The sequence below is a fragment of the Salminus brasiliensis genome, chromosome 3 (assembly GCF_030463535.1).
Source record: "Salminus brasiliensis chromosome 3, fSalBra1.hap2, whole genome shotgun sequence".
Classification (NCBI taxonomy): Eukaryota; Metazoa; Chordata; class Actinopteri; order Characiformes; family Bryconidae; genus Salminus; species Salminus brasiliensis.
In genome coordinates, this window is record NC_132880.1 from 48,790,131 (window position 1) to 48,933,127 (window position 142,997).

Here is a 142,997-nt window from a genome sequence, read left to right on the forward strand (position 1 = left end):
AACCATGTAGCTGCCTCTAAACATCTTGAAATAAACTCTCCTAAAGTCTAACTCCAACTCTAAACTCTAAACTAGTCCCCATATTGGAGATAGATTTTTTTTATTGGACAATGATGGTATATTGCTGTACCACCAAATTTACTTTTCTAAACATTTCTAAAGAATGAAATGAGTGTGAATTGAGTGTGACTAATTCTGAGTGTAGACTGATTCAATGTAAATATGACTAATTCAGGGTGAAGATGACACTGATCCAGAGTGAACAAGACTGATTTAGTGTGAATATGACTCTGATTCAGTGTGAAGAGGATTATTCAATTCAGAGTAAAGGTGACTCTTTGATTCAGAGTAAAGCTCTATACATAAAGTATATGTATAGAGCTCCCTGTAATTACTTGAAAAAGTAAACTGACATATGCAGCAGGTTAGTGCAAACTGAAGCTTATAGATTCTTAAAGTGGCGTGTTCATAACCAGTTCCTGATAATGCAGAGTTCAGTACTGAGTTTCTGTGTGTTGCTGGTGTGCAGGATCCGAGCTGTTCCTCAGTGTGCTGGTTCTAGCCTGGAGACTCCGCAGTCTACTCCCTGATGGCAGCAGGCAGAAGAAGCTGTGTAGCGGGTAGGGTCACCTGCCATGCAGAGGGCTTTCTGTGTGGCACTGGTGCTGTGTTATCAAGTAGGGAGGGGAAAGAGGTGCAGACAATCTTCTCAGCTGTTCTCACAATGCACTGGAAGGTCTTATGGCAGGATGCGGTGCAGACGCCATACCACACAGTGATGCAGCTGATTAGGATGCTCTTTAAGGCACCTCTGTAGAAAGTGCACACAATGGGAGCTGACTAATTCAGTCTTTGATTCAGAATAAAGAATTTAAAGTACTCAATGTGAAGGTTACCTTCTGATTCAGCATTAAGAAGATTCTCTAGTTCAGAGTGAAGATTATTTTCTGTTTCAGATTCAGCATAAAGAAGATTCTCTGACTGATGCATGGTGAAGATAACTCTCTGATTCAATGTGAAGATTGTCTTGTTCAGAGTGAAGATGACTCTCTAACTCAGAGTAAAAATGATTCTCTGATTCAGTGTTACGTTTACCTTCTGATTCAATGTGAAGATTATCTTGTTCAGAGTGAAGATGACTCTCTAACTCAGAGTGAAAATGATTCTCTGATTCAGTGTTACGTTTACCTTCTGATTCAATGTGAAGATTATCTGGTTCAGAGTGAAGGCGACTCTCTAATTCAGAGTGAAAATGATTCTCTGATTCAGAGTGAAGTTTACCTTCTAAATCAATGTGAAGATTGTCTGGTTTAGAGTAAAGACGACTCTCTAATTCAGAGTGAAAATGATTCTCTGATTCAGAGTGAAGTTTACCCTCTGATTCAATGTGAAGATTGTCTGGTTCAGAGTGAAGGCGACTCTCTAATTCAGAGTGAAAATGATTCTCTGATTCAGTGTTACGTTTACCTTCTGATTCAATGTGAAGATTGTCTGGTTTAGAGTGAAAATGATTCTCTGATTCAGAGTGAAGTTTACCCTCTGATTCAATGTGAAGATTGTCTGGTTCAGAGTGAAGAAGACTCTCTAATCCAGAGTGAAAATGATTCTCTGATTCAGAGTGAAGTTTACCCACTGATTCAATGTGAAGATTATCTGGTTCAGAGTGAAGAAGACTCTCTAATCCAGAGTGAAAATGATTCTCTGATTCAGTGTGAAGATTGTCTGGTTCAGAGTGAAGAAGACTCTCTAATCCAGAGTGAAAATGATTTTCTGATTCAGTGTTACGTTTACCCTCTGATTCAATGTGAAGATTATCTGGTTCAGAGTGAAGAAGACTCTCTAATTCAGAGTGAAGATGATTCTCTGATTCAGTGTTACGTTTACCTTCTGATTCAATGTGAAAATTGCCTGGTTCAGAGTGAAGGCGACTCTCTAATTCAGAGTGAAAATGATTCTCTGATTCAGAGTGAAGTTTACCTTCTAAATCAATGTGAAGATTGTCTGGTTTAGAGTGAAGACGACTCTCTAATTCAGAGTGAAAATGATTCTCTGATTCAGAGTGAAGTTTACCCTCTGATTCAATGTGAAGATTGTCTGGTTCAGAGAGAAGGCGACTCTCTAATTCAGAGTGAAAATGATTCTCTGATTCAGTGTTACGTTTACCCTCTGATTCAATGTGAAGATTATCTGGTTCAGAGTGAAGAAGACTCTCTAATTCAGAGTGAAGATGATTCTCTGATTCAGTGTTACGTTTACCTTCTGATTCAATGTGAAGATTGTCTGGTTTAGAGTGAAAATGATTCTCTGATTCAGAGTGAAAATGATTCTCTGATTCAGAGTGAAGTTTACCCTCTGATTCAATGTGAAGATTGTCTGGTTCAGAGTGAAGAAGACTCTCTAATCCAGAGTGAAAATGATTCTCTGATTCAGAGTGAAGTTTACCCTCTGATTCAATGTGAAGATTATCTGGTTCAGAGTGAAGAAGACTCTCTAATTCAGAGTGAAGATGATTCTCTGATTCAGTGTTACGTTTACCTTCTGATTCAATGTGAAGATTGTTTGGTTTAGAGTGAAGACGACTCTCTAATTCAGAGTGAAAATGATTCTCTGATTCAGAATGAAGTTTACCCTCTGATTCAATGTGAAGATTGTTTGGTTCAGAGTGAAGAAGACTCTCTAATTCAGAGTGAAAATGATTCTCTGATTCAGTGTTACGTTTATCTTCTGATTCAATGTGAAGATTATCTGGTTCAGAGTGAAGAAGACTCTCTAATCCAGAGTGAAAATGATTCTCTGATTCAGTGTGAAGATTGTCTGGTTCAGAGTGAAGAAGACTCTCTAATCCAGAGTGAAAATGATTCTCTGATTCAGTGTTACGTTTACCCTCTGATTCAATGTGAAGATTATCTGGTTCAGAGTGAAGAAGACTCTCTAATTCAGAGTGAAGATGATTCTCTGATTCAGTGTTACGTTTACCTTCTGATTCAATGTGAAGATTGTTTGGTTTAGAGTGAAGACGACTCTCTAATTCAGAGTGAAAATGATTCTCTGATTCAGAGTGAAGTTTACCCTCTGATTCAATGTGAAGATTGTTTGGTTCAGAGTGAAGAAGACTCTCTAATTCAGAGTGAAAATGATTCTCTGATTCAGTGTTACGTTTATCTTCTGATTCAATGTGAAGATTATCTGGTTCAGAGTGAAGGCGACTCTCTAATTCAGAGTGAAAATGATTCTCTGATTCAGTGTTACGTTTACCTTCTGATTCAATGTGAAGATTATCTGGTTCATAGTGAAGGTGACTCTCTAATTCAGAGTGAAAATGATTCTCTGATTCAGAGTGAAGTTTACCCTCTGATTCAATGTGAAGATTGTTTGGTTCAGAGTGAAGAAGACTCTCTAATTCAGAGTGAAAATGATTCTCTGATTCAGTGTTACGTTTACCTTCTGATTCAATGTAAAGATTATCTGGTTCAGAGTGAAGGCGACTCTCTAATTCAGAGTGAAAATGATTCTCTGATTCAGTGTTACGTTTACCTTCTGATTCAATGTGAAGATTATCTGGTTCAGAGTGAAGGCGACTCTCTAATTCAGAGTGAAAATGATTCTCTGATTCAGTGTTACGTTTACCTTCTGATTCAATGTAAAGATTATCTGGTTCAGAGTGAAGGCGACTCTCTAATTCAGAGTGAAAATGATTCTCTGATTCAGTGTTACGTTTACCTTCTGATTCAATGTGAAGATTATCTGGTTCAGAGTGAAGGCGACTCTCTAATTCAGAGTGAAAATGATTCTCTGATTCAGTGTTACGTTTACCTTCTGATTCAATGTGAAGATTATCTGGTTCATAGTGAAGGTGACTCTCTAATTCAGAGTGAAAATGATTCTCTGATTCAGTGTTACGTTTACCTTCTGATTCAATGTGAAGATTGTCTGGTTCAGGTTGAAGGCGACTCTCTAATTCAGAGTGAAGATGATTCTCTGATTCAGTGTTACGTTTACCTTCTGATTCAATGTGAAGATTGTCTGGTTCAGAGTGAAGGTGACTCTCTAATTCAGAGTGAAAATGATTCTTTGATTCAGTGTTACGTTTACCCTCTGATTCAATGTGAAGATTGTCTGGTTCAGAGTGAAGGCGACTCTCTAATCAGAGTGAAGATGATTCTCTGATTCAGTGTTACGTTTACCTTCTGATTCAATGTGAAGATTGTCTGGTTTAGAGTGAAGGCGACTCTCTAATTCAGAGTGAAAATGATTCTCTGATTCAGTGTTACGTTTACCTTCTGATTCAATGTGAAGATTATCTGGTTCATAGTGAAGGTGACTCTCTAATTCAGAGTGAAAATGATTATCTGATTCAGTGTTACGTTTACCTTCTGATTCAATGTGAAGATTGTCTGGTTCAGGTTGAAGGCGACTCTCTAATTCAGAGTGAAGATGATTCTCTGATTCAGTGTTACGTTTACCTTCTGATTCAATGTGAAGATTGTCTGGTTCAGAGTGAAGGTGACTCTCTAATTCAGAGTGAAAATGATTCTTTGATTCAGTGTTACGTTTACCCTCTGATTCAATGTGAAGATTGTCTGGTTCAGAGTGAAGGCGACTCTCTAATCAGAGTGAAGATGATTCTCTGATTCAGTGTTACGTTTACCCTCTGATTCAATGTGAAGGAGACCTCCGAAACGTACCCAACTGTTTACTTGCAGGTATGTCTTTCTGCAATAAGCTTTCTCTCATAGCAAACATGTATGACATGCTTAGACCGAATCAGCTGGAAAAGAAAAGTACACAAGTTATATACGTGCAAGATTTCTCTTATTATTGATAGATTTTCTTTAATTATGTTTTCATGTCCTAACAATGATGTCCTTGCAGGTGACATGGAGGTGTTGTTCTTTCTGTTGATTCTGGCTGCTAGAATTAAAGGTAAGAACGGGGTTGGGAGGGTTACTTTAACAATGGATTACATTATAGATTACAGACAGATTACCTGTTTAAATATGTAATTGCAATGTAATGATTACTGGATTAAAATAATATAATCTGATTCTTATAAAACATCTTTTTGTCTCCTCATGGAGCAGCTCCCTTTTCTAATAAACTTTATGCATCATCACTGCTAGAACAAAACCCAAAATCTCCAAAATGGGAGAAAGGAAAGGAAAAAAAGCAGGTAAAAATGCTGTAAAAAGTGAAATGCCGGTATTCCAGTATTTTGGTTGATTTATATTAACCCATTAATCATGACAGATGAGACCTGCATTAATTCCATCTTCATCTAAAACATCGGTCTAAACAGGTTTAAACTGGTCTGATGCTGGTCTGGTTTGCTGGTGTATGCTGTTCTTCTAGCATGGCAGTGTAAGGGGTTGCCGCCTTTTTATATATTATGTAAGAAATAAAAAAAAATTAAATTGCTTGTCAGTGAGGATGTATACAGGTGATTGTGATGAATTATTAACTATTATTATTGAAATATCACACAGGGCTGTTATACCCAACTAGCTCTGTGTGAGTCATTACAAGAGTAGAAAAAGATAATAATCATCATCAACAGCAGCAACAGCTGTCTTCAAAGCCATGCTGTTACTTCACCACAACACACTTCCTACATAGTCTGTTGATTTTAGTTCCTGTGGCAGATTACAGTTTCTGCTTTTATGTGTACTTATTATGTAAACTTCAGAGTATTCGGTAATGTTAAGTGGACAAGACACTACAACAGCCTAATTCAAATGAGATTCCAGGAGGTATCACAGACAGTGGAGCACTTTGAAACACTGACATCCATCCATCCACTCCACTGTGAAACATGCTGCTCTGTAGGTACTGATTTGATTTACACAGTAAACATACAGGCTGTCTAGGTTTCCTGCAAGAGTCCTGATGATGAGTTTATGTGCTGAAGCTGGTTTTCTGATTTTGACCCAGGTCTTCAGGTTGAAGGCCCCTCCAGTGCTCTTGTGGTCCAGCTGGGGGGTGCTGTGGTTCTGCCGTGTTCTTCTCAGAACCCCCTGCCTCTGGAAGGTCTCAGAGTGGAATGGAGTTCAGACTCAGGATCCGTAGTGAACGTTTTCCAGCAGAACGAAATCAGACCAGAGCTGCAGAGTCCGGCCTTCAGCGGCAGAGCGAACTTCTTCCCAGATCAGATATCGAGAGGGAACTTCTCCATCATGCTCAGTAACATCACTAGAGAAGATGCTGGAGTTTACAGGTGTCAGGTTTACACAGATCAGGACTCCAGTGAGACTACAGTGGAGATTAAAGACGTTGGTGGGTAAATTTTCTCTTTATCTGGAAACATAGACTTCTTTGTCATTCTGGTCATATGAGGACATACAGTAAAATGTAGATTTACAGTGATAAGATTTGGTGTCCAAGATGGTCCTGATTAAAAGTAAAGGCTTACCTTTTATTCCTTTGCCTCTGAGCTCCACATTTTTATTTATATTGAAAATACAGTGTGGTTATGGTGCACATTCTCAGATTTTAATATAGGTTATATGTATACATTTTAGGTTTAGCATTTAGAACATCACATATCACAGACAGCACCTTTTTTTTTACATAGCCCCTTCCCCTTTTAAGGCACCGTAATGTTTAGGACAGAGTTTCACAAGTGTTTGTGATCACTCAGGTTTGCTTAATTTCTCCATTAGTGCAGGTATAATGAAGCTTTCAGCATCTAATCTGTGGTCCATGCTTTTGGTCTTCTGTGGAGTTGGCTTGTATTCTTTTTTAAAATGAGACCCAGAGTTGTGCCAAAGAAAGTAAAGGAAACTGTTACAAATTTGTTAAAACTATTCGGAACATTATTTACAGGTACAGCAATGCAGATGGTGTAAAGTGCAAGAATTAACATGCAGAGATATACAGTAGCCGTAGGAGGTGCCGCATCAGGAGTGCTGTATGCCGCTGATTCTCCTGCCCCCTTTTTACATGAAATGATAAAATGATTAAATGAGATAAATATCACCCATCAGACTCTCTGTAACAACTCAACAACATCTCCGTGATGGGGCAGCATCTGAACATTTAATAGATGATCAAGAGACATTTACTAAAAACTTCTACTAAATTAATCTGTTCACCACTATAGTTCTAGAGTCCAAGTTCAGATCTGTAGATGTTCACCTGAGAAATCCCTGATCATCAAACAACTCAAATACAGACCATCTCAACACCCAGCTGCTATAGACCTGCTGATGTCACTAGAGCATAAACTAGATCTCAGCTGGACTCAACTGGGATTAATGGACCAGGATGAGAATTAGGATTAGGTATTAAGGTTAGGATTAGGGCCAGGGTTGGGTTTTAGTCTTAGGCTGGGTTAGGTTAAGTCTACTTGATGTTGTACCAGATGAACAGTAAATTTACTGAATATCAGTAAAGCATCAACAGAATCTTTACCTGTACATGTACAATTCTTTGACCTGATCATACCTGGCAGATTATTTATGTAAATATGATACGATCATCCTTCTCAAATCTGAGTGTTGGTCAGTCTAATCAATGCTGTTAAATCTTTTTCCATGTGGACACAGAAAAGCTACCAGCTATAGTCAATCATGCTCAAGAACATGAAGTTAGGAGACCTTGGCCTTTGAAAGTTAAAAGATATTTCTAATGTCAGTAATATTTTTAATCCATTTAAAATCTTCAAATTTTATACAAACCAGCAGATCCTTCATGTACATGTAGCTTCTTTGCACTCCCATTACCCAAGAGGCAGTATTAGCTAAGAGTTTATATCCTATATTCCTGATGTTATATTTATATAAGATTTAAGCTACAGTAAGAGCTCATTCCATCCCAAATCAGTTCAGATCCTCTTTTTGGATTCTTTCAGAGCGTTTGGTGGTGACAGGTGCGCACCACGCTATCATCACCTCTGTAGGTGAGGAGGTGATACTGAACTGCTCTGTAGACTCTCACATACCTGTTCACCAGCTGGAGGAAGTGACCTGGACGAAACACCCCGACATCCTCGTTCTGCTCTTCCAAAATAACCAGACCTTCTTAGAATCTTCTCACAAGCAGTATGATGGTAGAGTTGAGTTCTTCACCTCAGAAATCCCTGGAGGAAACTTCTCACTGAGGCTGAAGGACGTTAGGCTGGAAGATAAAGGAGAATTCATTTGTAAGGTTCATGCTGCAGACCTTTCAGCTCAAACCACTGTGATCATCCAGCAAATAGGTACCATTAAGAACTCACTGTGAAATCTTATTCATGAATTGTTCGAAATGAAACCAGATAAAAATGAGTGTGAACATGTTTTCATTATTACTGTCTGTTGATCTGCTGCTGTTTTGTCCTGCAGGTCTCTCCTCTCTCCAGAAATTCATCCTGGAGCTGTGTTTCATTTCATTTGCACTGGCACTCGGACTTGGAGTTCCTGTTTTTATCTTTTTGCAGAAAGAAGGTACAGCTGAGTAAGCAGTAGTAAGCAGATAAATGTAGATATAAACACTGAAAATATTAAATAATAATATTCATTATTGTCTCCTCCTCAGCTACAAACAGAGTCCTGGTCATATATATTCTGATGGCCCTTTGTCCGAACATCTGCATGTTCATTGCTTTTGTACTGTGGACAACAGAAGGTACGTAGAGCAAGCAATCTTTTTTCCCCCAAAACACATACATGGAGAATTGTTAAATTCTGTGGATTCTACAGCCCTGTTGGAGCTGGATTCATTTTGAGTGTTGCTGTAATTTAAATGATTATTAGTGAATAATTGTGATTAGTGGTGATTAATGTTCTCTATAATTAAATTAAATGGAGTGGATTTGCACTATGTGTGTTTTTTACAGTCTGATGAGAAATTTTAATTTATGAATAATTATTAATGCCTTAGTTATTTCCCTCTGATACTACCAAACTACATAATGACAACAGAATTTCTAAAGCTGTTTATGTACACAAGAACCTGAGTAGTTTAGACTTGTTCTGACCCTGAACAGAGATAGAGATTCAAGCCAGTGACTCAAACTCCAATGACAGTTATGCTGGCCTTACACCAAGTGACTTTGCAAGTGCTTTCACTGTCGCAGACAGATTTTCAGTGTCTGAATAAAATCATGTGAGCTTTGCTAGAGTTGCAGTTTACTCCAGTAATCTCGACTGTCTTGGCTTAAAGTCTTAAAGTCTGTCTTACTTGAAGCCAGGTCAATTCTTAATGATTTTTAGTAGGGATTTACTTTTGCATAATTTGAATACTAAGGACTTTTAGATTATTAGGATTATTAGACAACTGCAAATATAATGCTCCATAGAAATAATAAGCTGCACAGAACATGAATGATCAGACCACATTTTATTAATAAACAATGCAGAAATCCAACTAATCCCAAAGGGTTAACTTCCTTTTTCTTGCAGTTGTACAGTCCAAACAGCTCAATACAATACAATAGCTTTCAGAATGAGTAGGCCAATCAGAATGAAACAGCTCTACTAATCACTGTGGGAATAATGTAGATTTTCTTCTACACACACGTGTCAGGATCTTACCTTGTGCAAGACCACAGTTCTTGTTTTTCATGTTTTTATAGGACTTCTCTATGAGGTCATCATTTGTGCGACTATCAGTTTTTCACGGTGTCTGATACTGATGAAGACTGCCCCTTATCTACACAAACTTCCAGGTATGATATATTCCAGTTATGGTCCAGAAAACAACACTTCATGATTAAATTAAGATAAATGCAGTTGGTCACACTAGTACACAAAGTCGTGCACAATATTTTACACAGCAGTACAGCTCATAAAGGGGTTATAATGTGTATTGTGGCATTTAGAGACTATAGTTGGTTTGTATGTTTATAAAATTCTAGCAAATAACAATGCATGTACAGCTAACATGCTAAGTAATTTCAGAATGTCTACATGTGATTTACAGAACGGCTGGTGAAAGAAGTGAAAAGTCTGAGTTTTCCACTTCATTGCTCCATTATAATGACAGCTGTGTTCTCAGGTAAGCAACACCTTGTCTACAGTTCAAAGATATTTATTAATGAGGATAAAAAACACCAACAGTGGCCTCACTACTGAGTGGTATGAATGGGTGGAACACATGAAGATCTAAGAGTCATAACAGGACAGTTGCACTTAGAATTAAAATTTTCTAGAATACAAACTCAATATATTTACCTACATAAGAGCATAAGACCTCAGAAGAGCAAGAGGAGACCGGGGGAAAGATCTACAAACTGAACAGCTCTGTAATATTTGTTCTGTCTATACTGTTTCACAACGATTTTCTTCTTGTTTCTTCTCATCTAGCTGAATTTGATCATAGAGGATCTTCTTTTCCTTTAACTCATAGAATCGCAATGTTCACAGGGCTAGTAGTGTGTTTTATTGGTGCTCTCATTTCAGGTAAATAAAATATGAATATATTTTCTCATACACAGTATGCCAGTAATATGTCAATAAGCACACATGATAATTATTAAAATATTATATTACATTACATAGTCTATAGTACCAGTAAGAATGAAACATTACATTTCCACATTCCAACTTTTTTTGCAGCTAAATTTGGTCTCAGGATATTTTCGTTTCTGTGCCTGGGACCATGCAATGGCGTCCTGTTGGCTGTTTTTCTCCATTCTCATACAAGTAATATACCAGGTATGTTTAAAAATTAAGTTCAGCCCTTAATGCAAAAAAAAATATAAAAATTACTTTTTTAGTGATGTCTGATCAACAACTTCATACGAGAATGACATTCCATCTATATTACAAAAATATATGTACATTAAGCAGTTCAGCCTGTATTACTGAAGAAACAGAAAACTTATAAATAATACAAAAAGAAAAATAATACACCCTGTGGCTTTCTATTCGCACAAGCTATCCCCTGCCGAACGGCACTGTGGAATCTGGGACACGGAGTGATTGGCAGTTTAGCTGGCCTTAGTGGTGACACTGGTTAGAGGGAGCAAATCATGCTTTTTCGGTACTTACTGATCAAAAAAAAATTGAATATTTGCCAAACGCCTGGTGTTTTGTTTTGCTATGTTTTAATATTACCTACTGACCAGGGTCTAGAAATACAAAAGCAGATGCACTTTCTCATGTTTATCAAGATAATCAGATAACTGATGAAACAGTCACATGCATTCTATCTCCGGAAATCTCAGTCTTATCTTTTATGTGGTGGGCAAATGATGCTATTAGTAGACAATTGAACAGTCATCATTCCTAACCACTGTCTTTCTGATGAGATCCATGTACCGTCTACATTTCGCACTCAACTCATCTCATTTCACCCATTCATCTCTCACTTCAGGCCACCCAGGCCACCCAAATATTGGTGGGAATCAATGCTTTGAGACGTACACAACTTCATTAGTTTTGTGTACATCCTGTTCTCAGTGTAAGACACCTAAATCCCTACCAGCCGGTAAAATAGTACCACTATCAGTTCCAAACTGTCCCTGTTCACATCTCGCGGTAGATTTTGTTACTTATTTACTAGATTCCTAAGGTTACACCACCATATTTGCCATTACAGATCTACTGCCTTCCAAACAGTGGAGGCTATGTTTAATGTTGTACCTCAGGACATTGTGTTAGACAGGGGTCCACAATTCACTTTGGAAGTCTAAGGGTAAGACTAACACACAGACAGTGTGAACATATGAATTAGGAACGTTGCAAATTCCTAGGGGTCTTCTGTCATGACAACCCATCTGACTGGTTTAGGCATTAGGTATTGGCCAAAATCGCACAAAACTCTCTCACAGGTTCTGCTACTGGGTTGACTTCTTTCTTGTATGAGTTATCAACCTTCATTAGCCCCTTGGATGAGGGCCTCTTCTGATGTGCCTGCTGTAGATTCCTGGAGTGACAAAGTGACATTATGACTTAGGACAATGCTAGTTCAGTATTTAAGCATGGGCTTTAGGTTTTAGGTTGGGTTGTCACAAGGTATTGTATCTCTAGATTGCTGAAACTACTGAGCGTTTTGTCAATGTTTGTATTTCCATGTTCGACCTTTGTATCATTTTTTGGCACATTACACATATCTCAGATGTTTCTGTTGTAGAAGAAACACTTTCTCTTCTCACACGGTGGTTCATGGTGATTTGCTTTGTTTCTCTCCATTTGTCTTCTCCTATTGGCCAGTTTAATTAGGACTCATTCACTGTATTTTTATGTAAGCCTGATGTAAAAAAAAAAATATAATAACATGATGATTAATTTAAGCTGGAAATGGTATTGTGGGTAGTAAATGGCATAGTGGATTTATGAGAATTGCTTTGGTAGCTGTCATCTTGCTGTCACTCCCATGCCCCTCCTCCTCATCTTTGTCTCTTTCTCTCTGCCACATGTAGAAGTTTTCCAGCTAGAGTTTAGTTTACAGCTGTTTAGTCTAGGAACCAAGACTCAAAAGGGGAACCCACCCTCCTCTGGTCCACACTGGGTATCAGAACAAATACCAGAACAGCAAGAATAACTAGACTGAATGAGTGAGATAATGAAGAGCTATGGGTAAAATGACAGTAAGACATGAGTTATGAGAATGTGAGTGAGTGTAGAACAAAAGTTATTGCTTTTTTCAGTGGTACCGAATTTGTACCGAACTGTGACGGCAACTCCCATAATTGCTTGTGACGTCAACGCCCCTAAATGGCCCACACTCACCATGCAAAATGCTGAAATTGTCCTATCTTAATTATTCCAACTTTTTTTTATTTTATTGGCATTCCAAACAAAACCATCTGCTCACATCTCTCCAGTTCTGTTTCACTTACACTGGCATCTCACTACACGTTCAGTTTATGCTCCTCATGCTCACAGACAGATGTCTGCACAGTCTTGCACCCCTCATCAGCTGAACTCCTGTGCCTGTACTGCCTCGCTCGTTCAGTGATGTCTGCTGACGCTGGACTTCTCTTTAAATTCACACTTTTAAGGACATTGCTTTTAAATGATTAGTTCATGTTTTCCCTTTAATATTAAGACGCTGTTGTAAAGTGACCATGGACATTAGTAATATTAGTAGTATTATTATTCAAGTCAAGTCAAGAGACTTTTTACTGTCATTCTGTCTGATTGTAAGTACACAGTGGAGCAATATTACATTCCTCCAGGACCTCCATGGTGCAACATGGAACCTGACCAATACAGTACAGACAAATAAAGGTCAAACACAGAACCACACAAATACAATAATCACAATAAAAACAACAGACATCAGAGGCAGTTAACAGACAGGACAGTGCAGTCACAGCACTTAGTACTGAATGTGTGGGTGTAGGTGCCGAGGTGTGTAACGTTCAAAGGCATATAGCACAGTTAGCACATATATACACACATATAGCACATATATACACAGTTTGCTTATCATAAGTGAACACAGCAGTTACTGAGGTAGAGAAGAAGAGCAGTTATTATGTAATATAGTATAAGCAGCAGCATATATCCTGGATTATCATAAGATTATAAGAGAATAAAACATATAAAGTCTGTATTCCTAACATTCTTCTTATAACTTTGTAGGTATTGCTGTCGCAGCATCCTCTGTTTACGTAGGGATGATTTTGCTTCTCTCACTACAAAGATACTTCTTTCAGCAGAAACCATTAAACTGTAAGTAACAATTTTAGATTAACATTGAAATAAAATGAATGTAATCTACAAGCAAAAATAATGCCAACTTGAAACAATCTACAGCAGTCTCTTACCAGGACATTTACCATCAGGTTAATCAAGGTGGTGGTGTTTATGGGATGATATTCAGTTATGAATTGTTAATGCCTACATGCAAATTAGGGGAGATGTGTAGATGCTAAAACAATAGTAAACAATAATAAACCTTGTTTATGAATGAGAGAACATTACTGTGATGAAATATGCACTGTACATTTGTTATTTATGACCTCAATAGTCAATGACAGCACCTAACCATGAATAATGTTAATGCTTTTGCCTTTTCAGGTCTCCATATTGGACTCACATCTATTGTTATAGGTATAGGCTGCATGTTTGTCATGAGCATTTTTGTATTTTTTGGCATTTTCTCAAAAAATTTTACACATAGTAAGTACTTTTAAATTCACTTAAATATGCTTCAAAAACATTTCAAATATATATATATATATATATATATATATATATATATATATATATATATATATACACACACACACACACAGACAACATTGTTGGTACCCTTCGGTTAATGAAAGAAAAAAACACAATGGTCAAAGAAATAACTTGAATCTGCCAAAAGTAATAGTAAATAAAAATGCTATGAAAATTCTGTCAGACATTGCTTTTCAACCATGCTTCAACAGATAAAAAAAAAAACAGGCCCTTAACAATATTTTGTTGCACAACCTTTTGAGGCAATCACTGCAACCACATGATTCCTGTAACTGTCAATGAGACTTCTGCACCTCTCAGCAGGTATTTTGGTCCACTCCTCATGAGCAAACTGCTACAGTTGTCTCAGATTTGAAGGGTGCCTTTTCCAGATGGCATGTTTCAGCTCCTTCCAAAGATGCTCAATAGGATTTAGGTCAGGGCTCATAGAAGGCCACTTCAGAATGGTCCAATTTCCTCTTAGCCATTCTTGGGTGTTTTTAGCTGTGTGTTTTGGGTCATTATCCTGTTGCAAGACCCATGACCTGCGACTGATTCATTGTACCCTGCACAGATTCAAGACACCCTGTGTCAGATGCAGCAAAGCAGCCCCAGAACATTACAGAGCCTCCCCCATGTTTCACAGTAGGGACAGTGTTCTTTTCTTGATATACTTGAATTTCACCTTTACTCTCTTTAGATGTTTTTCTGGGTTTTTTTGTTAGCATCCATTTTATCCGTCTCTTTGATTTGTCATCAATTTTCCTCCTGCAGCCACGTCCAGGGAGGTTGGCTACAGTGGATCTTAAATTTCTGAATAATATGTGCAACTGTAGTCACAGGAACATCAAGCTGCTTGGAGATGATCTTTTAACCTGTACCTTTAACAAGCTTGTCTGTAATTTTCTTTCTAATCTCCTGAGACAACTCTTTCCTTCACTTCCTCTGGTCCATGTTGAGTGTGGTACACACCATGTCACCAAACAGCACAGTAACTATAGCCCTATATATAGGCCCACTGACTGATTACTAGATTATAGACACCTGTGATTACTTTTGGCAGATTCAAGTTATTTGTGTGACCATTGTGGGTTTTTCTTTCATTAACCGAGGGGTACCAACAATTTTGTCCATATATATATATATATATATATATATATATATATATATATGCTAACTAGAATTATTCTACCTAGGCTATGTATACACAAACAGGAATCATGGAAGTCAATTTAAATTATATCATTTAGATCTGTTAATTCCGTGTTTGTTTCAGCATGGATGCTTCCATTTGTGGCAGCAATATTCATCATTTTGTGGATCACGCTGATCTGTTCGGTGCGACGACAACATAATAATAAAAATAATAGATGCTGCCCTAAATGGAGAGGATTTGGATGTAAGTACTGTTGAACTGTGATGGTGAAACTATCATTATTTTATTCACTCTAATTACTTTAATGTTAAATATTTATATTTTCAGATATGTGCTGTGCAGTGCTCATCTTAATATCTGTTCTTTTAAATGGCATTGTGTATCTTCATTTTATAAGGGAGTACATGGAATTGGAAGGTAGGAAATAAGAAAACTTCCTCCATCACCTAGCATAGTGTGCTAATATATTCTTTGGTGTGTAATTTAATATTCTGACCTGATTTTGTGTGTATAAAACCTGCTGTTTTGTGAAAACTGCCAAAACAGCATTCAAGTCTTAGGTTTTTATTTAGCAACTTCTCAGGGAAATATTTGGAATTAGCTAATATTAAGACCCCACCTGATATCTAGGGTACTGTGCAAACAACAGCATGTGTATTTTATGTTTGGACCAATGAAGACAAGGGATGCCATGTTTGAGGCTGACTGAAACTCTAATATCTGGTTACAGATTCTGCATACTTTGCTTTAATAACACTGCTGCATATTTTGCCTCCTGGATCCCTGTTTGCTCACCCAGAAAATATGAACAGTGAGTTATTGATTCTCAATCATTTTAATTGACAGAATATTAGTACTCTACATAGAATTATGTAGTAATAAAAATACCATATATAATTATATATTTCCTTTTGTGTTGCAGAGATCATTCATGCTATTATTTACATGTTTGGGGCTTCAGGATTTGGCATTGTAACTTCCCTCACTCTGGCCTCAGAACTGATCTTAAAAGCAGGTAAAAAGTGCATTATCCCATGAGTAATGTAATCAGGGGTAGCATTACAGTGTACAGATAAACTTCCACATTCCAATGTTGAGCTTTCTCCAAAAGAGAAACCATAACATAGCCAGGATACATCTCTACATTCCAAAAATAAACATAAGCATTCCAATGATATGCCTTTAAATTCCATAGATGAACCTCTACATTCTAATATACCCTCACATTCCAAAGATGAATCTCCACATTCCAATGATATAACCTCACATTCCAAAGATGAACCTCCACATTCCAAGGATATAACCTCACATTCCAAAGATGAACCTCCACATTCCAATGATAAGTCTTCACATTCCAAAGATGAACGTCCACATTCTAATGATATAGCCTCACATTCCAAAGATGAACCTCCACATTCCAATGATATACCCTCACATTCCAAAGATGAACCTCCACATTCCAATGATACGTCTTCACATTCCAAAGATGAATCTCCACATTCCAATGATATAACCTCACATTCCAAAGATGAACCTCCACATTCCAAGGATATACCTCCACATTCCACAGATATACCATCACATTCTAATATACCCTCACATTCCAAAGATGAACCTCCACATTCCAATGATATAACCTCACATTCCAAAGATGAACCTCCACATTCCAATGATAAGTCTTCACATTCCAAAGATGAACGTCCACATTCTAATGATATAGCCTCACATTCCAAAGATGAACCTCCACATTCCAATGATATACCCTCACATTCCAAAGATGAACCTCCACATTCCAATGATACGTCTTCACATTCCAAAGATGAACGTCCACATTCTAATGATATACCCTCACATTCCAAAGATTAACCTCCACATTCCAATGATATGTCTTCACATTCCAAAGATGAACATCCACATTCTAATGATATAGCCTCACATTCCAAAGATTAACCTCCACATTCCAATGATATACCCTCACATTCCAAAGATGAACCTCCACATTCCAATGATATACCCTCACATTCCAAAGATGAACCTCCACATTCCAATGATATGTCTTCACATTCCAAAGATGAACGTCCACATTCTAATGATATAGCCTTTCATTCCAAAGATTAACCTCCACATTCCAATGATATGTCTTCACATTCCAAAGATGAATGTCCACATTCTAATGATATAGCCTCACATTCCAAAGATTAACCTCCACATTCCAATGATATACCCTCACATTCCAAAGATGAACCTCCACATTCCAATGATATACCCTCACATTCCAAAGATTAACCTCCACATTCCAATTATATGTCTTCACATTCGAAAGATGAACCTCCACATTCCAAGGATATACCTCCACATTTTAATGATATACCTTCACATTCCAAAGATGATACGTCTTTACATTCCAAAGATGAACCTCCACATTCCAATGATACGTCTTTACATTCCAAAGATATACCTCCACATTTTAATGATATACCTTCACATTCCAAAGATGAACCTCCACATTCCAAATATACCTACTAATTCCAGATATACCCTCACATTCCAAAGATATACTTACACATTCCAATGACACGCCTCTACATTTCAAAGATAAAACTATATTTTTTAAAGAAATATGTCCACTTTGTAAAGATATACTTACACAATTTGAACTTTACACTCCTATAAATCTAAGATAAGAAGATTCCAAAGAAATTGATGACACAATGGTAAAGGCAAATGTATGAAGGAGTCTGGAACAATAAGCACCATTAAGAAACACACAAAGATCATCTCTTACTGTCACCACCTCCTCCTTGAACTCTTTCATCAACACTTCTCCTGCACCATCTTCAACATCCCCACTTATGACCGCATCAACAACACGAAGTCCTCAAACATTGAGGCCATGCTGGTGAAGGTGCAGCTGCCCAGAGAAGGACACATGTCTAGGGTGAAGAACTATTCCCTTCCCCAGATTGCCCTCTATGGCAAGATCTCCACTGGCCACCACAACAGGGGAGGACCAAAGAGCCTTTTGAGAACGTATGTAGAGCTGGTTCTGAGGACAAAAAAAGAATAATGACACTGTAGCATCAAACCCAGAACAGATGTTGGCTTGTAATTACTGCTGCTGGGTCCACCTATCCCGCTTTAGTCTTCTTATCCAACAGTGAGCCCTCAATGTGGGCAACACCCTTCTCAAATCTCACAATGTGTTCGTGACAGTTACCCATTCCTAAGAAGATTCTCTGGTTCTGTCTGTTTTAAAGATTGAGTGGGTCTCATGACATAGTGATATCACACTTTTCTAATCAAACAAGTTACATTGATCATCATAAAAGGGTAAATGTTAATAGTTCTATGCCCAGTCTTTATACATCTGCTGCTGATACCCTGGACTCATGACCAGCCTTATTTATTCCTGTGTCACTGGACACAAACTCTTTGTGTTCTAAGCTGTGTCATCCCTTGGTTTTTGACTTGGATGTTAGAAATTGTGAATTGGCCTACATTACTGTTGCCTGCTTGTTTATTTACCCTTTTCCTTGCTTAACCTCATCATTAGACATGTACCAGTTTGGTTACAATGGTTATTTTTTAATTAAACTATAATTTGTTATTATAAAATAGTGGAATCAGTTGTAGCAGGAAATTCAGTAATATTAACAGCATTAAAAATAGATGTCATGCTGGCTAGGCGAGACAAGTGAACACTCGCAGGGACAGAGCAATGCAGGGAAACAGTCTTTAATGACAACACAAAATGACCAAACACAAACAAAACGAGGCAGCAAAGTACAGGGTCCAATAAACAGAAACAGAAAACAAACAGGTGACAACTGAAATGGGGCTTAACCTGGAAAACCACCTGAGGCTGGAAAGTAGTCCGGGAGCAAAGCAAGAGGGGACAAACCAAACGGGGGGGAGGAAGGCTAGAACGCAAAGGAACCAATGAAACTAGCAAACAAAAGCCTCACCCCAAAACCGTGCTCATCAGGCGCTGATGAACTTACTCGACTAGGGTGCAAGGGAACCGGACGCCAAATTTCCCTGGCAACCAACCGGTGAACCAGACAGTGAACTCCTGAATGTGAAACCGCTCTGATAGAGCATATACTACTTGAACTTGTAGACCTCCCTAGAAGTCTCCTGAACATGAAGCCAACCTTACAGCTTGGCATCGCAAGAGTACTTCTCGGCGCCGAGGCATCTGCGTTTGCTCCCTTTGTACTCCAGCTCTCAGGTGAAACGAATCAGAACTAAACAGAAAACATGGCGTCTTACTTCGACCGCTGTCAACATAAAAGTCCTTAGTGAGAAAACCAACGGGAGGAACAGAAAGTACGTGAACATTGAAATCAACCCAACATCGACTGAAAAGTCCCAAGGAGCCTGTGGACTGCGGCCCGAAGCCGCCCCTGGGGGGGGCTGACAGCACCTGCCAACTGGAGAGCCCTCCACGGGCGGGGGTCCGCGACTTCTTGGGGCGACCGCGAGGCCTGGGAGCCAGCTTGTCCGGACAGCGTTCATGGAACTCCTGGACCGATGCCGGGTCCAGGATGTTACTAGCCGGTTCCCAGGAGCGTTCCTCTGGACCATACCCTTCCCAGTCCAGCAGATACTGCAGTCGCCCCCCGCGCCGTCGGGAGTCCAGTACTCGCCGGACCGTGTAAACGGGAGTCCCATCCACCTCTACAGGCTCCGGCGGCGTGTCCGCCGGGGTGGCCTCGTCCAGGGGCCCAGACACCACAGGCTTGAGCTGCGACACATGAAACACAGGATGTATATGTGAGTGCGGGGGTAAACGAACCTTAACAGAAACCTCGTTGATGTGCTTGACAACCTCGAATGGACCCATGTACTTAGCTGCCAATTTGAATGACTGGAAGACGGAGGGGGCGCTGACTAGGCCATACGGCATGACCCGATACTGGTAATGCCCCCTGGTGGTCATAAACGCCGTCTTCCACTCGTCCCCCTCCCTGATCCGCACGAGATTATACGCAAGTCCAGCTTGCTAAACACTCGGGCCCCCCGCAACTGTTCGAGGGCAGACGGGACCAACGGCATGGGATAGGGGAAGCACCTGGTAATAGCGTTAAGTGCCCTGTAGTCTATACACGGCCTCAACCCCCCCCCCTTTCTTCTGAATGAAGAAAAACCCTGACGCTACGGGAGACTTAGACGGCGTACCCCTGTGCTAAGGCTTCGTCTATATAATCCTCCATCGCCCGTTCCTCCTCCCTAGTGAGGGGGTAAACTCGTGCTTTAGGTAAGACCGCTCCCTCTACTAGATCGATGGCGCAGTTGTACGGGTGGTGTGGGGGGAAGCTTAGCAGCACCGGACTTAGAGAAGACATCTACAAGGTCCTCATACTCGGACGGCAAGACAACTAGGGATTCTGGTTCAGGGCTCTCCACAGAGGTGGACCCGATGCTAAGGGGGGGCGAGATTGAGGCAGTGTGTGCGGCAATATGAGGTCCAAGATACTATCTCCCTGTCTGGCCAGGAGATGTGAGGGTTGTGTTTACTAAGCCATGGCAGACCTAGTATCAGAGCATGCTGGGACTGGTAGGTCACTAATACTGGCAACGTGATCGACCTAGACACTAGCCCCAGAATGGGCAGACTCACCGCATTAGCGCGAGGAGTCCCCTCCCCGCGCCCATCGGTGTTTGGGCGAGAAGCCATCAGGATCCTCCTCCGGCAGTCTTTGCGACGATGCCCCGCATCCCCGCAGTAGAAACACAGCCCCTCTCTGGTCCTACGACTGCGTTCCTCCGGTGCCAAGCGGCCGATACCCACCTCCATGGGCTAACTCTCCGGTGTACTTGGTGAGGCGGAGGCCGCCGTACCCGCTGAACTGGAGAGTCCTATACTCCCTGGCGCACCTTGGCTGGCCTGCTTCTTGGGCAAGGCGACCGATCCCCCAGCTCTGTGGGGTCTGCAGTGAGTAGGGCGACCTAGGAGCTGGTCCAGCCGGATCGCGAGCGCAATGAAGTCGTCCAGCTCCAACGCCTCATCCCGAAAGGCCAGCTCCCGCTGCAGACGGGGGTTCAACCCGTTACGAAACAGGGCCAAGAGGGCCGGCTGATTCCATCCGCTCCCTGCTGCCAGAGTACGGAACTCCAGGGAGTATTGAGCCGCCGACTGGGAGCCCTGCTCAATGCGCAGCAGCAGGTCGCCCTTGGTGAGTCCCTCTCGGGGGTGTAGAAACACCGCTTTAAAATGTTTAAGGTATTCCGAGAGGGATCCTTCGCTAAGCTCCGTCCAGGAGGCAGTGGCCCAATCCAGAGCCTTCCCTGCGAGCCGGGATACTATAAAGGCGATCTTCGCCTGGTCAGTGCCGGTCGGAGAGTTCTTAAAGAAGACCTCGCACTGAAGCAAGAACCCCTCGCAAAGTTCCGGATTGCCACTGCCGCTATGGGGTGTGTAGACGGGACTGGGAGAGCTAGCAGGCTCCAACGAAGTCTTTACTAGATTCATGAGCCCCTGAGCATCACCCACTAGTTGGGTGACTTGGTGCTGCTGGCCCACCTGTTGCTGCGCCAGGTGGCCAACAGTCTCTGACACGCTCAACATAGTGTGTTGCTGCTGCCCCAAGAATTGACCTTGGGCGCGAACAGCGTGATCCAAGGCGTCCATCCCCACTGTTCAGAGGGTGTCGGCCGAGAATTCTGTCGTGCTGGCTAGGCGAGACAAGTGAACACTCGCAGGGACAGAGCAATGCAGGGAAACAGTCTTTAATGTCAACACAAAATGACCAAACACAAACAAGACGAGGCAACAAAGTACAGGGTCCAATAAACAGAAACAGAAAACAAACAGGTGACAACTGAAATGGGGCTTAACCTGGAAAACCACCTGAGGCTGGAAAGTAGTCCGGGAGCAAAGCGAGAGGGGACAAACCAAATGGGGGGGAGGAAGGCTAGAACGCAAAGGAACCAATGAAACTAGCAAACAAAAGCCTCACCCCAAAACCGTGCTCATCAGGCGCTGATGAACTTACTCGACTAGGGTGCAAGGGAACCGGACGCCAAATATATACATATATATACTACTTGAACTCGTAGACCTCCCTAGAAGTCTCCTGAACATGAAGCCAACCTTACAGCTTGGCATCGCAAGAGTACTTCTCGGCGCAGAGGCATCTGCGTTTGCTCCCTTTGTACTCCAGCTCTCAGGTGAAACGAATCAGAACTAAACAGAAAACATGGCGTCTTACTTCGACCGCTGTCAACATAAAAGTCCTTAGTGAGAAAACCAACGGGAGGAACAGAAAGTACGTGAACATTGAAATCAACCCAACATCGACTGAAAAGTCCCAAGGAGCCTGTGGACCGCGGGGTCCCCCTGGGGGGGGGCGCGGCGCCGCAGGGCTGACAATAGAGAGCAACAATTAATATAGTGTGTGTGTGTGTGTGTGTGTGTGTGTGTGTGTGTGTGTGTGTAGGAACAGGAAAGCGGACTCTCCCTAAAATGCACACCATCATCCTGCCGTTTGAATGTCTCTTCGTTTTTGGTTGGCTTGCTTTACAGATCTACAGCTCCTGTAAGTACCACCTGGGCCGGGTTTTCCAAAAGACAGAGATAGGTAGAGCTTTACTGATCCTGAAGGAAACTGCAGCCTCCTATTATTAAGATTGAGATGTGTTTATTTCATGATATTTGTGTTTATTTGATGATATTTTTGCAAAGATCAGGGACATTAAAATTGCGTTAGGTTAGGGTAAAGTTTAGTAGAGTAAGGTTTTGGAAGTTAGGGAAGGCTATCAAAGTTTTGAAAAGTTTAGGAACGTTAGAGAAGTTTAGGCTATAGGCTACAGAGATTTATGGATGTTTGTAGGATAGTTATTGATATTATAGACGCTTTAATGAACACAGAAAGGTAGCTAAGTTTAGGGAAGGTCATAGACGGGTAAGGAAGGTTCTGGAAGTTTACAGATGTTCTGTGAAGGTTAGGTGATTTTAGAAAATGGTTGGAGAAGGTTTTGGAGATTTCGGGAAGGTTTAAGAAGTTTAAGGCGGCAGAATTTTAGGCCCATTTAGGGGCTACAACACTGAGGAGGGTTGAGTGAACAGTAGTGTTCATATTAATATTAATATTCATCTCTGTAACATAGTTAATGAAGGCAGAACAGATCAGAGTAACTTCATTGATGTTTGGAGCAGATTAAATGATGTTGTAATTGTAAACATGTATGATGTAAATAAATTTAAGATGAATTATGATTATGAAGTATGTTGTATCTCTTTTTTTCTACATGATTGAAGGGATGAGAATGAGAGGCAGGTAAGATCAGCTTAATCTCTGCATCTTTAACTACCTCACTAACTATATTCAGAAGCTCAGTAACGACTATGATAATAAACATGATTCCTCCTTTCAGAATAAAGAGGAATTTTGAAGATGAGGAGGAAGCAGAGGCTCAGGTACGCTGTGAGAGAAGTGGACTGATTCTATGATCAACTAAGTAGTGATAATGGGGTGTTTAGTATGGTGGTGGAGAAATGGAGGTTCTATCACATCCATTGTCGACGGTAAAGTACATTTAAATGCTGCGACACAATTTAGTACTACCCATCTGACCACATTGGTGCTGCAGTGGAAAGAGTCCAGTACTCTTATAATGCCTTGCAAACTGCCTTTTGCAATAAGAAACCAGTTTTAAAACATTAAAAAAGCACCATGTTAAGAAACTTACAGGCAAAAACTCAATGAAAAAAAAGTATTTCCCAAAATATTCATCTTTATCTATTTGGATTATGGAGATGTAATACACAGACATGCACCAGCAGCTATACCCAAACCTGTAGACTCTGTATATCACTGTGCTTTAAGATTCATTACTGGTGACCCTACAGCACACATCACTGTATGAGAAGGTTGGTTGATTATCAAGAGACACAATGGCTTATTTTTACCATTAAAGCACTTACTGGCCGTACGCCACCGTACATCACAACAACTACTACAGAAAACTCTAAAGCTCAGCTGGCTGGTGTCACTCAATCATTTTTGTGGTGCTTTGGGGTGTGTTGTGTGCAGGCTGGTGAAGGTGGTGATGAAATGGAGGTCCGGTCTCCTCTCTCCTGAGTCCTGAGGAGATCACGGGACGGAGGTGTGTATGATCTGTGTTTAATGTTTATTTAATGATGATGAATTATTATACAGCTGATGTTATTTTCTACAGGATCCACTGATGTAGAAGATCACCTTAACTCTGGACCTGCTGAACATCTCGAACTGATCAGACCTTCTCCTTTTGTTTGAATGTCAAACTGCAAATCTAACCTTCAATAACTAGAATGATATGAATAATATAAGAATAATATAAATGTTTTCATGGGCTGAGCATCAGCATTTTGGACATGGCTGTACTTTGAATGGCAGGTTCATCTTTAAAATAGTGTTCCAGTTTTATTATTATTATTTAGTGCTTTGACATTTTGACATTTAAAGTTTTGACATTTAAAATTTACATTTTTGTATTTCTTCTTAAGTTTTTAATGATTACTATCCTTTTATTTTCTGCGTTATACTTAATCTGTGTTTTGGTTTATTATTGCGTTGTTTATGCAGGGCCTTCTGGAGATGACACCTGTCTCTCATTAATTAATTATTAAATACACCACTCTATTAAAATTAAACGTGCTTGTTCTAACGCTGTTTATATAATAAACATGATCACAGATCTATAATCTTTATATACGTTGTACTGTATGGTGTGTGTGTATACAATGTGAACAAAAAAAGTGTACTTATTTGTATCATTTAAAAAAAAATAAACTGAACTAAAATCAGATCTTCTAATCTAATCTAATCTCTTAATCTAGATAAAGATTTACACAAACATTGCAGAGACATACAAGTTGCCCTCCCGCACCTGGGGCAGTCTGGCCTCCTCTTATTGTTCCTGCTCCCCAGATATGTGCCACTAATCAAACGTCCAAAAACATCAAGACTAGCAGTACCTCTCACTTTCATGAGGTGGGGGTGGGGGGGGTAAAATAGCATGATAGGATCCAATAAATGGACTCGCATCAGCAGCAAGCAGACAGCAGGGGGCAGCGCAGCACATGGGGGAGAGAAAAGAAAGGAGAAAATGAAGAAGTGTTTAGGAGTCTGAATAGACTGATGTACGGCCTGTAAAGGAAGTAGATTCTTAGAGAGACTGCAGTACTAACACCTGTGGTTGATCATGTGATAGTATTAGCCTAGCATTTAAGCCAGGGCTTTAGACTATACACCTCGGGAGGTATTGTATCCCATTCTGAAGATCTACTGAGCGTTTATTGATATTCATGTCTATTCCGTGTTCTGAACATTTTTTGACATTGGTTTTTGTCTTTGCCCTTTTAATCTTTGCTTGAGTTGTGGTTTTCTGTTTACAACCCTTGACCTGTATTGTGGATCAGGTGTTTGCCTTGACCCTTTTAGATTTATTGCTTCGTGTGATGTTTGTGCGTTGTTTGTCTGATTACGAACTTGGACTGTTAATATCCCAGTAAAGCCTCCTTTACATTTTACCCCTGCGAGCGTCTAACCCTGATTGGGTAATCCAGTAATCCAATCTTGATGTTATGAATGCATTGAAGAAGGAAGAAGTTTTTATCACAATGTTTTATCTGGATTTAGCAACAAAAAAAAAAGTCATTAAAATTGAACAAATGTTTAACAAATGTTTTTCTTTTGTTTGGCTGATAAGTAAAGCTGGGTGTCATCAGCATAGCAATGAAAGTCAATACCATGCTTAGGGGATTATGTTGTCCAGCGGCAGCAAATAAAGAGTAAATAGTAGTGGACCCAGGATTGACCCTTGAGTAACACCATTATAAAATTTTGTGTAATGAGAGAATTCATTACTTAAGTGAACACATTGGTGGCGACCTGTCAGATAAGATCGAACCCAAATGAGGACAGAGCCGGTCATATTATTTAACATTAGCCTATAATATCATATTTTCTACAATTTATTTGGTAAGCTTTGTGCTTGTTTGGTTTCTGTTTGCTGTGTTTTATTTTTCTGTATTATTATATACCTATCCAGTGAGTATGTCCGCCTCATGAAAACCACACACACACACGCACACACACACACACACGCACACACACGCACACACACACGCACACTAAAGGCCTGGACAGAAATGATGGTACCCTTAACTTCATATTTTGTTGCACAACCTTTTGAGGCAATCACTGCAATCAAACGATTCCTGTAACTGTCAATGACACTTCTGCACCTCTCAGCAAGTATTTTAGTCTACTCCTCATGAGCAAACTGCTCCAGTTGTCCCAGGTTTGAAGGGTGCCTTTTCCAGACAGCATGTTTCAGCTCCTTCCAAAGATGTTCATAGAGCTGATGTGTCTTGGCAAAAAGTTTAATTTTTGTCTCATCTGTCCATAGGACATTCTCCAAGAAGCTTTGGGGCTTGCCAACATGTAGTTTGGCAAATTCCAGTCTGGCTTTATAATGATTTGTTTTCAACAATGGTGTCCTCCTTGTTCGTCTCCCATGAAGTCCACTTTGGCTCAAACAACAACAGATGGTGCGATCTGACACTGATGTTCCTTGAGCTTGAAGTTCACCTTTAATCTCTTTAGAAGTTTTTCTGGGCTCTTTTGTTTTCATTCGTATTATCCATCTCTTTGATTTGTCATCAATTTTCCTCCTGTGGACACGGCCAGGGAGGTTGGCTACAGTCCCATGGATCTTAAGTATCTGAATAATTATAACCTTTACCTTTATCATGCTTGTCTATAATGTTCTTTCTAATATCCTGAGACAACTTTCCTTCGCTTCCTCTGGTCCATGTTGAGTGTGGTACACACCATGTCACAAAACAGCACAGTGACTCCCTGTAGCCCTTTATATAGGCACTGACTGATTACAAGACTGTAGACACCTTTTATGTTAATTAGTGGACACACCGTGATTTAACATGTCCCCTTGGTCACATGGGGCAGTGGTGGCTCAGCGGTTAGAGCACCAGGTTATCAATAACTCTGCTCCCCGGGCGCTGGAGTTGGCTGCCCATCGCTCTGTGTGTGTGTGTGTACTCACTGCCCCTAGCTCACTAGTGTGTGTGTGTGAGTGTGTGTTCGCTACCAAAGATGGGTTAAATGCGGAGGAGACATTTCGCTGTACAGTGACAAATACATGCATCGTTTTTGTCCAGGCCTGTTTAATGAGTTTACTTTTTTAAATAATTCTGTTGAAGCAATGGTTCAAAATCAAGTTTGGATTTTCATTTGTTCATTTTCATGTAATTTTTATTTATTATTACTTTTGTCAGATTCCAGTTAATTCTGTTACCATTGTGGGTTTTTCTTTCATTAACCAAGGGGTACCGACAATTTTGTCCACATGTGTGTCAGGCCCTCGTTATCGGGCCCTCCCCCAGGGTGATCACCTCAGGACTTCTGTTTCATTTACGTTCATGTATGTTTGATTTAGTGTATTGGTTCATGTTTATTTACATTCATGTGTGTTTGGTTCAGTTGTTATCGTCCATTGTTTTGTTCATAAGTTTCACCTGGGACTGGGGGGTACATAAGAAGCCTCGACACAGCCTGGATGGATCTGCTGCAGCTGGGTTGTAAGTTGGTGGGTTTTTACTTTCTAGGCCTGGATTTGCCGTCTTTGTCAGATTCAGAAGTGAAGATGACTCTGATTCAGATTGAAGGTGACTCTATAATTCAGAGTAAAGATGGGTCTTCAATTCAGAGTGGAGATGACTCTCCAATGACTGATTCAGATTGAAAATGACTCTGATTCACATTGAATGTGACTCTCTAATTCAGAGTGAAGATGAGTCTCTAATTCAGAGTGAAGATGACTCTCTAATTCAGAGTAAAGATGACTCTCTAATTCAGAGTGAAGTTGACTCTCTGATTCAGACTGAAGTTGACTCTCTGATTCAGACTGAAGTTGACTCTGGATTGTAGTAAAACAGGCTAATCTGGAGCTGTGGGGGTGAGGGCCTGGGTCAGCACTGCCACTCTCTGTTCCTGGATCTGGTGCCAAGTGTGCAGATGGTGGAGATGAGGATGAGGAAATACTTCATTTACCCAAGATGTGAACCCACTTGTTCTGTAATGCACTGTGTTCCTGTCTGCACTGTGTTGTGTTGTGTGTTGCATCATGGTCCTGGAGGAGTGCTGTTTAGGTTTACTGTGTACCTAAATATAGTTGAAATGGCAATAAAGCCTCTTGACTTCACTTCACTTGAATGCTCGAGTGAATAAAGAAATCCCCCAACTTCCTCCTGCAGGTCTTTCTGCAATAGTTTTTCCTCATACCAAACATTCAGGACACACTCAGACGGCATCAGCCGGAGAGAGGAACACACGAGCTCATATCTGTGCAGACTTTCAGCTCTTATTATTGATAGAGTTTCTTCAGTTGAGTTTATGTGTCTTAACAGTGATGTCCTGCAGGTGAAATGGAGGTGTTGCTCTTCCTGCTGATCCTGCCTGCTGGAATTAAAGGTAAGAACTTCATTAAAATAACTTTTGCCCATCAAAGTCAAGTCAAGTCAAGTCAAATTTATTTGTATAGCGCTTTTTACAACTGTTGTCGTCACAAAGCAGCTTTACATAATTATTACTTAATAAAGAACAGAGACAGAGAAGAAAGAAGAAATAACATGAAGCGTCAAAGACCCCCGTGAGCAAGCCAACGGCGACAGTGGCAAGGAAAAACTCCCTCAGAGCTGGAGGAAGAAACCTTGGGAGGAACCAAGACTCACAAGGGGGACCCATCCTCCTCTGGCCAGACTGTTTTAAACATTAATGATAAAAATTACCAAACCAGGTACAACAGAAAGTTAATAGTTGTGATATTAATAGTGTCAGACAGGCACGAGTCCATCTAGGAAAGCTTTTCATTTTGACAGTGAATAAACAAACTGTGGATGTTACGTCACTCTGTTTATTCTGGCTAACCCTTTACCGATTGTCCTACACATTATAAAGTATACACCTGTTTAATGACCATGTTAAAACCTAAATGGACTCATAACTATCTGCCACTATTAATATCACCACTACCAACTATCTGCTGTGTCTGGTTTGGTCATTTTTATCAATAATTTATTATATTAATAGTTCTGATCAGAAGAGGACGGGTCGGGTCCCTCTTGTGAGTCTTGGTTCCTCCCAAGGTTTCTTCCTCCAGCTCTGAGGGAGTTTTTCCTTGCCACTGTCGCCGTTGCATAAAAGCTACAGATGCTGTAAGGGATTTCTGCTTTGAGGACTAATGTGTTCTGATTGTCACAATTACAGTTGCAATTGAAATATTCAGCGCTCATTGCAAATCAAACTGCTGATAAGATAAGATAGCAATTGTTTGATCCAGGAAATTACTGTACCAATTGCACATGGGTACAGATATACATTATTAGAATAAATACAGCAAAGGTTACAGAAGAGCTATTAACAAAGCTTAGATTGCATTACACCAATCAAACAAGACCAATTTAAATATCTTAACATAACTAATACAACAAGTGCTTCCTCCAATTCAACACACAGTACCTGTTCTATTCAGCATGTGCTTTGTTCATCCTCCTCCAGACATACTGCTGATCTATAGACCTGAAAAGTTCCAGATTTGGGATTCTGTTCTATGAAGTGATGAATTCAAACTGGACCTTTTGGGTCTATGGATCAGCGGTATGTCTGGATGGGGGAAGAATGGCTTCCTGTAGCTGCTGCCCAGGTCATCAGATTCAGACCCCTGATTCTGACCTACAAAGCCAAGACTGGACCGGCCAGCCCCTCCGTACTTGATGGCGATGGTCAAAAGCCGATCTGCACCAAGAGCCCTTCCAGCTTCAAGTACGGTCACAGTCACCTGACTTCAACACCATAGAAATGATTGGCGAAAGGTGTTTCAGTTAAGGATGTGAAATTTAAAGTGAGCAGAGGGCCTTGCTTAAGGGCAAGGTATCCGGGTATCGAACCCACAACCCTGTCATCAATATCCCAGAGCTCTAACTGCTGAGTTAATGACAAATGTGTTCTTCTCAAGAAAGAAATGGTTAGTGTGAACCATGCCTCAAGCAATAAAAAAGACACATCATAGAGTTGCATGAAGCTGGAAAAAGCTACAGGGACCCTAATGACCTGGGTGTATACATCAATACACAGTTTAATGGTTGACCCTAAGGGTGACAGCAGGAGGCACATAGAAGACTCTACAAACTGCAGCTCGAACCTTAGTTCATGTGTCTACCATAGAAAATACTGAACAAGTATGGTGGACATGGAAGAACACCATGCTATGTTTGGAGGAAATCATCTCAACTGTGAAGAATAGTGGAGGGAGCATCATGACTTGGGTCTGTGTTGCTGCCTCAAGGCCTGGACACCTTTTGATCATTGAATTCAAAGGTGAATCAAAGCATTTTCTAGGAGAAGATATGGGTCACAAGCTCAATCTGAAGAGACGTTGGCTGATGCAACAAGATAAAGACCCAAAGCACAGAAATAAATCAACTAAATAATGGTTGAAAAACAGAAGATTTGTGTTTAGAAATGGCCAATTCATTACCCTAATGAGATGCACGAACCTAAAGATGGTCAGAAAATGTTTGAAGGAGGTGATTTGCTGTCTATAATTGTGATTAGATAATGATCAGACCACATTTAATTAGTAATCAATGTAGAAATCCAGATTCCGTTATCTTGATGATGAGTTTATGTGCTGAAGCTGGTTTTCTGATTTTGATCCAGGTCTTCAGGTTGAAGGCCACTCCAGTCCTTTTGTGGTCCAGCTGGGGGGCGCTGTGGTTCTGCCGTGTTCTTCTCAGAACCCCCTGCCTCTGGAAGGTCTCAGAGTGGAATGGAGATCAGACTCAGGATCCGTAGTGAACGTTTTCCAGCAGAACGTAATCAGACCAGAGCTGCAGAGTCCGGCCTTCAGGGGCAGATCGAACTTCTTCCCAGATCAGATATCGAGAGGGAACTTCTCCATCTTGCTCAGCAACATCACTAGAGAAGATGCTGGAGTTTACAGGTGTCAGGTTTACACAGATCAGGACTCCAGTGAGACTACAGTGGAGATTAAAGACGTTGGTGGGTAAATTTTCTCTTTATCTGGAAACCTAGACTTCTTTGTCATTCTGACCATATTAAAGGAAATATGTACAACATAACTCCCTTCGCTAACAGGGCTGCATGGCAGTTTTCCAACATGATAACAACCCCAAACACACCTCCAAGTTGATAACTGCCTTGCTGAGGAAACTGAAGGTAAAGGTGATGGACTGGCCAAGTATTCTCCAGTTGAGAATCTGTGGGGCGTCCTCAAGCGGAAGGTGGGGGAGCGCAAGGTGTCTAACATCAACCAGCTTCTGATTAACTCCATGCCCAAAAGGGTTAAGGCAGTGCTAGATAATAATAGTGGTCCCATATTGACAATATTGGCAGATTGTACATGTTCACTGTAAGGTGTACTCACTTGTGTTGCCAGCTAATTAGGGTAGCAGTAAATGACTCTACTAAGTTGTGTGAATGGTAATCATGTGGTTATAATGCACAGTCTTAGAATTTGATTGATTTACATTGATTAACCCCTCAAAATCTAAACTCATGAAACTCTTTGGAACATTTTAAGGAGAGAACTGTTAAACTTAGTGACTATAAAAGGACTGTTTGGTCAAGGAAGATCCCCCATAGCTGATAACAGAAGAATTTTCAACGTAATGAAGAACAATCCTGACACACCTGTCCAACGAGCCAGAAACTCTCTCCAGGAGTCAGGTCTAGATTTGTCAGTGACATGTGCAGAAATACAGAGACCACATTGCGAAATCCAAAGCACTAGTGCACCACAAAAGCAGGACAGACAGTTCACTAAAAAGTACTTTAATAACTAGAATTCTAAAAAAGATTTGGTGGACAGATACAGATACACCAATATTTTGGCAAGAGCTAGTTGTGGAGGTGAAAAGGACCTGCCTAAGATCCATTTTACATTTACATTTCTGGCGCTTTAGCAGACTCTCAACCAGAGCCTAGTTAAATGAGAAAATATGCCCCTTTCTAACCTTTCTAACCTCATATGGTTTCAACTTAGCAACTGGTCATCTTACTCCTTTGTCTCACCTTTTGTTACCCTTCGTCTGTCGGCCTGAAGTGGTCACTCTCTTTCTTTCTATATGGTAATTCAAATAACCCTCAAAATGTGACAAGAATCAAGTGGTCCTAATGATGACCATTGTTGTGTGATGACCATCAACCCCCCTCAACTTCACCCCCTCCTACTCCTCCTTAAACTCCCCTTTTTCACCCTCGCCTTTATCCCTCACATACCCCTCCTTAAATTCTTCTTTTTCATCATCCTTTCCCCTCCCACAGTTCCCAATGTATATAAGGTCCTTAAAATATCTCTGACTAGACTGGATTGGTTTAGACTGGGTTTGTTAAGACTGGAATCGATCAGACTGGATTGGTTTAGACTAGACGTGGTCGGACTAGACTAAACTGACCGTGATCAACTAAGCTGTGATTTTCTGTCTGCACATGAATAAACTCCAACGCTAAAGATCCAGTCTCCTGACTCCTGAATCTGCCTCCTATATGCCGGATTTCTAACAGTTATTAACTGAAGATATCCAAACCTTGACAGAAGCTTAAAATCGATACACCCCAAATTCAAGATGCTTTTGAGCTCTGACACTGCTAGAAAAGTCACACAAAGACCATAATGCACAAATTACTACTTAGAGATTATAGACTAAACTATGCAAACTATGTAAAGAAGATCAAAAACACAGTAATAATAATAATCAGTGCTTATTAACTGCTCTCAGAAGAGGTGATCTTAAGTTGACGTTCTCATAGGAGAAGGTTTCATGTGATGAAATGAACCAATCACGTAACCCCACACACAGCACTGGGAGCAGATAGCTTCTATACGTGCAAACCTATTTCAGGAGGTACTCTGGATGGGTTTGAAAACACTTTTCACTTTTCACTGGACCTAATGTATCAAACTTTCTGAGCAAGCGATCCCGCGTCTGGAAAAATGCCAATGTGAAAACACCCTAAGATTTTTGCTGATATGGACCCCACATGTGATCAGTGGAGGCAGACCCCAGCACATGTTTCCTGAATGTCCAAAACTTTTTGGCAACCTATGATTGAGATATTTTCGTACACTTAACAAAGCAATGTGCTGCCCCTCTCTAAGTGGGTGGGAATTCAATATTGTTTTTGCTTTTTTACTTCTATTACTTCTATTATTTATATTTATATTATTTATATTGTGTATATAGTAGTAATTTAGCTACATTTATGCATCTGAGTGTCTTGCTATCACTTTCTGTTGTAACACTGAGAAATTCCTCACTGTGGGACTAATAAAGGACTATCGTATCTTATCTTAAATCAATATGCTGGTCTTTTGATATTGCTAAAATGGAAAGGCACAATTCCACTGATATACACTCATTGTATCTAGGGTCAACTACAACATTTAATACTAACTGATATTGTCTTTCTTATGATTTTTTAAGGATATGGAAGCTGACAGCATGGCTTGTATCTGAGGAGTAGGGCTTTTCAGAGCTGTCTAGTTTCTGTTATAATATGAAAAACGCAATAAAGTCATGTCTGTTTCTGGATTTGTTTCAGAGCGTTTCATGGTAACGGGTACACACCATGCTATCATCACCTCTGTAGGTGAGGAGGTGATACTGAACTGCTCTGTAGACTCTCATATACCCGTCCATCAACTGGAGGAAGTGACCTGGACGAAACACCCCGACATCCTTGTTCTGCTCTTCCAAGATAACGAGACCCTCTCAGAATCTTCTCATGAACGTTATCAAGGAAGAGCCGAGTTCTTCATCTCAGAAATCCCTGGAGGAAACTTCTCACTGAGGCTGAAGGACGTTAGGCTGGAAGATAAAGGAGAATTCATCTGTAAGGTTCATGCTGCAGACCTTTCAGCTCAAACCACTGTGATCATCCAGCAAATAGGTACCATTAAGAACTCACTGTGAAATCTTATTCATGAATTGTTCAAAATGAAACCAGATAAACATGAGTGTGAACATGTTTTCATTATTACTGTCTGTTGATCTGCTGCTGTTTTGTCCTGCAGGTCTCTCCTCTCTCCAGAAATTCATCCTGGTGCTGTGTTTCATTTCATTTGCACTGGCACTTGGACTTGGAGTTCCTGTTTTTATCTTTTTGCAGAAGGAAGGTACAGTTGAGTGAGCAGTAGTAAGCAGGTACATTTAAAAATGGCACTAAAATATGAAATAATAATATTCATTATTGTCTCCTCCTCAGCTACAACCAGACGAGTCCTGGTCATGTATATTCTGGCGGCCTTTTGTCCGAACATCTGCATGTTCATTGCTTTTGTACTGTGGTCAACAGAAGGTACGTTTAAGAGTTGCTCATTTTCCCAGAAAAAATACATATGTTGAAATTCGGTGGATTCTACAACCCTGTTTAAGATGGATTAGTTTTAGCTGGAGATTAGTTTAAGTGATTAGTTAACGCAACAGATAACACCACTACCTACCAGTGCGCCACCACACCACGTGGGAGACTGGGGTTCCATTCCCGGTCTGGGTGACTATGCTGCGCTACACCAATAAGAGTCTTTGGGCAAGACTCCTAACACTACATTGGCCCAACTCTGTAATAAGTAACCTTGTATGTCGCTCTGGATAAGAGCATCAGCTAAATGCCATAAATGTAAATGTAGTGGTATCTCTATTTTTTAAATCTGGTATGGATTTTTACAGTGTGTAGTTTACACAGCTCTAGCTAAAGGAGTTCAGTGAGGCTTCCTCATACCAATATTCACGAATATGTTCAAAGGAGATCCATCATTCCAACTCATCCCAAAGTTGTTTAAGGGAGCATCATCACTCCAGCACACATTTGTTCCTATCCAGTTAGATAGGCTGGATAGTTTGGGAGATTTCATAATGAGGCCTATCAGAATTAAAATGCTCTAGTAATCACTGTTGTATTATGTAGAATTTCTCCTACACACACATGTTTCAGGATCTTACCTTGTGCTTCAAGACCACAGTTCAGATATTTTCTTGTTGTTTTCTTGTTTTCATAGGACTTGTCAATGAGGTTGTCATTTGTGCCACTGTCAGTTTTTCACGGAGTCTGATACTGATGAAGACTGCCCCTTATCTAAACACACTTCCAGGTATGATATATATATATATATATATATATATATATATATATATATATATATATATATATATTATACAACAGGATTAAACATAAACATGCATATTTATATTTAGCTCCGCTCTCTCTCAGACTATACTTGTCTCATTTTGTATTTATTTATATAACTTTATTTTAATTTGTTTAGTATGTATATAGTTTTGTCCTCCTGTAGAGCATTAACCTGAGCCTCACCACAAGCATTTCAATGCATAAATGTCCTGACATGTTGTGCAAATGACAAATAAACCTGAAACCTGAAACTTGAATGTCCTCTAGTGTGGATCGGGTAAAGAAGCGCATAGTATATTACAGCTATATAACAGCTCATGAAGTGGTTAGTAAAATGCTGTAATGGTGCATTTAGAGACTGTAGTTGGCCGCACACTGATCTATAAACTTTTCTGTTGATTTGTACGTTTATAAAATTCTAAATAACAATGCACGTATATCTAACATAGCATTCATAATGTCTACATGCATGTGATTAACAGAACGGTTGGTGAAAGAAGTGAAAAGTCTGAGTTTTCCACTTCATTGCTCCATTATAACGACAGCGGTGTTCTCAAGTAAGCAACACCTTTTCTGCAGTTGAAGGATTTTTATTAGTGAAGATAACCACATAATCTAACAATGAACCCAGGAGACTTAAACTAAAAACAGCACCACTGGAGATTAGATGAGTGTCCTCATTAGGGCAAGATCAGCTCCAGATTAGTTGCTGAGAGCTGAGAGATTTTACATAGAATTGCCTGCATTAAAAAGTCTCATTACGTTTACCTATGTGGAAAAATATCAGTGTGGAAAAATTGTGTTGATAAATTGACCATACAGTGGCACACAACTATTTGTGCATCCATGGTCAATTTCATAAGCCCAATTATTAACATGGTCTCCTGACCATGTGCTGACCATGCATGGTGCCCAAACTAACATCTTGTTATTTTGAGATTGTAAAAGATAAAAATAAAAAGGTTAATAATCATGCTTAGAATAATTAAACAAAGAATGTGTTATTTTTAGCCTTTTGCATATCAGTGAGGACATAATCAAGTACCCACTGGTGTTTGGTTTCTCTGTAAATAAAAATGTAACAGTTATTTTAACTGTAACTTTAACTTTTTTGTCTCATCTAGCTGAGTTTGCTCATTATAAAGGAAAGTATTTTGGTCTGCCTGAAAGAAGCATAATGTTGGGAGGAATAATTCTGTTTTCTATTGGTGCTGTCCTTTTCGGTAAATACATATTTTTTCTTACACAGTATGCCACAAATTCATATTTCCACATAAATCAATATTCGAATAAGCATACATGATTTCATCCAAAAATGAAATATAACATTTGATACATCATATAGTTCCAATACAAATTACTGTTATTATTTCAACTTTTTTTTCTATAGCTAAACATGCATTCCGGATGTCTTCATTTCTGTGTCTGGTACTTTGCAATGGTGTCCTGTTGACTATTTTTCTTCATGCCGATAGAGTTTATCTACCAGGTAAGAACAGACAAACTACTTATACTACATGCCTGCAGGAATAACAGGACCATACCCCAAAAATGCAGCTGAAGCTGCTGGAGGTTGATGCATTACAGCGAAGGTCATTATCTACAGTTTGGCAATTTCAAGACTGCTGCATCCCTCTGCAAGACATCTCACAATTTTTGTCAAATCTCTCTTCTGACCCATTTTGCCAAAGGAAAGGAAGTTGCCTAATAATTAAGCACACCTTATATAGGGTGTTGATGTCATTAGACCACACCCCTTCTCATTACAGAGTATAAAAAGGATGATGTGATCAAAATACTCATTTGCCTAATAATTCTGCACACAGTGTACATTGAACATCAGCCAAACGGATGCTCAGTTTATATATTATGGATCAAACTACTCCTTAGTAATCTCTGCTTAGATAGAAGGAAGCTAGACACCTCAAAGACTGATCCAAATCCTGATTAACCCTCTCAGTCTGGTCATTAGACTGGGAGTAAAACCCAGATGAGAGACTGACTGAGGCCCCTAAAGAGGCACAACAAGCCTTCCAAAACTGGCTGTCAAGGCTACTTCTTCCTTGTCAGGGTTTGTGGTGGACTCACAACCCACCTGGAATCATTCGGTGCAAGACAGGAACGCCCCCTGCAGGTGCAGCAGGTAGTGTTTGTGTCACATAGCTCCGGTGACCTGGAGTTTTGGGTTCAATTCCACTCACTGGTGCCCTGCTTTTGTGTGTATAAGCTTTTATGTGTTTAATTTGTAAACAATAATAACAATACATTAATTAATTAAGTTGTTTGTGTCATGAAATGGCTGTTTGTATTATCATAACAGGTTAATATAACATATAAAGTCTGTTATTGCTAACATTCTTCTCATAACATGGTAGGTATTGCCACTGCAACATCCTCCTTTTTCATTGGGAAGATTTTTCTTGTGTCACTACAAAGACACTTCTTTCAGCAGAAACCATTAAAATGTAAGTAAAACTTTTAAACAAATATATAATTACACACATACATGTCTAACTCTAAATGTGTAGCACATTATTTAAGTCCTAATTCTATGTCACTGTACGGGTGATCAACACTGCTGCAGTATTTTTACACATGACCTCAGTAAGAGCCAATCAAAATCCAAATGTCCCAAATGAGATCATTTATATTAATATTCGGTAAATAAACAATATCAAAAATATAATTAAATGTAACAATATCAACAATAATTTCACAGTACAATAATGCTGCTTAGTGTCAAAAGCAAAAATAAAAAGGGAAAGTAAGGTTATCCAGATGTACAGGGAGTTTCAGCGCTTCACATAAACTGCTAGTTTGCAGTTGAGTTCAGATTGTAATTCTCCTTTTAAATCCTCACATAATAGCAGATCCATCACTTCATTGATATATATGTGTAATAACCCCAATGCTATAGTATCCCAGTATAACTAAACTCTGGTAAATTATTTTTCAAGAGTCTAGGATCACTACCAGTTTATTAGGCAATGTCCTGGGTTCAGATGTATAGAAAGAAATTAAGTTAATGAAATGACCTGCTCAAGTTCTACTAATCTCTTTTACAGCCAAGGGAGGAAATCTTATTTTGCATAGAAGCACAAACACTACATTTTACACTACAAACACTACAATACTTTATTATTATTAAGAAATTATTGTTCTATGTATTAAAATCACATATAACCATTAACAAAGGTAAATCCAATTGCGTTTTGGTTAGAGGCAACACCTCTTCCTCTTTCTCTGTGCAGCAGCTGATTTCATGATGTGAGGTAAACAGTGAATGTAATGTTTATGCTGAATGTGAGTCAACAAGCAGGCATCAGATTGCCAAAACTGCTTATTCATCATAAGTAAATTATACAAATGACCACTATACTAAATTCTGAGCACCAGATACATGCATGACAGCACAAATTAAGCTTACAGCACAAATAAACAGCAAGAAAACCAGAAGCAAACCCATTTTCAATTATTGTTACCAAAGATTTACTATGGTACAGACAGCCAATTAGCTGAATAATTTCCCAATAGTTAGCACAGAGCACAACATGGCTGGTACAATTCTCAGAGTTCCAGTGTAATGTTTACAATATGACTTCTGACCTAATATGAAGACTGAAGTTCAGGCATACTGAGTAAGCTTTTCTAGAGTATACAGTGAATATAATGTAGAAAAAATAAAACATTAAGATTAAATTAAAACTACTGATTATTCAAATAAATACATTGAAAATCAATAATAATTTAAGAAGAAATAATAAGAATAAAATAAAGCCAATTTGAGGGTGGATTACACTATTTGCTCTTGATGGCATGGTCAATCTTTTGTTGGACATTATGAATCTGTCTGTAAATCGTTGTACATTTCTTGAACAGACAAAATAGTTTTATAACCTTAGTTAAAGATATTCAAACCTGAATGATGTCAATGTTTTTTTTCTTTCAGGTGTCCATATTGGTCCCATATCTGCTGCTGTAGTTGTAGGCTACATAATTCTCATGATATTTTTTGTATTTATTGGTATTCACTCAAAAAACTATGCCAGTGGTAAGTACTTTTTGAATGTAACAAATAGCAAAGACTTAAATGACATACTATGGCTTCATTTCCAGTAACATGGCAAAACTGTCATTCTTTTTGGACTTCATGGCAGATCCAGGGTTAAATTACAGCGTTCATAGTTTGGAGGTAGTGATTACCAATGTTAAAGTTTGACATAAAAGCATCTGGCTCAGATCATTCATTCATCATTCAGATGATTTTTGTTTTTACTTTCCACATTAGCTCTAGGGCTCAGTTTTGCTCAGCTAGTTATCCATGACACGTGATTTCCAGTGGCAAATCTGGGTATCGAACCCATAATTCTGTCATCATTCCAGAGAACGCAGTTTCACGGCTTCACAGCTCAATGCTTAATACCCCTCTGGCCCATGCCTGGCATTAGACAGTAGGTGCCAATAGGTTCGTATTGATCTGCTCCAGAGATCTATTCTATTGGCAGTACTTCTCTACATGGACTCAACAAGCTGTGTATGTGTGCATTTGCACATCTGTGTCAGCAGTGGGTGCAGCATAAAGTAGCTAAATGCATTCATTAGAAGCGGTGTCCACAAACTTTTTGACATTCAATGAATCTCAAAACATTGGCGGAGAACAACCTACTGAATTGTGTAAATGGCCTAAATCAGTAAAAACGATATCAAATAAACCTTAATTCTGTGTTTGTTTCAGTGTGGATGATTCCTTTAGCGGCAGTAGTATTGATCATTTTGTGGATCATGCTGGTCTGTTTGGTGCGACGACAACATAATAATAATAAAAGATGCTGCCCCAAATGGAGAGGATTAGGATGTAAGTACCATGGAATTCTGATGATAAGACTTACATTGTTTAATTCACTCTAACTACTTTAATGTGAAATATTTATATTTTCAGATATGTGCTGTGCAGTGCTCATCTTAATGTCTGTTCTTGCCAATGGCATTTTGTGTCTTCATTATATAACAGAGAGCATGACATCAAAAGGTAGGAAATTACATATACCTATGATATGTCATGATTTTAAATGCCTCATAATAATAAAAAAATAATAATCTAATATTTAATATTATAACAACTGTCTGTGCCTTTAACAGCAAAATAGTGTTTGTGATGCTGCAAAGCATTGAGGCTTTAGTTTTATCTCAAAGTAATGGTATCCCTGTGTTCAGTTTGTATTTTTGAATAAATACCAGCTGAAGTATGGTTAAATATTGACCATGTTTGGTTACAGATTATTCTGGATACTTGGCTTTAACAGCACTGCTGCATATTTTGCCTTCTGGATCCCTGTTTGATCACCCGAGAAGTATACAGAGTAAGTTTATGATTCTCAGTTACATTAATGATATAATAATATCAGTATTTTATATAAAATTATGTGGAAAAAATGGCAATCTGTATATTTTATTATGTGTTGCAGAGATTCCTCATGTTATTCTTTACATGTTTGGAGCTTCAGGACTGAACATTGTAACTCCCCTCACTCTGGCCTCGGAACTGATCTTAAAAGCAGGTAAGAAGTGCATTATCCCATGAGTAATGCTATCAGTAGTATGAGGACATTGTGATTACAGTGTACAGACACACCTCCACATTCCAAAGATATACCTCTAAATTCTCAAGATCAAATTCTGCATCCTAAAGATAAACCATTACCATACAAAGATTAACTTCTGCACTGTAAACATAAACCTCCAGAATGTAAGAATGAACCTCTACACTGTAAACATCCACATTGTAAAGGTGTATCTGTGCACTGTATAGATAAAACATTACACTGTAAAGATAGAATAGGACTCTCTGGTGCAGATATACATGGGCTAGATGATGCTACACCTAGTATTTTTGGGATGAGATGTAAAGTGGAGGATACGATGGGGTGGTGTTTATCCAACATCCTGACCTCATTAACGGTTTTGCTGCTGACTGCAATGAAATGAAAATCCTCACAGTAATGCTCCAAAATCTAGTGGAAAGCCTTCTTCCCTTGAAAGTAGAGATAGCTACTCCAAAAAAGGAGGGCAATACCCTTGATTTCAGAAGAAACAATTAATAGGCAGGTGTCCCAATACTTTCTCACAACAATAGTAGGAAATTCCCTTGGGAGATTTTTCCTTCTGTCTTCCATACTCTGCTCAATGCTGGTGTGAGTTTGTTTGAGGTTGGGTGCTGCTGCCTGCCTGTCCTCTGGATCAGAGCCATAGCTCTTCATTATCTCACTGTCATTCTCATCATCTGTTTGGTTTTGTGCTATCCGGTGTCGACCAGAGAAGGATAGATGCTCCTTCAGAGTCTTGGGTCCTCTAAAGGTTTCTTTATTTCTATCTGAATGAGATTTTCGTGTCACTGTCACCCCTGGCATGCTCAAAATAGACACTGACACGGATCTCTGTAAAGCTGAAGGTAGAGGATCAGTGTTTCCAGATTTGGACAGCAGATCTTGCTGGGAATATTTCCATTGGTGTACCATCCATTGTTTCTATGCATGCAGGTCACTTTTCCCCTGCTCAAAGCCAGATCCTCTGGTTCTATCTGTTCTGAAAGTGAAGTTTTTCTGACTGACCCTGGCTTGGGAGACCCCCCAATTCAGCCTGGTATCAGTCAGGAGACGACGATACAGGCTTCGAAGTCCAGTCGGCATTAGACATAAAGGGCGCCAATCTTGTACTTTAGAGAACATACATTGGACATAAATATAGATGGAAGAGGGGAATTTAGTAAATACCTCAGTAGCATTATGGATTTGCCTGGCTGCTGTTGTGACTATTAGTGTTAGTGTGTCCTAAATAAACCCACATATTATAATAACATAATTTGTTATAAACATAAAACATAAATTGTTAAATTGCATTATCTCTAGCTCTGCTTTTGATGAACACTGAAAGCAAAATAGTAGAATCAATTGTAGCTGTAGTGACGTCAACAAAAAAGAGACATTTACATTTATGGTATTTAGCTCACACTCTTATCCAAAAGACTTACAATATTATTACTCATTATTACTATTACTCATATTATAGGAGTGGACCAATGTAATGCTAGGAGTCTTGCTCAAGGACTCTTATTGGTGTAGTGCTGCATAGTCACCCAGACCAGGAATCGAACCCTGGTCTCCCACATAGCGTGTTAGCTCACTGGCAGGTAGTGGTGTTATTTGTTGCACCAACCAACCAGAAGCAAACTTTTCATATTTATGAAATCCATTAAAATTCTTCGCACCTACTGCTGCACAACTGAACATGTCATCAATCACACACACACTATATACACCTTAAACCTGAACGTGTGTGTGTGTGTGTGTGTGTGTAGGAACAGGAGAGCGGACTCTCCCTGAAATGCACATCGTCATCCTGCCGTTTGAATGTCTCTTCGTTTTGGGTTGGCTTGCTTTACAGATCTACAGCTCCTGTAAGTACCACCTGGGCCGGGTTTCCAAAAGACAGAGACAGGCAGAGCTTTACTGATCCTGAAGGAAACGGCAGCACCTTAATATTGAGATCATCTTCACTGATGGGGAGAGTGTACAGCGTAGATTACCGTTTCTTTTTTTGTGGGTGTTTAAGTTCATTTTAGGAATGTTTAGTGAAGGTTAAGGACAGTGAAATAACTTAAGGTAAATACTCTTTGGGTAAGGTTCTGAAAGTTTTAGAAGGTTTAGAGAGGATTAGGGTTGACAAAAGAGGTAAAGGTTTTGGAATTGTAATTACCAATAAGGTGGTTTTGGGAAGATTGTTGCAGTTCAAAGACTTTTAGGGATTTAGGGAAGGTAACAGAAGGTTAGGAAAGGTTCTGGAGCTCTGTGAAGGTCATAGAAATGTTAGTTTGGAAGTTTAAAGGTGCACATATTTGTCACTGTACAGCAAAATGTGTCCTCTGCATTTAACCCATTTGCTGTAGTGAACACACACGATCTAGGGGGCAGTGGCAGCTTGCCAAGCCCAGGAATCATACCCACAACCCTGTTATTGATAGCCCGGCACTCTAACCGCTGAGCCACCACTGCCCCTCGAGATGATGAGTGAATAGTGACGTTGAGGGAGGGTTGTGAGTGTTTAGAAAAGCTTAGGAAAGTTTATGGAAGGTTAATTAAATTAAAAAGAAAATTAATAAAGGTTAATGACATTTAGGAAAGGTTTTGAAATGTTATGGAAGCTTAAAGACGATTAATGAAGGTTCGAGAATGTTATGGAAGCTTAGGGGTTACAACACAGAGGAGAGTAGCGCGAACAGCCGTGACACAGATATTAAAATCTGTAACATAGTTAATGAAGGCATTGGAGATCAAAGTAACTGAACAGAGTATAGAAATGCTGTTTCGTTATTGATTTAGTAGGAGTCTGATGATTGGAGCAGATTAAAATGATACTGTTATTATAATATGATGTAAATATAATTATTATTATGTTTGTAATTGTTTGTAACTGTGCTGTACCTTTCTATCTCTTTTTTCTACATGATTAAAGGGATGAGAATGAGAGGCAGGTAAGATCAGCTTAATCGCTGCATCTTTAACTACCTCACTAACTACATTCAGAAGCTCAGTAACGACTATGATAATAAACGTGATTCCCCCTTCCAGAATAAAGAGGAATTTTGAAGATGAGGAGGAAGCAGAGGCTCAGGTACGCTGTGAGAAGAGTGGACTGATTCTATGATGAACTGAGTTAGTGGACGGGGGGTGGGAGGGTGAACAGTGTGATAACTGAGTGTGTTAGTGAAGGTGGGAGTAGTGATAATGGGGTGTTCTGTGTGCAGGCTGGTGAAGGTGGTGAAGAAATGGAGGTCCGAGCCTCTCTCACTAAAACTAAGTTCTGAGGAAATTACGGGATGGAGGTGTGTATGATTTGTGTTTAATGTTTATTTAATGATGATGAATTATTATACAGCTGATGTTATTTTCTACAAGATCCACTGATGCAGAAGATCACCTTAACTCTGGACCTGCTGAACATCTGAGACTGACCAGACCTTCTCCTTTACACTCAGACGAGCTCTTCAGTGTCATATTAACTCATCAGGACTGCTGAACCTACTACTGAACCTACCTCCTTTAACTGGTTTATTTATGGAAGCCAGCTTAACTTCTTCATAATTACACCACATGGGCCCCTGGGCCTCTTCACAATGGTGACTCCCTCTACCTCTCGACACTGGATGTGTGTTCAGTACTGAGCAGAGCAAACAAAAGGCCAGCTGCCGGCCTCAACGCTGTCCCTGGCTGTTTCTTCAAAGCGTGTGCTGGACAGTTAGCCCAGGTCTTCTCTTCAACCTGTCACTGGCCCAGGCACCTCCATGCTCGATTTGCACTCTATACTGTTATACACATTTTGTACATAACTGTCTGTGTATATGTACACATTTGTACATGTCTATTTATCTATATCTTGTTATATTTACCATATTTATCATAGCTATACAGCGGGTGAAATAAGTATGGAAAAGGTCATCAATTTTCTAAGTAAATATATTTCTAAAGGTGCTATTGAGATGATGTTCACACTTACTAACATTTATTTAATACTTCCTACAAAAGCCTTTGTTGGTGATGACAGCTTCAAGACGCCTCCTGTAGGGAGAAACTAGTTGTATACTTTGCTCAGGTGTGAATTTGGCCCATTCTTCCACACAGACACTCTACAAATCCTGGAGGTTCCATGGGCTCCTTCTATGAACTCTTGGAATCATTGTCTTGCTGAAATGTCCACCCTCGTTTCATCTTCATCGTCTTGGTAGACACAGCAGACTTCATCAAGAATGTCTCGGTACATTTGTCCATTCATCATTCCTTCAGTTATATGAAGCATGCCAGGGCCGTATGCACAGGCTTGTCTAAATGTTCACAGGCTTGTCTAAACTTCAAACGAGCTTCAACAGGCTTTTCCTTCGGCAGTGGAAAAAGTCAAGTCAATTCAAGTCAGATTTATTTGTATAGCTTTTTATAACTGTTGTCGTCACAAAGCAGCTTTACATAATTAGTAATTAGTAAAAGACAGAAAAGAAATAACATAAGAAGACATGAAGGATCAAAGACCCCCAGTGAGCAGCCAATGGTGACAGTAGCAAGGAAAAACTCCCTCAAAGCTGGGGGAAGAAACCTTGGGAGGAACCAAGAATCACAAGGGGGACCCGATCCATCCTCCTCTGATCAGAACTATGTATAAATTATTGATAAAAGTTACCAAACCTGATCAATTGTTCTGATCATAATCATAATATAATCATCTTGGTGTAGATAGTTAATAGTGGTGATATTAATAGTGGTAGATAGTTAAGAGTCCATTTAGGTTTTAACATGGTCATTAAACAGGTAGCAGTGGTAGGAGGGTGTGCAGCTGGTCTGGCACGGGTAGTGGTGAGTAGGGGGCCTGCTGGTTGGTGGCAGCTGGTCTGACGCAGGTAGAGGGAACCTCAGCAGGCAGTCTTCCAGCAGGTCAGGCTGGGTGGCCATTTACTTGGAGAAGGTAAAGAGAGAGATTTGCTGATTCCTGTTTTGACCTTCTTTGCTCACTCCTCTGTCTGAAATCTTGTGGGGAGCACCAGGTCATGGCTGGTTTATGGTGAAATTATGTTCTCTCCACTTCTGGATTATGACCCCAACAACACTCACTGGAACCTTCATTAGTTGAGAAATTCTTCTGGAACCAGTGCCATCAGTGTGTTTTGCAACAATAAGGTTGTGAAGGTCTTATTATTATTTATTTTTTATTTAACTTTATTATTTATCTTTATTATTTCTTAGTATCATATTATATTACTGTGCTGTACTGTTGAACTATCTGTTTATCAGTGGAAGCAGCTGATATTAATTTGCTCAGGAAGTGTCAGGATTACTTTCTAATTACTGATAGAGTTCAGCTGGTGTTGTGACTTTCTGTTGGCTCCTCTCTTTCTTCATGTGTTTAATACTTTCCCCCCTGTGTCATTTCTCATTATTACACATAACTGTATTTATAGATATCTATTGTTTGATTTTGCATGTGTGGATTGGATGGGTTGTTACTGACATCTGGTGATAATTTCATGTCAGTAGCCCCATTGGAAATATTTTTGCTTAGATTGAAGACATGTTCAATACTTATTTCACACACTCTATCTAATCCTGCACTTTCTAAAACTTCACACTGTGTAGTGTAAAGTGTAAAGGTTTACACTGTGATGTAGAAATTAATGTCTGTTGTGTTTGTTAATGTAACCCAGGCTGGATTAAACTGAAATGGCCGGTGTTCATAATCAATAGGATAAAAACTCTTCCAAAGTGAGAATGTTTAGTAGTAGCATTAGTTACCTGTTTACAGCACTAAGGTTTTTTAAGGATTGTAGTGAAACAGGCTGATCCGGAGCTGTAGGTGTGTGTGCCAGGTAGACACTGCCACTCTCTGTTCCTGGATCTGGTGCCAAGTATTCTAAAGTCAAGTGTGCCGATGGCGGAGATCAGGACGAGGAAGTACTTTACCCTTTTGTTTGTCTCTGTGATTCAGATTTTCTTATCAAATTTTAAACAACAATGAGTTTCTGATTTCTACTCTGTACAGTTTGGCTTATATTTCCAGAACAGGTCTTTGGACCATGTTCCCCAGACCCAGTCTTTACAATCCCAGTCTGAACAATCCTATTATTATTATTGTGGTAAACCCACTGATGTTACTGCACAGTTTTAATGATAATTGTGTCATAAGTATTAAAGAAATTAACTTATTAAAGATATTTAATAAACTTTGTATCTCCTGCAGTGGCTGATTGAATGCTTGAGTGAATAAAGAAACACCTCCAACTTCCTCTTGCAGGTGTTTCTGCAGTAGTTTTTATCTCATACCAAACATTCAGGACATAGTCAGATTGTACCAGCCGGAGAGAGGAACACACAAGCTCATATCTGTGCAGACTTCCAGCTCTTATTGTTGATAGAGTTTCAGCTCTTATTATTTCGTCAGTTACGGTTTTCATGTCCTAACAGTGATGTCCTGCAGGTGAAATGGAGGTGTTGTTCTTTCTGCTGATCCTGGCTGCTGAAATTAAAGGTAAGAACTACATTAAAATAACTTTTACACAACAAAGCTGTTCATTGTGACAGTGAATAAACAAACTGGATTTTACATCAAGTCAGATTTATTTGTATAGCTTTTTACAACTGTTGTCATCACAAAGCACCTTTACATAATTAGTGTCACTTTGATTAATTTATGTCACTTTGTTGCCACTGTTTTGCAGTGAAGATTTTCTAATATCAGTTAAACAAAATCAGAGTACAGATAAAATAAATCAGAGTACAGATGTAGTACAGAGGTGTAAAACATGCTGTACTGTGGGTACGGATTACTCTAAGCCCAATAGGGTATATTCATTTTTATACACAGTAAATATAAAAGCTACCTAGGTGAATCATAAGGCTCTTGATGGTAAGTCAAGAATTATTGTTTTTTAATGTTGCACTTGTTTGTTAAATTTTGATTTGTTAATAGCAGTTAGTCCAGTTTTAAAGTAATTGAATATTCAAAAGAACATTTCAGAACTCTCTTTACAAAAAACAAAACAGCGGACAATAAGAGATCCAGTAATAACAGTCAGTAAAGACAAAGAAATGAAAGCTGATTCTCTGATTTTGATCCAGGTCTTCAGGTTGAAGGCCCCTCCAGTCCTCTTGTGGTCCAGCTGGGAGGTGCTGTGGTTCTGCCGTGTTCTGCTCAGAACCCCCTGCCTCAGGAAGGTCTCAGAGTGGAATGGAGTTCAGACTCAGGATCCGTAGTGAACGTTTTCCAGCAGAATGAAATCAGACCAGAGCTGCAGAGTCTGGCCTTCAGGGGCAGAGCGAACTTCTTCCCAGATCAGATATCGAGAGGGAACTTCTCCATCTTGCTCAGTAACATCACTGGAGAAGATGCTGGAGTTTACAGGTGTCAGGTTTACACAGATCAGGACTCCAGTGAGACTACAGTGGAGATTAAAGATGTTGGTGGGTAAATTTTCTCTTTATCTGGAAACCTAGACTTCTTTGTCATTCTGCACATATGAGGATATACAGTAAAATGTAGATTTACAGTGTAAAGATCTGGTGTCCAAGATGGTCCTGAACAATGTATATATATATATATATACATATATATGTGTGTGTGTGTATGTTAAATAAAAAACTATTGACAGTAATTGAGAGTAGTAGAGAGAGACCTACATAATGTTTGGGACAAGGCATATATTTAATTTCTTCACATTTTATTTATGTTTACAATATACAGTGTGGTTATAGTGCACATTCTCAGATTTTAGGTTATATAGGTTATTTGTATACATTTAAGGTTTAGCATTTACAAAATGACATCGACTAAAGCTTTAGTTTAGTTCTAGTCAAAGTGTAGAAAAGTGGTATAAATTATCTGGCCAAGATCCAAACATGCCACTTCATCTGTGGTAGGAGTATAATGCCCTGGACCTGTATGGCCTGTATGGTGCTTCATCCTACAATGAGACAAACAGGTTTTTTCCCCAACCACACTGCCAGTCTTCTAATCAATGCAGTTTTAAACTATTAAACTTTCATCATAAAACCATTTAAAATGACTTGTTTGGCAAAAAGACCAAAGCCTCAGCATTGCCTCACTTTTAAACAATTAAATTGTTGAGTCAAGCTACAGTAAGAGATCCTTCCATCCCAAATCAGTTCTGATCCTGTTTTTGGATTTTTTCAGAGCGTTTGGTGGTGACAGGTGCGCACCACGCTATCATCACCTTTGTAGGTGAGGAGGTGATACTGAACTGCTCTATAGACTCTCATATACCTGTTCACCAGCTGGAGGAAGTGACCTGGACGAAACACCCCGACATCCTCGTTCTGCTCTTCCAAGAAAATGAGACCCTCTCAGAATCTTCTCATGAACGTTATCAAGGAAGAGCTGAGTTCTTCACCTCAGAAATCCCTGGAGGAAACTTCTCACTGAGGCTGAAGGACGTTAGGCTGGAAGATAAAGGAGAATTCATCTGTAAGGTTCATGCTGCAGACCTTTCAGCTCAAACCACTGTGATCATCCAGCAAATAGGTACCATTAAGAACTCACTGTGAAATCTTATTCGTGAATTGTTCAAAATGAAACCAGATAAAAATTAGTGTGAACATGTTTTCATTATTACTGTCTGTTGATCTGCTGCTGTTTTGTCCTGCAGGTCCCTCCTCTCTCCAGAAATTCATCCTGGTGCTGTGTTTCATTTCATTTGCACTGGCACTGGGACTTGGAGTTCCTGTTTTTATATTTTTGCAGAAAGAAGGTAGAGTTGAGTGAGCAGTAGTAAGCAGATAAATGGTTAAAAATGGCACTAAAATATGAAATAATAATATTCATTATTGTCTCCTCCTCAGCTACAACCAGACGAGTCCTGGTCATGTATATTCTGGCGGCCTTTTGTCCGAACATCTGCATGTTCATTGCTTTTGTACTGTGGTCAACAGAAGGTACGTAGAGTAAGTGTATCTGTTCTTCCCCCAAAACACATACATGGAGAGTGTTGTTGTAAAAAAAGCATTAAATGATTCATGCTGATTAGTGATGATTAGTGTTCTCTTTAATGAAATTGAATAGAATGCACTTGCACTATGTGTAGTTTTTAATGTCTAAAGAGATCATTTAGGTATGATTGGTAGTATCTGAGGAAAATACTGCAGGGGACTCAGTTAAATGACACATGAATCAACTCTTGTGATTAATCGCACACTTACAACCTGATTCAAGAATTAAGATTCATTCAGTTCGATTCATAACATAAAAGACATATTCATAATTGATCATGCACAGCATAAAAGCATCACATGTTTGTAACAGGTGTCTTTGTCTTGCCACTGTGTTTTCTCTTTCTAGTCTGTGTCTGTCTTTTGCCCTGCCATGCGCTCATTAGCTAATGCTTATGTTTTTTTCTGGTCTCCACCCTAGCCCCGCCTTGTCATTAGTGTTCCCACCTGTACATCCTTGTTACCTGAACCTACACCTGACCCTAAACCTAACCATAGCCCTAAGTTAAGAACCTAATCTAAACTTAACCTACTGCACCTGAATCTAAGTCTAACCCTAATCTAACCTAGACTTCACCCTAAACCTAAACTTAACCTACTACATCTTACTCTTAACCTAATTCTAACCTTCACCTCACACTTGCCCTAACCTATGTAATAGTATTACCTGAACTTACACCTCAACCTAAACCTAACCTACTACATGCACACCTAATTCGAACCCAAACCTAAACTTAATTCTTACCTACCTAAACCTATTATAGCTAAACTAACATTACATTTACATATTTAGCTGATGCTCTTATCCAGAGCGACTTACAAGGTTACTTGTATTACAGAGGTGGGCCAATGTAGTGTTAGGAGTCTGGCCCAAGGACTCTTATTAGTGTAGCACAGCACCCAGTCACCCAGACCGGGAATCAAATCCTAGTCTCCCACATGATGTGGTAGCTCACTGGAAGGTAGTGGTGTTATCTGTTGCGCCAACTAAACCTACTTTACCAAAACCTCATTCTAACCTTCACCCGACCCTTGCCCTAACCTGTGTAATTGTATTACCTGAGTTTGAGTACATGGCGGACAGAGCTGTAGTGTAGAGTTATTACATGTGCACAAGATTTCAAAGATTACATATTTGTTGGAGTACACTTTTAGTCGCTTTAGATTTGTGGCCAGGACACACATCAGAATCTGACCTTGTGCTTCAAGACCACAGATATTTTCCTGCTGTTTCTTGTAGGACTGCTCAGTGAGGTCCTAATTTGTGCTGCTGTCAGTTTTGCACGGTGTCTGATACTGATGAAGACTGCCCCTTACCTAAACACACTTCCAGGTATGAGATTGACACCCTAGTGAAGAAAATGCATTTAATTATATTTAAAACATACTGAGATTTGTCAAAGTAAGCTGTACATATACTAGCAAATTCATGTACTAATTAAACTACTACTAATTATATGAATAAAACATTAATATGATGCTTTCATCAAATGTTTGCAAATAATATAGAAAATATAAATAATAATTTATACATAATTTCATATATATTTGTAATAAATAATGGACATTTTAGTTTAATTAGTCTTTAATATACTTCTTAAATACTTGTGTTGAAATACGTTTTTAATGTATATATTATATTAAAAACCTCTACAGCAATTCATTTAAAGCAGAGCTGAAATGTGAAAAAATGTAAAATTGAGTCTCAAAAGCTGATTTTACCAAAATAAATGAAGTCTGTTGTTCATAAAATTGGAAATATCCCACATATTACTCAACTGTTCTGAATTAAAAAAAAAAAACATTTGTGGGCATTTTACAGATCTTTGAGTTCAATCAAATTATAATAATTGAGTTTAAAATTGAGGCTGAAATTGGCAAATAGACTTATTGGCCCCTCTGAGCTTAAAATGGCAAACAAACAATAAACTCCACTAATGTTAGATTTAGTCATTGATCCTATATTGATGTTTCTTAACAAGTTAAGTAACTTAGTTCGGTAATATACAGTGGGGTTCAGTGTGTGGAATCCAACCTATTTGAGTGCAGCCTACAACTTTCCCATTGGCTCCTGGCATCATCGATTTGCATAATGGGCATGTATTTCCCATTCCCTTCACTCACCATCAGTGTGTAGTCATTCACCCCAGGCTACACTCCCCTGTGTGCTCCTTTATAATATGTATCCTGCTACAGCTGTCTGGGTTTTAATGTTGAAGGCTGTAAAAGTGAATGCTACAGTTCCCACTCTGCAACGAGTCTGATAGGTGTTCAAACCTGGACCTTGTAATCCTTGGTGAGAACAAAATCAAGGACTGGAAACTTGGTTGACTGTTTTAATGTAAACATATTTACATATATTTAAATATACATATAGTATATTTGAGTACATTTCTAACACACTCGGCATATACTGGTAATGCAGTTGGAATACTTGTGGAATAAATGTGGTTTAATTACAATTCTGCCCAAATATACTTAAATAGTTCCATTGTATCAAAATAAAGTTTAGCATACCTGAGTCTACCTTCTTCCCACTGGAGCAGGTATGATATTTCAGGTATGATATTTTCCAGATATGATCCAGGAAATTAATGAAATAAATGCAGTTCTTTGGAAATAGTATGCCCTCTAGTGTTGAGTGCACAGTAGTGCACAGTATGTTACACAGCAGTATAGCTCATGAAGGGGTTTATAAAATGCAGTATTGTGGCATTTAGAGTCCATAGTTGGGTGTACTCTGATCTACAAACTCTTCTGTTGGTTTGTATGTTTATGAAATTATATGAAATTACAACACATGTACAGCTAACATACCAAAGGTTTTCATAATGTCTACATGCATGTGATTTACAGAACGGTTGGTGAAAGAAGTGAAAAGTCTGGGTTTTCCACTTTATTGCTCCATTATAATAACAGCTGTATTCTCAGGTAAGCAACACCTTTTCTGCAGTTGAAGGATTTTTTGTTAGGAATGATAAAAAAACAGAAATGCTGCTATTTCATGTTATTTCTGCTTTCTTCTTTGTCTCTGTCCTTTATTAAGTACTAATTATGTAAAGCTGCTTTGTGATGACAACAGTTGTAAAAAGCGCTATACAAATAAATCTGACTTGACTGACTGACTTGACAATGATCATGGTTCAGAACTCAGGGTAGCAAGAGACTTGGTAACTAGACACAGCAACACTGGAGGGTATATGAGTGGCCTCACTGCTGAGTGGTATGAATGGGTGGAGCTTAGGAGGAGCCGGAACTGAGAGTCATAACTGAGTCAGCAGGACAGTTGTACTTAGAATTTAAATGACTTAAGATACAATCTCATTACATTTACCTACATGAGAACACTTTACTTGGATGAATATCAATGAGATTAACAATATCAATGAGAAGATTGACCAAGGGTGCTCAAACTTTCTCATTGATATTGTTAAGCTCATTGATATTGACCATCCAAGTAAAGTGTTCTCATGTTAGTTTCAATGGTTAAATAACATTTATAAATATTTAAATAACATTTATAAATAACATCATTTTTTAAAATAGAGATTAGTTTTTATATTAGTTTAATTAGAATTATTATTTGTACAATTTTAGAGTGAAAAAGTAACTGTACCATGCAAAAGTTTGGGCATCCTAAGAGATTTGAGCTCTCAGTTAACTTTTACCAATGTCTCAAACATTAATGAGCTTATTGGGGCTATGGCTTGTTCACAGTCATTGTTAGGAAAGATCAGGTGATGCACATTTCAAACCTTTAGAAAAACGTGGACTCCCCAAACCTCATCCTTCTGCCAGTTTAAGAAATTACAGTTACAGCTGAGGTCTATAAGACCATTAAAAACCAAGAAAACTTTCAGACAGAACTTCTCTTACTATAAATCAAAACATTTATTTGAATGCAAAAGACTTGGACTCAGAAACCCTTGAGTGGTCCACTGTTCTACTGTGCAGCAATGGTCATACTGTGCACATGACACATCATGACATAAAAAGGTCATCAGAAGAAAACCTCACCACAGAATTCAGCTTGTGTTGCAGCCGGTGACACAGGGAACATTTCACTGGTAGAATGAAGGATAGATTCATTTGAATACCCGCAAATGTTGGAAGAAAACATCAAACAATATGTTTTTTTACATATGTAAAAAAGCTGAAGATGAAAATCAATAAAAAAGACAACATGAAGGCCCACAGTGAGCAGCCAAAGGTGACAGTGGCAAGAAAAACTCCCTCAGAGCTGGAGGAAGAAACCTTGGGAGGAACCAAGACTCACAAGGGACCCGACCCGTCCTCCTCTGATCAAAACTATTTATTAATTATCACTGAACCACCAAGACTGTTTTACTGCTCAGGTGTGCAGTATAATCTTAATATGTCTATATAAAAATCATGGTGTAGTGTTTTTTAGTACTATTAAATAAACTATTTTAGTACTATTAAAATAATATAATATAATTAATAATTAGTACTATTAATATCACCAATACTAACCATCATTACCCTCATTACTCTGACCATATATATATATGGTAATGATGGGTAATAGTGGTGATATTAATAGTGGCAGATAGTTAAGAGTCCGTTTAGGTTTTAACATGGTCATTAAACAAGTAGCAGTGGCAGGAGGGTGTGCCGCTGGTCTGGCACAGGTGGTGGGGGAGCCTGGTGGTCGGACTGATGGCTGGCAGCTGGTCTGATGCAGGTAAAGGAGACCCTAGCAGTCAGTCTTCCAGCAGGTCAGGCTGTATGAGCAGGTGGCCATTTACTCTGAGAAGATAAAGAAACTGTAAAGCATAAAAAATATTGGTGAAAATATTAAAGACAACTTTATACCTTAAACATTAGAATCTACAAACTGAACTGCTCAGTAATATTTGTTCTGTCTGCACTGTTTCACAGATGTTCTTTTTTCCTTCTTGTTTCTTCTCATCTAGCTGAGTTAACACATTATAAAGGATCTTCTTTTATTCTGACTGAGAGAATCTTAATGTTGACAGGACTAATACTGTTTTCTATTGGTGCTGTCATTTCAGGTAAATAAAATAAATATATACATATATCTTCTCGTACACAGTATGCCATTGATCCATGTTTCTTTAAGAATTATGTCAATAAGAACACAATATTTGATTAAAATAAGAAAAAATAAATGTACAATAGTGTAATTGTAGGATATGTTATATGTGTAAAGTGTATATAATGTAAGTATAGTACAGGTGTGTGTGTATATGTAATGTGTGTGTATAGTATATGTATAATATGTGTGTATGTGTATAGTGTAAGTTAATATGTATAGGTTCAGAATTTCTATTTTGTAAATGTGTTTTCTACTGTGAGGAACGATGCACCCATGTTTTTCACTCACCTTTACACCTGTGTAATGTGACATGACAATAAATATGATTTTATATATTATATCGAAACAAAATCAAAATATATTAAACATTAAATATTCATATGCCTCAACTTTTTTTTTGCAGCTAAATTTGCTCTTAGGATATCCTCGTTTCTGTTCCTGGTACAATGCAATGGTGTCCTGTTGGCTTTTTTTCTTCATGCTGATTCAACTAATATACAAGGTATGTTTTCCAATTTCCAGTTTAGCCCTTAAGAAAAATACAATATAAACTCAATGACTTAAACCAAAGAGATGCTCAGTTTATTATGTATCAAACTACTTTTTCAGTGATCTGAATCTGAATGATATTTTAGACCACAATAAACTAAAAATGTTACTGGATGGTTTCGGTTTTTGAAATGTCTCACAATAGGGGACTTTGAATTCACCCTATGAAGCAAACTCCAGCAAAAAGGCAGACCTTGAAAGGTTGAGTTCATCTAAAATACCCGAGAGGAGGGGCTTTATCACTACCCTTGATTGGTTTGCTTTGTTTCCCTCCATTAGTTCTTCCCCCATTGGCCAGTTTAATTAGCACTCCACTGTAATTTCTTTAGATATTATTTTTTAAATTGTCTCTAGTAGTTTCACTGTAAGCTGTAAACTGAATTTGCATGGTATTGTGGGAAGTGGATGACATAGTGGATTTATGAGAATTGCTTTGGTAGCTGTTATCTTGTTGTCACTCCTCGTCCCTCCTCTTCCTCTTTGTCTCTCTCTTTCTTCCTGCCACGTGTAGAGGTTTATCAGCTAGACATTTTTGTTTAGTGGAACAACACATTTAGGTTAATGCTCCTCATGCCCTCATCAGCTTAACTACTGTACCTGTACTACCCCACTTGTTCAGTGGTTGGTGTGGCGCAACAGGTAACGCCACTACCTGCCAGTGAGCTACCACACCATGTGGGAGACTGGGGTTCGATTCCCGGTCTGGGTGACTACACCAATAATAGTCCTTGGACAAGACTCCTAACACTGTATTGGCCCACCTCTGTAATACGAGTAACCTTGTAAGTCGCTCTGGATAAGAGTGTCAGATAAATGTAAATGTTCAGTGAAGTCTCCTGATGTTGCACTTCTCTCTGTATCTTTTAAATGTTGGCACACATTAGTTGTGTCTCACTTCTTAATACTACGAATTCTATTAATAATACAAACATGGATTTATTTGTGTTGTTAATTGACTGTTTGTATTATCATAAGATCATAAGACACTATAACATATAAAGTCTGGAATTACTAACATTCTTCTTATAACTTTGTAGATATTGTTACTACAACACCCTCAGTTTTCGTAGGGATGATTTTGCTTCTCACACTTCAAAGGCACTTCTTTCAGCAGAAACCCTTTAAACGTAAGTAACAATTTGACATTAAAATAAAAATATAATGAATGTGTCATGACTGACTAGGTCTGACAATGAGGGTGAACACTCGCAAAAGATGGCTTGATGCGAGAAAGCAGCAAAGTACAGGGAAAAGGAAAAAGTACAAGGAAAAACCAAACACAACTGTGACAAAGTAACGTGGGCAAAGTAAAGACACACACTTGAGGCTGAAGGGGGAATCCTGGAGCTAGCCTAGCGTACTGAGCGGGATGATAAACGATAACCACAACCTACAGCAGTGCCTGGGAAAACTGGGGACCTGGGAAAATGCTCACCAGGCGCTAGGGAACTTACGTGACGAGAGCTGAGAGATCTGAGAGATCAGCTGCAGAACCCAAATGGCTTGAGTAAGACAGACCTGGTAAAGAGGCTCGTCCATGAACGATACCGATAATGCACTCCTGAAGAGAGAGAGCGTCTCTCCGGCGACCTCGAGGCTTCTTGGACCATCCGCTTGAACACCAAACGCATGTGGTCGTTGGGCACCGGCACCCTGACTATGTAAGATAGGTTCAATTCTCAGCAAAGAGTAGCTAGCGCTAGCCCCTTAAATAGCCTCAGGTGAAACGTATTAACAAAACCAGAATGAACAATGAACATGAATCAAACACATATGACGTAAACATGACGTAAACATGGCGTATAAACGTGAATGTCAAAATAAGAGTCCTCATGAGAGCCTGCGGGCCACGAGCCGGGACCGTCCCTGGGGCGGGCACGGCGATATGGACCTGACAGAATGTCATTTATAGGTAAAGATAATGCCAATTAATTTAAAAATGAACAGCCTTTGAATGAAAATTCAAAGAATTAAGAGTAATATATAAAAACACCTTGTAAGGCAGACAGAAATAAGAGTGGGAAAGGTGAAACATAAAGCAAAATGGGTAGCGCATATTCACTGTACTGCTGCTCAGAACTGCTCCCTGTTTATTGCTGTCGTGTTTTATCTGTGAATAAAAAAGCATATTAAAGGCCAAAGCCTAGTGCCTGTTTAGGGCCAAAATGAAAAGTCTCAGCATATTTAATAAACAGATCAGAATGAGCTTTTAAATATGAGTGACCGCCATCAACACTCGCATGGGAGACCGAACACATCAAGAACATTCTAACCATCCCTTACCAGGACATTTACCACCAGGTTTATGAGGTTTATGGGACGAAGTTCAGTTATAAGGAGAAAACATTACATCGATGCAATCTGCTGTTCATGGCACATTTAGACTTGAAATTATTTTCCCATCATTACAAAAAAACTGGAACATTTTATTTAATTCTCACTAAACCTGAACTAACTTTCCCAATGTGTCACATTGAAGCAGCTTCCAAAGTAAAGTGTTGGGACATCTGCTCATTCAATGTTTCTTCTAAAGTCAAGGCTATTAAAAATAATTTCTCCTGCTTTTGTTGGAGTAACTGTCTCAACTGTCCAGGGATGAAGGCTTTCTACTAGATTTTGGAAAAGAATTGCTGTGAGGATTTGATTGTGTTCTGTTACAAGAGCATTAGTGAGGTCAGGATGTTGGAGGATGATGATCACCACCCCACCTCATCATCCCCAACTCCCCAACTTAAAACTGCTCCCCAGTTATTGCTGTGGTGTTTTATTTGTGACCTCAGTAACAACCAATCAAAAAGCATATTAAAGGCCAAAGCCTAGTGCCTCACCATCCCTTACCAGGACATTTACCACCAGGTTTATGAGGTTAATGGGACGAAGTTCAGTTATAATGAGAAAACATTACATCGATGCAATCTGCTGTTCATGGCACTGCAAATGTGATATTTAAACCTTCAGTCAATGACAGCACTTCCACATAAATTATATTAATGCCTTTGCTTTTTCAGGTCTCCATATTGGACTCACATCTGCTGTTGTAGCGGTAGCCTGCATGATGGTCATAGGTGTTTTTATATTTATTGGTATTTACTCAGGAAATGTTACCCAAAGTAAGTACTGTTGTAACTTTGTGAAATACAATTAAATACACTTAAAAACACTGTGTGTTGTGTAAGCATTTCCACCATTGTTTGGTTTCTAACCAGGTGGAATTCAGGAGTAAAGACTGGCTGGGATTAATGCTAGATCTTCCCAAATGGATCTAATAGGATAAAATATGTGTCGTTGCAGAACTACAACAAACTGGGTGGTTTTTAGCAGTGCAGACAAAAATGTCAGAAAACAAACCACCTAAGCTCTAAGCTCCAAACTTTGAATAATGCAGCAGTGATGCTCTTCTGCTGACATGGACTCAATGGAACTGTGGCACTATTTAAGGTAGAATGCAGAGTTAGCCTAAAAAGCTAACTTTAGCTTTAGTTTTGGCTGCTAACTGTTAACATTGCCACACTTATCAGTCCTAATAGAGCTCTGTTTAGTTTTCCTCACCGAAATAAGGTCCCAGATGAACTCTGTCTAGGGTAGCTTTCCCTAAAAAGAAGCAGCAGCTTAGGATCATGTCTATTAACGGAGCCTAGAGGACGCCAGAGGGCACCCTGCTACAGCAAACCTAAAGATTGGAAGTGTTATGGAACCAGATCCATTAAAAATGCCTGGATTGGATAATTGAAAATATTCAGTTCAAATTGTATCATATAAATCTGGACATTTTGTGTTTGTTTCAGTGTGGAGGCTTCCATTTATGGCAGTAATATTCATCATTTTGTGGATCACGCTGGTCTGTTTGGTGCGACGACAACATAATAATAATAATAATAGATTCTGCGCTAAATGGAGAGGATTGGGATGTAAGTACTGTTGAACTGTGATAGTGAAACTATCATTATTTTATTCACTCTAATTATACTATAATAATACTTTAATGTGAAATATTTATATTTTCAGATATGTGCTGTGCAGTGCTCCTCTCAATATCTGTTCTTGCCAATGGAATTTTGTATCTTCATTTTATAAGGGAGTACATGAGATCAAAAGGTAGGAAATTAATAATATTACTCTTTCTCCATCACCTTGCATTTCACATGTGCCTTTAGTACATCATGAATTATAAAAGTACAAAGTTTTGTACTAATATATTCTTTGGTTTGTAATTTAAAATTCTGAGCTGGTTTTGTGTGAATAAAACCTGCTGCTTTTGTGAAAACTGATGTAACAGCTTTCAAGTCTATTTTTATTTTATCAGTTTATTTTTTTATTTAGCAACTTCTCTTCACGGAAATGACTTAAAATTGTAACTGCTGAGCTTTTAGTAGACAGTGCGTATTTGGGACCACGTCAATAGCGTCAAAAATAGCTTGTATTATGTATCAAATGAAGGAAAATATAATATTAAATATTGGCCACTTTTGAGGCTGATTGAAACTCTAATCTCTGGTTACAGATTATTCTGGATACTTGGCTTTAACAGTGCTGCTGCATATTTTGCCTCCTGCATCCCTGTTTGATCACCCGAGAAATATACAGAGTAAGTTTATGATTCTCAGTAATATTAATGTACAGAATATCTGTACTCTATATGGAATTATGTGGTAATAAAAAGTCAAACTGTATATATTATTATGTATTGCAGAGATTCCTCACATTACTCTTTACATGTTTGGAGCTTCAGGATTGAGCATTGTAACTTCCCTCACTCTGGGCTCGGAGCTGATCTTAAAAGCAGGTAAAAAGTGCATGGTCTGTTAAGGGATGTAATTGGTGGTAGCATTATGGTTACTGTGTTCAGATAAGCTTCTACATTTCAAAAATAAACCTCCACACTCTTAAGGTAAAGAGATTCCAAAGACATCAACATTCTTCCTGTGTCTCTGTTTGCTTTTTGCAAACCCGTTTTTCACAGTGTTTTAAGCTGTGACATCCTTGTTTGATGACTTCTTGGTTTTTTGGCTGTACTTGGATGTTAGGAATTGTGGATGTGCCTACATTACTGTTGTCTGCCTGATTCTTTGCCTGTCTCAACCTCATTATTAGACATGAACCAATTTTGTAGTTTTGGTATGCATTATCTCTTGCTCTGCATTTAGACTTGAAATGATTTTCCCATCATTACAAAAACACTTGAACATTTTATTTAATTCTCACTAAACCTGAACTAACCTTCCCAATATGCCACACTGAAGCAGCTTCCAAATTAAAAAAAGGCTATTAAAATAATTTCTCCTGCTTTTGTTGGAGTAACCTTCTCTACTGTCCAGGGATGAAGGCTTTCTACTAGATTTTGGAGAAAAATTGCTGTGAGGATTTGGTTGCATTTAACGACAAGAGTGTTAGTGAGCTTAGGATGTTGGGTGATCGCCACCTCACCCCACCTCATCATCCCAAACTCCCCAACTCATCTCAAAAGTACTGGATGGAGCTCCACCATCATCCATCATTCCAGAGAACACAGTTCTTCCACTGCTCCACAGCTCAATGCTGGAGGGCTTTATACCCCTCTAGCCCAACGCCTGGCATTAGACAGCATGGAGCCAATAGGTTCATGATTATTGATCTACTCCAGAGAGTCCTATTCTATTGGCACTTAGTACTTCTCTACAGGGACTAGACAAGCTGTGTGTGTCAGCAATGGGTGCAACTTAAAGTATGTAATGCATACGTACGTGTTTGTAGCTTCAGGATTGAGTATTGTAACTTCCCTCACTCTGTTAAGGGATGTAATTGGTGGTACATCTGTACCACCTGTAGAAGGGATGTCAACAAACATTTGATACAAACATGTGTATCAAAAGAGGGACCTTTTTTAAGTTTCCAATATATTTCAATAATTTCTTATTCACTCTATAATTTTCACTCTATAAATTAATGAATACTGAAAATAAAATAGGGGAATCGGTTGTAGCTGGAAATTCAGTAATATTAACAACATTAAATGCTAACTGTGTGTGTGTGTGTGTTTGTGTGTGTAGGAACAGCAGAGCGGACTCTCCCAGAAATGTACATCATCATCCTGCCGTTTGAATGTCTCTTCGTTTTGGGTTGGCTTGCTTTACAGATCTACAGCTCCTGTAAGTACCACCTGGGCCGGGTTTCCAAAAGACAGAGACAGGCAGAGCTTTACTGATCCTGAAGGAAACGACAGCACCTTAGTATTAAGATCATCTTCACTGATGGAGAGAGTGTACAGCTGAGTTTCTTTTTTGTGGGTGTGTTTACTTTTACTCTAGGACATTTTAGTGAAGATCAGGGACATTAAAATACTGTAAAGTTAGGGTAAAGCTTAGTAGGGTAAGTTTCAGGAAGTTAAGGAAGGCTATCAAAGTTTTGGAAAAAGTTTGGAAGTTTTAGAACATTTAGGAATGTTCAGAGAGGTTTTGGCTATAGGCTACAGAGATTTAACGGCATTCGTAGGATATTTATGGATATTATAGAAGGATGTACTGTGAAGGTTAGGTGATTTTAGAAAATGGTTGGAGAAGGTTTTGGAGGTTTAGGGCAGGTTTGAGAAGTGGCAGAACATTTACAACACTGAGGAGGGTTGAGTGAACAGTAGTGTTCATATTAATATTAATATTCATATCTATAACATAGTTAATGAAGGCAGAACAGATCAGAGTAACTTCATTGATGTTTGGAGCAGATTAAATGATACTGTAATTGTAAACATGTATGATGTAAATGAATTTAAGACGAATTATGCTCTATCTCTTTCTCTGCTCTACATGATTGAAGGGATGAGAATGAGAGGCAGGTAAGATCAGCTTAATCTCTGCATCTTTAACTACCTCACTAACTACATTCAGAAGCTCAGTAACGACTATGATAATAAACGTGATTCCTCCTTCCAGAATAAAGAGGAATTTTGAAGATGAGGAGGAAGCAGAGGCTCAGGTGAGAAAAGTGGACTGATTCTATGATGAACTGAGTTAGTGGACGGGGGGTGGGAGGGTGAACAGTGTGATAACTGAATGTGTTAGTGAAGGTGGGAGTAGTGATAATGGGGTGTTCTGTGTGCAGGCTGGTGAAGGTAGTGAAGAAATGGAGGTCCGGGCCTCTCTCACTAAAACTCCTGAGTCCTGAGGAGATCACGGGACATAGGTGTGTATGATCTGTGTTTAATGTTTATTTAATGATGATGAATTATTATACAGCTGATGTTATTTTCTACAGGATCCACTGATGCAGAAGATCACCTTAACTCTGGACCTGCTGAACATCTGAGACTGACCAGACCTTCTCCTTTACACTCAGATGAGTTTTTCAGTGTCATATTAACTCATCCGGACTACTGAACCTACTACTGAACCTACCTCCTTTACCTGATTTATTTATGAAAGTGTTTTTTATGGATGTGTTTTTATGTAATTAGATTTCAGAAGATTTTCTAGTTGCTTTATATCTTATTTTCTTATATTGCTTTAATAAATATTATTTTGAATTGGACTTTTTTATTTCATCTTAAGTTCCTAACAAACCACATGGACCTCTAGGCCTGCCTTACAACAGTGACCCTCTCACACAAGATCAACAAGCTGCCAGCCCCAGTGATGTCCCTGGACATTTAGCCCAGGTCTTCTTTGACATCTTTAACATGTCACTGGTCGAGGCATCTCTGTGGTCTCATTGATGAATTGGTCTACAGGGAGGAGAGCTTGGTGTTTTTAAAAACCTTTTAACAACCGGAAAACCAAAGGCTTCACACACAAATCAATGAGACTGAGGTAGAGCGTGTCTCCAGCTAACGTTTCTGAGCATTTCTGTGGATCTTCATTGACTCCCAACCTCTCATCAGGTTTAGAAGGCTCAGCGGTGACTTTACTTCTAAAGGAGACTGATGAAGGACCATCTATCTATCTTCTTAGATCCTCACAAACTAACAACAGCTCCATTTTTGCTGACAGCAATGTCCTGCATCACTACCATGTTTTAAGAGCATAAACTTGGGCCTTCACTATCAGAGTCTGGTCTTCACCACATAGGTTAAGGAAGTGTGCTGAGTCTCAAACCAAGGAGTTCCTTGATGAGCTCCAAAAGATTTAACAAAGCTCTCTAGACTGGCTAAAATTACATCTGAGTACATCATACATTGAGAATTTCCCCACTGCGGGACTAATAAAGGACTATCTTATCTTATCTTATCTTATCTTATCTTATCTTATCTCTTTCTTAAAAGTTAAACTTCCACTAATCCACTATGAGGCAGATAATCTACTAATAGAGAACTTTCAGTACCACTGTTTCTCTCCCAAGGAGCTGTCCAGCAAAACGTACTCCCAGTGCAGTGAATGATATTACAGCATGTCACAAAGAACCCTGGGGGAACAGACATGATTCTTATCCAGCCTCAGTCTACAGCAGTAATCTCTATCCCTACTCTTGGAGAGAAACTGTCTAGCAGACTTTGGATCTAACCCTAAGTCCCAGTGGTTATTGTGCTCTATGTTCAGCAATAAAATGAACCTCTCCTCTGCCCACAATATCTGGCTGCCCACAATATCTGGCCTCACCACAGAGGACTGATCTGACCCTACATTAGCTAATACTTCATCACCAGCAGTATTGGGTTCATTTTCAATTGGGTTAATTTTTACTAGCCACTTCCAGTCAAGATTATTGCCAGACCTGTTGAACTTCACTTAAATAGAACCTGTCTGATAGTGTGAAGCAGGCTAGAATGTCTCAAAAAGTACAAGTTATACAAGTACACCTGAACTACAAGCTATTCCATGTTTCCTAAAAATTCAATGTGCAAGTTTTTCTAATGCTGGGACAATGAGGTCAGACATCCCTGTGTGTCATCCTGCTTGTGTTCCTCTGCATAAGTAACACAGTAGTGTTGTGTACAGCCTCTGCTGTGCCCCCTGCAGGCCCAGCAGTGCTGCTGTTCAAACATAAGCTGCTGGAGTTGCAGAAGGGTGTTCCTGAGGGGCTCTTGGAGAGCCACCATAATACACCCCTCCTGATCCAACTAACCACTGCCTTCAGGTTCTTTAAACACCACCTGCTGTGACTTAAACACATCATCAGTAATGAACCCTGGGTCATGAGGAGTTTGGGGTCTTATCATTCTTACTCATACCTGGGCAATGAAGCTGGGGTTGGTCAGTCAGGTAGGGTCAAAAGCTGTGACTAGCAGCCTAGTGGGTGCCCTGAGCTCCAGCCAGGGTTTTATCCCCACCCTAAGAAAGATGACTCTCTGATTCTGTTTGATTCAGAGTAAAGATTATGCACAGCAGAAACAAGCAATAAAAGCAATAAAATTGAGCTGGTGGATATTCGAGACTTTGCACTCCTCCACCTTCCGCTTGAGGATGCCCCAAAGATTAGATAATAGAATAGATGCCCTATTGGATTTAGGTCTGGAGACATGCTTGGCCAGTCCATCACCTTTACCCTCAGCCTCTTTAATAAAGCAGTGGTCGTCTTAGAGTTGTGTTTGGGGTCTTTATCATGCTGGAACACTGCCCTGCGACCCAGTTTCTGGAGGGAGGGGATCATGCTCTGCTTCAGTATTTCACAGTAAATATTGGAGTTCATGTGTCCCTTAATGAAATGTAACTCCCCAACACCTGCTGCACTCATGCAGCCCCAGACCATGGCATTCCCACCACCATGCTTGACTGTAGGCAAGACACACTTATCTTTGTACTCCTCATCTAATTGCCACCACACATGCTTGAGACCATCTGAACCAAACAAATTTATCTTGGTCTCATCAGACCTTAGGACATGGTTCCAGTAATCCATGTACTTTGTTGACATGTTTTCAGCAAACTGTTTGCGGGCTTTCTTGTGTACAGACTTCAGAAGAGGCTTCTTTCTGGGGTGACAGCCATGCAGACCAATTTGATGTAGTGTGTGGCGTATGGTCTGAGCACTAACAGGCTGACCCCCCACCTCTTCAATCTCTGCAGCAATGCTGACAACACTTCTGCACTTATCTTTCAAAGACAGCAATTGGATGTGATGCTGAGCACGTGCACTCAGCTTCTTTGGATGACCAATGCGAGGTCTGTTCTGAGTGGACCCTGCTCTTTTAAAACGCTGGATGATCTTGGCCACTGTGCTGCAGCTCAGTTTCAGGGTGTTGGCAATCTTTTTGTTGCCTTGGCCATCTTCATGTAGCGAAGCAATTTGTCTTTTAATGTCCTCAGAGAGTTCTTTGCCATGATGTGTAATGTTGGAACTTTCAGTGACCAGTATGAGAGAGTGTGAGAGCTGTACTACAAAATTGAAAACACCTGCTCCCTATGTACACCCGAGACCTAGTAACACTAACGAGTCACATGACATTTTGGAGGGAAAATGACAAGCAGTGCTCAATTTGGACATTCAGGGGTGTAGTCTCTTAGGGTGTATTCACTTTTGTTGCTGGTAGTTCAGACATTAATGGCTGTATATTGAGTTATTTTGAGGGAAGAATACATTTACAGTTATATAAGCTGCACACAGACTACTTTTCATTGTGTCAAAGTGTAATTCTGTCAGTGTTGTCACATGAAAAGATATACCTAAATATCTGCAGAAACATGAGGGTGTACTCGCTTTTGTGATACACTGTATATAGTACAGTACACTAAAGTAAAGCTACATAAAAGAAAAAAGTTAGTAAAGAAAGTTAAAGAATGCAGTACAGAGAAGAGTTGCATGTGCATGTGTAAAGTACATTGTTAAAATACAAAAGTAAACATTTACATTTACATTTACATTTAAGGCATTTAGCAGACGCTCTTATCCAGAGCGACTTACAAAAGCGCTTTGCTATTTACCCAAGAAAAACCTCAGCTAGTTAGAATAGACTAATAGTTCAAACATACCTTTAAGCTTTAGACATTACTAAGCACAAGTCAATAAGGTGACCATAGTACTCTGCTATTCGTCCAAGTATTCTCAGAAGAGGTGGGTCTTCAGTCTGCATTTGAAGACAGCAAGCGACTCGGCTGTTCGGACACCCAGGGGAAGTTTGTTCCACCACTTTGGTGCAGGACAGAAAAAAGTCTGGATGCTCGTCTTCCGTGAATCTTAAAGGATGGCGGGTCGAGCCGAGCCGTACTTGAAGCTCGAAGGGCTCTAGGTGCAGATCGGCTTTTGACCATTGCCATCAAGAATGGAGGGGTTGGTCCAGTCTTGGCTTTGTAGGCCAGAGTCAGGGTTTGGAATCTGATGCGAGCAGCAGCTACAGGAAGCCAGTGAAGAGAGAATGCAGCAGTGGAGTGACATGGCTGAATTTAGGAACGCTGAAGACGACCCGTGCCACTGTGTTCTGGATAAGTTGCAGGGGCCTGATGGTGCGCAGAGGAAGACCAGCCAGAAGAGAGTTGCAGTAGTCAAGTCTTGAAGTGACGAGAGACTGAACAAGCACCTGGGCGACTCTCTAGAGAGGAAAGGTCAAATTCTCCGGATGTTGTACAGGAGAAATCTGCAGGACCGAGTTACGTTTGCAACATGACTTGAGAACAATAACTGATCATCCATGACTACACCAAGACTTCGAGCTTCTGTAGAAGGAGTGACCAGTGAGTTCTCAAAGAAGATGGCTAGATCGTTTTTAAGTCCAGCAGTTCCTGGGATGTACAGCAGCTCCGTCTTGCTGGGGTTGAGTTTGAGGTGGTGAGCCGCCATTCAAGAAGACACATCAGCGAGGCCTGCTGAGATACAGGCAGAAACCTGTGTGTCAGATGATAGGAAAGAAAAAGTTGAGTGTCATAGGCATAACAGTGGTAAGAGAATCCATGAGAGGATGTCACTTTACCAAGAGAGCGAGTGTAGAGTGAGAAAAGAAGAGGACCAAGAACCCAGCCTTGTGGAACACCAGGGGAGAGACTACAAGGAGCGGACGTGTCGCCCTGCCATGTTACCTGGTATGAGCGTCCCTGCAGGTATGATGCAAACCATCGCCATGCAAAGCCGGTAATTCCAAGGCCGGCAAGGACAGACAGAAGGATCTTGTGGTCCACTGTGTCAAAAGCTGCGGAGAGGTGAAGAAGGATCAGAACCGAGGACAGTCTGGCAGCTTTAGCTGCATGGAGCTTCTCTGTAACTGCGATGAGAGCAGTTTCAGTAGAGTGTGCAGCTTTGAAGCCAGACTGGTTAGAGTCCTGAAGATTGTTCAGAGTGAGAAAGAGAGACAGTTGGTTGTAGACAGAACGTTCGAGAATCTTTGAGAGGAAGGAGAGAAGAGAAATAGGTCTGTAGTTGCCAATGTCCAAGCTGTCCAGAGTTGACTTCTTTAGGATAGGCACAGCTCTGGCAGACTTGAAGGCAGATGGTACATGACCTGACAACAAAGAGCTGTTTATGATGGAGATGAAAGGAAGGAGGTTTGGAGCGATGGTTTGAAACAATGTGGATGGAACAGGGTCTAGTGGACAGGTGGTAGGATTATTAGAGGTGAGAAGATGTAGGAGGTCATCTGTGGAAAGAGGAGAGAAGCAGGACAGAGAAGAGGGAGGAGGAGGGCAGTGTCTAGAGAGGGGGGTAGAGGCAGGGGGAAGGATCAGCGGATCTTGTCAACCTTTTCTTCAAAGAAGGAGACAAAATCTTCTGCAGACAGGGCAGTGGGTGGTGGGGGAGTTGAGGGTTAAGGAGAGAGGAGAAGATGGTGAAGAGTTTGCGTGGGTCAGATGCAGATGCTTCCAGTTTCCCCCTGTAGAAACATGCTTTAGCAGCCACAGCTTCCGTTCTGAACCTGGAGAGAAGCGACTGATAGGAGTGGAGGTTGGAGTCGTGTTGTGACTTCCGCCACTTCCTTTCAGCCATTCTTAGCTACGGTTGTTGTGGAGAACATCTGACAGCCACAGGGAAGGTTGAAAGGAATTTGCTGACCTAGGTAAGAAAGGGCAGAAAAGGTGGACAGAGGTGGAGATATATGAGAGGAGAGTGTCTGTAGCAGTTTCTAGTGGGAGAGAGGAGAAAGATTCAGGATGAGGATGAGTGGTCAGAACAGTTGAGGAGAGAGCTGAGGGGGAGACAGAGCGAAGACTGTGGTGAAGAATGGAGGAACTTGCAGAGGTGGTGGTGGAGCAGAGAGGAGGAGTGAGAAGGAGAGAAAGTGGTGATCAGACAAGTCCAAAGGAGTCACAGCCACGTCCAGAGCAGGGACAGGTATGCTGAAGATTAGGTCCAGAGTGTTCCCTGCTCTGTGTGCTGGTGCAGACTGGTTGAACGTGAGATCAAAAGAGGATTGCAATGGAAGAAGGCATGATGACTGGAGTTTCTCTGATGGAAGGTTGAAGTCGCCAAGTAGAATAAGTGAGGCAACAATGATGTGATGTAGAGAACAATGATGTGAAGTCTAGTGGGAGAAGAGACAGTAACAGCATGGTATTCAAAGGAGGAAATCTCAAGATTAGAAAAAGAGAGCGGGGTGAAGCGCCACAGAGGAGAGAGGAGCAAACCGGTGCCGCTGCCCCTGCCAGTCCTTTGTGGAGAGTGGGAAAAGGCAAAGGTGAACGACAAAGCGGCTGGAGTTGCAGAGTTGTCCGGGGTGATCCACGTCTCAGTCAGAGCCAGGAAGGAGACCGAGCAGAAGCAAAAGCTGAGATGAAATCTGCCTTCTGCACTGCAGACTGGCAATTCCAGAGTCCCCCAGTCACCATCACCTTGGTATTAGAACAAGGTGGGTAAATGAGGTTACTGGAATTGCAGAATCAGAAACAGTATTTGTACAGCAGTAGTAGCAATATATGTAGTGGGCTCATATTAATGGGCACATGTCAAAGTTCAGCCCGTTCAGAGTGTAAGGGGGAGGAGGAGTTTACAAACCTGACAGCTTGTGGATAGAAATTGTTCATCAGTCTGGCTGTCCTGGACTTTACACTCTTGTAGCGTCGGCCCGATGGTAGAAGCGTGAAGAGGCTGTGTTCAGGGTGTGTAATGTCCCTGATAGTGCTGTGGGCCGCCCTGCTGGTAACCCTAGTCCTGTAGTTGGAGTGAGGGGAAGGCTGCTCCGGAAATGGACTGTGCAGTCTTGATCACATGCTGGAGAGCCTTCCTGTCCTGAGAGGTGCAGTTTCCGTACCAGACTGTGTTGGAGCTGGTAAGAACACTGTTGATCATACTCCTGTAAAAGTTGCTGAGAATTTGGGCTGACATGCCAAATTTCCTTAGCCTTCTGAGAAAATACAATGGGACTTCTGGAGGATGTGGTGCGTGTTGTGTGACCAGGTGAGATCGTCATTAATCTGAACACCGATGAATTTGAAAGTTTTCACTCTCTCTACCTCTGTCTCACCCATGTACAGGGGTCATTTACTTAGTCGTATCTGTATTTAAGGAAATATTGTTGTCATCACACCAGTCCACCAGCTCAGCCACCTCCCTCCCAGTGATCAGCAAACTTGATGATACTACAGTCATTGGACTGATGACTGTATTCTAATTCAGGTATTCATGTATTCATGAATGACTAATTCAGTATGAAGACTCTGATTTACGGTCAGATGACCTAATTCAGTGTTAAAATGACTCTGATTCACTGTAAATATGACTACAACAGCCTACGTAACATGAAGGTACAAGATAACACAGACAAGAAAGCACCCTGAAACACTGGCATCCTTTTACAATGAGTGCAGAATTATTAGGCAAGTTGTATTTGAGAGGATTCATTTTATTATTGAACAACTATGTTCTCAATCAACCCAAAATACTCATAAATATCAAAGCTTAATATTTTTGAAAGTTGGATTGGTTTTTTTTTTATTTGGCTATGTGGCTGTGCAGAATTATTAGGCAACTTAATAAAAAACAAATTTACCCATCTCACTTGTTTATTTTCACCAGGTAAACCCATATAACACAAAATTTAGAAATAAACATTTCTGACATTCAAAAACAAAACCAAAACCAAATCAGTGACCAATACAGCCACCTTTCTTTACGATGACACTCAAAAGCCTTCCATCCATAGATTCTGTCAGTTGCTTGATCTGTTTACGATCAACATTGCGTGCAGCAGACACCACAGCCTCCCAGACACTGTTCAGAGAGGTGTACTGTTTTCCCTTCCTGTAGATCTCACATTTCATGAGGAACCACAGGTTCTCTATGGGGTTCAGATCAGGTGAACAAGGGGTCCATGTCATCATTTTTTCTTCTTTTAGACCCTTACTGGCCAGCCACGCTGTGGAGTATATGGATGCATGTGATGGAGCATTGTCCTGCATGAAAATCATGTTTTTCTTGAACGATACCGAATTCTTTCTGTACCACTGCTTGAAGAAGGCGTCCTCCAGAAACTGGCAGTAGGTCTGGGAGTTGAGCTTCACTCCATCCTCAACCCGAAAAGGTCCCACAAGTTTATCTTTGATACCAGCCCATACCAGTACCCCACCTCCACCTTGCTTGCGTCTGAGTCGGAGTGGAGCTCTCTGCCCTTTACTGATCCAGCCTCGGGCCCATCCATCTGGCCCATCAAGAGTCACTCGCATTTCATCAGTCCATAAAACCTTCTTATCTTAAGAAAAATCGGTCTTAAGATATTTCTTGGCCCAGTCTTGACGTTTTATCTTATGTTTCTTGTTCAAAGGTGGTCGTTTTTCAGCCTTCCTTACCTTGGCCATGTTCCTGAGTATCACACACCTTGTGCCTTTTGAGACTCCAGTAACATTGCAGCTCTGAAATAAGGCAAAACTGGTGGCAAATGGAATCTTGGCAGCTTCACGCTTGATTTTCCTCGATTCATGGGCAGTTATTTTGCGCCTGTTTTTTTCAACACGTTTCTTGCGACCCTGTTGGCTATTTGCCATGAAACTCTCTCTTCTGACCCATTTTGCCAAAGGAAAGGAAGTTGTCTAATAATTAAGCACACCTTATATAGGGTGTTGATGTCATTAGACCACACCCCTTCTCATTACAGAGATGCACATCACCTGACTTACTTGATTGGTAGTTGGCTTTCAAGCCTATAGAGCTTGGAGTAGGAAAACATGTATAAAAAGGATGATGTGATCAAAATACTCATTTGCCTAATAATTCTGCACACAGTGTATGTGGTTGTGTGTTACAATTAAGGCCTCATACTGCATTGGTCATGAGCTTTTAGCAAATAGAATCAAGCACTGATACTTTGGGTACTGATTTTCCCTGAGTATCTGTATTTTAGAGTGGAATTGCAGAGTGATTTTGAGGCACTTCAATCTCCCGTAGTCCACTCATAATTTCTAATGAACATCATAAGACCAGAGTGCGGGTCTTGGTAGTACACAATTGACACTAATGTGTTACTGGTGCTTATTATAGAGCAGAAACAGTAAGTGCAGGTTAATGCAATGTTAAGTCCAATATTAGTTGTGTTACTCGAACAGGTCTTTACTTGATCTAATCCTTCACTTTTTAAAACTTTGCACTGTGACTGTAGAAATGAAAGTATGTTGTGTTTATTAACTAAGGTTTTTAAGGATTGTAGTGAAACAGGCTGATCCGGAGCTGTAGGTGTGTGTGCCAGGTAGGCACTGCCACCCTGTTCCTGGATCTGGTGCCAAGTATTCTAAAGTCAAGTGTGCTGATGGTGGAAATCAGGACGAGGAAGTACTTTACCCTCTTGTCTGTCTCTGTGATTCAGATTTTCTTATCAAATTTTAAATAACAATGAGTTTCCAGTCTTTACAATCCCATTATTATTATTGTAGTAAACCCAGAGTCAGTACTGATGTTTCTGCACAGTTTTAATGATAGCTCAGTATTAAAGAAATTAACTTATTAAAGATATTTAATAAACTTTGTATCTCCTGCAGTGGCTGATTGAATGCTTGAGTGAATAATGAAACTCCTACAACTTCTTCCTGCAGGTCTTTCTGCAGTAGTTTTTCCTCATACCAAACATTCAGGACACACTCAGACTGCATCAGAGTTTCAGCTCTTATTATTTCGTCAGTTACGATTTTCATGTCCTAACAGTGATGTCCTGCAGGTGAAATGGAGGTGTTGTTCTTTCTGCTGATCCTGGCTTCTGAAATTAAAGGTAAGAACTTTATTAAAATAACTTTTACACAACAAAGCTGTTCATTGTGACAGTGAATAAACAAACTGTGGATTTTACGTCACTTTGTTGTCACTGTTTTGCAGTGAAGATTTTCTAATATCAGTTAAGATGTAGTACAGAGGTGTAAAACATACTGTACTGTGGGTACTGATTACTCTACACCCAATAGGGTATATTATTTTTTATACACAGTAAATATAAAAGCTACCTAGGTAAATCATAATTCTCTTGATGATAAGTTCATGTCAAAAATATTTTAACTTAAATTTTGATTTGTTAATAGCAGTTAGTCCAGTTTTAAAGTAACTGATTATTTAAAAAACATTTCAGAACTCTTTTTACAAAAAAACAGCAGACAATAAGAGATACAGTAATAACAGTCAGTAAAGACAAAGAAATGAACTTGATTCTCTGATTTTGATCCAGGTCTTCAGGTTGAAGGCCCCTCCAGTCCTCTTGTGGTCCAGCTGGGGGGCGCTGTGGTTCTGTCGTGTTCTGCTCAGAACCCCCTGCCTCTGGAAGGTCTCAGAGTGGAATGGAGATCAGACTCAGGATCCGTAGTGAACGTTTTCCAGCAAAATGAAATCAGACCAGAGCTGCAGAGTCCGACCTTCAGGGGCAGAGCGAACTTCTTCCCAGATCAGATATCAAGAGGGAACTACTCCATCTTGCTCAGCAACATCACTAGAGAAGATGCTGGAGTTTACAGGTGTCAGGTTTACACAGATCAGGACTCCAGTGAGACTACAGTGGAGATTAAAGACGTTGGTGGGTAAATTTTCTCCTTATCTGGAAACCTAGACTTCTTTGTCATTCTGGTCATATGAGGACATACAGTAAAATGTAGATTTACAGTGATACATTTGTATGTGTGTGTTAAATAACAAATTATTGACAGTAATTGACAGTAGAGAGAGATTTCTCCATATAATTATCCATGTTTGGGACATTATCCATGTTTTATTCCATTGCCTCTGAGCTTCACCTTTTTTATAATTGAATAAAATGTGGTTATAATGCACATTCTCATATTTTAATATAGGTTATTTTTTTGTACATTTAAGATTTAACATTTAGAAATTATAGCACCTTTTATGCATAGCCCCTCCCCCTTTCAAAGGCACCATAATGCTCAGGACATAGAGTTTCATAAGTGTTTGTGATGACTCAGGTATGCTTATTTTTTTTAAATCTGTAGTCAATGCTTTTGGTCCTCTGTTGAGTTAGTTACATATATACTATCATATTGTCAAAATGAGGTCCAGAGTTTCTTTGAGAGATCTTTTGGATCCAAACCAATAAAAACTAACTAACTAACTAAGGGTATTTTCTGAGTGAGCGATGAAGCACTCTGGAACATTTATTAGGTGAGAACTGGTGAGCTTAGTAACCATAAAGAGACCGGTAGGTCAAGAAACACCTTCAGAGATGATGACAGTAGAATTCTTACCAAAGTGAAGAAGAATCATAACACACCTAACATGTCTCTGCTCAGGAGGTAGGTGTGCTATCACTAGCTAGCCACAAAAACAAAATGGCCAGGACACAGTTCACTAAAACAGTTCACTGAGACTTACTCAGAAATAGCAGAAACTCCAAACTCCATTCTACAATGAGACAAACAGGTTTTTCTCCACTGCCAGAGCAACATAGAGAGTTTTTAAAACCCAAACACTTTAGAATCAACAGTGAAGATACTCTTGAATTATACACCTGATAATATCTGAATCTAAGACTTCACAGTCATTGCATGCAAAGGACATTCAACACAACATAAAACAACAGATATTTTACTGTAACTAACAATTATGGTGCATTGAAAAGTGGAAGTGCATGTGTATAAAAGGTGGCATAATGTGTAGATGCTAAAACTAAAATCTAAAAGAAATATAACCTTTATAAAAATGAGAGAATGTGCAGTTTAACTACACATTAATTCTTTTCATTTAAACCAGTGGATTTCTGAAGCAAATATATAATGCCTTTGTTTTTATGAAGGCTACTGTAATGCAGTATGTAATCAGGTGCAGTAATGCAGATGATGTAAAGTGCATTTGCAAGACTTGACATGGAGAGATATACAGTAGTCGTAGGAGGTACCACATCAGGAGTGCTGTATGCTTCTGAAAGTTCAGTTTTAAACTATTAAACTTTCATCATAAAACCATTTAAAATCCATTATTTTATTTTTTGGCAAATTGATTCATAGAGGATTTGGGTAAGGCTGGGTTAGGCTTGGGTTGAGGTTAAGGTTAAGATGAAGGTCAGGGTTGGATTTTAAGCTTAGGCTGGGTTACATTCTTATTAATAAGATATGATATGAACTCTACTTGATGTGCCAGATGATTTGATGCATCAACAGAAGATCTTCAGGATCTTTTTTACCTGTACATGTACAATTATTTGACCTATATTATCATATAGAGACATTTTTGTAAATTTGACAACTTACAAAAGTGCTTTGCTGTTTATTCAGAAAATACTCTTAGCTAGTTTGTATAGACTAGGATCCTTAGCTTAGATACTACTAAACTTCTTCGCTCTGCCTGCCTGTATTGTCTTTATCAAATGCAAAATGTCACCATTACCCAGAAGGCAGTATTAGCTAATAGTTCATATCCTATAATTATAATGCTATATTTATATAGCTCCTTCCATCCCAAATCAGTTCTGATCCTGTTTTTGGATTCTTTCAGAGCGTTTGGTGGTGACAGGTGCGCACCACGCTATCATCACCTCTGTAGGTGAGGAGGTGATACTGAACTGCTCTGTAGACTCTCATATACCTGTTCACCAGCTGGAGGAAGTGACCTGGACGAAACACCCTGACATCCTCATTCTGCTCTTCCAAGATAACGAGACCCTCTCAGAATCTTCTCATGAACGTTATCAAGGAAGAGCTGAGTTCTTCATCTCAGAAATCCATGGAGGAAACTTCTCACTGAGGCTGAAGGACATTAGGCTGGAAGATAAAGGAGAATTCATCTGTAAGGTTCATGCTGCAGACCTTTCAGCTCAAACCACTGTGATCATCCAGCAAATAGGTACCATTAAGAACTCACTGTGAAATCTTATTCATGAATTGTTCAAAATGAAACCAGATAAAAATGAGTGTGAACATGTTTTCATTATTACTGTCTGTTGATCTGCTGCTGTTTTGTCCTGCAGGTCCCTCCTCTCTCCAGAAATTCATTCTGGTGCTGTGTTTCATTTCATTTGCACTGGCACTGGGACTTGGAGTTCCTGTTTTTATCTTTTTGCAGAAAGAAGGTAGAGTTGAGTAAGCAGTAGTAAGCAGATAAATGATTAAAAATGGCACTAAAATATGAAATAATAATATTCATTATTGTCTCCTCCTCAGTTACAACCAGACGAGTCCTGGTCATGTATATTTTGTCAGCCTTCTGTCCGAACATCAGCATGTTCATTGCTTTTGTACTGTGGTCAACAGAAGGTACGTAGAGTAAGCGTAAGCGAGTGTTTTTGTAATTGAAATTCTTTTTTACAAAAATGTTTTTACAGTCTGATGAGAAATTTGAATTTATGAATAATTATTACTGCCTTAGTTATTTCCCTCTGATACTACCAAACTACATAATGACAACAAAATTTCTAAAGCTGTTTATGTACACATGAACCTGAGTAGTTTAGACTTGTACTGACCCTGAACAGAGATAGAGATTCAAGCCAGCGACTCAAACTCCAATGACACTCACATGGCAGTTATGCTGGCCTTACACCAAGTGACTTTGCAAGTGCTTTCACTGTCCCAGACAGATTTTCAATGTCTGAATAAAATCACAAGTTTTCACTGGTGCCATCTTGCCTGGAGTGCATTACAACTCCCAAAACTCTCAAAACTTGTGATTTTATTCAGACATAGAAAATCTGTCTGAATAAAATCTGACTGACTGTGGTCAGGATAGCTGTCTTTAGTCTTGGCTCATGAAAATTGTGATATGGACTGTCAGAATAACCAATTGTTGTATAACCAAACCAAAAGCAGTTCTGTCTTACTGAGGATTAATGAGAACTGCAAATAAACATTTCCATAAAGATCATAGGCTGCACAGAGATGTTGCACATGCTGCTAATAAATGATCAGACCACATTTAATTAGTAATCAATACAGAAATCCAGCTAAATCCCAAAGGGTTAACTTCCTTTTTCTTGCAGTTGTACAGTCCAAACAGCTCAATACAATACAATAGCTTTCAGAATGAGTAGGCCAATCAGAATGAAACAGCTCTACTAATCACTGTGGGAATAATGTAGATTTTCTTCTACACACACGTGTCAGGATCTTACCTTGTGCATAAAAGACCACAGTTCTTGTTTTTCATGTTTTTATAGGACTTCTCTATGAGGTCATCGTTTGTGCAGCTGTCAGTTTTTCACGGTGTCTGATACTGATGAAGACTGCCCCTTATCTACACAAACTTCCAGGTATGATATATTCCAGTAATGGTCCAGAAAACAACACTTCAGGATTAAATTAAATTAAATGCAGTTGGTCACACTAGTATGCACAGTAGTGCACAGTATTTTACACAGCAGTATAGCTCATAAAGGGGGTACTCTGAACTACAAACTCATCTGTTGGATGGAATGTTGATCAAATTATTTTACATAAAAATACATGTACAGCTTTCAGGTTTTCATAATGTCTACATGTGATTTACAGAACGGCTGGTGAAAGAAGTGAAAAGTCTGAGTTTTCCACTTCATTGCTCTATTATAATGACAGCTGTGTTCTCAGGTAAGCAACACCTTTTCTGCAGCTAAAAGATGTTTAATAGTGAAATAAATGATAAATGATAATGATAATAATAAAAAACAGAATCTAACAATGATCATGGCCGAAAACTTACAACAAGACACAGCAACACTGGAGGTTATATGAGTGGTCTCACTGCCTGACTGAGTCAGCAGGACAGTTGTACTTAGAATTAAAATGACGTAGAATACAATCTCAATACATTACCTACATTAGAACACTTTACATCATCAATTGAGATTAAAATGTCAGCATCTTTGTTCAGTATATGTTAGTGTGAATGTTAAGCAACATTTTTTTTTATCAAGGTTAGTTTTAGTGTGGAGCTCAAGTTGAGGTCTAGAAGACCATGAAAACCAAGAAAACTTTCAGAAATAACTACTATTACTAGAAGTCGAAACCTGTATTTGACTGTAGAAGACTTTCAGAAAGATTCATCAGACTCTGGAGTGGTGCACTGTTCTACAGATTGTGTTGCAGCCAGTGACACACATTTCACTGGTAGAAGAAAGAACATCTCACCATATGAAAAAAAAGTTGACGTTGAAAAGATGATGAGCTTCTACAAAAACAATGGGCTAACCTAAGAGGAACAGGCTGAAGGTTTTGCCATGGCACTCACATCTCCTGACCTAAACATCATTACTCAACAAACATCAGGTCTACCTGTGGATAGACCTCAGAAAAGCAGGTTGGAGAATGAGGAAAACATCTTTAAAAGAAGAACTGAGCGACTCTTAGCTACTACTAAGAGAGAATGGGGATTACTAAGTACTGGCCATGCAGGGTGCCCAAATGCTTTTTAAACCTTTTTTGTTATTTTGAAATGTTTCTTACATATTAGACCTGACACATAATTAGTGGCAGAAATGTTATGATTTGCATATTTCCTGAGCAGTGGGCTAGGCTTCCTCCATCAGTAGAGGGAGTAATCAAACAGCCCAGTCCTTCTTTGACCACCCACAATCTCTCAAACTCTCAAAGAGCTTCTGCAGGGCTGTAGCAAACTAGAGAATCTGTCAATCATCTTCCTGCCTATGAGATTTTGCTTGCTGTTTTCACTGCATGTGAGACAAAAGAGGCAGAGCTTTCTGTTTCTCTATAGTAAACTTTTAAAGATGATCATTGGTGATTAACAAATCTGGGGGTGAACAATGAAAAAATATGTGCAGACCTTTTTCAACTGTTAAAACACAATTTTGTAAACTAGGCTGGTTTTATCAAAATACTTAACATAATTTATAAAACCACACACCAAAACTGCAAAGTATCCTCATTTATCCTGCAAAATGAATCACTGCAACCAAAACTACATATAACATTATTATTTTTGCTAACCAAGTTTACAATGGCAGCTTCCTGTACCCCAGTGAACATTTGCCCCTTTCTCCACCATGTTTGCTTTTCTCAGTCCTTTTGAAAAACAATGTAAAATGTAAAAATATTGGGCTTGGACAATGTAGCCTAAAGATATGTCCCCCACAGTAAAGAGTAAAGGAGACTTGTACAGTTGACATGTATGTATTACATCAGCCATTCATAAGTACACTTGTGTCACCCAACTGATACACTATGTGGGGTGTACTACATAGTGTGAAAGACATTTTGGTTACACACCTGTTCTCCAGTCTAAATGTCCGGATGACAGAAGTGACAGTAAAAAGGCTCAGGTTGGGCTGCACTCTCTGTCCAGCCTTTCATTTTGTCAGCTCATGTTTGATGACATTATCGACTAAGGTGCTTACTTCCTGATTGAAGTGGTAACAATTAACCATTAAGGTGTTTGGCTAGGTGGCACATATATTGGCCAATTAGTATATGTGGAGTTATTTTGAATGGCAGTGTTTTGATAAGGCAAACATGTGAGTCTATGTGTCTTATGCGGAGAACTGTGTTCAGTGCATTTTACATTTGCAATTTTTGTGTTTAAATGTGCAATTTGCAAAATGTGTGTAAAGCAGAACATGTTTTTAGAGTTTTGGAGACTTGAGAATAGGGTTAGCACTCTATGTGGGAGTTTAAATAAGTGTTTTATGCATGTCATTTCACTGTGTTATCAATTGAAAACAGCTATTATCCAAATTAAAATGATTAATTAATACAAGAAATTGTAAAAGCTGTAAAGCATGGAAAAAAAGTAATATTGCTGAAAATATTAAAAAGCAACTTTATACCTTATACATTAGAATCTACAAACTAACCTGCTCAGTAATTTTTGTTCTGTCTGCACTGTTTCACATATTTTTCCTTCTTGTTTCTCCTCCTCTAGTTGAGTTTGATTATAAAGCATCTTCTATTATTCTGACTGAAAAAATCTCAATGTTGACAGGACTAATACTGTGTTCTATTGGTGCTGTGATTTCAGGTAAATAAAATAAAAATTTATTTTCTTATACACATATACATATGCCAATGATTATGTCAATAATAAGAAAAGTAAACTATACATAACAATGTAAATGTGTGTGTGTGTGTGTGTGTGTGTATAGTGTGTTCATAGTGTGGACAGTCTGTGTGACAATGAACGTGATTTGATTTTATATATCCTGCACCAGTATAAAATGCATATGGCAACTTTTTTTGCAGCCAAATTTGCTCTCAGGATATTTTCGTTTCTGTGTCTGGAACTATCCAATGGTATCCTGTTGGCTATTTTTCTCCATGCTGATACAACTTCACCAGGTGTGTTTTCAGAGTTAAGTTCAGCCCTTAATGAGAAAAACCCATACTGCCCCGCTCGTTCAGTGAAGTCTGCTGACACTGGACTTCTCTCTGTGTCTAAATTTACACTTTTAGTGGCATGGCTTTTAAGTAATGGAACACATCAGTTATGCCAGGTTTCCTAATACTACCACTTCTACTAATAATATATAATACATTTATTTGTGTTGTTAATTGACTGTTTCTATTATCATAAGATCATAAGACATTATAACATATAAAGTCTGGAATTACTAACATTCTTCTTATAACCTTGCAGATATTGCTACTACAACATCCTCAGTTTTCGTAGGGATGATTTTGCTTCTCTCACTTCAAAGACACTTCTTTCAGCAAAAACCCTTTAAACGTAAGTAACAATTTTACATTAAAATAAAAATATAATAATTAATGTAATCTACAAGTAAAGATAATACCAACTTAATTAAAAAAATTGAGAACATCTAAATGAAAATACAATGAATTAACAGTGATATATAGACAGAAATAAGAGTGGTAATGGTGTAACATCAGGCAAAATGGGTAGCGCTTATTCACTGTACCGCTGCTCAGAACTGCTCCCTGTTTATTGCTGTGGTGTTTTATTTGTGACCTCAGTAACAGCCAATCAAAAAGCATAAGCATCTGTTTAAGGCCAAAGTTAAAAATCAAGCTGGGTTTTATTGTCTTTTCAACTACATACAGAGTACACAGTGAAACGAAACAGCGTTCCTCCAGGACCATGGTGCAACATAGACACAGTGCATGCACAACACAAGTGCAACACAGTACAAGTGCAGACAGACAACACAACACAGTACAGACAGAGAATAATAAATAATTAGGGGTAGTGTGCAAATTATGCAGTGTGTAATAAATATTGAGTCCAGTGAGGTAGTAAAGTTATTAGTGCAAAATGCTTTGTGCAAAAAATGCTTCCCATTTTATCTGGGGTAAATGGTTGGAGAGAGAGAGAGAGAGAGAGAGAGAGAGTGTGTGTGTGCATGTAACAGAAAAGACATCAGGTCAGAAGTTGGGTTGTGTTGAGAAGTCTGATGGCTTGGGGGAAGAAGCTATTGCAGAGTCTGGTCATGTTGGACCGGATGCTGGGGTACCTTCTTCCTGATGGCAGGAGGGAGAACAGTCTGTGTGAAGGGTGGGTGGAGTCATCCACAATGCTGGTTGCTTTGCGGATGCAGCAGGCAGTGTAAATGTCCATGACAGAGGGGAGAGAGACTCCGATGATCCTTTCAGCTGTCCTCACAATGCGTTGGAGGGTCTTGCGGTCAGAGGCTGTGGTCAGGTCCCAAACCAGGCAGTGATGCAGCTGCTCAGGATGCTCTCTATGGTCCCTCTATAGAAGAGGGTGAGGATGGGTGGAGGGAGACGGGCCTTTCTCAGCTTCCGGAGGAAGTAGAGATGCTGCTGGGGTTTCTTGGCTATAGAGCTGGTGTTCAGGGACCAGGTGAGGTTCTCCGCTAAGTGGACACCAAGGAACTTGGTGCTCTTAACGATCTCCACAGAGGAGCCGTTGATGTTGAGCGGAGAGTGGTCCGGTCTTGTTTTCCTGAAGTCAACATCTGAACCTTGGTCTTCTCTACACTTGTCTAGGAGACCAAACACATTGAGAACATTCTAAAAAAATCATTAAATCTACAACAGTCTCTTACCAGGATATTTACCATCAGCAGCAGTCAGCAGTCAATGACAGCACTTACACATGAATAATGTTAATGCTTTTGCTTTTTTAGGTCTCCATATTGGTCTCACATCTGCTGGAATAGCTACAACCTGCATATTAATCATGATTTTTTTTGTGTTTATTGGTATTTATGCAGAAAATATTACCCATAGTAAGTATTGTTGTAACCTTGTAAAATGCACTTAAAAACACTAAAAAACACCTTAAATAAAATGTAATAAATATGAAATCATACCAAGTGTGCATGCTCACACTTTCTATTTAGGCTATTTATATATAAATATATATACATATGAAAAGGTCATATATACAGGAATGTTCTACATCAGTTAAATCATACAAATCTGTTAATTCTGTGTTTGTTTCAGTGTGGATGATTCCATTTGTGACAGTAATGTTCATCATTTTGTGGATCACAGTGGTCTGTTTGGTGCGACGACAACATAATAATAAAAATGATAATAATAGATGTTGCCCTAAATGGAGAGGATTAGGATGTAAGTATACTGTTGAACTGTAATGCTGAAACTCAAATTGTTTCATTCACTCTAATTACTTTACTATATTTTCAGATGTGTGCTGTGCAGTGCTCATCTCAATATCTGTTCTTGTAAATGGCATTTTGGGTCTTCAGTATATAAAGCAGTACATGAAATTGAAAGGTAGGAAACTAAAAAAATACCATTCCTCCATCACCTTGCATTTCACAAGTTTCCTTTTCACATTACCTTTCATATGTCATGAATTATAAAAATACAGGGGTTTGTAGTGTGCTCATATATTGTTTTGTGTGTAATTTAATATTCTGACCTGGCTTTGTGTGAATAATACCTGCTGTTTTGTGAAAACTGCCATAACAGCTTTCAAGTTTTAAGTTCTTTCAGGGAAATCTTTGGCATTAGCTATTTTTAAGACCCCACCTTGATTCTATGGTATTTTTATTCTAGGGTAAGACATGTATGTGTATTTTATGTTTGGGCCAATAAAGACAAGGAAATAAGGGAGAAACACAAAAAGCTCTTTTATTGATAAAAGAGCCAAACTACACAACACACATATTTAACTGCTGTGTTATCTAGTACCACTAATTATGGACGTGGTGTTACGTTGTCCCAAATGTGAGGATGTTGGAATTTTTGAGCTCTTAAAATTAGAACTGCTGAACTTTTAGTAGACAGTGGTAGACAGTGCTTATTTGGGACCACATCAAAATAGTTTTTGTGATTATGCAAAACCTTAGAAACTTAGACACTAGTAAGTAACTCAAAGTAATAGAACCTGTCCTCAGCTTGTATAATGTATCAAATGAAGGAATATATAATATTAAATATATATGTCAATATGTTTGAGGCTGAATGAAACTCTAATCTCTGGTTACAGATTATTCTGGATACTTGGCTTTAACAGCACTGATGCATGTTTTGCCTCCTGCATCCCTGTTTGATCACCCGAGAAATATACAGAGTAAGTTTATGATTCTCAGTAATATTAATGTACAGGATATCAGTACTTTAAGTAGAATTATGTAGGAATAAAAAGACAAACTGTATATATTATTATGTATTGCAGAGATTCCTCACATTACTCTTTACATGTTTGGAGCTTCAGGATTGAGTATTGTAACTTCCCTCACTCTGGGCTCGGAGCTGATCTTAAAAGCAGGTAAAAAGTGCATGGTCTGTTAAGGGATGTAATCAGGGGTAGCATTATGGTTACTGTGTTCAGATAAACACATTCCACATTCCAAAGTGAAACCTCCACATTCTAAAGGACTGAAGGGCCTTTTAAAAGGTAAAGGTGCACATATTTGTCACTGTACAGTGTGATCTAGGGGCAGTGAGTACACACACCCCCAGAGCAGTGGGCAGCCAACTCCAGCGCCTGGGGAGCAGAGAGGGTAAAGGGCCGGCTATCAAACCCACAACCCTGTTATTGATAGCCTGGCGCTCTAACCGCTAAGCCACCACTGCCCCAGTCTTTTGAGACTGTACGTGGAGCTGGTCTAGAGGACAAAAGAAGATATATATAATATTATTCTGTGTAATCCATTAAAAGCTGCCACTTACTGCTGCATAGCATTCTATCACTAACACACACCATATATACCTGGATGTGTGTGTGTGTGTGTGTGTGTGTAGGAACAGCAGAGCGGACTCTTCCTCAAATGCACATCATCATCCTGCCGTTTGAATGTCTCTTCGTTTTGGGTTGGCTTGCTTTACAGATCTACAGCTCCTGTAAGTACCACCTGGGCCGGGTTTCCAAAAGACAGACACAGGTAGAGCTTTACTGATCCTGAAGGAAACGACAGCACCTTAGTATTAAGATCATCTTCACTGATGGAGAGAGTGTACAGCGGAGATCACTGTTTCTTTTTTTGTGGGTGTGTTTACTTTTACTCTAGGACATTTTAGTGAAGATCAGGGACATTAAAATACTGTAAAGTTAGGTTAAAGCTTAGTAGGGTAAGTTTCAGGAAGTTAAGGAAGGCTATCAAAGTTTTGGAAAAGGTTTGGTTTTAGAAAATTTAGGAACTTTCAGTGAGGTTTAGGCTATAGGCTACAGAGATTTAACAGCATTCGTAGGATATTTATGGATATTATAGAAGGATAGGTGATTTTAGAAAATGGTTGGGGAAAGTTTTGGAGGTTTAAGGCAGGTTTGAGAAGTTGCAGAACATTTACAACACTGAGGAGGGTTGAGTGAACAGTAGTGTTCATATTAATATTAATGTTCATATCTGTAACATAGTTAATGAAGGCAGAACAGATCAGAGTAACTTCATTGATGTTTGGAGCAGATTAAATGATACTGTAATTATAAACATGTATGATGTAAATAAATTTAAGATGAATTATGATTATGAATTATGCTGTATCTCTTTCTCTCCTCTACATGATTGAAGGGATGAGAATGAGAAGCAGGTAAGATCAGCTTAATCTCTGCATCTTTAACTACCTCACTAACTACATTCAGAAGCTCAGTAACGACTATGATAATAAACGTGATTCCTCCTTCCAGAATAAAGAGGAATTTTGAAGATGAGGAGGAAGCAGAGGCTCAGGTACGCTGTGAGAAGAGTGGACTGATTCTATAATGAACTGAGTTAGTGGACGGGGGGTGGGAGGGTGAACAGTGTGATAACTGAGTGTGTTAGTGAAGGTGGGAGTAGTGATAATGGGGTGTTCTGTGTGCAGGCTCGTGAAGGTGTTGAAGAAATGAAGGTTCTGTCACCTCCATTGTTGACGGTAAAGTACATTTATATGCTGACGACACAATTCTGTACATCTGTAATTCTGTACCTTACAAATTCCCTTTGGAACATAAACTCAAAGAAAGCACCATGTTAACAATCGTACAGGCAAAAATTATTAATTTTTATCTATTTTGGATTATGGAGATGTAATACACAGACATGCATCAGCAGCTATACCCAAACCTGTATATCACTGTATGAGAAGGTTGGTTGATCATCTCTTGCTGTTCATCAAGAGACACAATGGCTTATTTTAACCTTTAAAGAAATTACTGGCCGTACGCCACCATACATCACAACAACTACTACAGAAAACTCTAAAGCTCAGCTGGCTGGTGTCACTCAATCATTTTGGTGATGCTTTAGGGTGTGTTGTGTGCAGGCTGGTGAAGGTGGTGAAGAAATGGAGGTCCGGTCCTCTCTCACTGAAACTCCTGAGTCCTGAGGAAATCATGGGGTAGAGGTGTGTATGATCTGTGTTTAATGTTTATTTAATGATGATGAATTATTATACAGCTGATGTTATTTTCTACAGGATCCACTGATGCAGAAGATCACCTTAACTCTGGACCTGCTGAACATCTCGAATTGATCAGACCTTCTCCTTTTGTTTGAATGTCAAACTGCAAATCTAACCTTCAATAATTAGAATGATATGAATAATATAAGAATAATATGAATGTTTTCGTGAGCTGAATAGCATGATAGGATCCAATAAATGGACTAGCATCAGCAGCAAGCAGACAGCAGGGGGCAGCGCAGCACATGGGGGGGAGAGAAAAGAAAGGAGAAAATGAAGAAGTGTTTAGGAGTCTGAATAAACTGATGTAGAAGTAGATTCTTAGAGAGACTGCAGTACTGATCTAGAACCTGTGGACAGAGAGCAGTACAGTCCAAACCTGTTAGTATTCATACAAGCTACGATCAGCAAGGAGAACAGTACAGTGCACTGATGGATTATCTGAAAGCTTTAAACACTGAGTGTGTGTCTGAGTCCGGAACACCAATAGGACGGTTATTCCTGAGTTGGGAGCTTTATTAGAGCTCTTCCTCCAGCGTTGATTCTTCTAAAGCGAGGAACTGACAGAAGGCCAGTGATGGGTTGAAGCTTCCGAATATAATGTGGGGCCAAACTGTTTAGTGACTTCAGAAGTCAGAAGGAGTATTTTATAATCAATGTGGAATCTAACAGGTGACCAGTGCAGGGAAGAGAGAATGGGACTAATAAGGTCACATTTTCGAGGTTTAATGATATGCAAGAACTTCCAACCAGAAGGGCATTGTCACACATCCACACACTCCACACACTCCACACACTCAACTCATGCTCTCTTTCCCACCGTCTGACACACAGGTTTCTGCCCGTATCTCAGCATGCCTCGCAGACGTCTCTTCTTGGATGATGGCTCACCACCTCAAACTCAACCCCAGCAAGACGGAGCTGCTGTACATCCCGGGAACTTCTGGACCAAGAAACGATCTTGCAATCACCTTTGAAAACGCACTGGTCACTCCTTCTACTGAAGCCCGAAGCCTTGGTGTAGTGATGGATGATCAGTTATCGTTCTCAAGTCATGTTGCAAACGTAACTCGGTCCTGCAGATTTCTTCTGTACAACATCCGGAGAATTCGACCCTTCCTCTCTAGAGAGGCCACCCAGGTGCTTGTTCAGTCTCTCGTCACTTCCAGACTTGACTACTGCAACTCTCTTTTGGCTGGTCTCCCTCTGCGCACCATCAGGCCCCTGCAACTCATCCAGAATGCAGCGGCACGGGTCGTCTTCAACGTTACTAAATTCAGCCATGTCTCTCCACTGCTGCGTTCTCTCCACTGGCTTCCAGTAGCTGCCCGCATCAGATTTAAAACCCTGACGCTGGCCTACAAAGCCAAGATGGTCAAAAGCCGATCCGCACCAAGAGCCCTTCGAGCTTCAAGTACGGCTCGGCTCGACCCGCCATCCCTCAAAATCCGCGGAAGACAAGCGTCCAGGCTTTTTTCTGTCCTGGCACCAAAGTGGTGGAACGAGCTGCCCCTGGGTGGCCGAGTCGCTCGCTGTCTTCAAACGCAGACTGAAGACCCACCTCTTCAGAGAGTACTTGGACGAATAGTTCTATGGTCGCCTTATTATATTGTGTTTAGCAATGTCTAAGCTTAGAGGTATCTTTTGAATTATTAGCCTATTCTAACTAGCTAAGGCTTTTCTTGGGTAAATAGCAAAGCACTTTGTAAGTCGCTCTGGATAAGAGCGTCTGCTAAATGCCATAAATGTAAATGTAAATGTAATCCTTAGACTGCCTCTTCACTTCCGGACTCGATCTCCCAAAATCTCCCAGATCTATAATAGATCACATGACTCCTCACGTGACTGAAAGCTCTTATCCACATTCGTAATCTCCGGAATTCTAAGGACTAACACCTGTGGTTGATCATGTGATAGTATTAGCCTAGTATTTAAGCCCGCGCATAAGACCAATCACCTCGCAAGGTATTGTATCCCATTCTGAAGATCTACTGAGCGTTTATTGATATTTATGTCTATTCCGTGTTCTGAACTTTTTTCGTATTTTTTGACGTTGGTTTTTGTCTTTGCCCTTTTGATCTTTGCTTGTGTTGTGGTTTTCTGTTTACAACCCTTGACCTGTATTGTGGATTAAGTGTTTGCCTTGACCCTTTTGGGTTTATTGCTCTGTGTGATGTTTGTGCATTTGCCTTTTGACCTTGACCCTGGACTGTGTATTGATTACGAACTTGGACTGTTAATATCCCAGTAAAGCCTCCTTTACATTTTACCCCTGCGAGCGTCTGACCCTGATTGGCATCTTAATGGCACATTACAGTAATCCAATCTTGATGTTATGAATGCATGCACCAGCTTCACAGGATCTTTTAAAGAGAGTACATGAATATACAGTTTGGAATATAAGTAGATGGAAGAAGGATTTTTTTACAGTGCAGTTCAGCGGCAGCAAATAAAGAGTAAATAGTAGTGGACCCAGGATTGACCCTTGAGTAACACCATTATAAAATTTTGTGTAATGAGAGAATTCATTACCTAAGTGAACACATTGGTGGCAACCTGTCAGATAAGGTCTAACTCAAACGAGGACAGAGCCTTTAATATTATTTAACATTAGCCTATAATATAGTATTTTCTATCCTGGGTTTGGATTGCATGAACTATAGGGTGAAAGACAGTACTAACACTGTTTCAGTGCAATGGTTGGGTCTAAATCCAGACTAAAAGACCTCATAAATGCTACTGTTGTGGAGGTAGGTACACAGTTGCTGAAACATTTTCTAGGGTCTTGGCTATGAAGGGGAGATTTAATATTGGTCTATAATGACAAGCTCATTGACCCCCAATGTTGTTTTTTTTTGAGAATGGGCTTGATAGTTGCTGATTTAAGAGATTTAGGTATGTAGCCAATGCTAAGGGAAAAGTTAACTATGGCCAATACTGGTTCCATGACCCTAAGCAGAAACTATTTTAAAAAACGTTCATGAAATAATTACTGCTAATGTCAGCAAGAAAAGTTGAGTTAGTTTGTTTGTGACTGCTGGTGAGTTTGGTAATAGTAATAAAAAGGAATCTAGTGTTGTTTTTATTATTGTCTATTAGTGATGTGATATATGGCCATAATCAAAGTTTTATAACTACATGTGATCTGAGTATGCGTATAGTTGTTATACCAAGGTGCCAGCTTCTTCTCTCTAATTTGTTTGATCTTAATTGGCAAGGTTAGAATGACACACAGTCAGCAGATCATTTGTTACAGGAATCTTTTATAGGAAGGCATGGGAAAGAGATGGTTGAATCTGGAAAGTTAGTAATAGGTTAATAATAAGCGATTGTTAGTAAGAGGTTGTTATGGTGTGTTTGCTAATAAAGTGAGGCGGCAGGTGGATCAGGTTTAAGACTACGTCTCAATACCCAGGGTCAGAATTAGGTCTTCGTGTATGGTTGCATAGGTGAGTGGGACCTATAATATTTTGTATGAATCCCTGGGCATTTTAGATTGATTCAGACCCAGTTCTAAGGGGCTCCTGAGTCTTCTCAAAATTAATATTGAAATTTCCAACAAACAAAGCCTTCACTTCAACTAAATGATTTAGCTTCATAACCTAAGTTTTGGGTTATGTTTAGAGCTGAACCATAGATTGTGGCTATGCCGCTGCCACAACCAGACCTGTGTGGTTAAGGCCTGGGAGAGTTCTTTCATTCAAAGCAATGAATTAATTAGGTTTAACCCACATTTTACAAAGACATAGTGAACTGAGGTGATTTTTAGCAGTGATTTGACAATGACTGCTTTAGGTATTAGAGATCATACGTTAAACAGCCCAAAGTTATTGCGGGAGTTGCTAGTACTCAGAAAACAGAACAGTTTGTTTAAATTCTAAGCAGGTCGTTAAAATTCATTGTGGACTATATAGGGAACAGACATTCGTCTCAATACTGTGAGGTTTGTCTGACTTGTTGTGTAAGTGATTCTGGTAAAATACTATTTCCAACACAGTACAATAAATGGCAGAATGAATGATTTAAATTGAATAAAACCCACAATGGTCACAGTAATAACTTGAATCTGACAAAAGTAATAATAAATAAAAATGCTATGAAAATTAACCAATGAAAATCTGACATTTCTTTTCAACCATGCTTCATCAGAATTATTTAAAAAAATAAACTCATTAAACAGGCCTGGACAAAAATGATGATACCCTTAACTTAATATTTTGTTGCACAACCTTTTGAGGCAATCACTGCAATCAAACGATTCTTGTAACTGTCAATGAGACTTCTGCACCTCTCAGCAGGTATTTTAGTCCACTCCTCATGAGCAAACTGCTCCAGTTGTCCCAGGTTTAAAAGGTGCATTTTCCAGAGGGCATGTTTCAGCTCCTTCCAAAGATGCTCAATAGGATTTAGGTCAGGGCTCATAGAAGGCCAGAATAGTCTAATTTTTTCCTCTTAGCCATTCCACAACCAGCACTGCTCCCAGCAGACCACATACACACACACACTTAACTACACACACATGTTCATGTTCAGGGAACAGAGATCCCTCAATGCAAAAATACTATGTGCAATATCCTCCCCCCCCCTCCCCATGTGCAATTAAGAGTCATTTGCTGTAAATAATAGTTATTGCTTTTTTTGAATTCTTATTTATATTCTGTATATAGTGTAAATTATTTATCATAATTTTTGTAACTGAGTGTCTTGCTATCCCTTTCTGCTGTGACACTGAGAATTTCCCCACTGAGGGACTAATAAAGGACTATCTTATCTTATCTTGGGTGTTTTTATGTGTGCTTTGGGTCATTATCCTGTTGCAAGACCCATGACCTGCGACTGAGACCGAGCTTTCTGACACTGGGCAGCACATTTCTCTCTAGAATCCCTTGATAGTCTTGAGATTTCATTGTACCCTGCATAGACTCAAGACACCCTATGACAGTGTTCTTTTCTTGATTTGCCTAATTTTTCCGTCTGTGAATATAGAGCTGATGTGCCTTGGCAAAAAGTTAAATTTTTGTCTCATCTGTCCAAATGACATGTCAACATGTAGTTTGGCAAATTCCAGTCTGGCTTTTTAATGATTTGTTTTCAACAATGGTGTCCTCCTTGGTCGTCCACTTTGGCTCAAACAATGACGGATGGTGCGATCTGACACTGATGTTCGTTGAGCTTGAAGTTCACCTTTAATCTCTTTAGAAGTTTTTCTGGGCTCTTTTGTTAGCATTCGTATTATCCGTCTCTTTGATTTGTCATCAATTTTCCTCCTGCGGCCACGTCCAGGGAGGTTGGCCATGGATCTTAAATATCTGAATAATATGTGCAACTGTAGTCACAGGAACATCAAGCTGCTTGGAGATGGTCTTATAACCTTTAGCTTTAACATGCTTGTCTATCATTTTCTTTCTAATCTCCTGAGACAACTCAGGAACCTTCGCTTCCCCTGGTCCATGTTGAGTGTGGTACACACCATGTCACCAAACAGCACAGTGACTACCTGTAGCCCTATATATTGGCCACTGACTGATTACAAGATTGTAGACACCTGTGATGCTAATTAGTGGACACACTTTGATTTAACATATCCCTTATTTTCAGGGTTACCATAATTTTTGTCCAGGCCTGTTTAATGAGTTTATTTTTAGCATTTTTATTTATTTTTACTTTTGTCAGATTCTAGTGACCATTGTGGGTTTTTCTTTCATTAACCGAGGTGTATCAACAATTTTGTCCACGTGTGTATTAAGATTAGTTTATGGGAAAAGCCCCGCCCCTCTGGGAAATGAAGATTATGATTGGCCTCTGAGTTTGACTCTCTGTTGCCCTACCTGAAGTATATGCAGGTACTGCATATGATGAGAGGGTGTTTAATCCCAGGAATCCCCGACATTTGACACATTTTGTACATATCTGAAGCTTGTGAGAAGTCCCAGCACACAGGAAAAAGTGCAAAATAGCAAAATGTAGAAGTGCTGGTACTGCATACTGATGAATACCTGCCCACTTCAGTAAGTGCTTCAAAGAGAGACTGAAAAGCTAGAGTAGACTTAAGAGGTCAAAGACTGGACTCTAATTCAGTTATTTTTTAGGGTGGGGAGGTCTGGGATGTTGACAGCTGAATAAATGATGTAATTTGCTACTGAAGGCAACTTATCAGAGTATTAGCACTTTTCTTACCTGCTCAAGGTTAGGAGTTTGTGCCTTTTTCAGAAAAGTCACAGTTTCAGAGAGATGTGCTGATGTTTAGAACTAAAGTAGAAGAGCAGAACACTGGATCTCTGAGGCCTGCTAGGAATTAACGCTAGCTGTCACTTCAGCTAATTGATATACGTCAGCAACAGGCTGGATAGATGAGCGGGACGTCAGTGACGAGCAGGAATTCAGCTGGACACTCTCTAAACCCTGACTGCTGGAGGTTTTGAAAGATCTGGTTTCGCTGTTAGCTTAACTGGCTACACTTTCAAACCGGTCAGTATTCAGGATCTGAACTGACATGTTTTCAAACCACATTGTGAATTATATATCCTATATAATGATACATCACATAAGTAGGAGGGATTGCAGCTCTGGAGAGCACCATGGATGCCTCTGAATCTCTGGAGAAGAGGTTAATATGTTTAATATGTTTAATTATTACTAAATATAACACAGAAAAACTACGAGCTGTAAGCCACACCTATGCTGACAGTGTGAAATTTGTTATCATGTAGTCTTCAGAATATGAGTGTCCAAGACAACGAAAACATGAATTAACATGAGAAAAATTTACTTGTAGTATGATTCCTAGAATTTACTAATCTCACATTTGACAGTTTTGATTGGGGAACAGACGATCAGGGAGAAAAGGAAAAGGTGATGACAGCCCAGATCAGGAATTTGTTTCTCGTCTTTATAAGCAGTATGTTATAATTAGAATCTCACAGCTGCTGCTCCATGACTGGCAGGGGAATACCCAGACTACAGTCGCTTCCCCCTGATGACCTCAGAAGGTTTGGCCTTCTTCTACCTGTCCCGGCACCAACCACACAGGAACCAAGCAAACTTAAGTCAAGAGAGTTTGTTGGTAGGTTGAAAACACCTTTTTTATTTATTATTTTAGTTTATTATGGTTTATTTCTTGGGCTAAAGAAACCACATACTTGAGGCTTGACCGTATGCTTCAGAGCTATAAACTATCCTTTCTTTTCCTTACACACAGTGCTGAAGAACTAGTCCACAAAACAATCACTACAATATTTGTGTAATAACTTTAATTATTCTCCACAGTGCCAGCGTTCCAGATAGACTAATGAGAAACAATTCCCACTGGAGTAAGAGCTGCACATCTCTCAAGTCACTTTATAGTCCATGTCATATCTTTTTCTGTATTATATTTATTCATATCAATTCACCCTGGCTGATTAATGTCTTTTTAAAGAAACAGTGGTTACAGCAGCATTGCTCATTAATAATTGTACTTTATTTTAACAACAAACACCAATGTTAAAAATGTACAGTAAATCAGGGTATAGTTTACAATCTAAAATAAACATGTATAACAATAAATCCATCAAATGGAGATATCTAGGTGAGGTTTCAAATTTTTTCTATATATAGAAAAAAAGTCATAAGAAATATATAGAAAAAGTTATATAAAATCCACACGAGCTGCTTATAGTAAAACACTGAATAATTTGCTGATCATCTTACAGAGTATAACTCGTCGTCGCTTGCCATAAAAAAGTGATTGAACTGGGTTTTCTCGTTCCTGCAGATTCATGCTGGAGCTGCGTGTCTGGGTAGTAGGGGCGGGGCAGACAGTTCTCTCCAGTCCAGGAATTGAACTGCGGTACATTTTAAACGACTACTGTCATTTAGTACTTGTTTAGTCCACTGCTCCTTTTACAGTGATGTCCTGCAGGTGAAATGGAGGTGTTGATATTTCTGCTGATTCTGGCTGCTGGAATTAAAGGTAAGAACGAGGTTGGGATACTTTAAATATGAATTCTGCACTGTTACACCCAACTAGCTCTGTGTGAGTCATTATAAGAGTAAGAAAAAAAGAATAATTATCAACAAAATAATATGTAAATAATATTGTTGTTTTTTCTCAGAGTTTTTTATTTATATTGTGAATATATTGGTAATTTATCTATGTTTTGCATCTGAGAGTCTTGCTATTTCTTTGCTGCTGTGACACTGTAAATTTCCCCACTGTGAGACTAATAAAGGATTATCTTATCTTATCTTTTCTTATCTTATTTTATCTTATCTTATCTTATCTTTCCTGTTCACTTTATACAACAGTTAGTTAGTTTGGATCGTTTTCTTTTCACAAACACTGTATCACTCAGCTGAATACTATTACTATAAATTATTCCATGCTAAAGAAACCAAAGAAACCAGGAAGTAAGAAGCTAAAACGAAACTAAAAGGATTACACAACAACAAAGAAACAAACGAATGGAGAAGAAAAAAGGTGTGACTGGGAATCAGAGTTGAATTCTGGTCTGTGTAGCATTACGGAGCTGGAGAAGGAACTACAGGCTACAGTGAGGGGATCTTACTACTGTGATGTAGTTCCCCAACTGTTGTAGAAAAGCTATAGATTTAACTGTAAAATTACAGCTCGGCTGTGATGGAATACGGTACTCCTGTTTGGTTGTTAGCTACTTCACCACAACACACTTCCTCGCATAGTCTGTTGATTTTAGTTACTGTGGCAGATTACAGGTTCTGCTTTTATGTGTACTTATTATTTACTCCATTACCTCCCAACAATGAAGAACAACGTTTGGTTTTCATATCACCAGTTCATCACAGCAGTTAGAGTCCATGTAAACTTCAGAGCAGTCGGTAATGTTAGGTGGACAAGACACTAATGGACAACAGCCTAATTCAAATGAGATAACAGGAGATATCACAGACAGTGGAGCACTCTGAAACACTGACATCCATCCATCCACTCCACTGTGAAACATGCTGCTCTGTAGGTACTGATTACCCTGCTTACTATAAAGTACAGTCATTGATTTACACAGTAAACATACAGGCTGTCCTGATGATGAGTTTATGTGCTGAAGCTGGTTTTCTGATTTTGATCCAGGTCTTCAGGTTGAAGGCCCCTCCAGTCCTCTTGTGGTCCAGCTGGGTGGTGCTGTGGTTCTGCCGTGTTCTGCTCAGAACCCCCTGCCTCTGGAAGGTCTCAGAGTGGAATGGAGATCAGACTCAGGATCCGTAGTGAACGTTTTCCAGCAGAACTGCTACACCTACATGTAATTCTAACCTTATCCTAACCCAAACTTAACATAAGCCAGACCTCAACCTAAAATTAATCTAACCTAAACTTAACCTACTACACTTACACCAAGTAAGTCACCAAGTCTAACTTTAACCTAAACCTAAACTTAACCTAACCTACACCTCTACTTAATTCTAACCTACCTAAACTAACCTACTTCATCTAAACCTAATTCTAACCTTGACCTAAGTCTTACCCTAACCTGTGTAATTGTATTACCTGAACCTACACCTCACCCTAAACCTCAGTGTAACCCTAAACTTTACCATAGCAGAATGTGAAATTCTCACCCATTCTGCAGGTGTTAGAGGCTCCATGTGTGAACGCAGCTGTAGCGAAACTCTTTTCTCAGTTTTTTTTAAGTACAGTAGACTGAAGCTGTAGAATTATAAAATGTGCACAAAATATTATCGAGCAAATGTTACACATTTGTTGAAATACACTTTTAGTTGTTTATGTACAGACTTTGAGAACTTGTTGCCAGGACACACGTCAGAATCTGCCCATGTGCTTCAAGACCACAGATATTTTCCTGCTGTTTCTTGTAGGACTGCTCAGTGAGGTCCTCATTTGTGCAGCTGTCAGTTTTGCACGATGCCCGATACTGATGAAAACGGCCCCTTACCTAAACACACTTCCAGGTATGATATTTCCACCCTAGTGAACAAAATGCATTTAATTATATTTAAAACATACTGAGATTTGTCAAAGTAAGCTATACATATACTAGCAAATTTATGTTTTTAATAATTTAAAACCTGATATATAACAATATATTAATCTGCTTTCATCAAATTATAAATATATTTGTTATAAATAAATGCTGTAGTTGAAATAGACTTTTGTACATTTTTAAGAAGTGCATTAAAAACCTGAATTGTAATCTAAAATTGTGAGTATGTAGTAAAGTCTACTGTAATCCCAAAAGCTGTGATCTGTTTGTAAATCTGAAAACATCCCACACATTACTAATAATGTTATAAATAATATAATAAATAATGTTCTGGATTAGGAGAACATTTGTGGTCATTTTACAGATTTTTCTGTTAGGGGTCTGTGTCTGCAATTCCTTTGTTTTAAGAGCTACTTCAGTTAGGTCCCTCTCCAGAGACAGAGGTGCATTTGTTTTTCATCAGTTGTTTAGTGCTAACTAGTCTAAGTCTGAGATGGCGTCTCCTTTGTTTGGGATGGCGTACACGAGCACCCACAGTCACATTAACTTTACATTACTGGTACATACATCGTACAAGGCCTGTCCTTACAGGCTTTCCGCTCCCTAACCATCCCATAACAGAAAGGTGTGACCAACATGGACCCAGTTGGACCAGTTAAAACAGCCTTGCAAAGCCAGGGTGCCACTATAGGGTGCCATGGGCTACTGCAGGAGATAGTCCAGCAGTTGTCAGGCATTTATCAAGGTTGTTCAGCCCAGTGCTGATGCACCACCCACCTGACCCACTGGGGCAGCTTCTCCTCCTGTGCCTCCCCTGGACTGTGGGGATTCTCATGTGGCAAACCCTGAAAGGTATTCTGGGGATCCAGAGGGATGTAAGGGATTTCTGCTTCAATGTTCATTGGTATTCGAGCAGCAGCCTTTTGGGTTCCCCTCCGAGAGCTCTAAGGGGTCATGATCATGACCCCACATGATCTCCCTCTTAACTGAACAGGCACTGGCTTGGGCTACAGCCCTGTGGGAGCAAGGCCTCCGGATTGTGTTGCTGGCTTGGGGTTTGTGATGGGTGGTGCTTGCCTTCCCAGCCATGAAGACTTACCCCAATCTTTTGAGGCCAGGCAGTTCAGTGGCAGACGTCACCCATTAGGAAATGTGCAGCCAGGGGGACCAGTGAGGAGCCCACGGATAACCCCAAAGACCTCGGTGCTCTAGCTAAAGGCAAGCCTGTCATGGGGACCTTGCTAACAAGCCACCCTGTTAGCCTTTACTGATTCAGGGGCAGCGGGGTGATTGCCTGGGGTCCACGGTGCAGGGGCCATTGTCTGGACAGTGCAAGGCCCCCTTCTGGAGGGCCAACCACCCTAGGCCCAGAAACACAGAACCTTGAGGGATCCCTCGGGAATACTGGGACCTCCAAGAGGTTTTTAGTAAGGTGAAGGCCCCCCCACAAGGTGTATAACTGTGCCATAAGCCACCTACTGGGCACTACGCCACCCAGAGGACAGTTGTTTGCACTTTCACCGCCTGAGCATGCAGTCATGGATGCATACATTAAAGAGCCATTAGAACTTGGCTTTATTCACCCGTCATCTTCACTTGCAGGGGCAAGCTTCTTCTTTGTGGGCAAGAAGGCTTTCACCCCTGTGTAGATTACCAGGGCCTAAACTCAATCACCATCAAGGACTGCCACCCCCTGCCTCTACACGTTTGAGGCACTGCAGCAAGTCACCATATTTACTAAATTGGACTTGCGCAGTGTCTACAATCTGATACGCATTAAGCAGGGGGATGAATGGAAGATTCATAAATGAAGCACTTAGGGAGGCCCTGGGTCATTATGTGTATGTCTACCTTGATGACATCCTCATCTACAGCCAATCTCTTGAACATATTGGGCATGTCAGGCGAGTACTCCAACTGTTGTATGTCAAACTGGAAAAGTAGAAGTGCCTTGACAGTGTAATTTCTAGACTTAGTAGTGTCCAAGGTACACTCCGTATGGATCCAGCCAAGATAAAGGCTGTGGTGGACTGGCCCCACACTACTTCCCTCCAGCAAGTCCAACGGTTTCTGGGGTTTGCCAACTTCTTCCGGCGCTTAGTTCCGTGGCAGCTCCCCTCACTGCACCTACCCAGAAGATCCCTGGTCCATTCTGTTGGACAGCCAAAGCCCATAAGGCATTTGAGGGACTTAAGGCATGGCTGACATCAGCTGCCCAATCTAGAGGAACCGTTTGTTGTCAAGGTAGATGCCTCAGATGTTGGTGTGGGGGCTATCCTTTCCCAAGCCTAGCTCAAGCCAAGAAGCTCCATCCCTGTGCGTTCTCTTCCCACCGGCTGACATCACCAGAACACAATTACTACATTGGGGATAGGGAGCTTCTTGCTCCATCCATTGCCTATCCCTACACGTCCATGGTCTCATATCTCCCTGGACTTCATCATGGGGCTAACGATTTCTGGTCCTTGTTGGCCGTTTCTTCAAGGCATGCAAGTTTGTGGCACTGCCCAAGCTTCCATCTGCCAAGGAGATAGCAGAGGTCTTGCTGCAACATGTGGTCACGGTACATGGGATGCCAAGCGGTCTGGTGTCTGACCAGGGACCCCAGTTTGCCAGTCGCTTTTAGAAGGCCTTCTGCCAACTAAAGTGAGTCTCTCCTCTGGCTTTTACCCAGAGCCCAATGGCCAAACTGAGAGGGTCAATCAGGATCTTGGTCGGGCTCTGCGGTGTCTGACCTCCACAAACCCCTCCTATTGGGTGAATCATCATGGGCGGAATATGCAGGCATTCGTCTCTTGGCATGTCACCCTTTGAATGCCAGTTTGGGTTCCAACCGCCCATGTACACGGTCCGCCATCTACATTACTGCCGCTGGGTACTTGGTGGCACCCAGTACCTGGTGGACTGGAAGGGCTATGGGCCTGGGGACTTCTGGAGCTGTCCCTAAGTTTTGTAAGGGGTGTGTGTCTGCCGCCACCAACCAGCAGAGGGCATGGTAACCCAGAGGAATTCCAATCCCCTGAGATCCTAGGGGTGAATTTCCCCACTGCGGGACTAATAAAGGACTATCTTATCTTATCTTAATCAGTACAAACCAGACACACCTGGTGGTCATAACATTTAAGGATGTGACAAATGGCACTTCTCTGTCACACCTTTTGTAGAGGGGTGACTGGTACGGTACAAAGATGTGAAAGAAAGACAAAAAAAGCAAGCTGAGTGAAGCATTGAACCTCATTTCCTTTGTTTTAATAGCTACTTTATTTAGTTCTCTCTCCAGAGAGAGGTGCATTTGTTTTTCATCAGTTGTTAAGTCTGGGCTACGCCATCTTGGAGTCGCCTTTGGTTGGTTTTCCTGCCTTTTTTTTAAGTACAAGTATACAAAAGCACCCACAGTCACATTAACCACACATACATTAGCCATACATCACATATTAAGGTCTGTCCTTACAGGCTTTCCTCTCTCAAAGAAGTTTAATTAACTTCTAATAATTGAGTTTATTTGTTTGAAATTGGTAAATGGACAGTGATTGGCCCTGTGAGTTTAAAAAGGGCACACAAACGATAAACTCCACTAATGCTGGATTTACTCATTGCTCCAATATTGATGTTTCTCAACAAGTCTAGTAACTGTCCAGTCAGTCATGCTGGTTCAGTAATATACATTTGGTTTGTGTGTGGTTCGTGGCACCATATATTTGCATACTGGATGTGTCTTTCCCCCTTCACTAAAAATCAATTTGTTCCCCCTATGTATAGTGTAATCGTGGCCTGACCTTAATGTTTTTAATGTTGAAGGATGTAAAAGTGAATTACCTGAATGCTACAGTTCCCACTTTGCAACAAGTCAGATCAAGGTCTTCAAACCTGGACCTTGTAATCCTTGGTGAGAACAAAATCAAGGACTGGAAACTGGGTTTACTGTCTTAAAATAAACATATTTACATATATCTAAACACACACACACACACACACACACATATATATATATAAATGTAGTTCTTGAAAATAATGTCATCTAGTATGTATATAGAGTACAGTAGTACATAATATTTTAAACAACAGGTATTGCTTATGAAGGAGTTGGTAAATGCAGTATTTAGAGTCCATAGTTGGGTGCACTCTGATCTACAAACTCTTCTGTTGATTTGTATGTTTATGAAATTATATCAAAGAACACATGTACAGCAAACATACCAAAGGTTTTCATAATGTCTACATGTGATTTACAGAACGTTTGGTGAAAGAAGTGAAAAGTCTGAGTTTTCCACTTCATTGTTCCATTATAATGACAGCTGTGTTCTTAGGTAAGTAATACTTTTTCTGCAGTTGAAGGAATTTTGTTATGAAAGATAAAAAACACAGAAATTAACAAAGACCGTGGCTTAGAACTCAGGGTGGGGCCAGAGCAGAGAGTCAGCAGAACAGTTGTGCTTAGAATTAAAATTACAATTACAATACAATCTCATTACATTTACCTACATGAGAACACATTATTTAGATCAATAGTCAATTACTTAGTCAATATTAATAAGATTAACAATATTAATAAGATAAAAGTTTGAGCACTCTTGGTCAATCTATGTTAGTGTGAATAGTTAAGTGGGAAGAAAATGAACTACTCTCCAAAAGACAAAGTTAAAGATAAAACATTATTTTCCACATTTTATCAAAAATATTCTTTTATTATTTTATAGAATTAATTTATGTTACATTTTAAAGTTAAAAAGGAAAAAAGCACCAAGCAAAAGATTTGGAAACCTCAACAGATTTGAGCATGCAGGTGACTTCTACCAAGAAGGTTTGCTAGGTCTGAGGCTTGTTCACAATCATCATTAGGAAAGGCCAGATGCAAACTCCAGTGCTTTATAAAAACTCGAACCTCATCCCAACAATCAGCAGCTCTGAGCTTCTCAAAGCAGCTGCCAAGAACTCTGAACATTACCATAACTGATGCCCACAAAGCTGGAGAAGGACATAAGAAGATAGCAAAGCGTTTTGTAATTAAGAAATAGCATTTGGTGGAGGTCAAGTTGAGGTCTGGAACAGCAAGAAAAACAAGAGAATGTTCAGAAAGAACTGCTCTTACTAGAAATCAAGACCTCCAAAACTTTTTAAAATATTTGGCAGACTCTGGAGTGGCAACATTACATCTTCTGCAAAAAATAAAAATAAATAAATAAAAGATGAAAAGAGCATGAGCCTCTACAGCAGAAAAATATTCCTACATACCATTAAACATCTGTTGACAGACCTTAAAAGAACAGCCTCACATGTCTAGAAGACTTTTACAGAAAGAATGGGTGAAAATTCCCCAAACTGAACAACAAACATATTTGCAATCTGTGATATTTACCAAACAAAGTGTTACTTAATGCTGACCATGCCGGGTGCCCAAACTTTTCTTTTTTGTTTAAAAAAGTTGTCTTTATTGTCTATATTAAACACTGGTGGCAATTTTTCCATTGCTGTTTGTTTTCACTGTGAATAAAAACAGTTCTATGTAGTAAATAAAAAAGAGAAACATGTCAAATTTAGTTGAAATATTGAAACTAAAAATAATTTTATATTCAGTTTTATGGGTTATGTTTGAGTTTAAATTGAATCTACAAACTAAACAGCTCTATAATTTGTTCTGTGTACACTGTTTCACAGCTTTTTGTCTCTTGTTTTTCTCATCTAGTTGAGTTTGACCATTATAAACAATTTGCTTCACTGCTGTCTGAAAGAATCATAATGTTGACAGGAATAATACTGTTTTCTATTGGTGCTGTCATTTCAGGTAAATACATATTTGTCTAATACACAATATGCAACCAATCCATACATAATTTCAATTAAATGCAAATTAAATTCAATTAAATAACATACATGATGACAATTATATAACATTAGACATTTTCTGTAGTATATATATATATATATATATATATATATATATATATATATATATATATATATATATATAATAAAACATTCTGTTCCAGTAATTCAACTTTTGTTTTATAGCTAAATATGCATTCCGGACATCTTCGTTTCTGTGTCTGGAACTATGCAATGGTGTCATGTTGACTATTTTTCTCCATGGAAGCACAACTAATCTACCAGGTATGTTTTACAATTTTATGGAGCACTTACACTACACACATACAGAAAAAACAGGACCAAGAAATGCAAAAAAAAGCCAAAATGCCAAAAATAAGCAAATACCACAAACAACACCAACAAAGCTATAGGAAAAATGCATAGGGTAAAACCAAAAATGAGGAAAAACAAATAAATAAACGTCTTATTAGACCATGCTTTGGATGACAGTCTGCCGTGCAACCTAATATAAAGAGGTGGTCAAGAGCCTAACAATTACCTGATAAATGGCCCTGTAGGCCGATTCTGTCATCGCTGATGTGGCCAAGTCGTCTGAAAACTCGATGATGTACTTTTGGCAAAGCAATTTGTATATTTTTTTACTTAGTTTTAAATCTCTTCATGGCCGGCCATATCATACCCTGCTCTTGTCTGACTCGACTGTTGTAGAGGAACCTTTCTCTTTTCTCACTTACTGGTTCATGACACAGACACATGATATATAATTGGTCAGCTCAACAACACCAGCTAATAGATGCCTGCACCAGCTAACATCACTAAAGAGTAATGAGGGGAGAGAGCACAGCCAGTTGAGCTCTCTCAGACACTGGCTGCTGATGGTAAACTTTAGGTTGACAAATTAGGGTTAGGCTATATTGCTTCTCTTCGGGCCACATTCACCATGCAAGATGCTGAAACTCTAGTCCATGCTCTAGATTATTGCAACTCTCTCTTCAATTGTATTCCAATCAAAACCATTCACTCATCAATGTGTCCAAAATTCGCTATTCCATTCGGCTATCCATTCCATTGTCTAATCAGTTTAAACTCCTCCTGCTTACAGACAGATCTCTGCAGTCCTCAGCAGAACACCTGCACCCACATTGCCCTGTCGTAAATTTAGACTGGTCTCTGCAGGCAACAGATTTTTTAAGTTCATGGCTTTTAAATAATGCAGCACATCTTGGTTAAATCTCCTCATTTAACGTACTCTTATTCTTCTATTTACCCCAGTTAGTCTTGTCTCGTCCCTTCTTTAAGTAGATGTTGTTCCATGTTTAATTTTTTCTTTTAATTTTATTAAACCTGTGCAGTGACTTTGGAGATTAGAAAGTATAAAGCTATATATTTTTGTAAGCATAACAATAATAAGAACAACAACAACAACAACAACAATAACAATAATAATAATAATAATAATAATAATAATGATAATAACAATATGCTTTATTGCCAAATTCTTTATTTATTTGTGTTAATTGACTGTTTGTATTATTGTAGGATGACAATATAACATAAAGTCTGGTATTACTAACATTCTTCTTATACCTTTGTAGGAATCGTTACCGCAACATCCTCAGTTTTCGTAGGGATGATTTTGCTTTTCACACTACAAAGACACTTCTTTCAGCAGAAACCATTTAAATGTAAGTATATATTTTAAATAAATATAATAAAAATACAAATGGATAAATGGATTGAAAGTGACATTTACCCAGATGTACAGGGAGTTCCAGCAAGAGAAACATCTGTCCTCTATCTACAGCTCTGGGAAACAATTAAGAGACCAGTAAAATTATAAAATTTGCATCTGTATGACAGACGTTTTATTCCAGGCATTTCATCAAACAGAGCTGATTTAGCTGAATCTGCATAAATAGTGGGTGTCCGAACAGCAGAGTTTACTAAGCTTACTGTCTTTAAACGCAGACTGAAGACCCACCTCTTCAGAGAATACTTGGGCGAGTAGCAGGGTGGTCACCCTATTGACTTGTGTCTAGTAGTGTCTTAACTTGGAGGTATCTTTGAATTTTAGCCTTTTTAAACTACCTGAGGTTTTTCTTGGGTAAATAGCAAAGCACTTTTGTAAGTCGTTCTGGAGAAGAGCATCTGCTAAATGCCTTAAATGTAAATGTAAATGTAAATATTAATTTCCCTTAAACACACTATTAATAATAAAACCAGAGAAACTGATCATGTAGGGTGTCTCTTCATTTTTTCCTGAGCAGTATATCTGTCTGTAATCTCATTGGCTGAGCAGCAGAACCATCTATGTAACTGACTGTAATCTGATATGATGAGCTGCTGGAAGCTGCTCGTGTAAAATACTGGATATTAAACTCCCTCTGATGCGAGTGGAGATCTTCACAGCTGCAGCTGTGATGATGTTCACCACAATGTTCAATCCAAACAGATCAAAATGAGCTTTTCAGTATGAGGTTTATCACACCACCGTCCACACTTGCCTGGGACACCAAACATGTTTGAGAACATTAGGTCCACAACAGCCTACATAACAGGACATTTACTATCAGGTTTATCAAAGTGATGGTGCTCATGGGACGATGCTCATTTGATAATGGCAACATGCAAATTAGGGAAAATGATCTGATAGCAATGAAAGGCCAGTAATCCTTGTTAATGAATGAGAGAATGGTACTAACATTACTGTTACGCTAATTTCCCTTAACTGCACAGCATCTGTGATACCTAAATGGTGATAAATATGTTTTTATAGGTCTGCATGTTGGTCCTGCATCTGCTGCTGTAGCTGTGGCCTGCATATTTGTCATGATAAGTTATGTATCTGCTGTTATTTTCTCAGAAAACTATCCCAATAGTAAGTACTTTTTTAACTTTCAAAATCCATTAAAAAATTAAATATAATGCAGTATATTAAAAGCCCTTCAATTTCCTGATTTACTTCATACTAGTGATTAATTGCTACATAAAAAGATTGTAAATTAAATGACTCTTTATGGACTCACTGGCAGATCCTGGATGGTGTTAAATAGCAGCATTCATAAGTACAAAACCAGTATTTCTAAAATGCCAAATTTACAGGAGAAGAAAAAAACTTAAAAGCTTAACTTTAAATTAATTTCAATTGATTTTATTCCAGGTCATTGTGGAGTATTATTATTGGCCCATTCATGCAGAACCTTTAACACGGTGTACAGAGCAGCTACAGGGTTGGAGAAAAATAAAAACAAACAAAAATGGAGATACATGTTTTTCATTGGACAGCAGCAATATGCTTATAAAAATTATTGTATTTAGGCTATATATTTTAGATCATTGGAGCAGGACCACCTAGTGACTGAACGCAGGAATTGTGGAAATTTCTAAATCAGAAAATATTGTATATCAAATAAATCTGTTAATTCTGTGTTTGTTTCAGTGTGGATGATTCCAGTTGCTGCAGTAATGTACATCATTTTGTGGATCACAGTGGTCTGTTTGGTGCGACGACAACATAATTATAATAAAAATAGATGCTGCCCTAAATGGAGAGGATTAGGATGTAAGTACACCATAGAATTCTGATGATAACACTTAGATGATTTAATTCACTCTAACTACTTTAACCCCTTAAACAGCCTGTGGTCCATCTGCTGGCCAAAACTGTTATTACAAACCTCCACCAGTTTGTACAGAAGTTCCTGTAGTTACTGAATAATACATCTTAGTGTGTTAAGCTTCGGAGTGTTAAAGGTTAATGTGAAATTGTTTATTTTTTCAGATATGTGCTGTGCAGTGCTCCTCTCAATATCTGTTCTTGCAAATGGCATGTTGTATCTTTATTATATATGGGAGTACATGAGATCGGAAGGTAGGAAACAAAAAAAAAAAAAATCACATTTCCTCTGTTAGCTTGTATTTTACATATTCATTTGATATGTGCTACATGAAATCTCTGTCTACAGATTATTCTGGATACTTGGCTTTAACAGCAGTGCTGCATATTTTGCCTCCTGCATCCCTGCTTGATCATCCGAGAAATATAAAGAGTAAGTTTATGATTCTCAGTAATATTAATGTACAGAATATCAGTACTCTATATGGAATTATGTGGTAATACAAACTATATATTTTATTATGTATTGCAGAGATTCCTCATGTTATTTTTTACATGTTTGGAACTTCAGGATTAAGTATTGTAACTTCCCTCACTCTGGGCTCGGAGCTGATCTTAAAAGCAGGTAAAAAGTGCATGGTCTGATGAGTGATTTATACAGTAGTGATATTCCAAAGATAACCCTCCACAATGTAAAATAAACCTCCATATTGTAAAGATATTTCTGCTCAAATTAAAGTTAGATTGATTCCATTAACCTTATGACCATTAACCTTCTAATGGCAAAAGGTTCTGACATCTCTTGTAGAGGACCAAAACATGCTGGTCAAAACTGATAAGCTATAAAGCCAAAAGTATTCACTTACCCATCCAAATAAGTAAATGTTTACATATTGTGTAAAGTGTTCCAATCAATTCCATGGCCACAGGTCTATGCAAGCAGACTGCATTTACAAACTTTTGTGAAAGAATGGGTTGCTCTCAGGAGCTCAGTGTGAATTCCAGCATGGTACCGTGATAGGATGCCACCTATTCAAGTCCAGTCATGAAATTTCCTCACTATTAAATATTCCACAGTTAACTGGCAGTATTATAACAATTTGGGAACGACAGCAACTCAGCCACAAAGCCATGGAAAATGACACAGCAGGGTCAGTGGATACTGAGGCTTATTGTCTGGATTTGGCGGTTGCCAGGAGAACAGTACTTGTCTGACTGCATTGTGCCAAATGTAATGTTTGGTGGCGGGGGGATTATGGTGAGGGGTTATTTTGGGTTGGGTTGAGTTGGGTTCTGCCCTTTAGTTACAGTGAGAGGAAGAAGAGATTTCGGTCAATATATATATATATATATATATATATATATATGCATATTACATTTAGTGTATGTAAAGATGACTATACTGTATGGCCACAATTGAATTAGATGCAAAATAGTGTGTTTAGACTAAGCTATTTCCTTTAAATCATTAAAATAGTTAAAATTGTTTAAATGAAAAGTATTACTACATAATCTGAATATTTTAAATAGTTTAAAATAGTTTAAACAGTTTTCAGTCCTACAGCCTGTAGGACTCAGGACAATAGTTGATCGCCCCACTAAACTATCTAACTAACTGACTAACTAACTAATTAACTAATTAACTAATTAAGTAATCAAGGGAGAAGGGCCTTGGTAAGAGAGGTGAAGAATCCAATGGTCAATCTGACTGAGCTCCAAAGATCCTGTGTGCAGATGGGAGAAACGTCCAGAAGGTCAACCATCACTGCAGCACTCCACTATTCTGGGCTTCAGGCAGAGTGGCCAGACAGCAGCCTCTCCTCTGTAAAAGACACATGAAAGCCCCTAAAGGAGACTCAGACTGTAAGAAACAAGATTCTCCGGTCTGATAAAACCAAGATTGAACTTTTTGGCCTCAATTCTAAGTGTCATGTCTGGAAGAAACCAGACACTGCTCATCACCTGCCCAATACTATTCATTCAGCCTAGTCCCTGTAGAGAAGTATTGCCAATACAACAGGACCACCTGGAGCAAATATTGGAACAAACATTGAGCTGTGGAGCAGTGGAAGAGCTGTGTTCTCTGGAATGATGGTTGAGGAGCTCCATCCAGTACTTTTGGGATGAGTTGGGGAGTTAGGGATAATACGGTGGGGTGGTGATTATTCATCATCATCCTAATCTCATTAATGCTTTTACCCCTTAATCCAATCAAATCCTTACAGCAGTGCTCCTCCATAATCTACTACAAAACCTTCCTCCTTGGACAGTACAGACAGTAACTCCAACAAAAGCAGGATAAAGTCCCTTGATTTTGGAAGAAACAGTGAATAGGCAGGTGTCCCAATAATTTTGTCCATACTGTGTTTGCATTCCATTAAAAACCTGCTCACCTACTGCTGCATAACACAACAGCTATCACTCAGTTCTTCACACCTTATACACCTGAAAATATGTGTGTGTGTGTGTGTGTGTGTGTGTGTGTGTGTGTGTGTAGGAACAGCAGAGCGGACTCTCCCTCAAATGCACATCATCATCCTGCCGTTTGAATCTCTCTTCGTCTTTGGTTGGCTTGCTTTACTGATCTATGACTCATGTAAGTACAGTTAGAGCCAAAAGTCAGAGATAGAACCTTGAACCCAAGAAAACTGCAGTGTCTTAATTTTAAGATCATATTTACTAATAGGGAGAGTGTTCAGGGAAGGTGAATTTTTTGTGAGTGTGTTTACCTTCTACGTAAGGAGACTTTAGGGGGGGGGGGGGCGGTTAAGGTTAGGGTAAAGTTAGGAAAAGTAAAGGTAGGCTTAGAATGTTTAAAAAAGTAAGGCAATATTGTGGAGGATTAGGGAAGGTTATGAAAGGTTAGTGAAAGCTTGTGGAATTTAGCTAAAATTATGGAAGTTTAAGAAAATAATATGGAATTTGTGGAAAGTTTATACAAGTTTATGGTATGCTAAGGACGTTTAGGGAAGGTTATTAAAGTTAAAGAAAGGTTATTGACATTTACAATTACATTTAAGACACTTAGCAGATACTCTTCTCCAGAGCGACTTACAAAAGTGCTTCGCTGTTCACTCAGAAAATATCCTTAGCTAGTTTGTATAGACTAGGATCCAAAAATACCTAAGATTAGACACTACTGAATACAAAAGTCAAGCATGGAGACCATAATACTTGGCACTACACTTCCCCCAAACACTCTTGGAAGAGGTGGGTCTTCAGTCAGCGTTTGAAAACAGCAAGTGACTCATTAAAGGAAAGTTGAGGACATTTAATGAACTTTAGGGGAAGATAGCACAAGTTTAGAGCACACTGTAAAAGTAATTGAGTTTAAATCCAATTTAGTTTGGTCAGGATTTCCTAATTTAACAATTTTTAGTACATTTTAATACATTTTTAAACTCTCCTGTATCTTGGCAAGCTGGCAGGTGTGAGCTCTAAAACCTGTAGAGTGGCACAAGGGTAAAACTGCCTGCTCATTAAGGTTGAGATCTTGAGTTTAACTCACTGCAAGGGTGGTCTATTAACCAAAGTGGAGAACCACAGAGTAAATCTTACTCAAAACTGAAGTAATTTCATCTGCATCTCTTTTATGAATGTTTTTGAGGCTCAACTCGATCTGTCTTGGTGACCAAACTGTGATGCAGAGCTAAAGTGAATTAGGACAACTTTTGACTAAAGTAAATTGAGATAACTCACAAAACGCTCACACAAAGCAATCAGTTACTTTTCGTTTGATCATTTTCGTTTGTCCTGAGTTTATTTTCTTTTACAGTGTAAGTTTATTATAATGTAGGAAAGGTTGTGTACAGGTTGTGAGATTGTAAACAAGGATTATGTAAATGCATTTAAGATGAATTATGATGTGCTGTATCTCTTTCTCTCCTCTACATGATTGAAGGGATGAGAATGAGAGGCAGGTAAGATCAGCTTAATCTCTGCATCTTTAACTACCTCACTAACTACATTCAGAAGCTCAGTAACGACTATGATAATAAACGTGATTCCTCCTTCCAGAATAAAGAGGAATTTTGAAGATGAGGAGGAAGCAGAGGCTCAGGTACGCTGTGAGAAGAGTGGACTGATTCTATGATGAACTGATTTAGTGGATGGGGGGTGGGAGGGTGAACAGTGTGATAACGGAGTGTATTAGTGAAGGTGGGAGTAGTGATAATGGGGTGTTCTGTGTGCAGGCTGGTGAAGGTGGTGAAGAAATGGAGGTCCGGGCCTCTCTCACTAAAACTCCTGAGTCCTGAAGTCCTGAGGCAGATTTGACAGGATTCACTGATGTGATTTGTGTATTTATATGTATTTGATTGTATTTTCTATATTAAGAATGATATTTTAGGGTGAGTTCAATAAATGTGCATGTATAATATAATGTTTTTTTTTCTGCTCTTTGCGTCAAACTGCAAATCAAACCTTCAGGAATATATAATTGACTTACAGCGGCCAGGAGATCCAGCACCTGGCAGCTTTGTGTTCCTCCAACACTGAGAACTCATTGTGGACTAAAGGCAGCACACACTCTCCTGTCCAAATCAATGGGACTGAGGTAGAGTGAATCTCTAGCTTTAAGTTCCTGGGCGTCCACATCAATGAGTACCTTCCATGGTCACTCAACACCTCATCTGTTTCAGAAAGCACAGGAGTGCCTTTACTTCTGAAGGTGACTAAGGAACTCAGCTGCCACTGTTGGGCCCTTGAGCAAGGCCCTTCATCCTCTCTGCTCCCTGGGCGCTGGAGTTGAATCATCATCGCCAACTTATTCACTATATTAAAACTGTAAATATACCATATGAGCCTGTTTGTTCTGTAGCAGGCAGCAGGCCAGAGATGACGACAGAGCCGGGAAAAAGTAACCGACTTAATTCAGCCACTAGATGGCACTATTTGAACACTCATGCTAGCCATGGTGCACAGTTATTCTTAGCTCTACAGGGTGTCTGGCATCTGAAGTCTACCTCAAGCTTCAAACCTAATGTTATTAACAAGTAATAGATGTTTATGACCCCAATAATATCTTGTGAGGCTCCTGTGATTTCTGACCCAGTGTGACGCATTAGTATCTAGAACATGGGCTGAAGTACAGAGCAGAGATAAGCACTGTAGCATCTAGTTCTATTATCATGCTGGACTGAGTCTGACTACTGTCTCAGTGTGACAGTATATAATAATTCAGATTTATTTATGAATGAAAGTAAAAGTAAGCTTAAAGTAAGACGTTATGTTTCTGCTGATGGACATTAAGCTCTGAAGTACCTCAATTTATATAATTTTAGCAAGAAAATAGCAAGAGGTGGTAAAATGAATATTGTTTATTTGTTTATAATAATGATATTTTATTTATTTTTATTGTATGACTTGCTCTTATTGATAATTAAGGCTGTTTATATGTGGGTGAATAAGTGATTTTTTTTATATATTGTGTTATATATAATGTTCATTACCATACATTACATCGCCAAAAGTATTGAGACACCTGTTCATATACTGCTTGTTGGAGTAACTGTCTCTACTGTTCAGGGAAGAGGGCTTTCTACTAGGAACATTGCTGAGAGGATTTGATTGCATTCAGCGAAAAGAGACAAGAGCGTTAGTGATGTCAGGATGTTGGATGATGATCACCACCTCACCTCATCATCCCCAACAAATATACAACATTTGGACAGAAGTATTGGGACGCCCGCTCAATGATTGTTTCTTCCGAAACCAGGGGTATTAAAAAGGTCTCTACTGTCCAGGGAATGCTTTCTACTAGATTGTACCAGGAACATTGTTGTGAGGATTTGATGGCATTCAGCCACAAGAGCATTAGTGAGGTGTGGATGTTGGATAATCACCACCCCACCTCATCATCCCCAACTCCTCCAAAAAATATGAGATGGAGCTCCACCATCATTCCAGAGAACACAGTCCTTCCACTGCTCCACAGCTCAATGCTGGGGGGCTTTATACCCCTCTACTAGCCCACACCTGGCATTAGCCTGTTTCTGTGTACATTTGCACATCTGTGTTGGCAATGAGTGCAACTTAAATTAGCTGAATGCATTTATTAGAAGGGATGTCCACAAACATTTGGAGATATAGTGTAGCTGCTACCTTCTGTCACACACACACACACACACACACACACACCATGCCATGGTTTTACAATTTACTTGGCCTACTTGAAGCTCCATGACCACAACATCCTGACCACACCCATGTGTGTCCGTCAGTGTCCTCTTCTTTTAAAACCAAAAATTCAGGTGACCAGTGGACGTCATCAGTGGGGCTGCAGCACAAGTATGACGCCTGTGAGTCCCGTGGATGAGCGTAGAGGAGTAATTTAGGATGTTACTCAGTGTGTTTGGCTCTGTGGTAAAGGCTGTTAGCCAGCTAGGCTAAAGGCCAGCCTCTGCCCACATAACTTGAGGTCTGAAGCCATCTGGCAGAGTCAGACCCTTCAGACTGACTCCAGGATGATTTAGTAGGTAAAATATCTGCTGTATGTCATGGCGTGTTAGGCCAGACCAGGATGGGCGAACACTCGCAGAGATGGTAGCAAACAGTGAGCAATGGTGATCAAACAAAACCCAAACGTGACAAACGAAATGACGAACAACACAAAACCTGGGACTGGAAGGAGTCGTGAGCAGAGCGGGGTAAAGGGGAGGCTATCCGGGGAGAAACCAAAAGGGGACTAGAACAAAACCCTACAGGCAGCGCCTGGGCATTAGGGGGTATAAAGTAAACGTAACTATGAGCAGAGCTCAATAACAAAATGAGGGGAGCTGGGAAACCAGTGGATGAACACACCTGAGACCTAAGAGAAACCACAGGGCGTCCTGATGGCTCCAGTCAGTTAAATTCTCGGCACCGAATGGCGGCGTCGAGACTCCTTAAGTACCCCCCCATATAACAACGGAACCAAACACACATGGATGTAAATGAACATGAACCAATACACTGAATCACACACAGATGAACCGATACACTGAATCAAACACAGATGAATGTAAATAAACATGAACCGATACACTGAATCAAACACACATGAATGTAAATGAACATGAACCGATACACTGAATCAAACACACATGAATGTAAATGAACATGAACCGATACACTGAATCAAACACACAGAAACGTAAATGAACATGAACCGATACACTGAATCAAACACACATGAACGTAAATGAACATGAACCGATACACTGAATCAAACACACATAAATGTAAATGAACATGAACCGATACACTGAATCAAACACACATGAACCGATACACTGAATCAAACACATATGAATGTAAATTAACATGAACCGATACACTGAATCAAACACACATGAACGTAAATGAACATGAACCGATACACTGAATCAAACACACATGAACCGATACACTGAATCAAACACATATGAATGTAAATTAACATGAACCGATACACTTGACTTGACTGTACTTAAAACAGGTTCTATTCCCCATTACTCAGCTGTTAATTAGGAATGTTTCTAAAATATTTGTTTAGATATTGTAATATTATAATTTAGTCTGTTGCTGGAGAGAACCGAAGAGACTGGAACTGAAAACTACACTTTATTGTTTGCCCTAAAACCTGCATTTAAAGATGATTTGTTTATACATCACTTCAAAGTGCTTTACATAAACAAAATCCACTAATTAAAACAACATAAAGAGAAATAAGATAAAAAGAGACATCAAACAAACAGATTCAAGATCAAAGCTGATCTGTTATCATTTTCAATTGTTTAATAATTTGATGAAACTCAGTGAAATCCAGTGTGTGGTCAGGCTTACCTCTGATTGTTTGACTGACCTTGTAGAGTAAAACAAATTCCAAAACCCGACTCTAAATCTATTTAACTGATTTTCAGATAATTTATTTACCTTTTTTTTCAAAAAATCTTGTACTTGTGTTTTCTGGTCATTTAAAAAGCTGCCATTTACACACAAATTTGTGATAAATAGACCAATAGATGCTGAGGTTTGGTTCTGTATGACGGCATGCTGACAGTGTACTGTTTCTAGAGCTGGTAGTTACTGTAGTGGCCAGTCAGTGTAGTACCACACTCTGCAACAGGGAAACCACTCAAAGAAACATGTGTTCTCTCATTCTTGTGGAGGAGAAATAAAGCAGATGTCAGTCTTGTTTCACTGGTTTCTGAAATATTTCTCCTAAACAGCTGTTTAGAGCCGCTCTGTGGGCTAACTTCAAAGTACTGCAGCAGGAATGTGCAAAGTTTCCAGTAGGAGAGACCTGGCCTCCCTATGAAGGCCCCACCTGACTAGACTCACAGAGACTGCACTCAGTCTCACAGTGAACATCTGGTATGTGTATCAGGGTTAATATTACAGTACATATTGTATTGTAAATATTACAGGTAAATTTTAGAAGCGAGTGTACTCAAGATTTTGATTGGTTTTGACCCTGACTTTGACTTTCTTTTGCCCCACCCCTTCCCAAAATCAAGATTTTGATTGGTTTTGACCCTGAGTTTGACTCTCTGTTGCCCCACCCCTTCCCAAAATCAAGATTTTGATTGGTTTTGACTCAGAGTTTGACTCTCTGTTGCCCCACCCCTTCCCAAAATCGAGACTTTGATTGGTTTTGACTCAGAGTTTGACTCTCTGTTGCACCACCCCTTCCCAAAATCGAGACTTTGATTGGTTTTGACCCTGACTTTGACTCTCTGTTGCCCCACCCCTTCCCAAAATCGAGATTTTGATTGGTTTTGACCCTGAGTTTGACTCTCTGTTGTCCCACCCCTTCCCAAAATCGAGATTCTGATTGGTTCTGCCTTTGAGTTTGACCTGAAGTGTATGCAGGTACATGTAGACCCATAATGGAGGGTGTTTAATCCCATGAAATCCCAGACGTTTGACACATTTTTCACGCACTCTAAAGCCTGACTCTCTGATTTAATGCTAGCTGTCACTCCAGTCGATTGATGTACGTCAGCAACGTAGCCGGATAGATGAGCGGGACGTCAGTGACGGGCGGGAAGTCAGCCGGACACTCTCTAAACCCTGACTGCTTGCCAGCTAGGGCGAAGGTTGCCGTCAGTCCCCACTTTCCTTGAGGCTTGGAAAGATCTGGTTTCGCTACAAGCTTCGTTCAGCTCACCTGACCCCATCTCCACTTACACACATACACACACACACACACACACACACACACACATACACACACACACATAATGCGCCAAGGTGTCTCCTAACGCTCCTTCATGAGTGTTCCTGAATGTTCATGAGGGTCTAGTAGATGAGCAGAAGTTACTGGCAACAGCCTATAGAATTACTCACAAACCTGAAGCTCATCATATTCATTCTATCATATTTATTGATCATATTTGTCTGAACTTGATTATTGACTGCTTTACATTTAATAGTAACATTTTAAATCATAATCAAACAGTGAGAACTGAGAGAAATGCTGCAATATTTCAGAATTGAACAGGTAGGTGTGTGTGTGTGTGTGTGTGTGTGTGTGTGTGTGGGGGGGGGGGGGGGGGGTTAATGCTGGACTACAGTGTTAAATTGCTCCTCCAGTTGTAGAACAGTCCTGTTTGTCCATTCATGATCCAGCAAATCAACATCATCCTTCATCTAATCAATAACAGAAACAATCAGGATTAATCAAAGTGATTATAATTATCAGATTGATATTTAAGTGATATTATAAGTGGTATTTTAAAGTTTGAGTCTCACTATCAATGATTTGACATTAAAGACTTAAATATGAGTTAGTTTATGTTGTGTGTTTACTGTTTACTGTTTACTCACACTGAGTTCTGATGGCTCCGCCCCCTCTAACATCATGTGATTCCCTCCTGAAAAGTTTCAGAGAAACAGAAAACAGAAGAACTCAGACGTCACTGGAACATAATACACACCAACACCTGTAAATAAATTACATATGCCTGTGTGTGTGTGTGTGTTTGTGTGTGTGTGTGTATTACTCACGGTGGTGTTTTCGTCTTCTCCAGATCAGAGCAGTCGATATAGCAGCTGTTAGTAAAACCCCCATCGTGACCAACAGACAAACATATAGCCTGAAATACATACACAGCAAATCCTCAGACAGAACGCAAACACAGCAGCAGGCTGCAGTGCTGTGTATCCCTGCACACAGGACGATACACAGTACATAGAAATACAAACCTTATGGTATAAATAACAGTTATTAAAATAGTATGTATGTAATAGTATGTAATTTATGTACTATAAATTAAGAACACACCCAGTTCTCCAGGCTTATTATTTAAACCTGGATGTAAAAACATCTACCAAGCTTTCATCTCTAATATCTAATTTCTAATCCCTAATAATATTCTCTGGAATTAAAACTGAATTCATTGTTCCCTTAATGAGCACAAGGTATCCAGGCAACATGGTAAACAAGATCAAATTTGTACACATACTAAAAGTGTTTTCCAAGAAATCACAAGACGTACACATTTCATCCATATATTTTGATGCTGAATTGAAACACCTTTTGCCAGTCAGCTCTTGGAAAGGTTATTAACATAGACCTCACCTACTTTTTCTAGCCTGCACTGTGGAGGTTTACTCATTGTGCTCGGTTAAAGACACAAACAGTACAACTGTGTGTATTAATTTAGCTGGATAACGATCAGACCACACTGTATCAATGCAAAAAGCTATGCAATTCCACAATGTTGAAAAAAAAATCTGAAATAAAGTTTTACATCAGATGAACAGAAGCGATATTGTATCAGTTTAAATCTTTGCAGAGTAATTATGAAACAATGAAATTTGTGTATTTCATCCGTATTTTATGACTCTGGGTACTGCCATACACCCAGAACAACTGAGAAAACTGTGTTACTGCAGCTACATTCATGCTGCTCTTCTTCGTTATGGAACTTTTAAACTAGTACAAATAGAAAATCCAGTTCCAGAAAGTAAAAACCCACCCAGGATTAAACTAAATCCAGCTAAGCCCAGGCAACTGGGGCAGATCTTTACTTTCTGGACCTGTATTTTCTATCTTTGAAAAAAAGGAATTAATGGAAGAATGCTGAGGTTTAGGTATAGTATGTTATGGTTAGGTTAGGTAAAGGTTAAAGGTAGATGTAGTTTAGGTTTTAGCTTAGGTTTAGGGTGAGGTGTAGGTTAGGTTAAGTTTAGGTTAGGTTATGGTTAGAATTAGATTTAGAGTGAAGTGTAGGTTAGGTTAAGTTTAGGTTAGGTTAAGGTTAGAATTAGGTTTAGGGTGAGGTGTGGGTTAGGTTAAGTTTAGGTTAGAATTAGGTTTAGGGTGAGGTGTAGGTTAGGTTAAGTTTAGGTTAGGTTAAGGTTAGAATTAGGTTTAGGGTGAGGTGTGGGTTAGGTTAAGTTTAGGTTAGGTTAAGGTTAGAATTAGGTTTAGGGTGAGGTGTGGGTTAGGTTAAGTTTAGGTTAGGTTAAGGTTAGAATTAGGTTTAGGTTTAGGGTGAGGTGTGGGTTAGGTTAAGTTTAGGTTAGGTTAAGGTTAAAAGTAGGTGTAGTAGTTTAGGTTTAGGGTAAGGTGTAGGTTAGGTTACATTTAGGTTAGGTTAAGGTTAGAATTAGGTTTAGATGTAGTGAGTAAGGTTTAGGGTGAGGTGTAGGTTAGGTTAAGTTTAGGTTAGGTTAAGGTTAGCATTAGGTTTAGTTACAGTAGGTACGTTTAGGTTTAGGTTAAGGTTAGAATTGGGTTTAGGTGTAGTGAGTTGAGTCTAGGTTTAGGTTTAGGTGTAGGTAAGGTTAAGTTTAGGTTAGGTTAAGGTTAGCATTAGGTTTAGTTACAGTAGGTACGTTTAGGTTTAGGTTAAGGTTAGAATTGGGTTTAGGTGTAGTGAATTGAGTCTAGGTTTAGGTGTAGGTTAGGTTAGGTTAGGTTAAGGTTAGCATTAGGTTTAGTTACAGTAGGTACGTTTAGGTTTAGGTTAAGGTTAGAATTGGGTTTAGGTGTAGTGAGTTAAGTCTAGGTTTAGGTGTAGGTTAGGTTTAGGTTAAGGTTAGGATTAGGTTTAGGTGTAGTGGGTTAAGTTTAGGTTTAGGTTAAGGTTAGAATTAGGTTTACTTACAGTAGGTTAAGTTTAGGTTTAGGTTAAGGTTAGAATTAGGTTTAGTTACAGTAGGTTAAGTTTAGATTTAGGTTAAGGTTAGAATTAGGTTTAGTTACAGTAGGTTAGGTTTGGGTTTAGGTTAAGGTTAGAATTAGGTTTAGGTGAAGTAGATTAGGTTTATGTTTAGGTTAATGTTACAATTAGGTTTAATTACAGTAGGTTAGGTTTGACTTTAGGTTAAGGTTAGAATTAGGTTTAGGTGAAGTAGATTAAGTTTAGGTTTAGGTTTAGGTTAAGGTTAGAATTAGGTTTAGGTGTAGGTTAGGTTAGGTTAGGTTAGGTTAAGGTTAGAATTAGGTTTAGGTGTAGGTGTAGGTTAGGTTAGGTTAGGTTAAGGTTAGAATTAGGTTTAGGTGTAGTGAGTTAAGTTTAGGTTTAGGTGTAGGTTAGGTTTAGGTTAGGATAAGGTTAGCATTAGGTTTAGGTGTAGTGGGTTAAGTTTAGGTTTAGGTGTAGGTTAGGTTTAGGTTAGGTTAAGGTTAGAATTAGGTTTAGGTGTAGTGGGTTAAGTTTAGGTTTAGGTTAAGGTTAGATTAGGTTAGGTTTGAGTGAAGTAGATTAAGTTTAGGTTGATGTATATGTTAGGTTATGGTTAGGTCAAGGTTAGAATTAGGTTTCAGTGTAGTAGGTTGAGTTAGGTTAAGGCGTAGGTGTAGTAGGTTAGGTTTAGGGTAAGGTGTAGGTTAGGGTAAGTTTAGGTTTAGGTAAAGGTTAGAATTTGGTTTAGGGGTAATATTAGGTCATATTTTACACACCTGCTGGCTGCACACATCATTGTAACACTCGTGGCTGGAGGTGAAGCTAACGGCCGTTTGCTCAGAGCTGTAAAGGTAATGGCAGTCATGTTAATTGTACTGAACACACAATGTAGGGTCCTCCGCTTATGCTGATGCAGAACGTGAAGATTTACCTGTTGGAGTGGAGGTTAGCCATGTGGTGGGCATCCTGACAGGTGACTGTGTGGTTACGGGGGAAGATCCTGCTGGTTCATGTGTAGAAGTAGATGGTGTGTGTGTAGAGTGTGTAGAGATGGATATGTGTTTTGAGTGTGTAGAAGGGGATGGTGTGTGTGTTGAGTGTGTAGAGATGGATGTGTGTATTGAGTGTGTAGAAGTAGATGGTGTGTGTGTTGAGTGTGTAGAGATGGATATGTGTTTTGAGTGTGTAGAAGGGGATGGTGTGTGTGTTGAGTTTGTTGAGGTGTATGGTGTGTGTGTAGATGTTAGCATAACTGTAGTTGCTGAGGCATCGGTGTGCTGTAGAGATGAAGTCCACTCAGGAAAGTCTGGAAATGAGAGAAACTCTTATTCAGTGGGATTCAGTTGAGGCCAGAAATTCAACAAAGTTTATTAGTTTAGAGTTAGGGTGTAAAGTCAGATCTCTGAATAAATTAAGTGGTGATTAGGACAGATCATGGTCAGAAGAAAATCTCAGAACTAACCAGGGGATATCAGAACCCAATATAGTCTGGGGAGGTCTCAGAAATAACCAGGGGAGATTACAACCCATCGTAGTTTGGGGAGGTCAGAAAACTAACCAGGTGAGATCAGAACCCATTGTAGTTTGGGGGAGGTCACAGAACTGACCAGGGGAGTTTAACCCCATTGTAGTTTGGGGGAGGTCACAGAGCTAACCAGGTGAGATCAGAACCCATTGTAGTTTGGGGGAGGTCACAGAACTAACCAGGTGTAATCAGAACCCATTGTAGTTTGGGGGAGGTCACAGAACTAACCAGGTGAGATCAGAACCCATTGTAGTTTGGGGGAGGTCACAGAACTAACCAGGTGTAATCAGAACCCATTGTAGTTTGGGGGAGGTCACAGAACTAACCAGGTGAGATCAGAACCCATTGTAGTTTGGGGGAGGTCACAAAACTAACCAGGGGAGATCAGAACCCATTGTAGTTTGGGGAGGTCTCAGAACTAACCAGGTGTAATCAGAACCCATTGTAGTTTGGTAGAGGTCACAGATCTAACCAGAGGAGATTAGAACCCACTGTAGTCTGAAGAGGTCACATAACTAACCAGGTGAGATCAGAACCCATTGTAGTCTGAGGGGGGAGATCAGACCACATTATTAGATAGGTCCTGGGGGTCTCAGAAGACAGTGATTACCTCTGTTTCAGAATATTAATAATGATGTTTTTGTTGGAAACAAGTGTGGAGTGTAAAATTAAGATTGGGGTTAAGGACAAATGGACAAATCATGGTCTGAAGGAGGTCCCAAAATTAGATTAGAGATTAGAACCAATTACAGTCTTACAGGTCTTAGAACTAACAAGGGGGTGATTATGACCAATTGAAGTTGGTGGTGGGGGTCTTAGGGGAGATTAGAACCGATTGTAGTCAGGGGAGGCCTCTGAACTACAGAGGGGGCGATTGGGACCAATTGTAGCGTAGGGGAGGTCTCAGAATTCACAGCGATTAGTTTTGCTCTAAGAACGTTGCTATTGTTGGACTGGATTAACAGGATTAGTAGTGGGATTAGGATTAGTAATAAGGATTGAGGTTAGCATTGTTATGTTTTTTTTTTCAGGTTGACTGTACCTGTATGGCTTTGTGCAGTGGATGCTGCAGTAATGGTGAGGTGGACCAGTGACTGTATTCCTCCAGCCATGCACCAGTACCATCCACCATCATCCATCTGCAGGGCAGTCAGTGTTACGATGAAGACGCCCTGGCCTTCATCCCTGAGTCGCAGCTTTGCTTGCTGAGACGTCTGTGTGTCCTGCTCTGATTGGCAGGAGTGCAGGTCTCCACTCCTGCACCACTTCTTCTCATCCTCCTTCAGACGGTCACTATAGAGACACTCGATGCTCACGTTCCTGCCCTCAGTGCCGGACACTGAGCTGCCGTTGACCCACAGGTCTGGTGTGTCTGAGAGCAGAATAAAGGAATGTGTGTTTAATAAATAATAAATGATTAAATGATTATGATAAATGATTATGATCATAATGATCAGCCGATGGAGATCCTGTGTGCTGGTGTATGCTATGTTCTCCTCACACATTAATTGTTTAATACCTTCAGTCACCTGCAGTTCCAGGGAGGTCCTGATGTCCGCCTTCAGGAGTCCTCCACGCTTTATGGCGCACCAGTATCGTCCGGCGTCTCTGACCTGCAGGCCTGACAGTGTCAGTGTGGTCACCAGCTCAGCTGGAGAGTCTGTGATGTTTATTCTCGCTGAGTTTCTCACAGTAAAACAGGTGTGCCAGATCTTCCCTTTGCACCAGTACTTCACCTGCCCTCTGAACCGGTAGTTGTAGTGGCAGGGAACAGTAACAGAGCCACCACTTCTGACCGTCAGCCGGTCCACTGTCCAGAGCCCACAGCATCCTGCCCAGGAAGAGAGCTGAGATGAGTTGCCAAACGCAGGCTAGTTTTAATCCAGTACAGACTAGACCTAATCCAATCTGAGGTTTGTACACTCTGAGATTCAAGATACTGTCTCGGGTCATTTCTACATTTCTAAATGCAGTCCAGTCCCTTTTACACACTGAATACACTGAATCTCGGAGGTGCTGAAGATGGAAGATACTGTAGACACTGAAGAACCCCAGTGGATATGTCAAAGTACTAGGCTTTGTAGAACCAAACAAACCCTGAATAGACATGTACACTGTTTGCAGAACAGCAATGGAAGTGTGCTGCTTGGGAAATTCAGGAAATCTTGCAACACCTGAGAATCACATTTACATCACAAACCAGTGTGACCTCAGAATAACAGATAAAGCAATCCAGCTGTGTAATCAGCCCTGTCCTCTGCACTGTCCAGTTCCACAAAAAAATCGACAATATTTATGAAGACTTGGCGGACTGTTCCCTCTCTGACGTCACACCTACTTACATGGCTCTGCTGAAATTACTCCCTTCCAGATCTTTATTAACCAGTCTGACCAGCAGGCCCCCCACCCACCACCACCCATACCAGACCAGCGGCACACTCTCCTACCACTGCTACCTGTTTAATGACCATGTTCAAACCTACATGGACTCCACTATAAATATCACCACTATTAACTATCCCACATCACTCCTTAAACCCTGTCCTTCTGCCATTACTGGTCCATATCTCATATCTCATCTCTCCCCTGTTCTTTAATTTATCCACTGGCCTCCAGTTCCAGCTCATATCCAGTTCAAAAGACTCATCATTTCATGTTTTTTAATCCCATACAGACTGTCCTGTTAGATCTTCTTAAACAGACCTGCTAACCATTGCAGGTCTTTCAGTGTCAAGCTCATTTCAGATCTGCACTCCTCGTTCCTCCTTCAAATGTCAGACCCACCTGTTCACTCCCAGCTTCTCAACTCTCCATCAGGTCTTGATCTATGAGCTGTAATTTATTTCAGTTTCTTTTCTCCTTGTTTTTTTGTAATCTGATGCTTTTTTTGTACAGTGATCCTAAGTCTGTTAAAGGTGGCTTATAAATAAATGATGATAATGATGATGATCATCATCATTATTATTATTATTATTATTATTATTATTATTATTATTAATAATAATAATAATAATAATAATAATAATAAATATTTTTATGAACACATTATTTCTTATTAGATTTACTAATAAGCATTATTACACATTAATGTTCTTCTTCTTCTTCCTCCTCTTCTTCTTCTTCTTATTAATATTATAATTATTATTAATAATACATATTTTTATGAACACATTTACTAATAAGTATGATTACACATTAATGTTATTATTTTTATTATTGTTATTACAAATCAGCTGTATGTTGTATTGTATTTATACTGGCACTAATATTTGCACGTGAGATGTGTTTTCCTTTAAATAACGCCAAATAAGCTATAATACGATTACTTATTAATATGGTTACTTATTAAAGTCATATAAAGTAAACAAGATTACTATTTACACCTTATACTTTTTATATGTCAGTTATAGTTTATAGTTAGCTGTTATATTAAACTGCTATTTTAATGACATCATCATAAGTGATAACAGCAGTTATTTTATGACTTAAAATAAACAGTTTTATTATTTATAATTAAAGCTTCAGTGCAGAGAACTCACCTGGCACTGCCAAGAGTAGAATGGCGTGAACCAGCAGGCACATCTCCGACCTTCAGTACAGATTCACAAGCACACTGCTGATAACTTTATCCTCCTGTGTCTCCTTCCTTTTCTTCTTTCTTCAGGAGGTCTAAGAGTTTAAATAAAACGTTGTGCTCTTTCTTGTGCTCTCAAGCTGTTTAAAAATGTGTGTCAGTGTGTGTGTATGAGAGTGTGTGTAAGTGTGTATCACTTCCTCAGGAACGCTGTAGGATTTCAACACAAACGGAAAAACACTTTTTCCTCAGTTTCCTCCTCGACGTCAAATCTGAGAGTCTGACCTAATAATGAGTAATACATGTATGTGTGTGTGAGTGTGTGTGTGTGTGTGAGTGTGTGAGTTCATGTGTGTATGTGTGTGCTGTCCTCTTATTGAGAAAAAAAAAACATTAAAACACACTTTGTTCTGGAGTTGAAGAGGTGGAACGAACTTCCTCTGGGTGTCCGAACAGCTGAGTTACTCACTGTCCTCAAATGCAGACTGAAGACCATCTCTTTGAGAAGCTCTTTATCCAGCACGTCAAGCCTAAACTTAGTACAGCTCTGATTGCTCTTCATTTATTTGCCGCCATTTATGTGCTGTTAAGCTGTAGTGTAGTTTATAACTGCTGAGTATTTAATGTCTCTGTATCAGGATATCAATACATTTATATAAAACTTACTCTCTCAGTACACTCAGAACTAACTCTCTCTCTTTTTACCTTCTCCGAGTAAATGGCCACCCAGCCTGATCTGCTGGAAGACTGCCCGATGAGGTCCCCTCTACTTGCCTCAGACCTGCCAGTCCGACCATCAGGCCCCCCACATACCACCCATACCATACCAGACCAGCGGCTCACCCTCCTACCACTGCTACCTGTTTAATGACCATGTTAAAACCTAAATTTCTCGTAACTATCTGCACTATTAATATCACAACTATTAACTGTATGCTGTATCTGGTTTGGTCATTTTTATCAATAATTAATAAATAGTTAAGGGGGACGGGTCAGTAGGACGGGTCAGTAGAGGAGGAATGGTTACTTTCTCCATGTTCCACCCACCAATGTTTTATACAAATTTCAATGAATAAAAGAAATGATGCTTTGAGCACTTTACAGTTTCTTATTAGGGTTGAATGGGATTTTCTGGAAATCCTGAACAACCTCTTAGCATTAGATACAAAAGAATGCTAAGCACTGATCAATCAGTTCTTCATCTCATCAGTCTGTTCTTCTAAAAGGGTAAAAATCATCAAATTCATGATATAAACAAATACACCAGTACTGCACTATATTATTGCAGCTAACAGCAGCTTCTGCTGTGTCTGGTTATGAAGGGGTTGAAGGAGGGCCGTCAGTCTGTCTGTCAGCGAACCACTAAGGAATATGTTGCCAATTTATAAAGGGACACACGACTGTATTCCCCTCCACTGCAGAACTGTACAGCTGCAGTGCTTCTTCACTTTTTTACATTCTTTTTGATGGTGCCTGATTTTACAGAACTACTGTCAAATATTTGTAACTTCCTAAGATTTCTTTATTTCAGGTTCAGTTCATCAATCTGCTCTTATAGAATGATGCATTATTCTAATAATGTTACATATTTATATCTAGAAGGTCATGTAGAGCTGGAGAAGTACAGATATGTCTATTTTGCAGTTACTCTCCTCGTCTATCTGCTGATTATTTGCTGCAATGCTGTTGTCATTTCTGTCATATTTGCAAACAAACAGCTCCATGAGCCGATGTACATATTCATCGCTGCTTTACTCTGCAATGCTCTTTGGGGAACAACTGCTCTTTATCCCAAACTGCTGATTGATTTTCTGACTGAAACGCAGATGATCTCTTTCGGAGCCTGTGTTTTTCAGTCCTTTCTATTATACACTCACGGGGCTTCTGAGTTCACACTGTTATCAGCTATGGCCTATGACAGATATGTGTCCATATGTAGACCATTACAGTACGCAACTCTTGTGAAAATGTCCACTGTCAGAAAGCTCTTATTTATCTGCTGGTTTTTGCCTTCCTGTGAAGTCGGAATAGGGGATATTCTAACATATCAGCTGAAGCTGTGCAAATTTCAGTTACATAGAATCTACTGTAATAACAGTGCCCTTCTAAAGTTAAGCTGTGAAGACACATCTGTAAGAAATTCATATGGACTGTTTGTTTTAGTCATCGCTGTGTTTCCACCTGTGATCTTTATAATCTTCTCCTATGTTAGAATTCTCACCGTCTGCTTAAAGAATTCAAAAGACTTCAGAAGAAAAGCTCTGCAGACCTGCTCCCCACATCTTATCATCTTCACCAGTGTTTGTGTTACCTCCTGCTTTGAAGTGATTAACAGCAGATTAGAAGGAAATGTTCCTCATCTGTTTGCTATGATAATGTCTGTTGAAAATCTGGTCATTCCTCCTTTAATCAATCCTGTTATTTATGGACTGAAAATGCAGGAGATTTTCAATAGGATCAAAAGAATGATCTGGAAAAAGAGGATACATATGACATTTTAGATTTGCATAATTACCTAATTACACTGCATACTGCACAATGTAAAAAGTGTCAAGAAGATCAAACAAATTGTATCCGTCTTCTGTTCATCCATCATAAACAAACACCTTTTGCCACAGCTGTAAATGTTTTTTTGTCTTGTGTTGTGATACAATGCTCCAAATAGGGGAATTTATTATGCATGTATTACTTGCACTTTGTTGGCTTGTTAATGTAGCTTAATGCACACTTTATAACGTACGCAGACCTTACATTAAAAATGTGCTGTGAGTGTGTGTTGGGTTTAAAGAATGGATGGCATTCCAGTGTACAGTAAACAAAAAAAGTTATATGGATGAATGACTAAAATAATTTGTCTTGAAAACCGAATGCATATAACACCCATATAATACATGTATATTATTCATCTTACTGGACTGGCAACAATTCTTGATCCCCCAATTTCTATTGCTGTTTCAAGCCAATAAATATGAGAACTCATCATTTGACTTTTTATTGGGTTCAGTTTAAAATGTGGCCTACTGTCAGATTAACAGAGGAAGTGATGGTTTGAAATTCCTGACAGTGAAGTTAAGTGAGGGGATATAAATAAATATTAGGCAGCAAAGAAAGGAGAAGTTATCAGAAAATGGCCTCTTCAACTTTTCTATTATGTCCTTACATTTACAGCCTGAAAGCTGAGCATTAATTCATATTAATGTACTTTCATGTTTTCATCTTAAACTATTTTTGAACAGTGTTGTGGATTCTGGAGAGATGAGGCTTCAGGGACTTCTCAAAAATGTGATTTTAATAAGGTTTACTTAATAATAATAATTACTTAATAATTAAGTATATTTACACGTTGTGTATAAACAGTAGACTGATTTACCCGTAGAGTGATTTAAATAGTAGAATGGTTTAAATGCTATAAATAACAATGAAGCCTTAACAAATCCCTGCAGTCCTATGTGCTCCCTACTCCAAACACCTGATCCAGTTCATAAAGGGCTTGATAATTAGATGAGGACCTGAGTCAGGTGTATTGGGGTGGAGGAAAAAAAACACAACAACAAATGGCCACTATTAATATTAGCACATTTTAACTATCATAACTTTGACCATCACTGCCATGACTATATTAAGTTCTACTACACCCTGATTATTAAATTATGATTATGATCAGAGCAGTACACCACTGTGTAAATAACCTTAATTCCTTAATTATGCAAGGCATATAAGTCATTAAGGTGTATTACTCAGTAACTACAGGGACTTCTGTACAAACTGGCGGGGCCATTCTTTGGTAACAGAGGTTTGTCATTACAATTTCAGCCCACCGGCGGACAATAGACTGTTTAAGGGGTTAAAAAGTGATGTAATTGTACTACGGCAGATACAGCAGTCAACATCCCAGAGTAATCATAACCGACTGTACTGACAGATCACACAGCAGAGACTTAATGAGGCCTACAGATTGACAGCATATTGCCTAGGTGCTCGAAAAGTGGAAATAGCTCCACCACAGCCATAAATGTCCCTGTAACCAAATAAAGTGGCAAGACATCACGGGACGACAGCTAAGACAACAGTGACACAGCTCAGCCTAGCACTGAAGCTTCTGCTCAATGTTCCTGAGGCTGATCACAGTCAGCTAATGGAGCTAATGGTTGTGACACTGGCAGTGTTGCTATGAGTCTGATTCTGCACTCACAGGAAAATGCTGATGGAGCAGCCTGTACCTTCACCCCATTGAAGAGAGCTCTGTAGTGGGCTGGTTGGGAGTGACTCACTATACCCTGCTTGACATGGATGACAGATCCCCATCTGCAGGGTTTTCCTAGGTACCCACAAGAGAGCTCCCATGGGTTTCCACCAATGTAAACTGGTGCATTGTGGGACTGGATTTCCCAATGTTACATGCAAGTGAATAAGATCCTTCCAGTTTTCTTTGGGCGAAAACAGAAGCGGGGGATTTGGAAACCAGAGGCAAGCACCAGCGTCTGCATGGAGCAGCAGCAGAATCAAATGAGGCTGACTGAGCAATGACTGAGGCAGTGAGAGAGCAGGACGTGGTTGAGGAGGCTGTCAGAGGCTTCAGCCAAGTAGAGCTTGGATAAGATCAGGTGGTGAGCAGCTGCAAAACTCGGGATTGTGACACTCAGAGCCACGGAAAAGGGTGTGGCTATTTATATATTATATATTTATGAGCAGAACATATCAAGTGTTTAGTGATACCAAAGTGTCCTAGCAGTACTTTTCCTAACCCTTTTCTAATGAAACAGACTGAGCATTTAATGCTGGGAAAGTGGTGGGAAAATGACTGAAACAACTGTGGGATAGGAACTTTTACTTTTACAGGTCTGTGTATATCACAATACCTATATGAAAGTACTGACAATTTTGCTGATATACTCATGAAAGCATATTGTGTATCATGAATACAAAATTTACCATGATTTAATTAAATGTCATCATATTACCCACCCCTAATCACATCACCTACATTTAGAGTGTTATTAATATCCATCTTAATTAGAGACTGAAGCTCCACCTCCTCAGTGTATATCACAATATCTACATTTAGAGCATTATTAATATTCACCTTAATCAGAGACTGTAGCTCCGCCTCCTCAGTGTAGATCACAATACCTACATTTAGAGCATTATTAATATTCACCTTAATCAGAGACTGTAGCTCCGCCTCCTCAGTGTATATCACAATACCTACATTTAGAGCGTTATTAATATTCACCTTAATCAGAGACTGTAGCTCCGCCTCCTCAGTGTATATCACAATACCTACATTTAGAGCGTTATTAATATTCACCTTAATGAGAGACTGTAGCTCCGCCTCCTCAGTGTATATCACAATACCTACATTTATAGTGTTATTAAAATTCACCCTAACGAAGGCAATATTTCTTCTATCCATTTATGGTGTTTTGTTTGTGGAGTTTGGCCACATAGGTGCGCTATCTCTATAGAAAAGGTCTGAGAGAGTTCCCTCAAGGTTCCCGCCTCTCTGATGTAAATACCTGGAAATACACCTGAGCTTCAGCCCAGCACTCTGCACTTCGTTTAGCTCTGTTAGCTTTAGTCTCGCTGTAACCGTGAGCTGGAATAGCTGAGTTGTGTTTGAAATGTTAGGTAGGGAGTGACTGCCTCTCCCCCTGTTCTTCAGAGAGCACTGCAGGTTTCATTAGACATTATTATTTAGTTTATTACTGTTACTCATGCTCATCCCTGAAGCCACATCCTTCCACAGCTGTTGTACATCTTGCTTTTTAGATTGAATTAAATTTAAATGTAATTTATTAAAACTCATTTAAGGTTTTAAGTGAAATTTAATGTTAACTAGTGTTCAGTGTTTTTCTGGTCCGCTCTTACATTAAAGCAGCATTATGTGAGAATTGGCATTTCTCAATCTTGCACGCCCTCTACAGTCAGGAAGTGTAATTGGCACTTTGAGCCACCCCTACAGGACTTGCTTTACAAGTGTGTAACATCACAGATTAGAGTCAGATGCTTGTGGTAAAGATTAGATACAGATTAAGTGCAGACTGGGTGCAGAATAGATAGAGACTGGGTGTGTAAAGTGAAATTGGGAGTGATACTTCTAATTTAAAGTGAACAGGGAGCAGAGTAGGTACAGACTGGATGCAGAGTAGATGCAGACAAGGTACAGACTGGGTGCAGACTGGGAGCAGAGTAGGTACAGACTGGGAGCAGAGTTGGTACAGACTGGGAGCAGAGTAGATGCAGACAAGGTACAGACTGGCTGCAGACTGGGAGCAGACAAGATACAGACTGGGTGCAGACTGGGAGCAGACAAGATACAGACTGGGTGCAGACTGGGAGCAGACAAGATACAGACTGGGTGCAGACTGGGAGCAGAGTAGGTACAGACTGGGAGCAGAGTAGATGCAGACAAGGTACAGACTGGGTGCAGACTGGGAGCAGAGTAGATGCAGACTGGGAGCAGAACAGGTACAGACTGGGTGCAGACTGGGAGCAGACAAGGTACAGACTGGGTGCAGAGTAGATGCAGACAAGGTACAGACTGGGTGCAGACTGGGAGCAGAGTAGGTACAGAGAGGATACAGACTGGGTGCAGACTGGGAGCAGAATATGTGCAGACTGGGAGCAAAATAGGTACAGACTGGTGTAGACTGGGTGCAGAACAGACACAGACTGGCTGTCGGAGTGAGAGTTGGGCTTAATGCTCTTGGGTCAGTAACTGAACTCTCCAATTTCATGCAGCCAAAAAAAAAGCTTCAACCTTTAGACGGTTTAATAACAAACAGGAGAGTCAGACGTGCAGATTTACACCTGACCAACCCGAACAGAAACCTCACATAAAGATGAAGTTTGATCAAATTCTGTAATTATAAAGATACAGAAATAAGTTATAAATAATAAATCAACATACATTTAGTCTAATGATCTAATAATCCTCTTTCTGAGATTAGGTAAAAGTATGATATTTTTATTAAACATTTATTTTATTCCGTTGTTTCATGGTTTGAGTGCTGGCTTATTGGTTACAGGGTTGTGGGTACAATTTCATTGTACTGTTTAAATATAATTACAATAAAGGACTTAACTTTACAACCCTTTACTGTGACCCAGATCTCAACCCTCTTCTGCCTTATTGTACAAAATATGGACAGAAGTATTGGGACACCTGCTCATTCAGTTTCTTCTGAAACCAGGGGTATTCAAAAGAGTTTTAAAATCAAAGCTATAAAAAAACTGTCTCTATTGTCCAGGGAATGCTTTCTAATAGATTGCACCAGGAGCATTGTTGTAAGGATTTGATGGCATTCAGCCACAAGGGTATTAGTGAGGTCAGGATGTTGGATAATCACCACCCCACCTCATCATCCCCAACTCCCCAAGTACTGGATGGAGCTCCACCACCATCCATCATTCCAGAGAACACAGTTCTTCCACTGCTCCACAGCTCCTCAATGCTGGGGGGCTTTATACCCCTCTACTAGCCCACGTCTGGCATTATTACGCAGCATGGTGCCGATAGGTTCATGATGTTTATCTGCTCCAGGGAGTCCTATTCTATTGGCAGTACTTCTCTACAGGGACTAGACAAGCTGTGTGTGTGTATATTTGCACATCTGTGTCAGTAATGGGTGCAACTTAAAGTAGCTGAATGCCTTAGAAGGCACATTAGTAGGGGTGTCCACAAACATTTGGACATAGAGTATAACATGAATATTGTGATTTAGTGTTTAGTGTCATGAACAGCTAAAAAGGAGATACGCAGGCCGATCTGATTATAAAAGTAAATACGTTGGGTACAATTTTGAAGCCAGTCAGAGTGTCTCACTCAACTCGGATCCCAGAGGACATCAATAATCAATCAATAATACCGGTCTCCTTCTAATAATCTGCTCATTTTCACAGTGTGATGATGATCTGATTGTGATGATCATTAAAGGTGCTGTATTTTGAAAAAAATGACTGATTGATCTGTGTTTTGACAGATATTGATCTAAGAGGTTCTAATCAATGAGCTGATCTGTTTACAATCAGACCCCTCAGATGGTGCAGATGGAGCTCCTAAACACGAACACCCAGAGGCATCTTAACTGTCTGTTATATAAATCACTGTAACACACAGCACTGAAACCAGGGTGCTAATAGTTTATCACAGCTGTGTGTGTGTGTGTGTGTGTGCCTGTTTATCTCCTATGTCCTTATTTACTAATGCCTCCAGGGTGCGTCTGAGGGTATATCAGTGTGTGTTTGCGTGTGTTATGAGACTCTAGATGTTTTGTACCGTGTTCTCCACACACACACACAGACACACACACACACACACACACGCTCTGACGCTCGCCACATGCCTCATGCTGTAACTTCACATTCTGCAGGGTGGGCGGGCGGGCCACAGCTCTGCTGTTACCTTATTGGCCATCTATGGAGCTGGGATCACGCAGTAGGCATGGCCTCATCTCATATAAAGGGGTGTATGAGCAGGCCTGTGCAGACTAAATCTACTAAATCTACAGAACCCAGAACTCTTCACGGTTCTCCAGCAGAACGCTCAGATTCAGACAGCATGAAGTTTGCACGCTTCATCATGAGGAACGCAGCTCTGGCCAACGTGCCGAAGCACATCGACCACTTCTCCAAGTTCTCACCGTCGCCTCTATCAATGAAGCAGTTTCTGGATTTCGGTAAGAGAACCTCTGAGCAGACTTGCAGATATCTAGAACAGCTTTAGAGCATCTTCACTCAGGACCTACAGAACAATGTTCCTGATGAGGAGGTGTATAGAGTAGTCTTCAAAAGAGAGCCACAAAGGCATAGTCTTTGGACTGTGTTCTAGATTCCTAAAGAACCGTGTTTGACAGATAAGTGTAAAGAACCTTTTGATGGTTCTACAGAGGGAAGTTAGCACTCCTAGAGATTCCATTGCTTTTCTCTAAGAGGGGGTCTGCGGTTCTGTTTGGAGACTCAGCCTTACTATTGGTTCCACTGCAGTTCTAAAGGGAAATTGATCACTTCCACAGGTTCTACTGCAGTTTCATGGGATAACATAGCACTCTCATAGGTTCCACTGCAGTTCTGCAGGGGAACTCGTCACTCCTTTAGGTTTCACTGAGGTTCTGTAGGGGTACTTAGCATTCCCATAGGTTCCACTGCAGTTCTGTATAGGAATGTTGTACTGCCACAGGTTCTGTTGATGTTCTGTAGAGGAATGCATCACTCCCATAGGTTCTACTGGAAGTTTCATGGGGAGGTCAGCACTCCCAAAGGTTCTGCTGCAGTTATACAGGGGCTTTAGCACTCCTGTAGGTTCTGCTGCAGTTCTATAGGGAAACTTAGCACTTCCATTGGTTCTATTGTAGTTCTAAAGGGGTACTGAACACTCCCACCATTACTACTGCAGTTCTAGGGGCTTGTTATGTCACACCTGAGTGAACAGTTACCCTGTTGACCTTTAACCCCTGTATATATGTGTGTGTGTGTGTGTGTTTAGGTTCTGTAAACGCGTGTGAGAAAACCTCCTTCAAGTTCCTCAGGCAGGAGCTGCCGGTCAGACTTGCCAACATCATGAAGGAGATCCGCCTGCTGCCCCCTCGCCTGCTCAGCACCCCCTCTGCTCAGCTCGTACACAGCTGGTATACACACACACACACACACACACACACACACACACACACACACACACACACACACACACATACATCTACACAACCTTTTGTTTCTCAGACAGTACGAGTTTTTAACCTCTGTCTGGCCTATATGTCACTGCTCAGCTCTGCTGTTAGTCTGGGTTAGTCAGAGGAGTGTAGCACTGGGTTTAGGATATTAATTAAGTCATGGGTTTGGGTTATTGATTCCTAATGCAGTCCTGCACCTCGATATGTGAATTGGGTTTTGGGTTATTCAGCTCTGACTTTAGTCCTGGGTTTGGAATATTAAGTCCCAAATTGTGATTTGGGGGTTGGGTTATTTTGCCCTGACTTTAGTCCTGGGTTTGGGTTATTTAGCCCTAATTTTAGTCCTGGGTTTGGGTTATTTAGCCCCAATTAGTGATTTGGGGGTCTGGTTATTTAGCCCTAATTTTAGTCCTGGGTTTGGGTTATTTAGCCCTAATTTTAGTCCTGGGTTTGGGTTATTTAGTCCTGGGTTTGGGTTATTTAGCCCTAATTTTAGTCCTGGGTTTGGGTTATTGAGACACATTTTTTGTTTTGGGGTTTGGGTGATTTAGTCCTGATTTTGGATTATTTAGTGCTAAGGTTGTCTTACTGAGCCCCAATTTAGTTTCTGGTGTTGTGGTCATTTAGCCCCAGTTCAGTCCTGCGTTTGGGTAATTTTCTCAGTTTAACTCTGCTTTGAGGTGTTTAGCCCTGACTTGGGGAATACTGCAATGGTTTAGCACAGGTTTAAGTTTGTTATTTGGGGGCTAGTTTGTGGTGATATCTGACCCTGCAGACATGCAGTTATGCAATCTTCTGAAGTTGGACCGCAGGTTTGTTTACTGCAGTCTGGAAAGTCTGAGACTCTGAACTTTGTGTTTTGTTGAGATCCTGAGAAAAAAACCTGCATAAACCTCAGCTTTAATAACAGCTGAAGGTCATATTATATATTCATAGTGAATATCGGAGGTCAGTGTCAGAGCTCATACCGAAGTGAGAGAAGCTGGTATTACGTAAGGCAAACAGCTTCCTGAGGGAGGCTCGGCCTGTTTACCACAGAAATACCCCAGTTTGATTGGTTGATGTTCAAGGGGTGGGGCTTGTGTGGAACAGTTTGTTCTCTTGTGAGGATTAGGGGAATGGGGGAATGTACACTGCAGCAGTAATTTTTCAGCTCCAGGAACCTTCAGTTACTTAATACCCTGAACTTGAAGGACCAGCCCACCAGTTTAGGAGTGAAGTCATTCAGAGGATCTGTGTTTGAATGTCATTAACCCGAGCCAGGCTCTATTAGCACATTAGCACAGCTGGCACACACACACACACACACACACACACACACACACACACACACACTCACACACACACACACACATGCCAGTTGCTTCCACTACTGGACGCACACAGAAAATAATCTGGCAAAAGAAACAACGACCTTTCACTTACTTTACTCTCTCTCTCTCTCTCTCTCTCTCTCTCTCTCTAAGGTATGTCCAGAGTTTAATGGAGCTTCTTGAGTTCTTGGATAAAAGCCCAGAAGATCACGAGGTTCTGCAGGAGTGAGTGTTTTGACCAGTTCTCTGTAATCCCGGGGGGAGAAAGAACCATTTTTAGAGTTAATTCTACCTGCTGTTCCTCTGTTTCTCTCCACAGCTTTGTGGAAGCCCTGGTGACCATTAGGAACCGGCATAACGATGTGGTTCCCACCATGGCTCAAGGCGTGATTGAGTATAAGGAGACTTTCGGGCAGGACCCTGTCACCAGCCAGAACATTCAGTATTTCCTGGACCGGTTCTACATGAGCCGCATCTCCATACGCATGCTCATCAACCAGCACAGTAAGAACTACTGCATTCACTGCAACCCTTACTGTATTTACTGCAGCAAGCACTGAATCTGCTAGAACCAGCATATATTTACTGCAGCCACCACTTTATCCACTACAACCGGCACTATATTTACTGCAGCCACCACTACATCCGGCACCGAATCCACTGCAGCCACCACTGCATCCACTACAACCGGCACTGAATCCACTACAGCCAGCCTATATTCACTGCAGCCACCACTGCATCCACTATATCCAGCTCTGCATGCACTACAAACAGCCTATATTCACTGCAGCCACCACTGCATCCACTATATCCAGCTCTGCATGCACTACAAACAGCCTATATTCACTGCAGCCACCACTGCATCCACTATATCCAGCTCTGCATGCACTACAAACAGCCTATATTCACTGCAGCCACCACTGCATCCACTACAACCGGCACTATATTTACTGCAGCCACCACTGCATCCACTACATCCAGCACTGAATCCACTACAACCGGCACTATATTTACTGCAGCCACCACTGCATCCACTACATCCAGCACTGAATCCACTACAACCGGCACTATATTTACTGCAGCCACCACTGCATCCACTATATCCAGCTCTGCATGCACTACAAACAGCCTATATTCACTGCAGCCACCACTGCATCCACTACAACCGGCACTATATTTACTGCAGCCACCACTGCATCCACTACATCCAGCACTGAATCCACTACAACCGGCACTATATTTACTGCAGCCACCACTGCATCCACTACCACTGCATCCACTACCACTGCATCCACTACAACCGGCCTATATTCACATACAAGCACAAAGGGAAACAGAGCCCAACAAAAAAATGGCAGAGACAGCATTACACTAAACACTCCCTCTCCTAACTAGGATTATAAGGTTATCTTTACACTGAGATACATTTTGGAAAAAAACGTGGGTCGGAGCACACATCCACACATATCTATACCCACACACCTGTCCACACACACCGCAGTGTTCTCGGTTCACTAGGACTCCTAACACTCTTTTTCTCCGGGTGTGTTTCAGCACTGATCTTTGACTCCGCCTCCCAGCCGGTCCCCAGCACCATCGGCTGCATCGACCCCCACTGCAGGGTCACAGAGGTTATCCAAGGTCAGCAACACAGAAATGTGTGTGTTACAGACTTATCAACAGCTTTACACAGCAGTAGGGAGGTCTGACCTGTGTGTGCGGGTGTGTTTCCTCCTCAGATGCGTATGAATGTGCTAAACTGCTGTGTGAACAGTTCTACATGTGCTCTCCTGACCTGAAACTCAGAGAGATAAACGGTGAGTTCTTCACTCAGCAGCTCAGAGCAGATTAAATATTAATAACAGCAGGAAAACAAGCCCATGGAGAAACATGATTAAATAAGACTAACATTCTAATGAAAATATAAATATACTTATATACAAATTTTTTAAAATATGAGAGGTGCGGAGTGGACTGGCTGGCTAAGGTGAGGTCAGAATGGAATAAGTGGTCAGTAATAGTGGCTATAAGAGCTGGGTGTGATCTTTGGACACTGTGACTCTGAATAGTGCAACCAGTTTGATCCAGTTCACAGCGGAAATCAACCCTTCTTATCTGCTGATGTTTTTCTTGGCAGCGAACAGCAAATCTGAGCCCATCCACATCTCCTACGTCCCCTCGCACCTCTACCACGTGCTCTTCGAGCTCTTTAAGGTAGGAAACCCTGAATCAGCACTGAAATACGGAACAGATTAAAGTGATCGTTCAGCAAAAACTCAAATTCTACCCCTTTCTGTAATGAACTCTCTATGGTTTTATACTTAGCATCGGAACTATGAGGTTAATGTAGCTAACAACCCACCAATTAACACTGGAGCTACCTGAGTAATAAAGCTAATAACTAATGAAAGCCAAATACTCTACTAATTAACAACGAAGCTACCAGGCTATGGTAGTGAACAGTGAAAGCTTCTACATCACAAATTAGCACTGTAGCTATGAGCATAATGTAGCTGACAATGGAAGCTCTTATCCCACCAATTAGCAATGTAGCTTTGAGGCTAATGTAGCTAACAACAGAAGCTTATACACCACAAATGAGCACTGCGGCTAGAAATGTAATGTAGTTGACAATAAAAGTCTTGTCCCACCAATTAGCACTGGTGCTATGAGGCTAATGTAGCTAACAATAAAAGTGTATGTATCACAAATTAGCACTGGAGCTATGCAGCTAATGTAGCTGACAATGGACGCCTAAACCCCACCAATTAGCACTGAAGCTACCAGGCTAATGTAGTGAACAGTGAAAGCTTCTACATCACAAATTAGCACTGTAGCTATAAGCATAATGTAGCTGACAACAATAGCGTATACACCACCAATGAGCACTGCAGCTAGAAATGAAGGGCCTTGTTCAAGGGCCCAACAGTGGCAGCTTGTGGAGCCCGGGTATCGAACCCACAACCCTATCATCACTAGCTCTAACCGCTATGCCGCCACCATGAGCAGACATGTCCTGATTGGGTGGCTAGTTGGTGTGTATACATTTGAACAGAGATCAGAGCACAGAGAAGTGCAGTGTGGTGTTCCTCAGGGTTCAGTTTAAGAGCAGGAACCCTAAAGTGAAATAAAAGAAAGCTAAATGACGAATCCCTCAAATTGCTCAATTCCGCAGGCTGTCAATTAAGCCTTGCTGAAGTTGCTGAACAGTTGCCTTTTGTTTAGGAATGATAGACTTAGTTTTGCTCTCTTTGTAGAACTCAATGAGGGCCACGATTGAGAGCCATGAGTCCAGCAGCACTTTACCGCCCATCAGAGTCATGGTGGCACTTGGAGGAGAAGACCTGTCAATCAAGGTGAGCAAAAAAAACAAAACAAGAATGGATCTGATCTGTCATCAGAGAATTAAACCTATATATGTACACTCATATGTACAGCCATAACATTAACACCACTGACGAGTGCAGAGAAAAAACATTGATTATCTTCATCTACAGTGGCTCCTGTCACTGGGTGGTGGGTGAACACTCAGTTCTTGAAGGTGATGAAGGTGTTGAAACAGGAAAAATGGGCTAGTTTAAGAACCTGAGACACTTTGACAAGAACCAAAGGGTGAAGTTCTAGATGACTGGGTCAGAACATCTCCAAAACATCAGTCATAATGTCTTGTGGGGTGTTCCCAGTATGCAGTCCATAGTACTTACCAACTGAGGTTCAATGAAGGAACCACCTGTGAACCGGCAGGAGGGTCATGGACACATAAGGCTTACTGATGCGACCTATTTAGGCCCCACCTCACAACTTACAGGACTTAAAGGATCAGCTGCTTGGTGCCAGATACCACAGGGCAACTTCAGAGGTCTTGTGGAGTACATGCCTCGTATGCTCAGATCTGTTGTGGCAGTACAAGGGCGGCCGGTGTGGCAGGTGATATTAATGTTATGGCTGATCTGCATCCCAAATTTTAGAAAATAGAATCAGAAATACTTTATTGATCCCAGGAAATTACAGTTGTTACAGTTTCAACCGTTCATGTAAGAATAAACACTCTATAAAATAAAGTGTAAAACAAAAGGGGAAAAATTGTAAATATGTACATATATATGAATATAATAAAGTGGCAAAGTGGCAGTAACTGTGATAGTAAACATGAAACATACTGTATAAAGGAATTCGGGTTATCATATTTCATACATTACATATTACATTAATTACATTACTATTATTATTATTGCACATATGAACAGTGTAATTTGAATATTGCACAGATTTAACCCATGCATTTGGCATTATAAGCTTAAACACCGCTTCCCTGCGCTGTGCTTCAGTCCTGAGAATAAAGCTTTAGCATTCACAAGAAAAGCTAGCTATAGCAGTTGTAATGAATAATTCGGTGCCATGCTCTTCAGTCTCCGTCTCAGCAGGTTTACACTGTTTTTCTCAGAATGAATTATTAACGATGCAGGCTTGTAAACATTAGCAATGTAGACACTAAGCTAGCGTACCCATGTCCTAAACTAACATCACATCAGGACAGGACAGCTATCTAACCATGTAGACACAAGTTTACTGAGAGATAAAGATCTGTGACCTTTACCCTGAGCGGCCTGGAACACTGCTGCTCCTTATCGCTCTTAGTTGTATAAGCCAGGGTTAGCATTAGCATTAGCATCGGAGTCTTTGACCCCACTACACATTAACCAGAGATATTGTTGGAAACAAACTGGGGAACAGGGGATAACCCTGAGAACCTGGTTTATACTGGTCTAATGCTCACTGACCAGCTCACCTGTGTTAAGAAATACCATGTATACTGGTTTATACTGGTTTAGTGCTGACTGTGTGTGTGTCTGTGTGTGCAGATGAGTGATAGAGGAGGTGGAGTTCCTGCCCGCAAGATCGAGCGTCTCTTCAGCTACATGTACTCTACAGCTCCCCGCCCGGAGATCAGCACCCAGCACCGCACACCACTGGTACACAAACTCACGCACACAAACACACACACACACACACACACACACACAATGTTAGTGATGGAGTGTGTGTTAGATATGCAGTGTCATTGATGAGTGTGTGTTCCTGCAGGCTGGGTACGGTTATGGGTTGCCGCTCTCTCGTCTCTACATCCGATACTTCCAGGGAGATTTACAGCTCTACCCTCTGGAGGGATTCGGCACAGATGCTGTCATTCATATGAAGGTAAATAAAGAAGAGACTTCTTCATCAGTGACTAAATGTAGATACTTTAATCTACAGCAATGTTTAAATCTAAAGCGATGCTCCAATCCACTGTAAAGATCTAATCTACATTAAAGTTTTGATCTACAGTAACCATCCGATCTACAATTTTAATGTATAGTGATGTTTTAATCCACTGTAAAGGTCTAATCTATAGTAACATTCTAGTCTACAGTAATCATCTAATCTGAAGTATGAATTTCTGTATAATATATGATAACATTCTAATTCACTGTAAATTTCTAATCTACAGTAATGTTCAAATCCACTGTAAAAATCTAATCTACATTAAAGTTTTGATCTACAGCACCCATCTGATCTACAATTTTAATATATAGTGATGTTCTAATTTACTGTAAAGATCTAATCTACATTAAAGTTTTGATCTACAGTAACCATCCGATCTACAATTTAATATATAGTGATGTTTTAATCCACTGTAAAGGTCTAATCTATAGTAACATTCTAGTCTACAGTAATCATCTAATCTAAAGTATACATTTCTGTAAAGTTTTAATATATGATAACATTCTAATTCACTGTAAATTTCTAATCTACAGCAATGTTCTAATCCACTGTAAAAATCTAATCTACATTAAAGTTTTGATCTACAGCACCCATCTGATCTACAATTTTAATATATAGTGATGTTCTAATTTACTGTAAAGATCTAATCTACATTAAAGTTTTGATCTACAGTACCCATCCGATCTACAATTTAATATATAGTGATGTTCTAATCCACTGTAAAGATCTAATCTATAGTAACATTCTAGTCTATAGTAATCATCATCATTTTTGTAAAGTTTTAATATATAGTAACATTCTAATGCACTGTAAAGTTCTAATCTATAGTAATATTGTGATCCACTGTAAAGTTCTAATCCACTCTAAAATTTTAATATATTGTAATGTTCTAATATACTGTAATTTTTTTGTCTATAGTGATGGTCTAATCCACTGTAAAGTGTAAAGTCCTAGTCTACAGTAATGCTGTAGTGTGCAGTAATGCTGTAATGTACAGTAATGTTCTAGTGTGCAGTAACGCTGTAGTGTGCAGTAATGCTGTAGTGTACAGTAATGTTCTAGTGTGCAGTAATGTTCTAGTGTGCAGTAATGCTGTAGTGTGCAGTAGCATACTAATGTAATATTATGTTTCTTTTCCCTCAGGCTCTGTCCACAGACTCAGTGGAGAAGCTTCCAGTGTTTAATAAAACCGCACTGCGCCACTATAAGTCCAGTCAGGAAGCGGATGACTGGTGCGTTCCAAAGAGAGAGCCACTGGACCTGGCCAGAAACTGTGCGGCTAAGTGAGGATCTTGACGGGACCGCTACTGAGCGGCTTTGACTTGGCTTTTGACTAAATCTCCAGATGGGACCAGCGAGTGACCCTCTGGGTGCTGAAGGACCACAGTGACCAAACTCAGAGAGAACCCCAGTGTTCTTTAGGCCAGTGGAACTGAGAGGTGGCCAAAGTCCAAAAACCTGAAACCAAAAGTAGTGGACAACCTACTGGGAACAGTAAAGTGCACAGTGAAAGGGTGTGTGGAGGTGTGTGTTCACAGTTCTGAAAAAAGAAAGTGTTTAGAGGAGCATGGACCACAGAACCTGCTAAATATCAGGCCCCTACCCCCACTGAACCCCACATACACCCAGCCCACACTGCTATCAAGACACTATTGTGAGTTTGATATAATCAAATGATTCTATAATGAATATAATCAAATGAACAAACTTAAACTACCAATCATGAGGAAGCAGGCTACACTAAACCCTTAAATTCTGAGCTTTATCACATCCTAAAGCTTGTATTTAGTAAATACTCAGTGTATACTTACAGTGACCTTATTCTACAGTTTTAGGGGTAACTTCTGGAGTACTGGACCCTCCAGCAGATAGTGGACATTTAAAGAATTAATCCCTTCGGTGACCTCAGTAACATGGTCGAGGCTCACTCTAGAACTCTTCTAGCAGCAGATTGAAATGAGTAAACCCTTTAAACCCTGTATATAGGTCCATACCATAGTTCTTCGCTCTTATAACTACATTACTGATATAATCAAAAGTTTCTAGACCCTAAAATAGAACCCTGGACTCCACAATATATGCCAGATTGTTCACAAATGATTTCTAATAGGTTCTGCTTTTGGATTAATAACTGATAATAACTAAATAAGGTTCAAGGGGTTAAAAGAGAAGTGTGGATTCAGGACTGAGGGTTTGTTGGGGTTAGACATAAATTTGCTTAAAGCAGGAATAAAGGCTAAGACAGTAATGTGAGGATAAAGAAAAGTCTTTGTCTGATGTTAAAATGATTCTGTGGTCCATGAAGAAGAGTGAAGCCCAGTCCCAAATCGTGCCCTAAGCCCTGCAGTCCTTCTCAGAGTCAACACTTTAGTGAAGTAAACAGTGCTGAGTCCTACAGAGCTAGAAGCTTTGAGGGCAGTTGGTTGGTAAATGTGAGGTTTTGGTCCTTGTGTTTCCTGTATCTGAAGGACGTTTGGTATGAGGCTCTCACTGAAGGCTCATGAACACTCATAAGCATTGAAGTGACCTGCAAAAGTAGAAATGGGATGTCCTCTGAGCGTGGGCCATTTGGGATAAGGCTTCAGAGTATTTAGTGGAGAGTGTGTGTGTTTTTGTGTGCTCTAAGAGAAGAAGAAAAGTGAAGATTATCTGTTGGAGACTGAATGAAGTGCTGAGGTAGATGAAGATGTGATACTACAGTAAAGTCATCATAAGTAAAGTAACTTAAGGCCCTGACCTGAGACCTGTTCAGATCAATCAGATTCACATTATTAATGTAAATATTCTGTATTTACTCTCCTCTAAAACACTCAGCACTGTTTGCACACTTTTGTTTGCCAAACTCATGCGGCCTGCCGCTGCCTTATCTCAGTGTGTGAGTGTGTGCGTGTGTGTATGTGTGCATTCAAGCAGGAAATTGATCTGATTTGCAGTGCCAATAGGAACACAGTGTTATTGAGAGACTTGAACATTATACGTCATTAGATCAGTGTTATTGATGGGAGCTGAAGAGGGTCAGAGTTTCATCTCTAAACATTCTGTTTGAATTATCGTCTGAATTCTGAGAGTGAGACAGATGTACATTTCTGCAGTTCTATTTTTGTATTACAGATCCATAATAAAATATTTTGAGTATCACTGTGTTACTAAAGGTGTATTTACAGAGACTGACGTATATTAGCATTGTAGAGTAAATGTACCTTAAAACAGCAGCCCCAGAGTCATGCTGGTGGTATATGAACTGGAACAGGGAGAATGGCATCTCTGTCATTCCCACTCCTTGCTTGGTGGAGCTTTGGTGGGGCTGCAGGAGAACCTCTCTCTCCAGAACTGTGTAACGCTGCATAACCCAAGTCATAATAGTGTAAATTCCTGTAGTATTACTCTACCGCATCAATCCACATGCTTCTCTACCTTCAGATCAAGCCTCTGGATCTCTCAGCTTGTCAAGAAATGCGCTAGTAAATTTGACCATTAGGGGGCGCCCAAAGCATGATTTGTATTCACTGCAGTGACATAAAAGTAAATTACTCCCAAACTGTAGGAGCGTAAAATACAAATTCTTGCATAATGCTGCTTTAACAGCTATTATACTAGTTCATAATAGTATTTAGCATAAGCAAAATTAGCATAAGAGTTTTAACATTCCTTACTGTAACTAATCTTGTTTTTACTGTAAATGTGGACTATGTGCTTCAAATCAACAAGAGTAAACAACAGATCTTTAAGAATAGATGTATATTTGTACATGACCTGAAACTTTCAGCACTACAAACATTACTTACGTCTGTTTTTATTATATCTTTATAAACATTAGAACAACATGTCAGTCAACTTAAACTGAAACAGTAACCGTTTTTACAGTGAGGATGTGAGGAAAGGTCAAACAGCTCTCTGTTCTCCACCTCATGAATTGACTTGCATCAAAAGACTGAACTAAAGTGAAGCTTCACAATCATGGCAAAAAATATTGGCACCCCTTCACTTGCATCACTTTTTCCAGAACACTGTTTCAGTTAAAAATGCTTTGGAACAACAGAACAAAATCATATATAATTCTACACAGAATTCTAGAAATGGACTGGGCGAAATTATTGGCACCTTTAAAAATAAAAAAAATATTTTTGGATGTGGACAGAAAGGAAATGATGGAAGATTGAAGACATAAAAAAGGCAGAACGTACGTGAAGAAGCAACAATCCTTCTGGGAAAATGTCCAGTGGATAGATGGGACAAAAATGATCATTGAACTATTCACAGAAAACCAAACAAAGCCTTCAAAGATGGTCAAACATGGTGGCGGTTCAGAGATGTTATGGGGTAGTTTCTCTGCTTCTGGCACTGGATGCCTTGACTGTGTGAATGACACTGTGGAAGCTAAAGACCAAATTTCAATTCTTTGTGCAATAAATGGCCAAGTGTCAGAAAGCTGAATCTCTATCTGAGGCCATGGGTCTTCTAGCAGGACAATGACCTAATACATACTTCAAAAAGCACCCAGAAATGGTTTAAGACATTGGAGAGTT

General features: G+C 39.7%; 9 protein-coding genes and 4 long non-coding RNA genes across 15 annotated transcripts; 12 read left to right on the forward strand and 1 right to left on the reverse strand.

The window, feature by feature from the left end:
• The first annotated feature begins 4,741 nt into the window (after nt 1-4,741).
• On the forward strand, nt 4,742-8,434 carry LOC140551101 (butyrophilin-like protein 9). Its single transcript, XM_072674470.1, has 5 exons — nt 4,742-4,781; nt 4,873-4,923; nt 5,929-6,270; nt 7,847-8,194; nt 8,319-8,434. Exons 1-5 carry the CDS (start codon nt 4,742-4,744, stop codon nt 8,432-8,434), a joined length of 897 nt encoding a protein of 298 aa, XP_072530571.1.
• A 1,474-nt stretch (nt 8,435-9,908) lies between these two features.
• Nucleotides 9,909-13,596, forward strand: LOC140551500 (uncharacterized). Its single transcript, XR_011979259.1, has 4 exons — nt 9,909-9,972; nt 10,281-10,376; nt 10,533-10,631; nt 13,509-13,596. It is a non-coding gene; the product is annotated as an uncharacterized lncRNA (long non-coding RNA).
• A 1,841-nt stretch (nt 13,597-15,437) lies between these two features.
• LOC140551501 (uncharacterized) lies at nt 15,438-16,047 on the forward strand. The gene is made up of 3 exons (XR_011979260.1): nt 15,438-15,492; nt 15,577-15,666; nt 15,980-16,047. It is a non-coding gene; the product is annotated as an uncharacterized lncRNA (long non-coding RNA).
• A 130-nt stretch (nt 16,048-16,177) lies between these two features.
• Nucleotides 16,178-24,676, forward strand: LOC140551503 (uncharacterized). Its single transcript, XR_011979261.1, has 6 exons — nt 16,178-16,264; nt 22,692-22,790; nt 23,513-23,531; nt 23,629-23,671; nt 24,288-24,360; nt 24,433-24,676. It is a non-coding gene; the product is annotated as an uncharacterized lncRNA (long non-coding RNA).
• A 3,908-nt stretch (nt 24,677-28,584) lies between these two features.
• Nucleotides 28,585-34,588, forward strand: LOC140551102 (butyrophilin-like protein 9; the record flags this gene model as incomplete). Its single annotated transcript, XM_072674471.1, has 5 exons — nt 28,585-28,733; nt 30,981-31,322; nt 33,885-34,232; nt 34,357-34,458; nt 34,548-34,588. Coding segments are annotated over exons 1-5 (879 nt in total), but the record flags the coding sequence as incomplete, so codon positions are not given.
• Nucleotides 34,589-34,623: 35 nt separating this feature from the next.
• LOC140551504 (uncharacterized) lies at nt 34,624-36,093 on the forward strand. The gene is made up of 3 exons (XR_011979262.1): nt 34,624-34,640; nt 35,341-35,433; nt 35,954-36,093. It is a non-coding gene; the product is annotated as an uncharacterized lncRNA (long non-coding RNA).
• A 3,427-nt stretch (nt 36,094-39,520) lies between these two features.
• Nucleotides 39,521-44,915, forward strand: LOC140551505 (uncharacterized). Its single transcript, XM_072674952.1, has 9 exons — nt 39,521-40,326; nt 40,411-40,500; nt 40,748-40,831; nt 40,937-41,029; nt 42,826-42,924; nt 43,980-43,998; nt 44,096-44,138; nt 44,272-44,349; nt 44,423-44,915. Exons 1-8 carry the CDS (start codon nt 40,212-40,214, stop codon nt 44,329-44,331), a joined length of 603 nt encoding a protein of 200 aa, XP_072531053.1. The 5' UTR covers nt 39,521-40,211; the 3' UTR covers nt 44,332-44,349; nt 44,423-44,915.
• Nucleotides 44,916-47,305: 2,390 nt separating this feature from the next.
• LOC140551506 (uncharacterized) lies at nt 47,306-63,094 on the forward strand. Of its 2 annotated transcripts, XM_072674953.1 has the most exons (20): nt 47,306-47,534; nt 48,125-48,466; nt 49,197-49,544; nt 49,669-49,770; nt 49,862-49,954; nt 51,249-51,341; nt 52,865-52,939; nt 54,946-55,044; nt 55,492-55,590; nt 56,675-56,764; nt 58,646-58,747; nt 59,423-59,545; nt 59,643-59,732; nt 60,139-60,222; nt 60,328-60,420; nt 61,664-61,762; nt 62,427-62,445; nt 62,543-62,585; nt 62,712-62,792; nt 62,865-63,094. In XM_072674953.1, exons 1-19 carry the CDS (start codon nt 47,489-47,491, stop codon nt 62,772-62,774), a joined length of 2,103 nt encoding a protein of 700 aa, XP_072531054.1. In that variant the 5' UTR covers nt 47,306-47,488; the 3' UTR covers nt 62,775-62,792; nt 62,865-63,094. The 2 variants fall into 2 exon arrangements, with proteins under 2 accessions (XP_072531054.1, XP_072531056.1); XM_072674955.1 differs by lacking the exon at nt 60,139-60,222.
• Nucleotides 63,095-72,611: 9,517 nt separating this feature from the next.
• Nucleotides 72,612-75,962, forward strand: LOC140551103 (butyrophilin-like protein 2). The gene is made up of 4 exons (XM_072674472.1): nt 72,612-72,657; nt 73,105-73,446; nt 75,375-75,722; nt 75,847-75,962. Exons 1-4 carry the CDS (start codon nt 72,612-72,614, stop codon nt 75,960-75,962), a joined length of 852 nt encoding a protein of 283 aa, XP_072530573.1.
• A 17,425-nt stretch (nt 75,963-93,387) lies between these two features.
• On the forward strand, nt 93,388-109,409 carry LOC140551507 (uncharacterized). Its single transcript, XM_072674956.1, has 16 exons — nt 93,388-93,584; nt 94,719-94,887; nt 95,462-95,554; nt 99,819-99,893; nt 101,270-101,368; nt 101,596-101,694; nt 103,008-103,097; nt 104,189-104,248; nt 104,852-104,974; nt 105,194-105,283; nt 105,378-105,461; nt 105,561-105,653; nt 107,526-107,624; nt 108,930-108,948; nt 109,046-109,088; nt 109,222-109,409. The coding sequence occupies exons 3-16, from the start codon at nt 95,521-95,523 to the stop codon at nt 109,282-109,284; spliced, it is 1,071 nt and encodes a 356-aa protein (XP_072531057.1). The 5' UTR covers nt 93,388-93,584; nt 94,719-94,887; nt 95,462-95,520; the 3' UTR covers nt 109,285-109,409.
• A 4,929-nt stretch (nt 109,410-114,338) lies between these two features.
• LOC140551508 (uncharacterized) lies at nt 114,339-122,396 on the reverse strand. The gene is made up of 8 exons (XM_072674957.1): nt 122,191-122,396; nt 120,171-120,482; nt 119,694-120,023; nt 118,058-118,432; nt 117,903-117,969; nt 114,998-115,086; nt 114,818-114,864; nt 114,339-114,640 (listed from the first exon to the last, which is right to left on the reverse strand). The coding sequence occupies exons 1-8, from the start codon at nt 122,231-122,233 to the stop codon at nt 114,548-114,550; spliced, it is 1,356 nt and encodes a 451-aa protein (XP_072531058.1). The 5' UTR covers nt 122,234-122,396; the 3' UTR covers nt 114,339-114,547.
• A 1,388-nt stretch (nt 122,397-123,784) lies between these two features.
• LOC140551509 (olfactory receptor 6N2-like) lies at nt 123,785-124,726 on the forward strand. Its single transcript, XM_072674958.1, has one exon. The coding sequence runs from the start codon at nt 123,785-123,787 to the stop codon at nt 124,724-124,726; it is 942 nt and encodes a 313-aa protein (XP_072531059.1).
• Nucleotides 124,727-130,727: 6,001 nt separating this feature from the next.
• Nucleotides 130,728-141,606, forward strand: LOC140551510 (pyruvate dehydrogenase (acetyl-transferring) kinase isozyme 2, mitochondrial-like). Of its 2 annotated transcripts, XM_072674959.1 has the most exons (11): nt 130,728-130,903; nt 131,710-131,851; nt 133,360-133,431; nt 133,526-133,710; nt 134,761-134,847; nt 134,946-135,023; nt 135,344-135,420; nt 136,464-136,562; nt 138,069-138,179; nt 138,292-138,405; nt 139,615-141,606. In XM_072674959.1, exons 1-11 carry the CDS (start codon nt 130,786-130,788, stop codon nt 139,756-139,758), a joined length of 1,227 nt encoding a protein of 408 aa, XP_072531060.1. In that variant the 5' UTR covers nt 130,728-130,785; the 3' UTR covers nt 139,759-141,606. The 2 variants fall into 2 exon arrangements, with proteins under 2 accessions (XP_072531060.1, XP_072531061.1); XM_072674960.1 differs by lacking the exons at nt 138,069-138,179; nt 138,292-138,405; nt 139,615-141,606 and having other exon boundaries at nt 135,351-135,420; nt 136,464-136,550.
• Nucleotides 141,607-142,997: the final 1,391 nt, after the last annotated feature.

What these genes read in the sequence shown, in the direction of transcription:
- LOC140551101 (XM_072674470.1), top strand. Translation starts at nt 4,742, where the DNA reads ATGTATGACATGCTTAGACCGAATCAGCTGGAAAAGAAAA. An exon ending in GAATCAGCTGGAAAAGAAAA is followed by an intron (nt 4,782 to 4,872) that starts GTACACAAGTTA and finishes ATGTCCTTGCAG; the next exon opens with GTGACATGGAGGTGTTGTTC. An exon ending in AGTGGAGATTAAAGACGTTG is followed by an intron (nt 6,271 to 7,846) that starts GTGGGTAAATTT and finishes GGATTCTTTCAG; the next exon opens with AGCGTTTGGTGGTGACAGGT.
- LOC140551505 (XM_072674952.1), top strand. Translation starts at nt 40,212, where the DNA reads ATGATTCCTTTAGCGGCAGTAGTATTGATCATTTTGTGGATCATGCTG. An exon ending in CAAATGGAGAGGATTAGGAT is followed by an intron (nt 40,327 to 40,410) that starts GTAAGTACCATG and finishes TTATATTTTCAG; the next exon opens with ATATGTGCTGTGCAGTGCTC. An exon ending in TCACCCGAGAAGTATACAGA is followed by an intron (nt 40,832 to 40,936) that starts GTAAGTTTATGA and finishes TATGTGTTGCAG; the next exon opens with AGATTCCTCATGTTATTCTT.
- LOC140551506 (XM_072674953.1), top strand. Translation starts at nt 47,489, where the DNA reads ATGGAGGTGTTGTTCTTTCTGCTGATCCTGGCTGCTGAAATTAAAG. An exon ending in TAAATGGAGAGGATTGGGAT is followed by an intron (nt 59,546 to 59,642) that starts GTAAGTACTGTT and finishes TTATATTTTCAG; the next exon opens with ATATGTGCTGTGCAGTGCTC. An exon ending in AGGAGGAAGCAGAGGCTCAG is followed by an intron (nt 62,586 to 62,711) that starts GTGAGAAAAGTG and finishes TTCTGTGTGCAG; the next exon opens with GCTGGTGAAGGTAGTGAAGA.
- LOC140551103 (XM_072674472.1), top strand. Translation starts at nt 72,612, where the DNA reads ATGGAGGTGTTGTTCTTTCTGCTGATCCTGGCTTCTGAAATTAAAG. An exon ending in CCTGGCTTCTGAAATTAAAG is followed by an intron (nt 72,658 to 73,104) that starts GTAAGAACTTTA and finishes ATTTTGATCCAG; the next exon opens with GTCTTCAGGTTGAAGGCCCC. An exon ending in TGTGATCATCCAGCAAATAG is followed by an intron (nt 75,723 to 75,846) that starts GTACCATTAAGA and finishes TTTGTCCTGCAG; the next exon opens with GTCCCTCCTCTCTCCAGAAA.
- LOC140551507 (XM_072674956.1), top strand. Translation starts at nt 95,521, where the DNA reads ATGAAAACGGCCCCTTACCTAAACACACTTCCAG. An exon ending in TTACCTAAACACACTTCCAG is followed by an intron (nt 95,555 to 99,818) that starts GTATGATATTTC and finishes TGTGATTTACAG; the next exon opens with AACGTTTGGTGAAAGAAGTG. An exon ending in TCAGCAGAAACCATTTAAAT is followed by an intron (nt 103,098 to 104,188) that starts GTAAGTATATAT and finishes ATGTTTTTATAG; the next exon opens with GTCTGCATGTTGGTCCTGCA.
- LOC140551508 (XM_072674957.1), bottom strand. Translation starts at nt 122,233, where the DNA reads ATGTGCCTGCTGGTTCACGCCATTCTACTCTTGGCAGTGCCAG. An exon ending in TCTACTCTTGGCAGTGCCAG is followed by an intron (nt 120,483 to 122,190) that starts GTGAGTTCTCTG and finishes CTTCCTGGGCAG; the next exon opens with GATGCTGTGGGCTCTGGACA. An exon ending in GGAACTGCAGGTGACTGAAG is followed by an intron (nt 120,024 to 120,170) that starts GTATTAAACAAT and finishes TTCTGCTCTCAG; the next exon opens with ACACACCAGACCTGTGGGTC.
- LOC140551509 (XM_072674958.1), top strand. Translation starts at nt 123,785, where the DNA reads ATGATGCATTATTCTAATAATGTTACATATTTATATCTAGAAGGTCAT.
- LOC140551510 (XM_072674959.1), top strand. Translation starts at nt 130,786, where the DNA reads ATGAAGTTTGCACGCTTCATCATGAGGAACGCAGCTCTGGCCAACGTG. An exon ending in GCTCAGCTCGTACACAGCTG is followed by an intron (nt 131,852 to 133,359) that starts GTATACACACAC and finishes TCTCTCTCTAAG; the next exon opens with GTATGTCCAGAGTTTAATGG. An exon ending in GAGAAGACCTGTCAATCAAG is followed by an intron (nt 136,563 to 138,068) that starts GTGAGCAAAAAA and finishes CTGTGTGTGCAG; the next exon opens with ATGAGTGATAGAGGAGGTGG.